This window comes from Akebia trifoliata, chromosome 8 (assembly GCF_017979445.1).
Source record: "Akebia trifoliata isolate Shusen 1 chromosome 8, ASM1797944v1, whole genome shotgun sequence".
NCBI classification, from domain to species: domain Eukaryota; kingdom Viridiplantae; phylum Streptophyta; class Magnoliopsida; order Ranunculales; family Lardizabalaceae; genus Akebia; species Akebia trifoliata.
Window position 1 is genome coordinate 18,364,803 of NC_141382.1, and position 144,179 is coordinate 18,508,981.

The following is a 144,179-nucleotide window of genomic DNA, read 5'->3' on the forward strand; positions in this document are numbered from 1 at the left end:
GGCTACTAGGAAAGTCCTGCGATAGACAAGCCAGAATTGGTTAGTGTGGTAGTTGCAATAGGAGACCAAGGGTGTGTAGACACCCCAATTTGAACAGTTCCTACTCAAAAAGGCCTAAAAATATCGATTTTTCAACAAAATTTTCCAACAGGTCTCAAAGGCCCGAATCAATGAAATTCGACATTTTGATCGATTTAGAGGATCCTAAGACCCCCTAAGGGCCTAGTGGGCCCACCTAAAAAGATTTGATGACCTTCACTGCTCCGCTTTCAAAATCAAAAATACCATATTTCTGATAAAACTTGCCAACAGGCCTAAAAAGCCCAATTTTCCAACACGTGGCATTTTGAACAATCCAATGATTCCAAAAATTCCTGAAAAGATAAAAAATGTAAAATGAGTCTTGGGATACCCACAATCCTCCACCGCTCCACCTCCGAATCCGAAAAAATCCTAAGCCCGTCTCACAAAATTAATTTCTCACCTTAGCCTCCTAACCCAAATTCAATCCCATATCACCTAAACCATAAGACATACCCACCCTCAAAAACCCATTCCTAAAACAACCCTACCTTGACCCCAAAACTTTCATAAGCCAAGCCCAATACACTAAAAATCCCACATACCCTTATCCATTTTCAATTCATATCTAACCCATTAACCCTAACCCACAAACCACTACCCACATTAACCAATCACCATCTTGATCATCAAAGATGACACATGTCATCACCTCCTCTCACTTCCCTCATCTAACCACATACCTCCATCACTTTTCTCTAAACATTCATCTACCCACATTATCTCTCTCCAAAAATCACCTCAACCCATAACCTTCTTTAACCCACCTACCTCTCCTTCTCTAACACCATCAACCACCCATATCACAACCCATATCCCCTACACCCTAACTCATCACCTTTCTCTAATCACTCCACCAACTCACATCACAACCCACACCTCCCCCCATCATTTCTTACAAAATCATTCTCACAAACCTAACCTACACTCCTCATCTCTAATCAAACACCTACTATTACCAATCAATTCATCTAGTCACCCCATCTCCCCATCTTTTTTGCCACATGTCATCATCCCCTCAACTCTCCCAAAATCCAATCAACCAATTTCTTACACAACCCATTCTCCTACTATAAACACCTTATCCCTTCAACCAACCTAACACTCCTTCACACATCATTTCCTTACACTCCCATTCTCTTAAACCAAACACATCATCTAATCACACCAAACACTCTACCCAAAAGAATTGGGTAAAATCCAAACCATTTGGATCCAAACACAACCTACTTACTTTCATTACATAACTACTGTCATCCCATTCTAAAATTCATACCTCTCACCTTTAAAACCTATGTCATTTTCTACTCTCCCAATAATTCACCCAATTATACCTCCAAAATATCCTCCCAACACCTATAAATATCCCCATCCCCTTCCAAAAATGGTTACCAATTCTCATCCCAAGTCTTACAAAAAACAAGGACTCAACTCCACTCTATTCTTCTTTTCACTATTCTCTTACATTATCTTCTAAAAAAGAATTTCACTCTCATAAATCAGTAAGGACTCAAGAAGAATTTAATAAGAAGATTGAAGTTTTATGGTGGGTTCAAGAAATCCCCCCTCTCTCTACCATTTCCTTATCCTTCTTCTATTATCCCCTCATCTCTTTATTTTATTTTTAGATGGACTTAGGATGAATGCTCCCCCTTCCTTATCTTGGTAGATTAGACTTCGGTTCGATTGAAAGTATAGGGGTTGTAATCCTTTTTAAAACCAATTTTTATCCCAAAAACTATTTCGAGGTAATTGGATTCAGATCCTTTTCAATCCATGATAATGGACCCCTATCCATTAGTCAACACATTTCAAAAGTATGGCATGTAAAGGCTACAATTCTGTATGGGTCATCTCCTTCGATGCAATGTTCCATATAGTCTAAGCCAACATTAAATCTCTACTTAGAGTACAAGTTGTCGACGTGTGACAATTCATTTTATTTTTATTTTCAATTAAAATGATCGAGTCGAGTTGAGGTTTTCGTCACATGGCAGGGAGAAAAGGGTGCCTAACACCTTCCATTTTCTCCAAACGAGTTGCTTACCCCGGTCTCATGGTTTGGTTAGTACCTTATCCATCGTGAATCAGTAAACACCAAAATGTCACTTTTCCAAAAAATGTACATCGGGTGGCCATTCACACCCTCTTACAATATGAATGGTGACGACTCCAATCCTTAGTAGGTGTGGTAGAATCTACATCGGCGACTCCACTATGGACCATGCTTTATCCCCCATGACAACTCGATCATTTAAAAAAAAAGATTTCTATTTGCTAACATTGTTTGTTTGTTGTTTGTTTCTTATGTTTTTCTTTTTCTATATTTTCACGTGTCCAAATTGTAATGTTTATTTACTTTTCAAGCTTTCATTACATGTTTGTAAGGGGGTCATTGAAAATGAGAAGAAATGAAAAAAATCTTGCTGCACGCGCACTTATAAGTATAGCCCTATTGCACAAACTACCCCATCCTCAATATATCTAGTCCTAATGCTTAGTAGTTCTACAACTAGAGATCGTTATTTCAAGTGTCGGGGATGAACACATCAAATCCAATCACCAACCGACGACGTGTGTACTCCGGTATGCATCGGATAACTGTAAAGCCACCTCCTAGCCGCATGCATGTGCCCGATTAGACAATGCTAGGACACAAGTTTTAAAGTTTACAATCGATCCCCAAAGCAATGTGTATGTGTTTAATGTATTCAAGCCTCGAAGCCCAAGTTGTAAGCCCAAAGAGGCAATTAGATTATAGGTTTTTATTTTGTTTTATTTCTATCTTCCCTTAGGTAAAAGGCAGGAATGCACATTGCATTATATTGAAAAAAAATAGTGAGTAAGAGACTAAAAATAGTGGGGGACATTCAAAACAGTGACAAAAAAACCAGTTTCTGTGAAAAGCATAAACTAGATTTCTTTCTGGTTCGTGTCTATGACACGGATGGAAAAAAAATATGTGTGTCATTCGTTCTGGATACACGGATGAAACAGTTAATGTCACATCCATTCTTTTGGCACGGATGAAACTGTGCATGTCTCATCTGTTCTGGAAACATGGACGAAACATTGGATATCTTAATCGTGTTCAAAGAATGGATGAGACATTGACAGTTCTACCAGTGCCATAAATACGGACCAGTAAGAATCTGAGAACAAATAGGGACTCCCGTTTGCTACTTACACATGAATGCCACTTTTCGAAAAAAAACAAAAAACAAAAAACAAAAAAAAAATGTGTCCCCAACTTTTGGAAAATTGGATAAAATAGGTGTTCCAAACAAGGATTCCAAAAAAAAAACAAAAAAAAGGTGTGAAATTTCTCAAAATCAAACCAACCTTGTAGCCACGACCCATACCCACTTCAAAATGGGTCTACGACCCATATCCATTTCGAAATGGGTCCACGACCCGTATCCACCCAAACCAGAGTTATGACTTGTATCTACCCAAACTGGGTCCATGACCCATATCAATTCAAACTGGGTTCACGACCCAAACCCATTCAAATCGGGTCCATGGCCCATATCTACTTAGACCGGGTCCACGACCTGTATCCACTTTAAAATTGGTCCACGACCCATATCTATTTTGAAATGGGTTATCCAATCTCAAACCGAGTCCATGATCCATTTGTGATCCAATGAGGTTGACAACCGATCAATCAATGCAAATGAACTCAATATTTATCTAATAAAAAATATTTAAAAAAAATATTTAAAAGCGCCAATTGTAGTCCTTGGTCGAAATCGGTACCTAGAAATGATCTTACCCTGTTCATATGAAGGGGATAGACTATATCTGTTCAAGGAAATGAGGTGATTTAAAAGTATCCTTGCGAAAGTATCGTACGCCACCTCTTTCCTGGGGATCTAACTGATTGAAATTAATTTCATAAAACTGAATTGGAAGCTAACAAAAAAACATGTACTATTCCAACCCGATTTGCTCATAAAAATTCAACTTTTCAAATATTTTATCGACTCCGTGTCGATGCCAGAAATTACTTTTTCGAAGATGTTTCACTGACTCCGTGTCGATGCCAACTCCCTGTTGATGCCAGCTCCGTGCTGATGCCAACTTCGTATTGATGCCAACTCCATGTCGATGCCAGCTCCGTGCTGATGTAATTCTTTTTTCAAAATATTTTATCGACTCCGTGTCGATGCCAGTTCCATGCTGATGAAAGTATTTTTTTCAAAATATTTTATCGACTCCGTGTCGATGCCAGTTCCGTACTGATGTAATTATTTTTTCAAAATATTTTACCCACTCCGTGTCGATGCCAGCTTCGTGCTGATGAAATTATTTTTTCAAAATATTTTACCGACTCCATGTCGATGCCAGCTCCATGCTGATGAAATTACTTTTTCAAAGATGTTTCACTAACTCCGTGTCGATGCTAACTCCAGACTTATCCCAGCTACATGCTGATGCCAGCTCTGTGTTGATGCCGACTCCGTGTTGATGTCAACTCCATACTGATGAAAGTATTTTTTTTAAAATATTTTTTCGACTCCGTGTTGATGCTAGCTCTCTGCTAATGTAATTATTTTTTCAAAATATTTTATCGACTCCGTGTCGATGCCAGCTCTGTGCTGATAAAATTATTTTTTTAAAATATTTTACCAACTCCGTGTCGATGCCAGCTCCATGCAGATGAAGTTTTTTTTTTTAAATATTTTACCGACTTCGTGTTGATGCCAGCTCCGTGCTGATGAAATTACTTTTTCAAAGATGTTTCACCGACTCCATGTCAATGCCAGCTCCGAAGTGATGCCAACTCCGTGTTGATACCAACTCCGTGCTGATGTAATTATTTTTGAAAGTACACAACCCAGCTCTAGGCTGATGCCAACTCCGTGTTGATACCAGCTCTATGCTGATGTAACTATTTTCAAAAATACACAAACCAGCTACGTGTTGATGCCAACTCCGTGTTGATACCAGCTCCATATGGAGAAACTATTTTTCTTTAAAAACTCATTTACTTTATAATAAATAACTTTACCCGACCTAATAAAACATCATGCATCTTCTTTTGTAAACAAAATAATAACTTTTGGACTTCTGTACCCATAGATAACTAAACGAAAGAAATACAATTAGCTAGAGGTACCTCCGTATTTTCTTAGAGCTTCCACTGTTACCATGAGTACTTCTAAAGCAAGACAACTCATAATAGTCGAAACATTAGATGTTGATCCAAGAATAGCAGCACTATTGAAAATGATTGAAAGGCAAGAAAAAATACTGAGTACTGTGTTAGCCAAAGCCAGCATCATTCCTGATGACGAATGCGAGTATAGAGCCACAGAGGCCAAAGTGCAACAAATGAAAAATTGGCTCAACAAATCGAGTCTCTACAAGAAGAAATGAGAAGGATGAAAGACCTCAATACTATGAGTGGAACTCGGTTCAAAGACCTCTATTTCTATCCCAATGCTCAATTACCGATCAAGTTCAAGTGTCCGGAGTTTGAAAAGTATAATGAAGTGGGGTGCCCACTATCACACTTGAAATTATACTGCGGATCTATGTGCCAATATGGCGAGGACGACAAGCTATTGGTGCAGTTATTCCAAAGAAGCTTGACGGGGCCAACACTCAAATGGTTCTCCAGGTTTGACCATACTCTCATTAAGAATTGGCAAGACCTGATAGAAATATTCTAACACAATTATTAATTCAATACGGATGTTGGTCTAGATTGGAACAACATGGTTAAGATGACAAAGAAACAGAGAGAAACGGTGAAAGAATATGCATAGAGGTAGCAAGAGTCAGCTTCACAAGTAAGGCCTACAACAACCGAGCAAGAGATGAATACCACGTTTATCTCGATACTAGGGCACACCTTCTATACTCATTTGGTTGGGCACACCACAGGCACATTCTCGAATTTGGTACAAGTAGCAGATCAGGTCGAGGAAAGGGATCCGAACCGGTCTGATATTTGATTTTATAAGTTTAAGCGCAATAGCATGAATTCCTTCTTAGAGAAAGCCAGTGCCTACGAGAAAGAAAAGGGAAGAAACATATGTCAACAACGTACAACCAAACCAACCCCTCTTCATCCTTTCACCAGCATCAAGAGGGATCGGTTTGGTTGTACGTTGTTGACATGTGTTTCTTCCTTTCACCAGCACCGACCCCTTTTCATCCTTTCAGCAGCACATGTCGACCCTTCCGACACTACCACCAGCTTGGAACCCTGCACCTCAAAACCAATTCAAGGCAAATCTTCCACTAGTGGGACAGTAGGCACCACTATATGGATAGAACCAGCAGACACGACCCAACAAGGTAAATAGAGTTTTTATCAGATTACCTATGACACTATTAGAATTACTGCCAATTTTGCTCAGGGGCGAATATCTTGTAAAACGTCCACCAAATCCCAAGACTGCTAAAGGGTCAGGGTACAATCCCAATTTGTTCTGTGAATTTCATATGGGTGCATTAGGACGCTCTACAGATCAATGCTGGCAACTCAAGCACCAGGTACAGAATTTGATAGATAAGAAGGCACTCATATTGGATGGGCTGGCAAATCCTACTTAGCAGCAAAACATCAATCAAAACCCTCTACCCACCCATAATGGAGGGGAAAATGGGCACAGAGTGCATGTCATTTACGGGAAACTCGACTTCAATCCATCAGATTTGATAGCCCTTATCAGGATAAAAATCAGGATTCACTTAACAAAGAAAGCAAGAACGCCCACGGTCAACACAATCAACCATTACACGACAAATCCACCTCAAAACACACAATTGCCTCTCAGAATGGTTGATCTCACCATCTATCCCACTCATCAAAATGTTGCTACTCGACCACCTCTCATCATACCTTACACATCACCAAGTTCTCAAAATATGACTCGACCCCCCCTTCATATACCATACACCTCATCCTCACGTTCACCACTCGTCATTCTATATACTCCATCAACTCCTCACGTAACTCCTCCTATCACCACTACATCCATATCATCACCACCACCCCTATTTTCAATGTAAAACCTGACCTACTTCCAATAACCATATGCTCACCTAAACCATTGCCCTATAGCCCCAACCAAGCAGTTCCCTAGAGCTACGAGACCACAATCACCACAACTGCAGGGATTGAGACCATGAAGAAAGCAATGGTGGCTGACATTAGTTATATAACAAAGGCAGGGATGTGCCAAAAGTTACCAGCAAAAAGGGCAAGTATTAGGGAAAAAATAAAAAAAAAACCGTAAAGAGGTGATAGATGAAGAAAAAATGATAACAAAGGGAAATGGCAAGATGTGCGAAAATGACCAGAAAGAAGATAAGGTTAAGGTATCTGATAAAGAGATTGCAGACTTGATTAAGCTCATCCGCAAGAGTGAGTACAATATAGTGGACTAGTTGAACAAATAACCAGCTCAGATCAACATTCTGGGTCTTTTATAGAAATTAGAAGAGCACTGAGAAGTACTACTGAAAATTCTGGGAAAATCGCATGTCCCTACAACCACTTCGCCCGCTCAACTAGAACAAACGATTGGTCAAATCATGGCTCCCAATCCCATAATCTTTATAGAAAGCAAATTCGTGCCAGAGGGCCAGAGGGACGGGGACACGTGGAATCGCTAAATATTATGGTCATGTGCAAGGGCATGATGGTAGCTAGAGTACTGATTAATAATGGCTCAGCGCTTAACGTTTGTCCTCTCGAAACCTTCCAAAAACTCAATGTTGATTGGTCACATGTCAAGCCCAACAACAAGGTTTTCCAAGGCTTTGACAGTTCAAAAAGGGATTCTTTGGAAGAGGTGGACCCATCGATTGCTTTAGGTCCTTGCACCTTCGAGGTAACATTCAAGGTTATGGAGATATCACAACCTTCAATTTATTACTAGGTAGACCATGGATCCACATAGCAGGGGTTGTACCTTCTTCTTTGCACCAGAGAGTCAAATTCATCATGGGATAGAGGATGATATCAGTATTGGTAGAAAATCTTATTCCAGTTGGGAAAGCCCCAGACGTGCCATTCATTTATATTTAAATTACAAAGGATAAAGCACTCTACCATTCCTATCAATTTGCTGCTATAAATCATGTTGAGAAAGTAAAATAAAAGGTGAAAGTAGAACTATCAAAAATAAACCTGATGATTGATCGAGTTTTGAAGAGAGTAGGGTACTGAAAGCGCCCTCGATCCGAGGGGTGTGAGAATCCATTTTTTATTTTTGAGGTTCGGGAGTCGCCACCTAGTTATTACGGTCTAGGAATCGAACATTGACTCTAAAAGGAAAATCATACTAATCTATGAAAATTAAAAAACTAAGTCCGGGGATCACGTTATGGGGTTGGAAGGTGTTAGGCACCAACTTCGCCCGACAAACGTCGGTCTCTACTTTTCTCAAATAAAATTACATTGCTAAAAAGACCTAAATAATAAAAAGTAAAAATATTTACCTTTACGGATGCAACGATTTTGGTTCCCTCACATCTGGCAGAGAGATCCCTTAATAAATATTCCTTACTTTGTTTTGTCATCGGATTCGCTTCAGATCTCCAAGATGAGGTAATTTTTTCTTAGATTTGAATTTTCTGACATTTTTATGGATTTCTGGCTGTTTTTGAAGAGTTTCTAGGTTTTTTGAGCTAAAGTTGGGGTATGGATATTAGGTAAGGAGTTAAGACTTCAAAATTAGGGTTTATGGGAGGTTAGGAAAGCTTTTTTACCAATTTTTTCTATGGTTTATTTTTTGATATGAAAATAGGTTGTAAAGGTCCCTATTTATAGATTTTTTTAAGAACTTTTTGGATAGAGTTAGAGTTTAATTATGTTTATTTTAAGTAGTTTTAGAGTTTAGTTAGAATTCTATTAGGTAGTTTCAGAGTTTAATTAGAATTCTATTAGGTTTAGGGTTTGACTTTGGTCTTACTATATTGACTAGAATTTAGGATTTTGACTTAAGTCTTGCTTGATTGACTTGATTTTAGGATTTTAACTTAAGTCTTACTTGATTGACTTGACTTTAGAATTTTGATTTCAGTTGTACTTGATTGACTTGATTTTAGGATTTTGAATTTAGTCTTACTTGATTGAATTTAATTTTAATTATGATTTTACTTTACATTAATTAATGTTTTAATTATTAATTTAAGAATTTTTAATTATTAAAATTATAAAATTACTGTTTTACCCTCGAAAAGGACTTTTTGAATTTTAAGTCATTTTTCAATGTTTCAGGATGTTTTGAAATTTGTTTTTCATAAGGAATTCAATGAGAATATTGGTTTGTGTCATTTATGAAATTTTTTGTATGAAATGGTCGTGAACTTTATAAGGGGCATTTTTGTAATTTTGTTGAATTTTGTGAAAATTGACAAAATGATTTATTTGATTTCGATTTGTTGTTTTATGTGTTTGAAAGGATTTTTCTAAGCGTAATGTAGGCTCTAGGGATGTTTTGAGGTTAGGGGTATTTTCATAATTTGGTCATTTTTTAGTGATTTTTATCGTGAAGCTTCTTTTTGTCTGCAAGATGATGATTTCTACGTTTTTGAAGTCATATTTTCCTAACGTAGTGTGGTTTCTATAGTTTTGTTAGTTTGAGATACCTCATCTGAATTTCTGAAACATATCTAGTAACAAATAAAGCATTGGAATAAACATCCACCATTGGAAATCATCACGATCGGGTTGACGAGTTGATTAATCAAGCAAAAGTAATAATGGGGTGTCTACAGATGCCCCTCTTTGGCAGAGAGTTGAAGTAAGCTAGATAGCAAAATCTATTTTGGTAGATAGTGCGATGTCCGAATGCCGAAGCTTGAGGGTAAAACTTTTCCCAAACAAAAGGTTGTCAGGTCTTCGAGCGAGAACTCTCACTGATGGTATCAGATCCTTGAATTTTAAAAAATTCTCCTTGACTAAAATGTGCAAGTGTGTGCACTTAAAATCTGAGATAAATCTCAGAGGGTGTAAGTGAAAATTGAGTAAAATCTGAGCAAAACATAAAATGTAGGAATACCTGAGAAAAAATTTGACTTTAAACAAAACTTGAAAAAAATTTGAAGTTTAAGAAAAATCGGAGCAAAAGTTTGAGAAAAAGTTGAATGTTATACACTACCTGCCGAGGTAAAAGAGTAATGAACTAATTTTTTTGAGAAGTTCTACTCTACCTACTCAGAATGAAAGAGTAATGAACTAATTTTTTTGGGAGTCCTACTCTACCTACTAAGGGTGAAAGAGTAATGAACTAATTTTTTTTGGGAAGTTCTACTTTACCTACTCGGAGTGAAAGAGTAATGAATTAAGCTTTTTGGGAGTCCTACTCTACCTGCCCAGGGTGAAAGAGTAATGAACTAATTATTTCTCAGAATTATTCTCAGTTCATGCTCAAATTATGCTCAGATTATGCTTAGTTATGCTCAGTTTATGCTCAATCTATACTCAGTTTATGCTCAAATTATGCTCAGTTTATGCTCAATTTATATTCACTTTATGCTCAGATTTTACTCAGTTCCAACTTAAACTATTTGAAATTTATCTCAGATTTTAAGTGCACACACTTGCACAATTGTTACATTAGTCAAGGAGAATTTTCTAAAATTCAAAGATCTGACACTGTCAGTGAGAATTCTCACTTGATGACCTGACAACCTTTTAGTTCGCGGAGAGTTTTACGCTCAAGGATTCGAACACCCCGACGAATTGCTAAATCAAGCTGTAAAATGAACTGTCACTAGCTTTGGCATTTAGATATCGCACTATCTACCAAAATAGATTTGCTATCTAGTTTGCTTCAACCCTCTGCCAAAGAGGGGCATCTATAGACACCCCATTTTTGCACTTGCCTAATTAATCAACTTGTCAACCCGATCGCAACGATCTCAATAATGGATGTTTATTCCAATTCTTTATTTTGTTACCAGATATGTTTCAGAAATCCGGATGAGGTATCTCGAACTGACAAAACTGTAAAAATCACGCTACGTTAGGAAAATATGACTTCAAAAACATAGAAATCATCATCTTACAGACAAAAAGAAGCATTATGATAAAAATCACTAAAAAATGATCAAATTATCAAAATACCCTTAACATCAAAACAACCCTAGAGCCTACATTACGTTTAGGAAAACCCTTTCAACCACATAAAATAACAAATCGAAATCACATAAATCATTTCACCAATTTTCACAAAATTTGAAAAAATTACGAAAATGCCCCTCATAAAGTTCACAACCATTTTGAACAAAAAAAAATTCATAAATAATACAAACCAATACTCCCATTGAATTCCTTATGAAAAATCTATTCTAAAACATCATAGAGCATTAAAAATCGACTTGAAACGCAAAAGTTCTCTTCAAGGGCAAAACGATAATTTTTCAATTAAAAAAAATTTTAATTTCAAAATTAATAAATAAAATATTAAATAATGTAAAGTGAAACATTAATAAAATTACTTTAAAAATTTGAACCAAAAAAATCGATCAATCAGGCTCTTAGGCAAAATTGTTGATGGTTGCCAAGATATTTATTCAAGGACCCCTCCATCTGGGGGCCCAAAGAATTAAAGATTTAATAAAGGGGGTTCTCCAAAAAATTAAAGTCAATCAAGTAAGACTAAAGTCAATCTTAAAGTCAATCAATTAAGACTAAAAATCAAGATCTTAAACTCAATCAAGTAAGACTAAAGTCAAGATATTAAAGTCAACCAAGTAAGACTAAAGTCAAAATTTTAAAGTCAATCAAATGAGACTAAAAGTCAAAACCCTAATAGAGTTCTAATTAAATAATAATTCTATTTAATAGAATTCTAACAAATAATAACTCTCTCTAAAAGAATTATAATTAAACATTAATTCTATCTAAAAGGTACTTAAAAAAGTTTATAAATAGGTGCCTCCACATCCTATTTTCGTATCCAAGGAAAAACCCTAAGAGAAGCAGGTCAAAAAGCCTCCCTAGCCTCCCAAAAATCCTAATTTTGAAGTCCTAAGTCCTTACCTAATACCCATACCTCAATTTTAGCTCTTAAAATACCTAGAAACCCTTCAAAAATACCTAGAAATCAATAAACAAATTCGAAGAATCTAGATCTAAGAAAGAGATACCTTATCTCGGAGATCAAAAATCAAATCCGGAGATATAACGAAGCAAAGAATACTGTACAAGGAGTTACTCTATCAGATCTGAGGGAACAAGACCGTTGTCTTCAGAAAGGTATACAAATTTCTTATTTTTTTTATTATTACTTAGATTTTTTAACAATGTAGTTTATTTGGGAATTAGTAGAGACCAGTGTTTGCCGGGCGGAGTTGGTACCTAACACCTTCCAACCCCGTAATTTGATCCCCGAACTCAGTTATTTTTTAAGTAGATGAGTTATTTTTATCCATTTAGAGTCGATGTTCTATTCCTAGACCGTAATAACTAGGTGGCGACTCCCAAACCTCAAAGGTCAAAAGCGAATCCACGCACCCCGCGGATTGAGGGCGTTTTCAATAATGAACTAATTTTTTTAGAAAGTTCTACTCTACCTACTCGGAGTGAAAGAGTAATGAACTAATTTTTTTAGGAGTCCTACTCTACCTGCCCAGGGTGAAAGAGTAATGAACTAATTTTTTTGGGAAGTTCTACTCTACCTACTCGGAGTGAAAGATTAATGGACTAATTTTTTTGGGAATCCTACTCTACCTACCCAGGGTGAAAGAGTAATGAACTAATTTTTTTGGGAGTTAATGGGGGATTTACACCACATTTGATTTTTTTTTTTAAATAAACAATTAGATTTTATGAAGGTCCAACAAACATTTTAACTCTCTTTGAATCTTAGGAGTTTTCAAAATTGCTATCAATAAGGTAACCTTTAATTCAAAGTTAACCTTATCCTTTGGGGTTGAAATTGACCAGGTTTTAGAACCAAAATGCCCCTAGTTTGATAGGGAACATTGCACTGGGGATAATTGAACATAATTTGAAAATGAATGCCCTTAATGTAAAGAGGGAAACTGTACTCTTTAGAAAAAGGAAGTGTCCTGGTTATGAAAGTTTGAAATCCTTGATTACCGCAAGCGTAATAAAGTTTTAACTTTTAATTTTGACTTTTTATATTGAAGATTTTGAGTCAGGCTCAACGAAATTGAAATAAAATATTTCTTTCTGAAATTCATCATAGAATTTGTTCTTTCTCCCTATCGATTCGCTTAGGGACATGAAACTCTTCAGATCAATCATAGACGAGATACTTGTATCCACTAAGTCTATATTTGGTTCAAATTAGGTATTGAAACTTGATCATTCGAACTTCTGATGTTTAGGCTCGGATCACCTTTTTAGCTTCTCAACTCAACAGAGATTTTCTTTTATTTTTTGATTGCTCTAAGTTTTGCCTAGATTGTCTTTCAGGTTTTCAATCTAGCGAGCATGCTCTAGTTTTTTCCTAGATCGCCTTTTTAGGTTTTCGATCTAGCGAGCTTACAATTTTTTCTTTTTTCTTTACTCTGATTGTTGCCATAGTTGTCCTTTCAGATTTTCAACCCTGCGAGCTTGCCCTAATTTTTGCCTAAGTTGCCGTTTCGGGTTTTCAACCTAGCAGGCCCCATTTTCTTTTTTCTTCATTTTGAATTTTTGGAGATATTATCTAATCATGATTTACTACCTTCCTTGACTTTTTCACACAATACTTAAGAGGACTTTTATGGGTAGGCTTAAGACTAGGCATAAAAAAAATGAATTTTGAGGCTCAAAAACCCAAATACCCCTTGTGTGGCATTTCCTTTTAAATTATTTTCTTTTTCCTCGAAATTTCTTCCCCATTTTGGATGATATTTCTTTTTCTTATTCTTTTGAATTTTTTCTTTTTAGATTTTTTCTTTGTCTGGAAATCTATTTTTTTATTTTGATGTGGTCGGACCTGAAGTAACTTCTCAGGTTGCCTACGTACCCCAGAATTTTGGGATCAGACCAAAACGTAGTTCGAATATTCTCTACCCTAAGTTGGGTGATCTGACTGAGAAAGAAAATGTCATTTCTTTTTTTATTTTTTGAAAAAGGCTGCAAAGGGCTAAGAAAGAAGATATTGAACTAGGTAGCAGGAAAATTAATTCGGCCAAAGATGGCCTCCTTAAATGTAGTACCGCTTGATCTGGTCAAGGTTGGTTGGTTCTGTTAATTTGATTCCGTCTGACAGTTTTTCCAGATAGTATTTCTTTAATGATTGAATCTCTCTAATTGGGTTCAAACTTCCTCCTATAATCGAGGAAGAGTGCTCAATTTTTTTTTGTAGTCTGATGGTTAAATCCTTGATTTGTAAGTGATGAACTTTGACTTTCTTGTCAAACATGCGAGTAACTCCTTTCCGTTGACAGATCCAATCTATTTCTAACAATTGACTTCCATCAAGACCTTGAGATACATGATTTTTCATTTTAACCGGTAAGATTACTTCCATATCATACACTATAGTGACTCTAGTGGAAGACTGAATTGAAGTGTAATATGTCCATAGTGTGAATGGTAACTTGTCTGGCTAATCCCGGTGTAATGTATGATTGACACATTTTTACAATGATTGCCCTGAGATTTTTACTAGCTACTTCATTTTGTAATCTCTCCTATGATTATGTGAGTCTATTATGGTTTGTAGATGTGGTGTTCTCACAGGATGGGTATATATTTCATGTTGAACAACACTCCAAACTTAATCAACATATCCTCATAGGACCACGTAAGCAAGTCTTTTGAATTTTCTGAATAAATTCATCATCTTTTTGTGCTCCTCTGGGGATAAGTTAATTCTAATATGAATTTCTTAGGAATTATTTTTTGTTCTGAGGTCAATACCCTTTGTTTTCTCGATTAGAGGTCGAGCAAGACATTTATCTTCTCATTCAGGAGGGGGTTCCTTATTAGAGGAATTTCTCCTTAAAGCCAGTTTATTAGTTAAATCGTTAATGCGCTCGAGGTATTTAGAAATTTCCTTTATTCAATTAAATTCATATGAGGCGACTGACACCATTGCAGACTCGACAAACTAAGTTGACTAGAACAAAATAAGAAATAAAAAGACAGACTTGATTACTGAATTGATAGAAAGAACAGGACTCAAGACTCATAAATAACTAAAGAAAATTACCCACAATGGGCTTGATTACAGACTGAGAACTCGAGAAACTGTTTCCAAATGGTTGGACTGAGTCTTCTTTTGCAGATTATTTGCATTCTTCAGGTTTACTTCTTCTCTCTTGGCCAAGATTGCATTTGGCGGCGAAAACGTCATTAGGGACCATCACTCTAGTAAAAGGGGGGCTAGGAGATTTATGATTAATTGAGTAGATGAAAATGATTGGGTCAAACGAGAGTTGAGTATTGGATAACATATTCAAAGTCCGAGGAAGTTGGTAAATGGGTAGAGGGTTGGTGGTAACATTTGGCTAATCAGGGGTAGGGATAGTAACTTTTTTGGTGTCAATGAGGTTTTGAACTGTATGACGAAGAGCAACGCAACAATCAGTAAGATGACAGGGATTTTGGTGAAACTCACAAAATAAGTTGGGATTGTGAGAAGTGGGGCGTGGATTTGGTAAAGGTCGAGATAGAAGAGGTGTAATGAGCATTTTACTTAATAATTTCTGAAAGACAATGCTCAAGGCATACCAAGATTGGTGAATTTCCTACGTGATCGAGGTTGACTAGGATTAACTTGGTTACTAGGCAAGATAGTAGATTGGATGGGTGTAGTAGACGTATTGGCTACATAGGCGTGATCAATGCTAAACTTAAAATTAGTGAAAGACTTTTTGAGCTTGTTGTCAGAAGGATTAGAAAGGATTTCAGAAGCGAAAGCATCTTCTAATTGGCTACCAGCTTACAATAGAAACTCGAATGTAGGAAGGTATTGGGAGACTATATGTCGGGCATACCCTTGCAAGAGGTTTTTTAAGATAATAGCCACTTGTTCTTTCTCTAAAGGCCTATCCCACATTTGTGTAGCCTTAGCCCTCTAACGATCGATAAAATCAGTAAATATTTTCCCATTCTTCTGTTTAGTTGACTCCAAATCCCTTCTTGAAGTTTCAATTTTGATACTATATTTGTACTGATGCCAGAAAGTCTTTGACATATTCTACCATGTACCTATTGTAGCTGGATCTTGAGACATCAGCCATCGTAAAGTTGATTCTAACAGAGTTCGCTAAAATAGTAATGTCATATGTTCATCACTAAGTCCCATAGTGCGTATGTTAGTGACATATACTTTGAAATGGGTACTTGCACAACCCACTCCATTGAACTTATCTATTTCAGGCATTACAAATTTCTCCAGCAATTGAAACATAAAGATATGATTTAAAGCTTCAATGCTTGCTGCAATCTCATCAATACCCTTTATACTCTTCAGAGCTGACTCTAATTGAGATATCCTATTGACTAACATAGGATTTCATCGATGGGTTCTTCATCTCCATCAAGTTCAAAGACCTCATGTGAACTTCTTGTTACACTTTCTTCTGTCTTCTTTCCTTTTGGGTTTTCAAGAGGATTGCCCATTGATTCTGAAATCTGTTCTAAGGCTTTCACCTTACCTTTTATACTATTGATATCATTGGCAAAGGCTGTCAAAATCTTACGGATCTCTGCAAGCTCAGATTCTGAAGCCATTTTCGACTGTTGACTTGGTATTGACGTTTGTTCGAACCGAGTGGACTTACGACTCCAACTAGGAGATGAACGCTTGAGTTTAGACGCAATGATATCCTGAAACTCCATCGAAGGTGGAGTAGGCTTTTAGCAACTAGAAATATAGGTCCCTCTTAATAGCATTGGTTAAGTTAAATCCCTAGATTCAAAAACTCTAACCGATGAAATATTCCGATCAAGAAACATTACATGAAGATGATTTATCGATTAATCAGGAATCTTAAAAAATTTTGAATAGTGATTAAGGGTTATACGATTTTCTAAAAGTGAAATATTCGATCCATTGAATTAAACTAGCTGATATAAGGTGATTGGGACTATGTACCCAGTCGAGTTTGGACCGATTCGATCTAATGGATCCGAATGTTCTTGAATCACTTCATCCAATATTTTTAAGCCAATTAGTTCAACAGGTCCATGTGTTGATCCATAAGATCCATTTACCAATTGGGCTAATTAGTTTAATTTGATATTGATCGGCATGTCTCACCAATTAAGTCTACTGGGTTGGATCGATATTGCAGGTTCGATTGGAACGGTGTGGGCCGGTCTATCCTCTTACCTTTTGATTGGATTAAATAAAGCGACCCGGGAACACCCATAGTCGATTCGGGTCGTGACCTATAGGAAAATTTCTAGACTCTAGATTTACGATGTACAATGCAATTTTATCTGGCAACCCTTGCCCAAGTACTCCTATATACCTCTCGAGCTTACTTAATCAAACGGTACGTGATGACTTGGTTTGATATACCATATAGGTGATAATCTACAACTCCAACTCACTTCTCTGAAGTCAAAAATAGCTAGTTTAATCCCCAGTTGAAAGGTGGCATGCGATGCTTGAGCAAAGGCACTCTTAAATCACCTTTCTTCTAGAATAGATGTAGTCTATCCCCCTAGTACCATAGTACGTTGGGGCAGAATCTCGCTTAGGCACCAATTTTGAACAAGAAGTGCGATTGATGTACTTAGATTATCTTCGATGTACCTATAGGTACAAGTCAAGGGTTGTAGCTTTCATAAATGGTTTAACATCCTGGAGATGACCGATCACGTACTAGTACTACATTGGCAAATGGGACATGTGACTGTATGGCTTACAATAGGTCAAAGGCTCAGGTCGCTGCAGCCTGGGTGCATCGATATACCTTTCAGAGTCACCTGATCAGACGGTACTGATACCCCAATTTTATATACCCTAAGATACGTGACTGGAGTTGTGATTTTCATGAATGACGTCGCATCTCCGAAGAAATCGGGCCACGCACTAGTGCCACGTTGGCTATTGAAATCGCCTCGACCCGTTTTCACTAAATAGTGGATAAGAGTCCGATTTATTAAATAGGGGATTTTGAAAGAAGGGAGTCACCACCTAGTTTAGGTCTAGGAACCAAAATTAATTCCACATGGATATGGGTCGATCCACGGATGAAAGAGATGGGTAAGGGGTCAGATTACGGGTTTTGAAAGGTGTTAGGCACCGAACCCGTCCGATCAAGATGATCGGTCTCTACTACGATCCAAAATCATCCTATGGTCAACATACAAAGACTACGATCAAGGTTGCAGTCCAATCATCATTATCAATTTATGTTGGGTTTGCCAAACAAATCCTATGGCTAAAATTGTTCAAATTATTACATGATCATTCTTTGAATTCCACAAAGTATTTTCCAAATTGTCCAAAGTAGAAACTGCCAAATTGGAAGTCAAAGAATTTCCAAATTGAGAATCTAAAGTTCCCCAAATTATAATTCAAAAATATATGCTGAATTCTCATATTAGAATTTTTTTTTAAGAAATGGAACTTTTCCAAAATAGAAAATTTTCAAAGATATCACGGTTTTGAGTTAGAAACTTCTAAATCCATGAACTTTCTAAATATGAAATTGTAAAATCATCTAAATTAGAAATTGCTAAAATGTGAAATTCCTAAAATGGAAATTTATAAATATATTCCTTCCTTAAATAGAAAATTATACAATTTACACACTAGAAATTTCAAATATCGATTTTCAAAATGAAATTATGAATGGGAGTTTCCGAATTAAAAAAATTGTGGATTTACCAAGGATCACCACTTTGGAAACTTATGAAATAATAAGAAAAAGTTCACAATTCCATGCTTATCAAATTATAGATCAACAAATACCAATGCATACACAATTTCCAAACTCAAATGATTCTTGAATTGACATAAACTGGCAAGCATAGTGATCTTTAATTTTTCCAAAGCAATTACGTATCATGCCATGACGTACCTCTCAATTTTCAGCAACAATTATCATTCAAGGACACTATTTGTTATGCTAAAAATATACTATCACATGGAATAGTCTTTATCGTAAATTTATTGTAAACATCTTGTAGGACCATCATGCTTAAACATAAGGATCAACTCATGACAAAGATGCATAAAAATATCAAAATAAAATAAAAATAACGAGACAAATACCCTCCTAATCCTAGCAATATCCAAAAAGAAACAAAATAAATAAATAAATAAAATTAAATTCAAAAAAAAAAAAAAATGCCTAAAAAAATTCTTCTACCCTATTGATAAAAAATGTGAAAATAAGTATAAAAAATCCCTAATCCTACCCCTATACGAAAGGAAATAAAAAAAAATTTAAGAAACATAACAAGAACATTATCTTAGTCCTACCAATACAAAAAATATATATAAAAAAAATGGAAAAAATCGGATCCTATTCAACACGTAAGCCTAAATAAATAAATAAAAAAAACCTTAACCTCATCAACATGCAAAAATAAAGAAAACCTAAAAAAAAATATTTCCCTAGTCCTTTTAATACAAAGAATATAAAGAATAAAAATATAAAAAACTATATAACGTGGGAAATCTCTATCCTACCAATACGCAACATAAACAAAGAGAGAAATCACAAAAACACTATTTCCTAATCCCGCCCATACATAAAAAAGTAAGCTGGAAAGAAGACGAAAAGAGAGAAGGAAATAAAAAGACAAAAAAAAATAGAAAAATAATTAAACCAAACTAAACTTAGCTATGTGGGGACGATAAGGGCTGATTCCTTCAGGTTCGATCCCCAAGACTTGTAACTATCCGCTGTAGAAGACAAAGGCAGCGAAGGGGCTGTTGTAAGGGTTGTGGCGGGGGTTGCACATTGCTGTGTTGTAAGTTTTAGCGGGTATGGACACAGCAAGGTTGGAAGGACGTTTTTTTACAGAGAGAGAGGGATTGAACAAAGAAAAAAAATGTGAACCAATGTTGGTGGGTTGTGTTGTGGGTACTTGTAATAGAGATGGGGCAGCAATGGATGTTGGAGATAGTGAAGGCTGAAGGAGATGTTGTCGTAGAGGCTGAGAGGATGTTGAAGATGGTTGTGGAGGGGTGCTGGTATAGCAACCAGCAAAGAAGAAGAAGTTGCAGAGCGTTGTGGGTGTTACGGAATATAGGATTAATGGTTGGGCGTTGGTACAACCACCAATAGAGAAAGAGGAGGGTTGGGGCATTGTAGAGCTATGGAGTGCTATTGTAATAGAGTTATGAGGAAGAATAGAGGAGCGTGGTGTTAAGGACATGGAGAAGGGAGTGGAGCATTGTTGTTGGGCTGTTGAAGGTACAACAGTCTAATGGCGAAGAAGACGTGGAGAAGGAGAAGACAGAAGGATGAGAGTACAGAAAGAAAGAGACTTTAGCCGATTTCAACCCCAGACACCCAAGAAGAGAACATTCTCTTTTTAATAGAAACAAAGTTTCTATTTTGGGTTTATTCTTTTGAGAATTTGGTTTCTTCTTTTATTTTTATTTCTTACACGTCTTTCTCTTCTTTGGCTCATTTCTTTTTAGGAGAATGTAGGTGGGGATTCCATGTTACTCGTAGTATGTCGGTTCCCATATAATCAATTAGATTTTTAATGTTTGATTGGAAATTTTTTGTTCATTGGTTGATCGATTTTTAAATTTTTTGATTGGGTTCGATTTTGAATTTTAACTTTGTTGATTTGGTTTCGATTTTATTTTCATGGTTTGGTTTTTAATTTTAATTGTTTAATTTTAATTTTGATTGTTTAATTTTAATTTTAATTGTGTAATTTTTAATTTTAATTTTATTTTTAATTGTTTGATTCTTTTCCTTAATTTTTAATTTAAATTTTATTTTTCAATTGTTGGATTGGATTTCTAATTGGGTTTTGGTTTTTATTACATTTTCCTGAAGATCGAGGTCTCTAAGTTAAATTTTGATGATGTTGAGGGGTATTTTCGTTATTTAGTCGATTTTTGTAAATTTTTACGAATTTTAGGTGAGGTTTCTTTCAGCCCCAATGTGATTATTTCCAAGTTTTTAAAGTCGCATTTTCCTAGCGTAGCGAGGTTTCTAGGTTATAAATAGTGTATCGAACCTAAGCGTACATGCTTGCTAAATCGGGTGTAAGGTGTAGCGATCCTAAGCGTGCGTAAATTTCTATGTCGAGTCGTATCCTGAGTAGGGGAGATGAAAAAAGTTAAAATGGAATGAAACAGGGACACTACTCACAAGTCTTCAAGTTCTTTACATTCATCACTAGGAATCCACAGCAACCGGGTGGCGGAGCGGATGCAAAAATGGGGTGTTTACAGATGCCCCTCTTTGGTAGAGGGTGGAAGCAAACTAGATGGAAAATCTATTTTTGTAGATAGTGCGACATCCGAATGCTAAAGTCAATGACATTTCATTTTTGCAACCTGATTTGATAGTTCGTCGGGGCATCCAGATTCTTGAAGGTAAGTTCTCCCTGGACTAAAAGGTGTCAGTTCCTCGAATTTTGGAAAATTCTCCTTGACTTATGCAAAAGTGCACGTGTGTGCAATGGTGTGATGCTCACGAAGTAGTCTATTGGATCATTTTGAGATTAATTCCTCCTTGATAACAAATGTCAGGTCCTAAAGATCTTCTCTCATTGACGGTGATGATTCAGATTGAAATGCCCATATGCAATGATATCAATCATACGATATTTGAACTATGACAAGTTTGAAAAATGAAATAATCATAACACAATCAGAATCAGGTGATGTAGGAACTTCATTAAATCATATCGAAATTTTTTTTTTCAGAGTTTGAAAAAAAAAATATTTGAGTCTCGCTCATCGGACTCAAGCTACTAAAGCCACGCTTCTCAAGTTCAAGTTGGTAGGAACTTAAACAGTCCTCTCACAGTTGGAGTCTCGTTTCTCATACTCGAATCTACTAAAGTCACGCTTTTTGGGCAAAGGTTTGCAGGAACTTAAATAATCCCATTAATTCATTCTATGATTCAAATAAAGTTGGAGTCTCGTTTCTCAGACTCTGGCTAAGGTTTACAGGAACTTAAATAATCCCATTAATGTTGGAGTCTCGCTTCTTGGACTCAAACTAAGGTTGTAGGAATTTAAAAAAGCCTACTCATTCTATGATTCAAAAAGATCGGAGTCTCATTTCTCGGACTCAAACTTATCGGGAGCACGCTTCTCGGGCTGAGGATTAATGGAGCCTCGTTTCTCGGGCAAAGGTTTGTAGGAACTTAAATAATCCTGTTTATTCATTCTATGATTCAAAAAAAGTTGGAATCTCGTTTCTCAAACTCTGGCTAAGGTTTACAGGAACTTAAACAATCCAATTAATTTTTGAGTCTCGCTTCTCGGACTCGAACTAAGGTTGTAAGAACTTAAAAATCCTACTCATTCTATGATTCAAAAAGATCGGAGTCTCGTTTCTCGGACTTGAACTTATCGGGATCACGTTTCTCAGGCAGAGGATTAATGGAGCCTCGCTTCTCGGGCTTGGATTAATTAAAGACTCGGTATTATCGAGTTCAAAGATTGATAAATTAAGGCTTTATTGGCTTATTGTGCATTTGGATTCATAATTATCACTAGGCTTCGCCGAACTTTTAACCCTTTGAATAAGATTTTTTCTTTTTGATCATGGGATCAAGAATGAAAACTTCAAAATCATAGTTATTCTAAAAAATGTCCCTAGTTTCAAGGTTAGCTTATTTATGAAACTTGACTATGAAACTAATCGAATGGATTGCACTTGAAAAGTGGATGAGAAGTTACGGACTTTGACAGACAGAAAGACTGACATTCCTTTAAATGTTCAAGATTCTTAAGATTATCATATGTGCAATAAGGAATTGATCATTTTCTTTCAAATTTCTTTTTGAAAAATGATTTAGCTGGACTTTGATAAATATTGGAATATAAGATCTTCCTCTTCAAAGTAGTCAATGATTCTACACTTCCCATTAGCAGACACTACTAAAGATCTTGTCATGTTCAAAAGAAAGGCTTCTGAGTTTCTTTTACTTCAACATTGAACGATTTTCTACATTCTAAAACATCTGTGCAAGTTTTTCTTCTGAATTTTCGTTCTCGGTAGGATCTTCCCTTCCATTTGATGATGCCATAATTTTTCCCTAGATCGCCTCTTCAGGTTTTCAATCTAGCGGGCTTTGTTTTTTCTTTTCTGAAGATACCTTGATTTTTGCCTAGGTCGCCTATTCAGGTTTTCAACCTAGTAGGCTTACTTTTTTTGTTATGCCCTAACTTTTGCTTAAGTCGTCCTTTCAGATTTTCAACTTAGCAGACTTCTTTCTTTTTTATGATTTCGAATACTCAACTTGACAACCTTTGGTTCTCTGGACCTTAACCAAATCAATTAACATTCAGGAGGACATAATAGGTGGGCTTAGGACATGATTTAGAAAGAAAATGTATAGGGCTCAACTTCCCAAAATGGCCCTAGTATGACATTCTCCTTTTTTGACAACTCTTTTTGAGTCTCTCCCCTTTCTAATGCTCCTAGTTAGGCATTTTTTGTCAATTTTTATTCTTCTTTTTTTCAATGCCCCTAGTTTGGCATTATCTTTTTTTTTTCTTTTATCTTTCAGTAGGAAATTTTTTTTTGATACTTTCTCTGAGAAAACGTATATTTTATTTTTTGTTGTGACCAGGCCTGAAGTAACTTCTCAGGTTTCCTACATACCCCAAATCAATTTTTTTTTTGGGATCAAGTCAAAACGCAATTCATACAAGATTTCCCTCCCAAGGTTAGTTGATGTGGTTTATAAATAAGAGGCTATTGATTTTCTTAGAGGCTACGAGGGGCTAAAGAGGGTCATTTTTCTTTCTTGACAAGCTAAAAAAATTGTTCGTCCAAAGAAGGCCTCCTTTGGTGAAATGCAATTCGATTTAGTCAAGATTCTGGGAACTCGATGTCTTGATTGCTTTGTCGACCGAGATCTTCTTTTGAGAATGAACCGCTTTCAATCTTCTTTTGTAAAATTGAATATGATTGAGTTTTTTTGCATTTGACTGTTCACTTTTTCTAGGACTCCAGGAAAATCTTTTATCCTTTATGATGGATCCCTTTTTGTAAATCTTGGCACCTTTGTCGATGGTTTCAACTACATATTCTTGATGATCTTTGACTTTGAAGTTTATTCTCGACTGTAAGTCTTGATTCATTTTGGTGCAATCCGTTCTGATGAAAGGTAAAATGGTGTTCACGTTCAACATATCCTCATAAGATCATGCGAGAACACTATTGAATTTCTTAAGTGAGTTCATCATTTTCTCATGTTTTTCTGTAGTACCAATTTGCACTTTTCGAGTGTATTCTTTAATTCCAATATTTATCAAGTTCAATTAATGAGCTCTGAGTCATTCTTCGTGTTAGATTTTATGTTCACATTATTATTGCATGCATGATAATCAAAAGCTTATTTACTTTATTGGAATAAAAAGACATAGACCTACCAAAAAGTTAAAAATTAATAAATCCTAACATAATGGAACTGACCAATTGAATTTAAAGATTGACGCAACTTAAAAAGAAAACTCAAAATGGGGATATGATCTTGAATGGAGGGACATGCCACTAGGATCTATGCCACTTTGGATATCTTCACGAGGGATGATTCAAGCTCGTACGCTATTGCCACACCTTCATGTTCTAATTCAAGCCTATTTGATGCTGGATAACCCATTGCTTCAATACTCTCCTTGCTTTTTAGTTCTGTCATTGTCTTAGAGCAGATGGACTCATTCTGGCATGATAAGGATGCACTATCAAGACCGATCAAGAAGATAAAGGAAACTGGGTCAACTGATTCGGGTTTGGATATGGATATTAGGTTCAGGACAAGAAGGGGGTTCATTTTGAAAGGTAGGCAAAGGGTTAGTTTTGACATTAGGCGCGGTAGGAGCGGGTATGGTAACTTTTCCTTGTTCGATAAGATTTTGGATAGCATGGCAGAGGATAATGTACCTATCATGAATATGACCAGGCATTTGATGGAATTCACTAAATTGCCCATTGTCCAAGTTTAGAGGGAGAGGGTTAGACAACGGCTTAGGTTGTAATGGTGTCTACAGTCCCCTTTTCATCAATTTTTGATAGGCAATTCTAAGGGACATCCCAAGATTTAAGAATTGTCTCCTAGGCTTGGCTTGTGAGGATTGAGTGGCTTGAGAAGCTAGGGCAAAAGAGGTATTGGCCACTTGTAAGGAATTTGCACTGGGTTTGAAGTGTTTGAGTTTTGACTCAGACGAGTTGCCAAAGAGTCGTAAAGAATAGGCATCCTCGACTTGGTTTTCAGCTTCAAGAAGGGATTGAAAGGTAGGCAAGTATTGAGGCATCAAGTACTTGGCGTAATTGAGAGTAAGATTCCTGAGGATGATCTTAACTTACTTTTCTTCTTGAGGTCGGTTCCATAATTGAGCGGCTTTAGCTCTCCATCAAGCAATGAATTCTATGAAGATTTCTCCGAACTTCTGCTTAGTCGTTTCTAGATCTCTTCTTGTGAGTTCAATGTCCGTGTTAAAAAAGTATCGACCAATGAACTCTTTCATCAATTCATGCCATGTTCTTACCCGAGACGAGTCCAGTGACATTAACCAACGTAAGGCAGGACCTGTAAGGGTTTTTTGAAAAAAGTTGGGTCATTTGTTCTTCACTCAGACCCTGAGACTGCATGATGTCGACATATAATTTTAAGTGAGTCCTAGGGCACCCAGTCCCATCAAATTTCTCCATATCTGGCATTGTGAACTTTTCTGGTAGACGGACCGTGGGAAATAATGTCATTGCCCCTAATCCAAAGGCAATATCGTCAGGGTCCTTCATATTCTTTAATGCAATTTCTACCTGAGTTATTCGATGAGCTAATACAGGGTCAATGGGTACTTGATCATCTTCAAAATTTTCGACTAGGTCAAATACGGCCTGAGGTTCTACAATTTTATCCTTCATCTTTTCAGTTTTCAAGGCCTCAATTTGTGTCTGAACATAAGCAATAATCTGTGCTTGAAAGGATTCAAAAATTTGACGGAGTGTTGTTTCATCCATTGTACTTGTTTCTTTTTGTGGTGAGTGTTGACTACTTGGACTTGACAAAGGTACTCTGGCGAGACGACTATTTTCACGGACCCAAAGTGGCATGGTTGGTTTAGAACGCCTAGGAGCAATTATTACCTAATTAGAAGTAAATCAAGATCAACTATTGACTTGGAAAGTTAGATTCTTAACCACATGATAAAAAGGAATTTGACATAAATTAACCCAGGTCCGGTTGTAAACATTGAGTCCAAATGCATTATAAGTCTATAGAGACCACAAGGGTGAAAGAAGTTAATTACGGGTTTACCCCTAGTTGGGGTTGAACCTTGGGTTAGACTAGTTAGTTTGACTTCCTGATTGTATTTTTTTAGTGTGAATTATGTTAAGTCTTTCCATTGAATTCCTTACGAAAAATCGATTCCAAAATATCCTGTAACATTGAAAAACGACTTAAAATACAAAAAATCCTCTCCAAGGGCAAAACGGTAATTTTATAATTTTTATAATTTTTATAATAAAAAATTTTGAAATTAATAAATAAATATTAAATAATTAAATTAAAATATTAATAAAATTAATTTAAAAATTTGAACCAAAATATCGATCAATCAAGCTTTCAGGCAAAATTGTTGATGGTTGCCTATATATTTATTAAAGGACCCCTCCATTTGGGGGTCCAAAGAATTCAAGATATAATAGATGGGGGTTCTCCAAAAAAATTAAAGTCAATCAAGTAAGACTAAAGTCAAGATATTAAAGTCAATTAAGTAAGACTAAAGTCAAGATATTAAAAGTCAACCAAGTAAGACTAAAGTCAAAATCTTAAAGTCAATCAAATAAGACCAAAAGTCAAAATCCTAATAGAGTTCTAATTAAATAATAATTCTATTTAACAATCCTAATTAAATAATAACTCCATTTAATAGAATTCTAACTAAAATATAACTCTACCTAAAACAATTCTAATTAAAATATAACTCTTTCTAAAAGAATTATAATTAAACAATAATTATCTCTAAAAGAATTATAATTAAACACTAACTCTATCAAAACAATCACTTAAAAAAATCTATAAATAGGGGTCCTTACAACCTATTTTCGTATGAAAAAATAAATCCTAGAAAAAGTAGGTCAAAAAACTTCCCTAGCCTCCCATGAGGAACATGAAGGGACAATGAATTTTTTCTAAAATTTCAAAAGACTTGTTCGCGTGGGCCTATGAGGATATGTTAGGTGCAAACTTGGGTGTTGTCTGACACGGATTAGATATTGACTCAAAAAAATGAGATCAAGGTTACAAAATGTATCAATGCTAGACTTCTCAACATGGTAAAGCTCCCAGAATATATTACATTCTCAGACTAATGAAATGGTTGAAGCGAAATTGATCTCTGATCTATGTTCAAAGTTCAAGATTTGGCATCATCTCCCTATCATCCTCAGATTAATAGAGCGGTTGAAGCAAACAACTAATAAGAGTCTCAAAATAACTATTGTGAAAATGTGTTAATTGCACCAGGATTAGTCAGAGAAGTTACCATTCACACTATGGGGGTATAGAAAAGTCTAACCAGTTGAAAGGGAATTCCATATCTTAAGGTCTTGATGGAAAATTAATTTCTAGAAACAGACTAGGTTCGTCATTGGGTATGAAGAGCTAAACTTGATTGAAGAAAAATAACTTACAGTTTTATACCACGTGCAAACTTATCAGAGAATAGTCACCTGCATGAAGGTTAAAGAGTACTACTTACAAGTCAAGGATTCAACCATCAGACTTCGAAGAAAATTAACCACCCCTCATCGACCATAGGAGGAAGTTTGAACTTAATTGGAGAGATTCATCCATTAGCAATGAAACACTACTTTGGAAAACTATCAGATTTCAAAGAAAATTGAGTACTTATTTTTGACCCCAGAGGGAAGTTCAAACCTAATTGGAGAGATTTATTCATTAAGAAAATACTACCTTAAAAAATAGTCAGATTTCAAGATGATGATAGAATTGAACTACCAGAGTCAACCAACCTTGACTAGATTAAGCGGTACTACATTTAAAGAGGCCATCTTTGGCCGAATCAATTTTCCTGCTACCCAGTTCAATATCTCCTTTCTTAGCCATTTGCAGTCTTTTAAAAAAAAATGATGTCTTTTTCTTTCTCAGCCCGATCACCTAACCCAGGGGAGGGAAGATTCGAACTACATTTTGGTCTGATCCTAAAATTCTGGGATATGTAGGCAACCTGAGAAGTTACTTCTGGTCCGACCACATCAAAATAAAAAAAATCTATTTCCCCGCACATCAAAATAAATCTAAAAAAAAATCAAAAGAAAAAAGAAATATCTTCAAAATGAGGAAGAAAATTCAAGGTAAAATAAAAAAAATGTCACACAAGGGGTATTTGGGTTTTTGAGTCTCAAAATCCCTTTCTTTTTTATACCCAGTCTTAAGCTTTCCTATAAAAGTCCTCCTATGTACCGTGCTAAAAGTTAAGGAAGATAGCAAAGCATGATCAGACAACAATTCCATAAGAAAGAAAAGAAAAAAAAAAGAAAAAATCCTGCTAGGTTGAAAACCCGAAAAAGGCGACTTAGTCAAAAATTAAGGCAAGCTCGCATGGTTGAAAATCCAAAAGAACAACTTTGGCAACAATCAGAGCAAAAGAAAAAAAGAAAGCTCGCTAGTTTGAAAACCTGAAAAGGTAATCTGGGCAAAAGTTAGAGCAAGCTCGCTAGATTGAAAACCTGAAAAGGCGATCTAGGCAAAGGTTAGAGCAACAAAGCAAAACATAAGAAAAACTAAGAGTAGTTCGAGCTGAAACATCAGAAGTCCGAATAATCAAGTTTAATACTTAGCTTAAATCAGGCACAGACTCAAAAGTCACAAGTATCTTTTCTATGATCGATCTGAAAATTTTTACTTCCCCAAGTGAACCAAGGGAGAGAAGGGTGAATTCTATGATGAGTCTTAAAAAGAATATATTTTGTTTTCTTACACTTGACTCAAAATCTTCTATAAAATTAATCAAAATTAAAAGTTGAATCTTTATTGTGCTTGTGGTAATCAAATATTTCAAACTTTCATACAAGGGGCATTTTATTTTTCCTCTAAATATGTAATTTTCCCTTTATACTAGGGTATTTTTTTTGGATGATGTCTTCAATTATCTCTAATGTCATGTTTGTTATCAAACCAGGGGCATTTTGTTTTTGAGCAATGTTAATCCTAAGAGATAATGGGAACCCCACACTTAAGCTTGCCCTCTTGATAACATTTTTTTTAAAAATCCTTGAGGTTAAAAAGAAATAAAAACTCAGGTTTTAAATTCATAAAACTTTTGGATAAAACCTTGAGGTGCAAACAAACGTATTTTGGATCTCACATAGGAGATAGAGCATTCATTCTGTCCCAGATCTATTCATTCACAGATTCAACCACTCTTTTCCAGATTCATTTTCAATCATTATTTCCCAGATTTATTCCTTCATTCTCAATTTTACTCAGCCAGATACCGCTAATGATTTTCTCGGAATTATGCTCAGTTACCGCTGTGGGTTTTCTCAAAATTATGCTCAAATGCCATCAAAGGCTTTCTTGAAATTATGCTTAGACGCCGTCGAGGGCTTTCTCGGAACTATGCTCAGATGCTGTCGAGGTCTTTCTCGGAATTATGCTTAGATGCCGCCGAGGGCTTTCTCGGAATTATACTCAGTTGCCACCAAGGTCTTTCTCGGAATTATGCTCAGACGTCGAGGGTTTTGTTAGAACTATGTTCAAATGTCGCCGAGGGCTTTCTCAGAATTTTGCTCAGTTGTCACCGTGGGCTTTCTCAGAACTATGCTCAGATGCCGTAGAGGGTTTTCTCGAAACTATGCTCAGAAGTCGTCGAGGGTTTTCTCGAAATTATGCTCAGATGTCGCCGAGGGTTTTCTCGAAACTATGCTCAGATGTCGTCGAGGGCTTTCTCGAAACTATGCTCAATAACCGCCGAGGGTTTTCTTGGAATTATGCTCAGATGACGCCGAGGGCTTTCTCGAAAATATGCTCAGATGCCGCCGAGGGTTTTCTCAGAATTAAACTCAGATGCTACCGAGGGTTTTCTCCAAATTATGCTCAGTTACCATCGAGGGTTTTCTCAGAATTATGCTCAGATGCCGCCGAGAGTTTTCTTAAAACTATGCTCAGATGTCGCCGAGGACTTTCTCGAAATTATGCTCAGTTACCGTCGAGGGTTTTCTCGAAACTATGCTCAGTTACTACCGAGTGTTTTTATCAGAATTATGTTCAGATGCCGTCGAGGGTTTTCTCAGAACTATGCTCAGATGCCGCCGAGGGTTTTCTCAAAATTATGCTCAGTTTATGCTCAATTTATATTCAATTTGTACTCAGATTTTACTCAGTTCCAACTTAAACTTTTCAAAATTTATATCAGATTTTAAGTGCACACACTTGCACAGTTGTTACATTAGTCAAGGAGAATTTTTTTTAAATTCAAGGATCTAACACTGTTAGTGAGAGTTCTCGCTCAAAGATCTGACAACCTTTTAGTTCGGGGAGAGTTTTATGCTCAAGGATCCGAACGCCTCGACGAATTGCTAAATCAGGTTACAAAATGAACTATAACTAGCTTTGGCATTTGGATATCGCACTATCTACCAAAATAGATTTGTTATCTAGTTTGCTTCAACCCTCTGCTAAAGAGGGGCATCTGTAGACAACCCATTTTTGCATTCGCTTGATTAATCAACTCGTCAACCTGATTGCAACGATTCCCAATGATGGATGTTTATCCCAATGATTTATTTTGTTACTAGATATGTTTCAAAAATTCCAGATGAGGTATCTCAAATTAACAAAACTATAGAAACCACGCTACACTAGGAAAATATAACCCCAAAAGCTTAGAAATCATCATTTTTTCAGACAAAAAAAAGCTTCACAATAAAAATTACTAAAAAATGGCCAAATTATCAAAATACCCCTAACCTTAAAATATCCCTAGAGCCTACATTACACTTAGGAAAATTCTTTCAAACACATAAAACAACAAATCGAAATCAAATAAATGATTTCGCCAATTTTCACAAAATTTGACAAAATTACAAAAATGCCCCTCATAAAGTTCACGATCATTTCGCACAAAACATTTCATAAATAACACAAACCAATATTTTCATTGAATGCCTTATGAAAAACCGATTCCAAAACATCCTAGAACATTGAAAAATGACTTAAATGCAAAAAGTCCTCTCCAAGGGCAAAACGATAATTTTATAATTTTTATAATTAAAAATTTTAAAATTAATAAATAAAAAATTAAATAATTAAAGTGAAACATTAATAAAATTAATTTAAAATTTTGACCCAAAAAATCGATCAATCAGACTTTCAGGCAAAATTATTGATGGTTGCCTAGATATTTATTAAAGGACCCCTCCATTTGGGGGTCCAAAGAATTAAAGATATAATAGAGGCAAATTCTCCAAAAAAATTAAAGTCAATCAAGTAAGACTAAAGTCAAGATATTAAAGTCAATCAAGTAAGACTAAAGTCAAGATATTAAAAGTCAACCAAGTAAGACTAAAGTCAAAATCTTAAAGTCGATCAAATAAGACCAAAAGTCAAAATCCTAATAGAGTTCTAATTAAATAATAATTCTATTTAATATTCTTAAATAAATAATAACTCTATTTAATAGAATTCTAACTAAAATATAACTCTACCTAAAATAATTCTAATTAAAATATAACTCTTTTTAAAAGAATTATAACTAAACAATAATTCTCTCTAAAAGAATTATAATTAAATAATAACTCTATCAAAACAATCACTTTAAAAAATCTATAAATAGGAGTCCTTACAATAAACCATAGAAAAAGTAGGTCAAAAAGCTTCTCTAACCTCCCATAAATCCTAGGTTTGCCCCAACTCCTTACCTAACATCCATACCCCAACTTTAGCTCAAAAAATATCCAAAATCCTTCTAAAATACCTTATAATCCATAAAAAAAAAATCAAAAAACTCATAGATCCAAGAAGAAGATACCTCAACTTGGAGATCCGAAATCAAATCCGGCAACAGAACGAAGTAAGGAATACTATACAAGGAGTTGTTCTATCAGATCTGAGGGAACAAAATCGTTGTGTTTGAAAAAGGTAATTATTTTTATTTTTTTATTATTATTTAGGTCTTGTTAGTAATGTAGTTTTATTTGGAAATTAGTAGAGACCAGCATCTACCGGTCAGGATTGGTGCCTAACACCTTCAAACCCCATAATTTGATCCCCGAACTCAGTTATTTTTTAAGTAGATTAGTTGTTTTTATCCGTTTAGAGTCGATATTCGATTCTTAGACCGTAATAACCAGGTGGCGACTCTCAAACCTCAAGGGCCAAAAGTGGATCCGCACACCCCGTCGATCGAGGGCGCTTTCAATGATGTTTTTAATTTCTTAATTAGGTTTTTTTCAATTTTAGGTAGGATTTCTTTTATGCAAAAACTACTTCGAAAATTATCATTATTATAACTTTCACTCTTTTCATATTAGTTGTAACATGACTTTGCACATTAATGCCTAATCTATTTTAGGTGTGATCTAACATTTTTTTCTTTCCTTACTTATTGTATATTAAGGACAATATGTCATTTAGGTTTGGGGTATTAGGTTAGCTCACAATTGCATTACATTTCATTGGTAGTTTAGTTTCGTGTTTACTCCATTGCCAGTTTAATTTTATGTTTTCAAAAAAAAAATATTTAACACTTGTAAAATATTTTCTTCAAACTCTTTCTATGTATTATTTATATATGAATTTCAAATCTCAGGCTCATGTCTTAATTTTTTATCATAATTGTTTTTGGGTTATTCCTCATCAAGAAAATCAAAAGAATACTTTAAAAATTCTTGATACTTTTAATTGGTTAAAAATAAGATTTTATGAAACAAGTGTTATCCTTCTTCTCTTTCTAGAGTGTTAAGGGAAATCAAATCTAGTGCATTATAACTTCCTTTTCCTTTAATTGGCTGGTTAGAAGAAAAATAAAATTGGAGATAGTATGACTTGGACAACAACCATATGATTAAATTGGGTACCTTGAAAAGGGCTAACTACTTTTTGTAAAAGGAACACTAGAAAAATGGTGATGTGTGAAAAAGTTGATCAAAGAAAACAATAGAAATATGTGAAAAAAAATCAAAGTAAAAATGCTAGAGCTAAAAAAGTATAAAACAAAAAGAGTCCAATGTGGCCAAATAAATTAGTGTTAATAGGGTGAAAGAACTCCGAGTTTTTTATTCATATCTCGAAGAAAAATAAATAGTAAAATTTTGAGAAAATTCTTAAAGTGGGATTTAGGGTAAAATTTTAGGATTTTATTCTAATCATTTTTATTGAAATCTAACCTCACCATTGCATTCTAAATGGTGGAAAAACATACCTAAACCTATAAGCACGCTCAAATGCAAGTTCAAATAGAAAAGTTACAAAATCCTCAATTTTCGAGTCGAACTAAGTTAAAATAATGACTTTTTTAAAAGAAATTTTTTTAAAAATTTGATAATACCATTGGGTTCTTAACAAAAAATATAGAAAATGAGTTATTTAATTATCATTTTTGGAGTCCAAAAAGTCAAATTATCGTCAAAAATGAAAATGACGGTAATTTTAGGGTCCCATTGGGCTGAAAAATTTAAAATATTTGTTAAAGACATAATTTTTAGAATTTGACTGCATCATTAGATTAGGAATAAAAAATTAGACAAAATAGAATATTCAGTCGTGACTTTTGGAGTTCGGACGGTTAAGTTATCGTCAAACAAAATAATAGGTAAAATACTAATTTCATCCCATACTTATATAAATAAATTTTTTTAAATAAAAATACTATTCATCATCTCTTATTTTCATCCAAAACCAATTGAAGGTTTTAATGAATTTTTTTTTGGTTTTTCTACTTACTGTCAACCTCAGATTTATTACGAACGGCCCGTCGTTGACTTCTGATGTAGAAGAGAAAAACGTCTGCAGCCTCGATCTCTACAAAATCTATCCAATTTCCTTTCATTTTTTCTTTTTTTTTCACCCTGTATTGTAAAAAATCAGCCGTATGTGACACAGGGGTTTCGATTTTTCAACCTCGAATTTCATCCATTTTGGGGCCGAACCATCTTCTGTCGTAGAAAAGATAAAGGACAACAGCATCGAGATTTTCAAAACTATCTGGCCAGATTCAAAAATCAACTGTTTCAAAGTTCAATCAATCTCGAATTTCATGCAAATCATCTGGATTTCCATGTACTTGTTTCGATTCTATCGAATAAAGAATTGTAAAGACTCTTAATTTATATTGATAACTGTAGATTGTAAAAATTGCGTATAAGGTTCTAACGAAAATTTATTATATATTTCAAAATATATAATTTTTTTTTTTGTTATTTTAAATTCACGTCAGAACTTCCATACTTGATAGGTTTAATTGTATTTTATAATAAATTATACGTGGGTAAGATAATTGATAAAGTTATTTCTACCAGTTGGGTTCTATGCACTGCTCAGATCCTGTTTTGATATAAGTTTTGTAAACTTTCAATTGAAATGATAAAAATAAATTTCAAAGAATGAAAAAGAATCTGATATCCAAAAATGAATATTTGAGTGAATGAATTCGAAAAATAAATGATGTGTTTGAAACGATAAAATATAAGAGTTACACCCAAGGGGTGATGTTTACATTTTACATTGTAATGTTATGTATAGGGTGGTGAACGGATATCCAGGGATAATGAATTGGTTGCATCTTTATTTACTTTTTGTAGCGTGAGGCACAAGTTATGTTATGTTCTATTATTTATTTTAGGCTATGTGGTCACAGTTGCATGATAGGAAATTGGATATCTATTATCAATTCTGTAATGTTAATTTCTCATTTGTTTTCAAAAAAAAATTTATTTGTTTTCAAAGGAAGAAAATAATATATATATATATGTAGCTATTTTGTGAACTATTAAAGAGCTTGCGAACACCTAAAGGGATAGTCTGTCATATCATCCGGAGTGATAAGATCCTGGGATGTACGATAGGTACAATAAAACTCATACGTGGTATGGGACGCGTATGAGAGTGGAGTCACAACTGGAATCCGAGTTTATTTGTCTCTATCTTTACCAATGAACTTGTAATGTAAAGGTGGTCATATATGAATGGATTGTATATTTTGGAATCACATACACGTTTGATAGGCATAGACGAAGATGATTAGTCAGTGATTATTAAACAATCTATAGTAATCGAACGTTTCTACACATCGAAACGAGACCTATTGCTTACGAATACGTCAAACGACCAGCCTAAGTCGGATAAATGGTCCCGCAAGTGTGGTAAACAACGACCAACCATAAAATCAAGAACTAATACTTTATTATGAAACATCATGTCCCGACTGGGAACGATTCAGTCGTGAATCCGAACTCTGTAATTCCAGTACTCCACCATTGTGTATTATGTATCTGTTGCCTTATTTTGATATATAAAATGAAATGTCTGTTTAATGTTCCCATTTGATCAATTAGATTTGTATAACAAGAAAATGTTATAGTTAGTACTACTGATGATGTAATGTGAGTTTTAAAATATTTAGTTGCTCATCCCTGGCTATATGTACTAGTTAATCGTAGTTTTTTCTGTAAAACTTTGCATATGTTAAAATGATTTAATATGTTTATTCATTCATATTAAGAGAGGTTGTTGACTGAAATTATTTGCTTCCCTATTGGATAACCATTGTTACTCACCCTTTCTTTCTCAATTTTTTATTTTAGATACAGAGCTTGGCGAGACAGGTATAGAATACTAGTGAGAACTATCTGGTAGGTCAGATAGATGACCAGAGTTCGTTATCTAGTGAGTATTGGAGCTATACCCCCTAGTGGTATTAGTTCGTCCGGGTAGTATTATGGATTTTTTACTGAGCGTTAGGACTTTTGTTAGAGTGAGAAATTTTGTATAATCATGTATTGTGTTTATTCTTCTCCACTCTAATCTATCATACGTATTAGATGTATATAGGCTTCCGCTAGTTATTATATTTTGTATGTATATATATATGATATTATGATTTTTGTTTATTAGGTGGAGTAAGTTGAATGCCTTGGAATGCTAACATAAATAGATAAGACTATGCCGAAATTTCAAGGTGCCACCCAGTGCCTCGAGATCTGACATGGGACTTTGTGTTAGCATTTAGCGAGATCCCATTGATGGTATCAGAGCATAACATTATATTCATATAGGATACAAATCTGTTATGTTTTAGAGAATAGGTTGATACCACAGACATTGGTGAAAATCATAGAGTATTACTAGGAATCTGATATTCGAGCTCATTAGTAGTTTCGTATTGGGATTGCGAGCTCTTCTGTGTCTAGAAGTTCTTAAAGCCTAGTAAGCATAGGATAAGATTATAGGTCCATTCTGTTAGTAATGAAAATAGTGTTCCTTACTAGATTCCTTATTATACTAGTAGTTAATGCTTCTATTAGAATGATATTGGCATGGTTTTGAGAAGTACATTACTTCTGATAAATTGAAGATTACTGAACTTGTAGGTTAGAAAAGATGCAAAGAAATAAAGGTGCAACTAGACCCGTGACAAGGAGTCAAACTGGTAGAGAAGATCTATCTAGGTTTAGTAAATTCACCAAGATAGAACGATTGATAGAAGTAGTCTTTGAATTATCCTAGAGTCAATCTCACATGGAAAGAAGATAATCAGAGATGTTTGAAGTCCAAATGATCATGGTGGGTCAACTAACAAAAAGATTAGAGAGGATAGAAGAAAGGTTCGACCACTATTTTAAGGATAAATCTCAAAAGGATCACTGAGTAAATATCCCACCACATAGAGGACTAAGAGAGGAAATAGGGATAGTATAATCACTGCCTCAAAGCCTAGTAGAAGAAAAACAGTTATGATCCAATAAGCGGTAAAAAATTACGAAACTAGCAAAGTCACGAGAAAAATAATCATACATAGAAAGTGAGCCTATAGAAATGTCCGATCAAAAGATGGAAGAGTTTTATAAGAAACAACAATATATAATATTAAATCAGTTAAAAGTAAGGGTAGTAGCATGTTATGAATGTGGCAAGTTGGGACATAAAGTGAAGCAATGTTTGAGTCGATGTCAACAGATTAAAGATGCATAGCTCAAAAAAAATATTAAATGGGCCAATTTAAGGAACAATAAGGCCATCGGGTTTTAACAAGGTTGATGACATACTTATACCACTGCAAACAGATCGAACTAACAGTTGAAAATGAGAAGGAATAGAATTACAGATATCCTAGGGACAAACCAGTCAACCCTAGACCTCTCTTCTTTTCAAGTCAGATCCGACCAAGAGGCTGATGTATTCGAGGCCAATCTCCCCGGCTCGATAAACACAAAGTATAGAACTACTTCACTATCGAGTTACAGGATTTCCTTTTCACTTTTTCATAGAACAATTGAGACTCCAATGATGCTAACAAGGCCAAAGGACCCAATAAGGTAGGTTCAGAGCATGCAGGCTCTAGTTTACCAACTATACACTTCACAAAAACCTACAAAGACAAGATCATTGACATGTTACGCGTGTGGTCAGGTGGGTCATATCAAAAGAGAGTGTGTTCTGTCATAATCACAAGTAAGGGTTCTGACCTAAGAGAAAGTACCTATCTTCGACGAAGTTTTGGAAGGTACAAGTTTTAATTATAATATTAGAAAGTGGAGTTCTATTCAATACTAGTTCCTCTAGATCATATAATTCTGTTGAGATTTTATATACTTGTTAGAACTAGAAACTATTAACATTGGTTAAGTAATGAAATTATCTACACCATAGTGAGATTATGATTGATAACAAGTTATTGAGATAGTATGGGGCAAAGAGTGTTGATGAAATAGGTACAGTAAGGTATAGTAGAAAATGAAATATTGCATTGAATATAAAGATAGTGATGTATTGGGAATAGAGATTTTAATGCAGTTTGCGAATTTAGTGTTCGTAGATATTTTTATTATGGTACGGATATATTAAGTGTGGATGTTGTGTATTATTTTATTAAGAAGCGTTAAATGATGTGCAAATAGTAGTGGCGTGTTTGCGGTAAGTCTATGTATTGAGGAATAATATTCATGGTAAGTATGAGTAAGATATAATAGTTGGTGTAATTGATTAGAGAAGTAAAGAAAATAAAGAATAAAGAAGATGTGAAAGGATTATTGTTGATAGATATTGGTGGGGGAGTGATATAATATGAGTTGATTGTTATCTTAGGGTTAGACAAATAATGGATTAGTTGGAATATGAGAATGATTTGCAGTGATTAATTGATGGATTTATTGGGAAGATGAAAAATATGTGACATAAGATTTATGAATTGAAAATGAGATTGGCTTAGAACCAAGACTAGATGATAATAAAAAATAAGTGATTTTTATTACACATGTCATGTTACTGGAATCGGAACAAAGTTGGATAAGGTATAATTTCTATTTCGACGATGAAATTTGTATTAAGGGGGGAGAATGTAAAACCTCGAGTTTCCGATTCGTATCTCGATGAAAAATAAATAATAAAATTTTGAGAAAATCTTTAAAGTGGGACTTAGGGTAAAACTTTAGGATTTTGTTCTGATAATTTTTAATGAAATCTGACCTCATCATTGGATTCAAAAAGATCGAAAAACATACCTTAACATATAAGCACACTCAAATGCGAGTCCAAACAAAAAAGTTGTAAAATCTTCGATTTTCTAGTTGAACTAGGTTAAAATAATGAATTTTTTTAGAGAAATAATTCATAAAAGTTGATTGTACCATTGGGTTCATAACAAAAAATTATAGAAAATAAATTATTTACATGTCATTTTTGGAGTCCAAAAAGTCAAATTATCGTCAAAAATGAAATCGATGACAATTTAGGATCCCATTGGATAGAAAAAGTAAATTTTTGTTAGAGATATATTTTTTAAAATTTGATCATATCATTAGATCTAAAATAAAAAATTAGATAAAATAGAACATTCATTTAAGACTTTTGGAGTCTGGACAGTCAAGTTATCGTTAAATGAAACAAGAGGTAAAATATCGATTTCGTCTCGTACTTATTTAAATAAATTTTTTTAAACAAAAATACTATTTATCATCTCTTATTTTTGTCCAAAACCATCCGAAGGTTTTAAATAATTTTTTTTCTCCTTACTTTTAACCTCAGATTAGTTACAAATGGACCGTCGATGATTTCTAACATAGAAGGAAAACACATCCACAACTTTGATCGCTACAAAGCCCACCCAATTTCTTTTCATTTTCTCTTCTTTTTCATCATGTATTATCAAAAATCAGTCGTATGTGATACAAGGGTTTAGATTTTTCAACCTTGGATTTCATCCATTTTGGGGCCAAATCGTCCTCTACCGTAAAAGGAAGAAAGGATGATAGCATCAAGATCTTCAAAACCATCAGGCAATATTCAAAAATCAACGATCTCAAAGTTCGATCCGTCTTGATTTTCATCCCAATCATTTTTCGTACACGCGCTTCGATCCTATCGCACAGAGAATTGTAAGGACTCTCAATTTCTATTGATAACCGTAGGTTGTAAAAATTGCATATAAGGGTTTTAACGAAAATTTGTTATATGTTTCAAAATTAAAGAATTTTTTTTAGTTATTTCAAATTTAAGCGAGAACTTACATATTTGATATATTTAACTGTATTTTATAACTATATGTGGATAAGATATTTCACCAGATTATTTCCGTCAGTTGAGTTTTATGGACTGCTCGGACCCTATTTTGATACAAGTTTTGTAAAGTTTTAATTTAAATGATAAATATGAATTTCAAAGTATGAAAAAGAATTTGATACCCAAAAATGAATATTTGAGTGAATGAATTTGGAAAATGAATGATGTATTTGAAAACATAAAAAGTGTAAGAATCGAAAAAAGGGAAAAGGGATGAAACGATAAAATATAAGTCACACCCTAGAGGTGATGTCTACATTTTATGTTGTAATGTTGTTTGTGGGTTGGTGAACGGATATCCAGGGATAATAATATTGGTTGTATGTTTATTTACTTTCTGTAGCGCGAGGCACAAGTTATGTTCTGTTCTGTTATTTATTTTACGCCGTGGTCACAATTATATGGTATAAAATTGGATATCTATTATTAATATTGTAATGTTAATTTCTCATTTATTTTCAAAGAAAGAAAATTATATATATGTATAGTTATTTTATGAATTGTTAAAAAGCTTGCGAATACTTGAAATGATAGTTTGTCATATCGTCCGGAGTGATATACTATCGTGGGATGCATGGTAAGGACAACAAAAAACATACGTGGTATGGGACATATATGAGAGTGGAGTCACAACTGGAATCTATGTTTATTCCTCTCTATCCTTACCAGTGAACTTGTAATGTAAAGGTGGTCGTATACGAATGGGATTATATATTTGGGAATCACATGCACACCTAATAGGCATATACAAAGATGAGTGATCATTAACAATCTATAGTAGTTGAATATTTTGACACATCGAAAAAAGACCCATTACTTACGGTCATGTCAAACGGCCAGCCTAAACTGGATAAATGGTCATACAAGTGTGATAAACAACTAGCCACAAAATCAAGAACTAATACTTTATTATGAAACATCATGTCCCGACTAGGAGCAATCTAGTTGTGAATCCCAACTTGCTAATTCCACTACTCCACCATTATGTATTATGTATCTGTTGTCTTATTTTGATATATAAAATGAAATGCATGTTTAATGTTTCCATTTGGTCAATTAGATTTGTATAAAAAGAAAATGTTATAGTAAGTATTGCTAATAATGTAAGTTTTAAAATGTTAATTGTCTATCTTTCGCTATATGTACCAGTTAATCATAGTTTCTTCTTTAAAATTTTGTATATGTTAAAATGACTCAGTATGTTTATTCGTTCATGTTAGGAGAGGTTATTGACAGAAATTGTTTGCTTCCCTACTGGATAACCATTGTTACTCACCATTTCTTTTTTCATTTTTGAATTTTAGATCCAGAGCTTGGCGAGGCAGGTGTAAAACACAAGTAAGGACTATCTGGTATGTCAGATAAACGACCAGAATCCGTTACCTGGTGAGTATTAGGACTATACCCCCTAATAGTATTAGTTCATCCAGGTAGTATTATGGATTTTGTATTGAACGTTAGGACTTTTATTAGAATAAGGAGTTTTGTATAATCCTGTATTGTGTTTATCCTTCTGCATTCTGATCTATCGTACGTATTAGATATACATAGGCTTTTTCTAGTTATTATATTTTTTATGTATATACATGACATTATGATTTTTGTTTATTAGGTGGAGTAGGTTGAATGCCTTAGAATGCTAACATAAATAAATGAGAGCATACCAAAATTTTAAGGCGCCACCTAGTGTCTCGAGATCTGAATGAGGCTTTGTGTTAGCGTTTGACCGTGCCCCACAGTACGAGCACTCAAGTTAGCCTTGAAATTTTCTAAACTAGGGAATAGAAACTAGAATTTTTTTCAAATTTGTAGACCTTTGATAGATTTATGAAATGTCGTTGTGTTCGTTTTACATAGTTCGATTTTGATTTTAATATTTTTATAAACTGTTAGAATTTTGTGGTTATATTCTCTACAAACCCTCACAAGTCAAACTCGTCTAATAGGGGTAACCTAGGGGTTTATGGGCTTGCTGTATTCGTTAAATGTAGTCGTGTAACTTACGAAAGTGGTTTGTAACTTTAGTTTTTATTTTATTTTTGCTTGGGACTAGCAAAATCTAGGTTTGGGATGTGATTAGGGTCTAGAAAGTCATTTCTAGAATCCTAATTACATAGAATTTATTAGTAAATCATACATTAAACCTTTTAATTGCATATAATTCATTGTTAGTCCATAATAATTCTTGTTTTCAATTTAATTATGTAATTCGGAACTAATTACTGTTATTTACATATAACAGGAAATATTCGTAAAGTTTCAAGTTGAATTAGAAAATTCTGAAGTTATCACTATGATCCAAGATTTAAAACAAGACCGTTGATCAAAATTCAAGTCAATTGAGCAAATTTATACCATGGCGCCATGATCAATGGTGGCGGCGTGGTCAACAAAGAAACTCAAGTCTCGAAATTCATATTGAAGCTTGGCAACTGCAAAACATTCATATTGAAGTAGACCTTTGGTATTTTTATAATCACAAAATATTTTTGAAATCCTAATTATACAAGAAACCCTAATCTAGTTTCTTTATAAATAAGATACCAAACTAAAGGGCATGAGATCTTCAATCTCTCCCAGCGGGATTTTTCATCTTCCTGGAGATCACTTATCTTTTTTCTATTATTTTAGTTTTAGGTTTCTATTTTCTGTTTCTTAGTTTTACTAAAGTTGTAAGGAAGCTCTACCAGTTTCAAGTCAAGAAGTAATAAAGATATTTTATTTCTTTCATCTCTATATTTTCTTTCCATATTTTGTTTACTTTATATTTGTTTTATTTTTCTTGTGATGACTATTAACTAAATCTCCATTAGATCGGTTGAGAAAATTGGAACAAGATTTATTAGTATTTTATTATTCTCATAATGGCTTCATAGTGTTATTGTGATAGTATTAAGTATTTATTATTAGGTTAACCATTGAATGTTTCTCAAAGTTTTGATGGTATCTTTCTTTAATAAGTTCAAGAAGAATCATGCTTTATATAGAATAATTAATGTTTATTTAATAATCACAACCTAATTTATTGCATACTGTTGATTTTGTTTATATTATAACTGTTTGATTTTCCGATCCACAAATATTAGTTTTGTTTAGTGGATCGAAATAAAAAGAGAATCATAATTCACTAATAAAGCTTGTGAATGTGGATTCAATTGATCTACACTTTTCTATCGTATTTCTAACTTTTTTGTTTAAGTAGTTTATTTTTGATAAATATTTCTCAAAAACTACTTTTAATTGTTTGTTAAAATTGAATTGAATTGGAAATAAAAATACTTTGGATTAATGTTGTCTCTATGGTTCGACTCTTGCTTGTCAAGGTTTTCTTTAGTTCTTTATTTAATTATCATCTACAATTCGAACAATTCCAAACAAAGTAGCATTGAGGTTCAAATAACGAATATCTCATGTCTACACCTTGGCATCGAATTTCCCCTTTTTTTTAAATAGTGATCAAAACAACCATTAGATTCAAGGATCTAGAATTCAACCTATAAGGAGGTTGATAGGGCTTCAAGATGATACAAACAAATTCCAAGTGTAATTATTTTCCTAATTCATCTAAATAGAGTCATAAATCTTTAAAGCCCGCTCTCGTCTACTATTACTAATTACTAACCACTATTTTGTTTGCTTATAAAGAAAGTTATTAAATTTCAGATTGCCTATTTGAATAGAAATCCAACCAAAACCAGATTTATCTGATAGTTGCTTTAGTTTCTTGGTTCACTCTTATGCTAACAAGCATGAATTCACATTTCTATTACTTTTGTGTCAATTCCTTCCCAATTTTAGGTCTCACTCTTGGTAAAACATTGCAAATGCAATCTTGGAGATTGTGGACTCCCTTAAAAAAACATCATGATTCCTGACAAATTTTGGCCCCAATAGCTAGATGTGTTTTGGCCCATCATGTTTCCCACCACATACATTCTTCTTCTTTTTTGATTATTTGGATCCAATCACCGATAAAACAAACCAAAACAAAATAAAATACGTAGAAACAAGATTAAAAAAAACCATAAAAAAATGACTACTTACCAAAAAAACAAATTATTCAAATCAAATGTCAAAGAATTTGCAAAATCTCAAATCTCAAAAGATGAAACGAAAAAAGAAAGAGAAATAAAACCTTACTTGAATAGAGCAATCAAAGGTAGGTTTAGTGCTCGAAGATTAGGATGAGATTAGGCTTGAGGTCAAACCAAGATCAGGACCTTTGCCATCACTCTACCGGGTAAGAACATAAACCTTAATTTTTGAAATTTTATCTCTACGAACCCTAGATCTTGAAGCTGTGTAGAGTGATATTGTGGTTGAGAGGGAAATTGAGTCTCTATCTCTACAAACCCGAAGTTGTGTAGAGAGTGAGAGACGGAGACAATGCTTGAGAAGGAGAGAGACGAAACCAATTTTTTATCTCTCAATTTGTGGGTTAATTTCATTGATCTTGGGTATGAGAGTTGTCTAATGTTTCAACGGCTACGATCTGTCACAAATAATTACATTCTCCAACTTTTGTGTAAGCTTTTCTTCTCGGTAGGATCTTCTACCCTTGCATTTGATGATGCCATAATTTTTACCTAGATCACCTCTTTAGGTTTTCAATCTAGCGGACTTTGTTTTTCCTTTTTTGAAGATGCCTTGATTTTTTCCTAGGTCTCATTTTAGTTTTCAACCTAGTAGGCTTGCTTTCTTTTTTTTGTTATGCTCTAACTTTTGCCAAAATCGTCCTTTCAGATTTTCAACTTAGCGGGCCTCTTTCTTTTTTATGATCTTGGATACTCAACTTGACAACCTTTGGTTCTCTAGACCTTAACCAAATCAATTAACATTCAAGAGGACTTAGTAGGTGGGCTTAGGACATGATTTTGAAAGAAAAGGTATAAGGCTCAACTTTCCAAAATGCCCCTAGTATGACAATCTCCCTTTTTGACAACTCTTTTGAGTCTCTCTCTTTTCTAATGCCCCTAGTTAGGCATTTTCTGTCAATTTTTATGCTTCTTTTTTCCAATACCCCTAGTTTGGCATTATCCCCCTCTTTTTTTTTAAACTTTTCAATAGGAGATTTTTTTTTGATACTTTCTTTGAGAGAATGTATGTTTTATTTTTTGTTGTGACCGGGCCTGAATTAACTTCTCAGGTTGCCTAAGTATCCTAAATAATATTTTTTCTTTTGGGATCAAGTCAAAACATAATTCATATTAGACTTCCTCTCTAAGGTTAGTTGGTGTGATTTAGAAATAAGTGGATATTAATTAATTTATTTATTTTTTATTTTTTTTAGAGGCTGCGAGGGGCTAAAGAGGGTTATTTTTCTTTCTTGGCAAGCTAGGAAAATTGTTCGACTAAAGAAGGCCTCCTTCGGTGAAATGCTATTCGATTTGGTCAAGGTTCTGGGAACCCGATGTCTTGATTGCTTTGTCAAACGAGATCTTCTTTTGAGAATGAACCACCTTCAATCTTCTTTTTAAAATTGAATATGATTGAGTTTTCCGCATTCGACTATTCACTATTTCTAGGACTCCGAGAAAATCTTTTATCCTTTATGATGGATCCCTTCTTGCAAATCTTGGCACCTTTGTCGATAGTTTCAACTACATCATTCTTGATGATCTTTGACTTTGAAGTTCACTCTCGACTATAAGTCCTGATCTATTTTGGTGCAATCCATTCTGATGAAAGGTAAAATGGTGTTCACATTCAACATATCCTCATTAGACCATGCGAGAACATTGCTGAATTTCTTAAGTGAATTCAGAGTAGGAGGGGGTTGATTTTGAAAGGTAGGCCAAGGGTTAGTTTTGACATTAGGTGCGGTAGGAGTAGGTATGGTGGCATTTCCTTGCTCTATAAAATCTTGGATAGCATGATGGAGTTTAATGCACCTATCAAGAATATGGCCAGGCATCTGATGAAATTCACAGAATTTTCCATTGTCCAAGTTTGGAGGGAGAGGGTTGGGCAACGTCTTAGGTTGTAACGGTGTCAACAGTCCCCTTTTCATTAGTTGTTGATAGATAACACTAAGGGACATCCCGAGATTGGAGAATTGTCTCTTAGGCTTGGCTTATGAGGATTGAGTGGCTTGATGAGCTAAGGTGAAAGAGATGTTGCCCACTTGTAAGGAATTTGCACTAGGTTTGAAATGTTTGGATTTTGATTTAAACAAGGTGCCAAAAAGTCCCGAAGAGTATGCATCATCGACTTGATTTCTGAAAGTGCCCTCGATCCGCGGGGTGCGTGGATCCACTTTTGACCTTTGAGGTTTGGGAGTCACCACCTAATTATTATGGTCTAGGAACCGAACATTAACTCTAAAAGGTAAAAGAAACTACTCTACGAAAAATAAAAAACTAAGTCCAGGGATCACGTTACGGAGTTGGAAGGTGTTAAGCACCAACCCTGTCCGGCAAACGTCGATCTCTACTAATTCCCAAATAGAACTATATTTCTAAAAAGACCTAATTAAATAAATAAAAAAAAATTTAAATCTTTACCTTTACGAAGACAACGGTCTTGTTCCCTCAGATCTAGTAGAATAGTTCTTCGTACAGCACTCATCGCTTCGTTCTGTCACCAGATTTGTTTTGGATCTCCAAAATAAAGTATCGCCTTCTAAATTTTTTTAATTTTTTATGAATTTCTAGGGTATTTTGGAAGGGCTTCTAAGTGTTTTTTGAGTTAAATTTGGGGTATGGATGTTGGGTAAGGAGTTGGGGCTTCAAAATCAAGGTTTATAGGAGGCTAGGGAAGCTTTCTGACCTACTATTTTTAGGATTTATTTTTTGATACGAAAATAGGTTGTGGAGGCTCCTATTTATAAACTTTTTTGGGTAGAGTTAGTGTTTAATTAGGTTTCCTTTAGGGTTTTAATTAGGGTTTTGACTTTAGTCTTATGAGATTGACTTAGTCTTATTAGGGTTTTAATTAGGGTTTTGACTTTAGTCATATAAGATTGACTTGATTAGACTACATTAGGATTTTAATTAGGGTTTTGACTTTAGTCTTATGAGATTGACTTTATTAGTTTAGATTAGGGTTTTGACTTAAGTCCTATGAGATTGACTTGGTCTTAAGGTTTGACTTAAGTCTTACTTGATTGACTTGATTTTAGGTTTTGACTTAAGTCTTACTTGATTGACTTTAATTTTAATTAGGGTTTCACTTTACATGTTTTAATTAATAATTTTAAAATTTTTAATTATTAAAATTATAAAATTATCGTTTTACCCTCAGAGAGGACTTTTTGGATTTTAAGTTGGTTTTCAATGTTCCAAGATGTTTTGAATTCGGTTTTTCATAAGGAATTCAATGGGAATATTGGTTTTTATCATTTATAAAAAATTTAGTGCGAAATGGTTACGAACTTTATGGGGGTCATTTTCATAATTTTGTCAAATTTTGTGAAAATTGGCCAAATGATTTATTTGATTTCAATTAGTTATTTTATGTGTTTGAAAGGATTTTTCTAAGCGTAATGTAGGCTCTAGGGTTATTTTGAGGTTAGGGATAGTTCGATAATTTTGTCATTTTTTAGTGATTTTTATCGTAAAGCTTCTTTTTGTCTGCAAGATGATAATTTCTATATTTTTAGGGTTATATTTTCCTAGCGTGACGTGGTTTCTAACGGCTTATTTGGATTGACTTCTTAAAGTGCTTCTGGCTTCAACATGAATCATTTGGACAAATAAGTACTTTGAAAAATAATTTTTCAAAAAAGTAAAATTAGTACTTTTATGAGAAGTACCGAGAATAGTGCTTCTCAAATCTATTTTTGTGGGGAGCAAATTTGTCCGTCACTTAATAGGGTACGGTTCCAAAACTACCCTCATGAAAATTAGAAATTACTCCATATATCCCGAGTCAGTTCGTCTAAACAAATCCCTGTTATTTTGTAAACCCTCGTCGTTCACGCGAAACCCTCGACGGAAGTTCTGTCGAAACCCTCTCCTCTCTACGACGAAAGCCTCTCCTCCCTCAGGCGACTACGACGACGATCTCTTCGACCTCTCCGAGTCAGTTCGTCAAAACAGTCCTTGTTTTTTTCGTTTTGTAAGCCCTCGTCGTTCACCTAAATCCTCGACAGAATTTTTGCCGCCACCCTCTCCTACCTACGACGAAAACATATCTTCCCTCAGGCAACTACGGCGACGACGTCTCCGATGATTGCAGCGGTGAGTTCGTCCTCTCCTCATAGGTAAGTCGATCGGCTCACACTCATTCGATGGTCTCTTCTCTTCTCTGATCTTTTAAGGCAAAGGGGAATTTCTGTGTTTGATAATTTGGGGAACTTCTGTATTTGATAATTTTGTTAGAAAATCAACTGATTATACAAAATCGATTGACTAAAGTATAGTTCGTATTTTCGAACATAGTTGAACCTGATCTTGCAGTCACAATAATGTTTAGAACACCAAGATAAAATTGAATGGTTTCACAAATCGATATGGTTGGATGGTTGGGATCATACATGACTGATTTAAAGATAAAATTTGAGCATTGGTTTCACAAATCTTTTTTTTTACTTTGTATGTGCTTGCTCATATAAAAAAACAAAAAAACATCCCAAATAAACACTCCCACTGATTTTTGTGTGTAAATTATTAAATTTCACTTGTTGAGAAATCCCATGCTTTGGTTTCCAATCTACTCAAATGTGATTTTTTTCCCCAAAGAACCGCTGATTTTCCCAAGTTTCAGATGGGTAGAAATATAACATAAAGGAACATGACACCATCAACTTGGCATGTTTTTTATATGAAAGCCCCACCCCCAATCCAAATCAACACTCCAATGTAATTAATCACATATGGATTGGTGTGTTATAAGTAAAAGTTGGTGTGCTAATAACATCTCTCATAATTAATTATGGTTGTTGCATCACTATTGTTTTAGGGGCCAGGATCAAGGGATTGTAGACACCCCATTTTTGCACTCGCCTAATTAATTAACTCGTCAACCCGATCGCAACGGTTCCCAATGATGGATGTCTATTCTAATGCTTTATTTTGTTACCAGATATGTTTCAGAAATCCGGATGAGATATCTCGAACTGACAAAACTTAGAAACCACGTTACGCTAGGAAAATACGACCCCAAAAACAGAGAAATCATCATCTTGCAAATCAAAAAGAAGCTTCACGATAAAAACGACCAAATTACCAAAATACCCTTAACATCAAAACAACCCTAGAGCCTACGTTACGATTAAGAAAACTCATTCAAACACATAAAATAACAAATCGAAACCAAATAAATCATTCGATAATTTTTATAGGATTCGACAAAATTATGAAAATGCCCCTCATAAAGTTCACGACCATTTCATACAAAAAACTTCATAAATGACAAAAATCAACATTCCCATCGAATTTCTTATGAAAAACTAATTTCAAAACATCCTGGAACATTGAAAAATGACTTAAAACGTAAAAAATCCTCTCCGAGGGCAAAACGGTAATTTTACAATTTTAATAATTAAAAATTTTAAAATTAATAAATAAACCATTAAATAATGTAAAGTGAAACATTAATAAAATTAATTTAAAAATTTTAACAAAAAAATCGACCAATCAGGCTTTAAGGCAAAATTGTTGATGGTTGGTAGGATATTTATTAAAGGACCCCTCCATCTGGGGGCCCAAAGAATTAAAGACATAATAAAAGGGGGTTCTCCAAAAATTAAAGTCAATCAAGTAAGACTAAAGTCAATCTTAAAGTTAATCAAGTAAGACTAAAGTCAATTTATTAAAAGCCAACCACAAAAGACTAAAAGTCAAAGTATTAACGTAAATCTCATAAAACTAAAGTCAAAATGAAAGCGCCCTCGATCCGCGGGGTGCGCAGATCCGCTTTTGACCCTTGAGGTTTGGGAGTCGCCACCTAGTTATTGTGGTCTAGGAACCAAACTGACTCTGAAATGGATAAAAAGGAACTAATCTACTATAGAAATCTGAATCCGAAGATCATGTTACGGGGTTGGAAGGTGTTAGGCACCAACCCCGCCCGGCCAATGCCGGTCTCTACTTATTCCCAATATAACTACATCGCTAATGATAAAACCTAGATTAAAAAAATAATAAAAAAACCTTACCTTCGATCTGCAAAAGTACTATTCCCTTAGATCTGAAAAACAGTTCCTTATACCGTACTCCTTGCTTCGTTTTGTTCCCGGATCTGATTTCTGATCTCCGAGGCAAGGTGTCTCCTTCTTGGATCTGGATGCTTTGAATTTGTGGTGGATTTTTGAGATGTTTTTGAAAGGTTTCTAGGTGTTTTTTAAGCTAAAATCGGAGTAGGGGTGTTAGGGAAGGAGTTGGGGCTCCAAAATTAGGGTTTTGGGGAGGTTGTGGAGGCTTCTTCACCTACTTTTTCTAGGGTTTCTTCTTTGATACGAAAATAGGGTGTGGAGGCTCCTATTTATAAAGTTTTTAGAAGCATTTAGGGTTTGATTAGGATTTCTTTTAGGGTTTCAATTAGGGTTTTGACTTAGTCTTTAGGGTTTTAGGGTTTTGACTTTAGTCTTATGAGATTGACTTGATTAGTTTTAGATTAGGGTTTGGATTTAGGGTTTTGACCTTAGTCTTATGAGATTGACTTGATTAGTTTTAGATTAGGGTTTTGATTTAGGGTTTTGACCTTAGTCTTATGAGATTGACTCGATTAGTACCTTGACTTCAGTCTTGCTTGATTGACTTTAATTTTGACTTCAGTTTCACTTGATTGACTTTAATACCTTGACTTCAGTCTTGCTTGATTTACTTTTAATTTTTGGAGAACCCCCTTCTATTATATCTTTAATTCTTTGGACCCCCAAATGGAGGGGTCCTTAAAGAAATATCCCACCAACCCTCAACAATTTTACCCGAAAGTCCGATTGATCAATTTTTTAGGTTTAAATTTTTAAATTAATTTCATTAATGTTTTACTTTAATTATTTAATATTTTACTTTAATTATTTAATTTTTTATTTATTAATTTCGAATTTTTTAATTATGAAAATTGTGAAATTACCATTTTGCCCTCGGAGAGGATTTTTTACGTTTTAAGTCGTTTTTCAATGTTTCAGGATGTTTTGGAATCAATTTTTCGTAAGGAATTTAATGGGAATGTTGGTTTTTGTCATTTATGAAGTTTTTTGTATGAAATGATTGTGAACTTTATGAGGGGTATTTTCGTAATTTTGTCAAATTTTGTGAAAATTGGTGTAGACACCCCATTTTTGCATCCGCCTGATTAATCAACTCGTCAACCCGATCGCAAGGATTCCCAATGATGGATGAGTATTCCGTTGCTTTATTTTGTTACCAGATGTGTTTCAGAAATCCGGATGAGGTATCTCGAACTAACAAAACCTTAGAAACCACGCTACGCTAGGAAAGTACGACCCCAGAAACATAGAAATCATCATCTTGCAGACCAAAAAGAAGCTTCACGATAAAAATCATTAAAAATTATCAAATTACCAAAATACCCCTAACCTCAAAACAACCCTAGAGCCTACGTTACGGTTAGGAAAACCCATTCGAACACATAAAATGACAAATCGGAACCAAATAAATCATTTCACCAATTTTAACAGAATTTGACAAAATTACGAAAATGCCCCTCATAAAGTTCACAATCATTTCACACAAAAAATTTCATAAATAACAAAAACTAATATTTCCATTGAATTCCTTACGAAAAACCGATTCTAAAACATCCTAGAACATTAAAAACCGACTTAAAACGTGAAAAGTCCTCTCCGGGGGCAAAACGGTAATTTCACAATTTTCATGATAAAAAATTCCGAAATTAATAAATAAAACATTAAATAATTAAATTTAAACATTAATGAAATTAATTTAAAATTTTGAATCTAAAAAATCGATCAATCGGGCTCTCAGGCAAAATTGTTGAGGGTTCGTGGGATATTTCTTTAAGGACCCCTCCATTTGGGGGTCCAAAGAATTAAAGAAATAATGGAGGGACCTTCTCCAAAAATTTAAAGTAAATCAAGCAAGACTGAAGTCAAGGTATTAAAGTCAATCGAGTGAGACTACAGTCAAAATTAAAGTCAATTAAGCCAGACTGAAGTCAAGATATTGAAAGTCAATCAATTAAGACCAAAGTCAAAACATTAAAAGTCAATCAAATAAGACCAAAAGTCATAATAGAGATCTAATTAAATAATAACTCTATCTAATAGAGTTCTAACTTAAAAATAATTCTACCTAAAACAATTTGAATTAAAACACAATTCTACCTAAAACAAGTCAAATTAAAACACAACTCTAATTAAAAGATCTATAATTAAACACTAACTCTATCCAAATCAACCCCTAAAAACATCTATAAATAGAGGTGCTCACACCCTATTTTCGTATAAAATTATAAACCCTAAGAGAAGTAGGTCTAGAAGCTCCCCTAGCCCCCCATAAACCCTAGTTTTGGAGCCCCAACTCCTTAGCTAACATCCCTCCTTCAATTTTAGTCTAGAAAACACCCAAAAGCCTTCTAAAAACATCCCCAAATCCGCAACGAACTTGAAGAGTTCAGATTCAAAAACAAGGAGATACCTTGCCTCGGAGATCCGAAGTCAAATCCGGAAGCAGAACGAAGTAAGGGAGCACGGTACAAGGAGTTCTTTTTGTCAGATCTGAGGGAACCAAGTCCTTGCCATCGGAAAGGTAAACCTTTTATTTTTATTTATTTTCTTATCTAGGTTTTAGCAATGTAATTTACTTGGGAATTTAGTAGAGACCGGCTTTGGCCGGGCGGGGTTGGTGCCTAACACCTTCCAACCCCGTAACTTGATCCCCGAATTCAGTTTTTTTGGTTTTAGATTAGTTTTTATCCGTTTAGAGTCATTGATCGGTTCCTAGACCGTAATAACTAGGTGGCGACTCCCAAACCTCAAGGGTCAAAAGCGGATCCGCGCACCCCGCGGATCGAGGGCGCTTTCAATTGGTGAAGTGGTTTACTTGGTTTCGATTTGTTGTTTAATGTGTTTGAGTGGGTTTTCCTAAGCATAATGCAGGCTCTAGGGTTGTTTTGATGTTAGGGGTAATTTGGTAATTTTAGTGATTTTTATCGTGAAGCTTCTTTTTGGTTTGCAAGATGATGATTTCTATGTTTCTGGGGTCGTATTTTCCTAGCGTAGCGTGGTTTCTAAGTTTTGTCAATTCGAGATACCTCATCCGGATTTCTGAAACATATCTGGTAACAAAATAAAGCATTGGAATAGACATCCATCATTGGGAACCTTTGCGATCGGGTCGACGAGTTGATTAATCAGGCGAATGCAAAAATGGGGTGTCTACACAAAACCCTAAATCAAAACCCTAATCTAAACTAATTAAGTCAATCTCATAAGACTAAAGTCAAAACCCTAAATTAAAAACCTAAAGATTAAGTCAATCTTATAAGACCAAAGTCAAAACCCTAATTAAAACTCTAAAAGAAACTCTAATCAAACCCTAATGCTTCTAAAAAACTTTATAAATAGGAGCCTCCATACCCTATTTTCGTATCAAAGAAAAAATCCTAGGAAAAGTAGGTGAAGAAGCCTCCACAACCTCTCCAAAACCCTAATTTTGGAGCCCCAACTCCTTACCTAACACCCCTACTTCGATTTTAACCTGAAAAACACCTAAAAACCTTTCAAAAACACCTCAAAATCCACAACAAATTCGAAGCACCCAGATCCAAGAAGGAGATACCTTGCCTCGGAGATCAGAAATCAGATCCAGAGACAGAACGAAGTAAGGAGTACGGTACAAGGAGCAGTTTCACCAGATCTGAGGGAATAGAACCTTTGCAGATCGAAGGTAAGATTTTCGTTATTTTTTTTTATCTAGATTTTGTCATTAGGGATGTAGTCTTATTTGGGATAAGTAAAGACCGGCATTGGCCGGGCGGGGTTGGTGCCTAACACCTTCCAACCTCATAATATGATCCCTGGATTCAGTTTTTCTGTAGTAGATTAGTTTTTTATCCATTTTAGAGTCAGTTTGGTTCCTAGACCATAATAACTAGAAGGCGACTCCCAAACCTCAAGGGTCAAAAGTGGATCCGCGCACCCCGCGGATCGAGAGCGCTTTCAGTGGCAACTCCACTGGAGATCATTGAGGATCAAACTTGAAAAACCCCAAGTATGGGATCATCGCTAACATGACCTAGGAATTATTTATTTATTTATTTATTCTTGGTTTATTTGTTTGTTCATTATTATATTTACATCTTTGTTTTTTTTTATTATTATTTTTTTTTTCGATTATTGAGCATGCGTTTTGACTTTAAATATTTAACTTTGGCATATAAGGTGGTCCTAAATAACGAAGGGTTTTTGGAATGGTTGATTTCGTTGAAGATAATATAGTGATTGGAAGGCCATGACGTTTGATTTTTACGTGTGTAGATTTTTTAATTTTATTTTTATTTTATGTAAGGTGTGTGCGATTGATCATAGGATAGTGTGTTGTTTTCCTAGTTTTCTTTATAAAACAATTCTGAAAAAAGTGTGTAATTAGTTTAAATAATTAGTCTTTTTAGGAAAATAATGTTGACGGCAAGAAGGAAATCACAAAAAAGAGTTTTTTTTTTTTAAATTTTTTTTTTTGTTTAGAGGATCTGTCAACAACAATGAGGGGCTGATGTGTAGTAAAAAGAAATCTAATTTTTTTTAAAATTTTGGTTTTTTTTGTTCTGTTTACAGCAGCATTTAAATGGTGTGTGATAAATAAAATCGCGTTGTTCTATTCACACACCATCTTCCCAAATGATTTAAACGCAGGTTCAGCGTCTCCAACAGTAAGCATTCCTGCGAATCTGGTTTTTTACATTTGGTTTCATCATCTCCAACAAAGAGACCCATTTTAAATCTGTCTCTCTAGATCAACAAAGAGACTCGTTTTGCCCAATCAGTTTCGATCCATAGATCTAATCGATCTGTGGGTTGGAACATTGAAAAAAGAAAGTTTTTTTTACAAGAAACTCGTGGCTTCTTCCTCTATTTTTGGGTTTTCAAAATTGAAACAAGAATTGTATTCAACATATAACGAAGAGGGGAAGTGAAACCGTGGTTAGTAGAGTTTATGCAGATTTTTTTTTTCACTTCAAGCTCGAGCTTTAATGGGTCGTTAATGGCAGTAGTCTAATTGTTTTTTTTTTTTTTTTTTAATCCAATTTTGGAAATCACAAGAGAGGGATGCCTAGCAGATGCAATCGAATTCTCTTTCCTTTTCCCTTTTCCAATAATTATTTTTTTGTGAAGTCACAAGTTACAGCCGAAATTCATTGCTGCACTTTGGGTTTTGGCGATGTTCGGTTGTTATTCTTCGGTTTTAAAAGCCGTTTGATTCGGTGTAATACAAGCTTGAATATTAATCTATTTATCCGAGCAGCCTTCCAAGATTTCAGATGGTTCGATATGAAAGATTGGGAGAACATTAGGAATCATAGTAAAATTGAATTTCTGATCAGTTCTTTGGATTTTTGTTTAATGGTGATGGCACGGTCCACGCTCCAAAGGGGAACTTGCTTGGAGTTAAGTTTTGGTCCAATTGATGTTAATTCATCTTGAAGAGATTGATGATTTTGGGGCAACCGTTTGTTTTTCTATGAGTTGGAAACATGGATGTTTGGCGAGCACCTATCTCTCTATGACTAGATAAAGAGTGATTTCGAATTTTCTTTGTGAGTTGTTATTAACACACCAACAATTCTAATGTCACCTCACTTATAATGATTGTTTATTTATTTACATGGAAATTGGGGTGACATTAGTAAAAGATGATATGTCAATAACAATCCATTTATGGATCAAATTTTTAGGACTTTGTTTTTATTTAAAAAAAAAAAACAGGGTTATTTGATTTTAAAGTCTCCATGCTAGCGATTATCCATTCATCTTCGATCCAATGTGCCTTAAAATTCTGAATTATTTTTGGACCTTCCAAAATGACCCTTGATTGAAATACATGAATAAATATTTCGGATTAAATGTTTGCTTCTAACATGGATATATGCTTGATATGCTTATCTTTTAATCATGTGATTTGAATGGTTTTGATCTTGATTAAGTATTCATGTGATTGGGATAGTGTTTTATTTCGATATTTATGTAATTCATGTTATAATGATTGGTTTGATTGGACCCATGGGCCCATGTGTTTGAAAAAGGCCCCGGGCACACCCCACCTTATTTTGCACACACCACATGCACGTTTACTGTTTTGCGCACTTACACGTCGTATATAGCCAACGTGGCACTAGTGCGTGGCTCGGTCTCTTCGGAGATGCGACGTCATTCATGAAAACCACAACTCCAGTCACGTACCTTAGGGTATATCAAACTGGGGCATCAATACCGTCTGATCAGGTGATTCTGAGCGGTATCTTGATGCACCCAGGCTGGAGCGACCTGAGCCTTTTACCTATTGTGAGCCACACAGTCACATGTCCTGATTGCCAACGTAGTACTAGTACGTGGTTGGTCCCCTCGTGGGATGCTAAACCATTTATGAAAGCTACAACTTTTGACTCGTACCTATAGGTATGTAAAAGATAATCTAAGTATATCAATTGCACTTCTTGGTCAAAACCAGTACCTAAGTGAAAGCGCCCTCGATCCGCGGGGTGCGCGGATCCGCTTTTGACTCTTGAGGTTTGGGAGTCGCCACCTAGTTATTGTGGTCTAGGAACCAAACTGACTCTAACATAGATAAAAGGAACTAATCTACCATAAAAAATCTGAATTCGGGGATCAAGTTACGGGGTTGGAAGGTGTTAGGCACCAACCCCGTCCGGCCAAAGCCGGTCTCTACTAACTTCCCAAGTAAATTACATTGCTAAAACCTAGATAAAAAAAAAATAAATAAAAATAAAAATTTACCTTTCCGATGACAAGGACTTGGTTCCCTCAGATCTGACAAAAAGAGCTCCTTGTACCGTGCTCCCTTACTTCGTTCTGTTTCCGGATTTGACTTCGGATCTCTGAGTCAAGGTATCTCCTTGTTTTTGAATCTGAACTCTTCAAATTCGTTGCGGATTTGGGGGTGTTTTTAGAAGGTTTTTGGGTGTTTTCTAGACTAAAATTGAAGGAGGGATGTTAGTTAAGGAGTTGGGGCTCCAAAACTAGGGTTTATGGGGGGCTAGGGGAGCTTCTAGACCTACTTCTCTTAGGGTTTATAATTTGATACGAAAATAGGGTGTGAGCACCTCTATTTATAGATGTTTTTAGGGGTTGATTTGGATAGAGTTAGTGTTTAATTAGAGATCTTTTAATTAGAGTTGTGTTTTAGTTAAAATTGTTTTAGGTAGAATTGTGTTTTAATTAGAATTGTTTTAGGTAGAATTGTGTTTTAATTCAAATTGTTTTAGGTAGAATTATTTTTAAGTTAGAACTCTATTACATAGAGTTATTATTTAATTAGATCTCTATTATGACTTTTGGTCTTATTTGATTGACTTTTAATGTTTTGACTTTAGTCTTAATTGATTGACTTTCAATATCTTGACTGCGGTCTTGCTTAATTGACTTTTAATTTTGACTTTAGTCTCACTTGATTGACTTTAATACCTTGACTTTAGTCTTGCTTGATTTACTTTTAATTTTTGGAGAAGGCCCTTCCATTATTTCTTTAATTCTTTGGCCCCCCAAATGGAGGGGTCCTTAAAAAAATATCTCACGAACTCTCAACAATTTTGCCTAAGAGTCCGATTAATCGATTTTTTAGGTTCAAAATTTTAAATTAATTTCATTAATGTTTAAATTTAATTATTTAATGTTTTATTTATTAATTTTGAATTTTTTAATTATGAAAATTGTGAAATTACCATTTTGCCCCCGGAGAGGACTTTTCACGTTTCAAGTCGATTTTTAATGTTCTAAGATGTTTTAGAATCGGTTTTTCGTAAGGAATTCAATGAGAATGTTGGTTTGTGTCATTTATGAAAAATTTTATGTGAACTTTATGAGGGGCATTTTCGTAATTTTGTCAAATTCTGTTAAAATTGGTGAAATGATTTATTTGGTTCCGATTTGTTATTTTATGGGTTTGAGAGAGTTTTCCTAAGTGTAACGTAGGCTCTAGGGTTATTTTGAGGTTAGGGGTATTTTGGTAATTTGGTAATTTTTAGTGATTTTTATCGTGAAGCTTCTTTTTGGTTTGCAAGATGATGATTTCTATGTTTCTGGGGTCGTATTTTCCTAGCGTAGCGTGGTTTCTAAGGTTTTGTCAATTCGAGATACCTCATCTGGATTTCTGAAACAAATCTGGTAATAAAGTAAAGCAATGGAATACACATCCATCATTGGGAATCCTTGCGATCGGGTTGACGAGTTGATTAATCAAGCGGATGCAAAAATGGGGTGTCTACAGATGCCCCTCTTTGGCAGAGGGTTGAAGCAAACTAGATAGCAAATCTATTTTGGTAGATAGTGCGATATCCGAATGCCAAAGCTAGTAACAGTTCATTTTGCAGCCTGATTTAGCAATTTGTCAAGGTGTTCGGATCCTTGAGAATAAAGCTCTCCCCGAATCAAAAGGTTGTCAGGTCCTTGAGCGCAAACTCTCACTGACGGTGTCAGATCCTTGAATTTTAGAGAATTCTCCCTGACTAAAAAATGCAAATGTGCAAGTGTGTGCACTGTGTGAAACTGATTAAAACCTGAGCATAAATTTAGCATAATCTGAGTATAAACTGAGCATAATTTAAATATAAACTGAGCATAATTTGAATATAATCTGAGCATAGTTCCTGAGAAAACATCTGAGCATAGTTCCGAGAAAACCCTCGGCGGTATCTGAGCATAATTCTGAGAAAACCCTCGGCGGTATCTGAGCATAATTCCGAGAAAAACCCTCGGCGGTATCTGAGCATAGTTCCAAGATAACCCTCGGCAGTATCTGAGCATAGTTCCGAGAAAACCCTCGGCGGTATCTGAGCATAATTCCGAGAAAACCCTCGGCAGTATCTGAGCATAATTCCGAGAAAACCCTCGGCGGTATCTGAGCATAGTTCCGAGAAAACCCTCGGCGGTATCTGAGCATAGTTCCGAGAAAACCCTCGGCGGTATCTGAGCAAAATCCAAGATAACCCTTGGCGGAGACTGAGCAAAATCCAAGATAACCCTTGGCAGCAACTGAGCAAAATCCAAGAAAACCCTTGGCGGAAACTGAGCAAAATCCAAGTTAACCCTTGGCGGCAACTGAGCAAAATCCAAGATAATCCTTGACGGAAACTGAGCAAAACTGGTAGAGGGATGAATGAATTTTGGGAAAGAATGAACGAATTTGGAGAAAAACCGACTAGAACAAACCGGAGAACGAATAAATCTGGAAGATAATGAATCTGGAGGAGAAATGATTGATTCCAAGAATGATTGAATCTGGAAAAGAATCTGGAGACTGAGAGAATGTTATATCTCCTATGTGAGATCCGAAATGCTTTTGTTTGAACCTCAAGGATTTATCAAAAAATTTTAAAACCTGAATTTTTATTTATTTCGAACCTCAAGAGTTTTTTGAAAAACTGTTATCAAGAGGGTTACCTTAAATTTGGGGTTCTCATTATTTTTTTAGGATTAACATTGCTCGAAGACAAAATGCCCCTAGTTTGACAATGTACTTGGCATTGAAGATAATTGAACACATCATGCAAAAATAAAAAAAATGCCCCAGTATAAGGGGGAAAAGTTACATTAAAGAAGAAAGAAAATGCCCCTTGTATGAAGGTTTGAAATAATTGATTACCACAAGCGCAATAAAGACTCAACTTTTAATTTTGATTAATTTTATTGGGGGTTTTGAGTCAGGCTCAAGAGTACAAAATTATTTCCTTCTGAGATTCACCATAGAATTCACCCTTATCTCCCTTGGTTCACTTGGGGGAGTAAACATTTTCAGATCGATCGTAGACAAGATACTTGTGACTTCTGAGTTTATGCCTGGTTTAAGCTAAGTATTGAACTTGATTATTCGGACTTCTGATGTTTCAGCTTGGGATTTTCTTCTGTTTTTCTTTGTTGCTCTAACTTTTGCCTAGATCGCCTTTTCAGGTTTTCGATCTAGCGAGTTCTTTTTTTTTCTTGACTCTGATTGTTGCCAAAGTTGTCCTTTCGGATTTTCAACCTTGCGAGCTTGCCTTAATTTTTGCCTAAGTCGCCCTTTTCGGATTTTCAACTTAGCAAACTTCATCATTTTTTATCTTTTTCTTCTCTTCTAAACTTTTGGAGTTGCTGTCTGATCATGCTTTGCTATCTTCCTTGACTTCTCGCACGGTACTTAGGAGGACTTTTATAGGTAAGCTTAGGACTGGGTATAAAAAGAAAGGAATTTTGAGGCTCAAAACCCAAATGCCCCTTGTGTGGCATTATTTCTTTTTCTTTTATTTTCTTTTTCCTTCAATTTTCTTCCCCATTTTAGATTTTTTTTTCTTTTGAATCTTTTTCTTAATTTTTTATTGTGTGGGGAACTAGATTTTTTTTTTATTGATGTGGTCGGGCCTGAAGTAACTTCTCAGGTTGCCTACGTACCCCAGAATTTTGGGATCAAACCAAAACGTAGTTCGAATTTCCCTCCCCTAGGTTAGGTGATCGGGCTAAGAAATACAAGGCACAATATAAAAAAGGCTACAAAAGGCTGAGAAAGGAGATAATGAAATGGGTAGCAAGGAAATTGATTCGGCCAAAGATGGCCTCCTTAAATGTAGTACCGTTTGACTTGGTCAAGGTTGGTTGGTTCTGGTAATTCGATTCCATCATGATCTTGAAGTTTGACAACTTTTCCTGGTAATATTTCTTTGATGATGAACGGACCTCCCCAATTTGGTTTGAACTTCCCCCTGGGATCAAAAATCGGTGCCCTGTTCTCTTTGAGTACTAAATCCCCGACTTGTAAGTGACGGGCCTTGATTTTCTTGTCAAACGCACGGGCGACTCTTCTTTGATAAGCTTGCACGTGATACAACGCTCTCAGTCGTTTTTCCTCGATCAAATTGAACTCTTCATACCGTTGACGAACCCAATCTGCTTCTGACAACTGACTTTCTAACAAAATCCTGAGAGATGGAATCTCCATTTCAACTGGCAAGACTGCTTCCATGCCATACACTAAGGAGTAGGGAGTAGTTCCAGTGGAGGATCGAATTGAGGTTCGATATGCCCATAATGCAAATGGCAGTTTTTCTGATCAATCTCGATGTGATTGGCACATTTTCCTGAGGATAGTCTTAATATTCTTATTAGCTACTTCGACTGCTCCGTTAGTCTGAGGTCGGTAAGGAGATGATTTATGGTGTGAGATTTTAAACTTTGAACACAATTTGATAACCTCAGCTTTGAAGTGCGACCCATTATCGGATATCAACTCTGAAGGTACTCCGTATCGACTAATGATGTTCGTTTGAATAAACTTTGCAACTAGAGACGCAGTAAGGACAGCATAAGAGGCAGCTTCAACCCATTTGGTAAAATAATCGATGGCAACCAGGATGTATTCGTGCCCGTTCGATGCCTTAGGTGATATTTTACCAATAATGTCAATTCCCCAAACTGAGAAAGGCCATGGTGAGGTCAGACCCACTAATTGAGATGGTGGCACATGTATCAAGTTCGCATGTATTTGGCACTTATGACAAGTTTTGACCATGTGATGACAATCTGTTTCCATCATGGGCCAGTAGTATCCTTGTCTCATAATCTTCTTGGCTAACATTTTCCCACTCATGTGAGGGCCACATTCTCCTGAATGTAATTCAATCATTATCTGTTCAGCTTGATCTTCATCAACACACGACAAGTGAATCCCATCATAAGACCTTTTGTATAAGCTTCCTGCGCACAGGATAAATTGAGACGCTAATCTTAATAGGGTCTGTCGTTCTTTCCTCGATGCTTCTTCCGGGAATTCTTGTTTTTCCAACACTTTCTTTATGTCTGTGTACCATGGCTTTCCATCGGGTAGTCGAGTAGTAATGTTGATCTGATGGCAGTATGAGGGTTTATTTTTGACTTCAACCGTGATTGGCCTCAATTCCATGCCAGGGGGCAAATGGATCATTGAAGATAAAGTTGCTAAGGAGTCAGCAAATCTGTTATCTTCCCTTGACAGGTGTTGGAACAGGATAGCTTTAAACTTACTGACTAAGTTTAGCAAATACTCATGATAGGGTTTCAACTTTTCATCTCTAGTCTTCCATTCTTCCAATGACTGATGTATGACCAAGGCTGAATCCCCGAAAACCTCAATTTCTGTAATGCCCAGGTTCAAAGCAGCTTCGAGCCCTGCGATGCACGCCTCATATTCAGCCGTGTTATTAGTGTTCGAGAAAGCTAACTTAATAGCGATAGGAATATGACACCCTTCTGGAGATACCAAAACTGCCCCTATTCCATACCCATTTTGATTGGCCGCTCCATCAAAGTATAACTGCCATGTTTGGTTCTGCGGTTCTTCCTTAACATGCAAGATGTTCTCATCTGGAAATTGATCGACAGGCCTTATTCCTTCTACTACAGGGTGATCTGCCAAGTATTCTGCCACAGCTCTTCCCTTGATGGATTTCTTGCGTAACATGCGTGATGTCAAACTTTGATAGCAACAGTAACCATCGTGCGGTTCTCCCTGTTAACGCCGGTTTCTCAAAAAGATACTTGAGAGGATCCATCCGAGATAATAGGATAATTGAATGAGACAGCATATAATGCCGGAGTCTCTGAGTAGCCCAAACCAATGCTAAGCAAGTTTTCTCCAAGGATGAATACTTTCGTTCATATTCTAACATCTTCTTACTGATGTAGTAGATGGCCCTTTCTTTGCGAGTATCTTTGTCATACTGTGCAAGCATGCATCTCATAGCTTCTTCTGTGACTGACAGATAAAGAAGAAGTGGCTCACCCGGTGTAGGTGGGATCAAAATAGGTGGATTTAAGAGATACTCCTTGACTTGGTCGAAAGCCTTTTGACATTGCTCATTCCAAACTGTTGGCTCATTCTTCTTGAGAAGCTTGAAAATAGGTTCGCAGACATTGGTGAGTTGGGCGATGAACCTGCTAACATACTGGATTCTACCCAGAAAACCTCGAATCTGCTTTTCAGTCTCGGGTGGTGGCATTTCTTGGATAGCTTTAATCTTTACAGGGTCTACTTCGATTCCTCTCTGACTGACTACAAATCCCAACAGCTTTCCAGAAGTTACTCCGAATATACATTTCTGTGGGTTGAGGCGGAGTTGGTACTTTTGAATCCTCGTGAGAAATTTTTCTAACGCAGTAACATGCCCTAGTCGTTATTTGGATTTGACTATCATATCATCTACATAAACTTCGACCTCTTTGTGTATCATGTCATGTAGTAAGGTCGTGGCTGCTCTTTGATAGGTAGCTCCAGCGTTCTTCAAACCAAAAGGCATGACCTTGTAACAGAAGGTCCCCCACTGTGTGATGAACGACATCTTTTGCATATCTCGAGGATCCATCTTTATCTGATTGTACCCTCAAAACCCATCCATGAAGGACAACAACGCGTGTCCTGCTGTACTGTCTACTAGAACATCTATGTGTGGTAAAGGGAAACTATCCTTTGGGCTTGCTTTGTTTAAGTCTCTAAAATCCACACACATTCTAATTTTTCCATCCTTTTTTGGTATCGGGACGACATTGGCAATCCACTCAGGGTATTCTACCACTTCCAAAAATCCAGCGTTAATCTGCTTTGTAACTTATTCTTTGATTTTCAAAGCCCATTCCGGCTTCATACGTCGAAGTTTCTGTTTGATTGGTCGAGCATCAGGATATAACGGAATCCGATGTTGGACAATATCTGTGCTTACTCCCGGCATATCCTCGTAAGACCACGCGAACACGTTTTTGAACTTTCTGAGTAAATCTACTATCCCTTTGCGTTCATCGGGAGATAAAGTGACCCCTATACGAATTTCTTGAGGACTTTCTTTTGTTCCGAGGTTGATAACCTCTACTTCCTCTATTACAGGTTGAGCCTGACGTTCCTCTTCTTGTTTAAGTAATTTGATTATTGGGAGGGGAGGTTCTTCGTCAGAAGACTCTCCCTCCGAAGCCAGATTATTAGTTGAATTATTATTGCGCTCGGGGTAATAAAAAATTTCTTTCATTTCACTGAAAAGAGATGGGGTAACAGGACTCATTGCAGACTAGACAGACTCACTCGACTCAGCAGGAAAAACAGACTCCCTAGAAATAACAGATTCAGCAGAAACAACTAACTTACTCGACTCAACAGAAATAAATGACTCAACTGGCATGTCAGACTGAACAGGACTAATGGGATCGACAGACCCAGCCTTGACATGCAACATAGGACTGACTACATGATAATTGATAGAGACCCAACAGCGGGTTTGATTACAGACTGAGGATTTGGGATCCCTTTCCCAACTGATAACACTAAGATACTATGATCTTCAATGAATAGCTGATCGATGTTGAGGGAGTCCAGATCGAGTTGCCAGTCTTCAACCTTCTTCTCCTTAACTTCTATGCTTGCTTCCTCTTTGGGCCGTTCCATGCCAAAGAAAATTTCAAACCCCGGCAGACGAGTACCTGTGATGTGATCAATAAATAGCTCTGGGAACCCACAGTAGCGGAAGTCTTCTCCTTCTTTCACAAAGTAACCATTGAGGGTCTTTCGATAGGGCTTCATTTTAATGAGATCTGTGGTACGCCTTTGCCTTTTAGCAATGGCCTTATCCCGTTTTGTCTTCCAATATTGGGCCCAATCTTCCTTAGTAGGCTTATATCCTAGTCCGAATGTGCCGATGGCCTTTTTAATTAATGGTGCCTCTTTAATACCTTGCTGTTTGCGACCTAAGCCCATACCAGGGAAGAATCTCATTTTCTTGAATATGTTGGCCATGCAACAATTATAGGTATTTTCCATTGGAAAATACTCCTTCATGGCTTGATCCCATTGGACTGAGCATACCTTTTCAAACTCGAACCCACTGAGCTCTACTCCCTGTTGTTCTGGTTGAATCTCAAGCAACGGCTTATCCTTAGCCTCAGTATTATTTATGATCCCTACAATTTCAGCATCTCCATGAAGAGTAATTACCAGCCCATCCTTGATAAATTTAACCTTCTGGTGTAGCATAGAAGGGATGACTTTAATCTGGTGTAACCATGGTCTCCCTAACAGTAGATTGAAAGAGAACTGGATATCAATAACCTGAAATTCCACAGGAAATTCAGCTATGCCTGTGGACAGTCGAAGGTGCAAAATTCCCAATACATCTCTCTTGGTGTTATCGTAAGCTCTAACACCTTGATTAGTAGGTTTGAGATCTTCAGCCTTAAATCCGAGACAAGTAGCCGTTTTCAGCGGGCAAACATTTAGTGCACTCCCGTTATCAATCAAAACTAAAGGTACCCTCATTCCGTTACAGTCAACTGTAATGTGCAGTGGCTTAGTATGGCTTGCCCCTTCTTTTGGGAGATCTGAGTCCGAGAGGATAGAATATTCTCCACGTAAGTTGCCCCCACTATACTGGCTAGCTGATCTGGAGAAGTATCAAGGGAGACTTGGGTTGTGTTTAGTGCTTTGAGAACAGCCTCCCTATGAGTAGTGGAAGCCATGAGTAAACCCCATACTGAGATATTAGCCCCTGATTTTTTCAACTGTTTGATCACGGAGTTATCCTCTTCGATGCTTTCCTTAGTGGGATCTTCTCCTTCTTTTCTTGCCAGGGCTGCAAGATTTTCAACACAGAGTTCTTGTGGCTTAAAAACTCTTCCACCTCGAGTCATATGTCTAACTTCATCACAGAAAAGGGAGAAGGGCTCATCTTCTTCAGTCAACACGTATGGATCTTCGTCTGTTAAAGATACAGGGTTTTTCAGATTCATCTGGGCCAATAGGTAACTAGTGAACGCGCGGGGACTATCGTAACGAGGTGGGGATAAACAATAGGTATCATCCGAGGTTAAATCGAATGGTTCATGGTTTGTGGTAAAAAACCTCATCAGTGAAGGCTATCCCGGCAAGGGGGTAACTGGGCGGTTTTAACTTGGATTGGATGGATGAGAGAAACAGGGTCGAATGGTGATGGGGTGTGAGAAACCATATTCAGGGTTGGTGGAGGTTGATAAGCAGGTAGTGGATTTGTGGTGACATTTGGTGGGCTAGGGATGGTGACCTTTTTGTTGTCAATAAGGTTTTGAATGGCATGGCGCAAGGTGATACACCGATCCGTGTGATGGCCAGGATTTTGATGGAACTCCCAGAACACGTTAGCATTGTGTCCAGCTGGCAAGGGATTAGGTAAAGGTCGGGGTTGGATAGGGGTAAGAAGCCCTTTTTTCATCAATTTGTGAAGCGCTACAGTGAGACTCATCCCTAGATCGGTGAACTGACGCGGAGTCCGAGGTTGACTTGGGTGAGCTTGGTTATTAGTCCGGGCTGGGGGTTGAGCTGGGGTAACTGAGGTATTGGCGATGTAAGTATGGTTGATGTTGGGTTTGGGAACATATGGTTTCTTAGGCCTGTTATCTGAGGGGTTAGAAAGGATTCCAGAGGCAAACGCATCCTCAAGTTGGCTTCCTGCTTGCAACAAGGATTCAAAGGTAGGGAGGTATTGGGCCACTAGGTGTTGAGCATATCCTTGAGAGAGGTTCTTTAGGATAATTGCTACTTGTTCCTTCTCCGAAGGTCTATCCCACATTTGAGAAGCCTTGGCTCTCCAGCGACCAATGAAATCAGTGAATGTCTCCCCATTTTTCTGTTTAGTTGCTTCCAAATCCCTTCTTGAAGTCTCAATCTCGGTACTGTACTTATACTGATGCCAGAAGGCCTTTGACATGTTTTCCCATGTACCCACAGTAACTGGATCTTGAGACATTAGCCACCGTAGTGCTGATCCTGATAAAGTCCTTTGGAACAATAATGTCATCTGTTCGTCGCTGAGTCCCATAGTGCGCATGTTGGTAACATACACCTTAAGATGTGTTTTTGCACACCCTGTCCCACAGAACTTGTCCATCTCAGGCATCACAAATTTTTCTGGCAAATGGATTCTAGGGATGCGATTCAAAGCTTCAATGCCTGCTGCGATTTCATCAATACCCTTTATACTCTTCATTGCTGACTCCAATTGAGACATCCTATTAGATAATGCCGAATTTTCATCAAAATGCTCTTCGTCTCCGTCGAGCTCGAAGACTTCACGTGGACGTTTCTCTTCAACCTTTTTTCCCTTTGGGTTACCTAAAGGAATTCCCGTCGATTCCGAGGTCTGTTCTAACATTTCCACCTTGCCTTTTATATTGCTGATATCATTGGCAAAGGCTGCCAAGATCTTACGGATCTCCGTGAGTTCAGATTCTGACGCCATCTCTGCTTGTTGACTTGGTACTGTGGTTCTTTCTAACCGACTGGACTTACGACTCCAACTAGGAGGTGGACGCTTGAGTTTAGGCGCAATGATAATCCTATATGACCCCATCAAAGGTAGATTTAGTCAATTTCGATATTAACCCCTTGATAACATTTTTAAGAATCATTTTATTGAGGTTTGTGCACCAATCCATTAATTAATCCATTCACACAATGAGTATTTGAAAAGGAGATATTTATTCAAAAAAGAAAGATAATTTTATTGAAAATGATTGACAATATGTTCTTATTAAAACATCTTTCAACAAATTGATTTGAACTATTTTTACATGGACGCTTGGTTTTGTCTTGATGGTCATCAGGATTGCTGTCAGGCTTGACCCTCTTGGTTCTAACAACTGGCTCTCTGAATTCTGCTGGTCCGTCCGGATACCCTAAGGTGCGCTTGTTCCATGCTTTCTCGATGAGGTGTACTAACTTTTCAGTCAAAGGCTCGGGGGAAAAGAAAGCTTTGGGTTGAGATAAGGATAACTCTATGGGTACATCATACTGTTCTGGGATCAAATTAGGATGGTAAAAAGATGTTTCTTCTAAACCCATCAGACGGACATAGTAGGATCCTTTGGTTCCTAGAACAGGGGGATCAGTCATCCACCAAGGGCACCTAAAACCGATATGACGAGCTAAGCGAGAGTCTAACCATTTACTCCAGGCTTTGACTGAGTTGTGACGCACTAACAGGTTTCTCTTGGAGAAGTGTTCTGGCCCATATTCGAGGTTTGAGGGAACATCTACAATCTTAAGACGATCACAAAGCCACATATAGAGTAAGTGGGGACTTCCTTTGAAGCTTTCCCACTCACCATTTTTTATGGCATCTAGACCTGAGAAGGTTTCAGCTAAGATGAGGGGCACTGGGTTGGCTTTCCTCAAGAGTTGAGAGGCTAAATCTATGAAGGACTCAGGGATAGTTTGGCCATCACTATTAGAGGTCAGTATGTATTGGGCTAGGATTCCTAAGCATAATCGATAGTCTCTAGTGGCTCGCCAGGCTTCTGGTTTTACATTGATAGGATGACTGCGGGAGCGGTACGGGCCCAGTAAAGGTACTAAATCCAGTCTCCCGTTATGGATTAGGGCCTTGGCTTCTTCTTTGGAAATATTCAATCCTGTGGCGAGGGCACCAGAATATCCGGTCTTCAATGAGGGCCGGACTAGAGGTCCTGAAGTGGATATCCCCATAATACCACAAAAATCCTCGTGAGTAGGGCACAAGTGTATACGCCCAATGTGGAATATGTGAAGGTAGGGGTTCCATCGTTTAGCCATAGCATGTAAGAGGTTCCAGTCTATCTCAAACTCATGGAAGTAAAGAGCACTCCTCAACATGAATCTCCCAAAATTGATCTTCTCTACAGGGTGCATCCCTATGACGGTTGTTTTAACTAACTGATCGATTGGGTTATCGCCGGCGGCTAACATCCTGGTTTGACACAAAAGAGGATTTTAGTACTCTTCCAATGGTCCATGTAAAAGATTAATTTATTTTCTTTTGGAAAATTTCATTCTTATGGAAAATATTTTCTGGAAAATGTTTCTTCTAAAGAACACTTCTTTTGGAAAATAATCTTTTTTGAAAAATATTTTCTTTCTCTTCTTTGAAATTCGATTTCCATTTTGATTTAACTGGCCCGATCCATCATGATTGTTGGATCTGGATGGAATGGGTCATTATTGTAAAAGAATGGATTCTTTACTGGGTCGGTGCACCCGTTTTAATTTTCAAAAATAAAATTTCTTTGATCCTTGAGGACAATCATACACTTTGATCTCATCATTCACATCACTCACATACATTCATCCAACAACAGGCATTCATTCAATAAACAACCAGGGAACACCCACGATAAGTTCGAGTCGTGACCTATGGGGAAGGTTTCTACACTCTAAGCTTACTACGTGCAATGCATTTTTATCTGCCCACCCTTGCCCAAGCACAGCTATATACCTTTCGATACGTGGTGACATGGTTTGATATACCGTATAGGTGATAATCTAAAACCTCAATTCACTTCTCTGAAGCCAAAAACAGCCAGTTTGATCTCCAGTTGAGAGATGGCGCACAATGCTGAGCAAGGGCCCACTTAAATACCTCTCGTCTAGAATAGACGTAGTCTATCCCTCTCGTACAGTAGGGTACAGCCGGGCAAGATCTTGCTTAGGCACCGGTTTTGACCAAGAAGTGCAATTAATATACTTAGATTACCTTTTATACCTACGGGTACGAGTCAAGAGTTGTAGCTTTCATAAATGGTTTGGCATCCCACGAGGGGACCGACCACGTACTAGTACTACGTTGGCAATCGGGACATGTGACTGTGTGGCTTACAATAGGACAAAGGCTCAGGTCACCCCAGCATGGGTGCATCAATATGTCTCTCAGAATCACCTAATCAGACGGTATTGATGCCCCAGTTCGATATACCCTAAGGTACGTGACTGGAGTTGTGGGTTTCATGAATGACGTCACATCTCCAAAGAGACCGGGCCACGCACTAGTGCCACGTTGGCTAAATGGGACGTGTAAGTGAGTAAAGCAGTAAACGTGCATGTGGTGTGTGCAAAGTACGGTGGGGTGTGCCCGGGGCCTTTTCAAACCAATGGGCCCATGGGTCCAATCAAGCCAATCATTATAACATGAATTATATGAATATTTAATTGCAATAAACACTATCCTAATCACATGAATACTTAATCAAGATCAAAACCATTTAAATCACATGATTAAAGATGAGCATATCAAGCATATAGCAAGCATTTAATCCAATATTATTTCCTTATGTATTCCAATCGAGGGTTATTTCGGATGGCCCAAAATGATTCGAAATCTCAAGGGATATCTTATTGAGGATATAACAATGATTGAAAAGACCGTGTTTTTTTTTTTTTTTAGAAAACAAGTTAATTTTAATCCAAGGAATTTTATGGAGCAAAAACCCAAAACAAACAGATATACCCCCTATGTTGATGTCGGCAACATTCAAGACTTGATTTTTTTATTTTTCTTTTGAAAATATTTTTTTTTTATCAATTTAAGGACTTGATGGAGATATTATTCGACGTAAGTTAAACCCCTTAATTGATAGAAAATTGCCCAAAAATTGTACTATTTTTGCGGAATCAAATTTTAAATCAAAATTGTTAGATCGATATTTCCCAATTGAGAAAAATCTGCAAAAATAGAAGAATAGATCGGGCAATGATTTGATGCAACAACATTATGTGATTGTTTTTTTTTTTTTTTTGTGGAACCAATAGGTGCTTAGCAGCCATCCCCGTTGTGATATGTTGCGATCATTGTTGCTGTAAAGAAAGCTGATTATCCATTTCGTTCTACCATCTCCCGTTCAATCAATATTCGGCCATTAATAATTTTTGATTATCCACAACCGAGGGCAACATGGAAAAAAAAAATCCGAAATCTCACAAAGCCATTCAAGAAGAGAGTCGAGAGAGCATGTAACGATGTAAAACAAAACTCATAGAATCTCTTGGTGACCCATCTGTCACATTAACTTGCTGGAGAGATCAAAAAAAACTTTAATTCGGTAATAATTTCCTCCAATAAGCTGATTTAAATCCAATATCCGAGACGAAAAAGTTCTTCCTGAAATGTCCCTTTGAGTTTTTTGTTTGAAAACCAATAAAACGAAAATCGAATTCATCTCTACCAAGAATATTGTACTCCACGTCGAGATCAAAAGAAAACCTGAACCATAACTGATTGATCGACAGAGGAAAGAGACAAGGAAAAAGAAACGCAGCCATTAAAACCGAGAGAAAAAAAAAAGTCATTAAAAACCGAGAGGCAAGATGATGTTCGACTGAAAAGAAGCATAGAGGTGGAGATTGAAATCGAGTTGATTCATGCAACCTTTGATTTTCGTTGAATATCTCATCCCACAGAGGAAATCGCACCATCGGTCAGCCCTTTTTGTTCGTAGTTATCCGCTTGATCAATGAACAATAGGATGAGAACGAACTCGTACAGCAGATCTCTCCGTCGATTGAGATTTACAAACCTAAATAGGGGTTAAGAACACTTGGGAGGTCGATTCCTCTGTTGAGGCCGTCAGGAGCAAATGGGGAAGAAGACGATGGATTCTCCTTATTTTTTTTAGAAAAAACTGTTTTAAAAGGTTAAAAGAAATAAATAAGTACAAAGGTTTTTTTTTTTTTACTACCAACACCCCATTGAATTTCGTTGGGCTTACATAGTCCAAATTGACTTGTACTAGAGCCACATCATCAAAGGCTGCTGTTGGCAGGAATTGAAAATTTTTTCTTTGTAATTTTTATTCTTTGAAATTCTGTATGCTGCCCATGGGCAGCATATATTGCCTATAAAAAACATCTAAAAGGAAATTGAAAAACAACTAACTAAAAAAAGTTAAATGTCGAACATGTTTCCCTTTTTTCCCCTTTTTAAAAAAAAAAAATATATCCTTTGTTATCCAAACATAGATCGACATTAATAAAAAAAATCCTTTTCATTCCATTATTCCATCCTCAACAATTATCTGTTGAAATTTGGTATTATTATTTAAAGTCACCCTAAGTGACTCTCGACTGAACTATATAAGAATAATAACATGCCAGATTAACATAACCACAACCGTACCAAAATTAATGATTGGACCCACCAATTAAATAAAAAAAAATCGATTATATAAAAAAAAAAAAAAAAAAAAAAAGCTAACTAAAAATTAAATAAATAAAATAAAAACTAGGTTATTAGCACTATTCCCATACTTGGGGTTTTTCAAGTTTGATCCTCAACGTCCCCAGCGGAGTCGCCACTGAAAGCGCCCTCGATCCGCGGGGTGCGCGGATCCGCTTTTGACTCTTGAGGTTTGGGAGTCGCCACCTAGTTATTGTGGTCTAGGAACCAAACTGACTCTAATATAGATAAAAGGAACTAATCTACCATAAAAAATCTGAATTCGGGGATCAAGTTACGGGGTTGGAAGGTGTTAGGCACCAACCCCGCCCGGCCAAAGTCGGTCTCTACTAACTTCCCAAGTAAATTACATTGCTAAAACCTAGATAAAAAAATAAAAATAAAAATAAAAATTTACCTTTCCGATGACAAGGACTTGGTTCCCTCAGATCTGACAAAAAGAGCTCCTTGTACCGTGCTTCCTTGCTTCGTTCTGTTTCCGGATTTGACTTCGGATCTCTGAGGCAAGGTATCTCCTTGTTTTTGAATCTGAACTCTTCAAATTCGTTGCGGATTTGGGGATGTTTTTAGAAGGCTTTTGGGTGTTTTCTAGACTAAAATTGAAGGAGGGATGTTAGTTAAGGAGTTGGGGCTCCAAAACTAGGGTTTATGGGGCTAGGGGAGCTTCTAGACCTACTTCTCTTAGGGTTTATAATTTGATACGAAAATAGGGTGTGAGCACCTCTATTTATAGATGTTTTTAGGGGTTGATTTGGATAGAGTTAGTGTTTAATTAGAGATCTTTTAATTAGAGTTGTGTTTTAGTTAAAATTGTTTTAGGTAGAATTGTGTTTTAATTAGAATTGTTTTAGGTAGAATTGTGTTTTAATTCAAATTGTTTTAGGTAGAATTATTTTTAAGTTAGAACTCTATTACATAGAGTTATTATTTAATTAGATCTCTATTATGACTTTTGGTCTTATTTGATTGACTTTTAATGTTTTGACTTTAGTCTTAATTGATTGACTTTCAATATCTTGACTGCGGTCTTGCTTAATTGACTTTTAATTTTGACTTTAGTCTCACTTGATTGACTTTAATACCTTGACTTTAGTCTTGCTTGATTTACTTTTAATTTTTGGAGAAGGCCCTTCCATTATTTCTTTAATTCTTTGGCCCCCCAAATGGAGGGGTCCTTAAAGAAATATCTCACGAACCCTCAATAATTTTGCCTGAGAGTCCGATTAATCGATTTTTTAGGTTCAAAATTTTAAATTAATTTCATTAATGTTTAAATTTAATTATTTAATGTTTTATTTATTAATTTCGAATTTTTTAATTATGAAAATTGTGAAATTACCATTTTGCCCCCGGAGAGGACTTTTCACGTTTCAAGTCGATTTTTAATGTTCTAAGATGTTTTAGAATCGGTTTTTCGTAAGGAATTCAATGAGAATGTTGGTTTGTGTCATTTATGAAAAATTTTATGTGAACTTTATGAGGGGCATTTTCGTAATTTTGTCAAATTCTGTTAAAATTGGTGAAATGATTTATTTGGTTCCGATTTGTTATTTTATGGGTTTGAGAGAGTTTTCCTAAGCGTAACGTAGGCTCTAGGGTTATTTTGAGGTTAGGGGTATTTTGGTAATTTGGTAATTTTTAGTGATTTTTATCGTGAAGCTTCTTTTTGGTTTGCAAGATGATGATTTCTATGTTTCTGGGGTCGTATTTTCCTAGCGTAGCGTGGTTTCTAAGGTTTTGTCAATTCGAGATACCTCATCTGGATTTCTGAAACAAATCTGGTAATAAAGTAAAGCAATGGAATACACATCCATCATTGGGAATCCTTGCAATCGGGTTGACGAGTTGATTAATCAGGCGGATGCAAAAATGGGGTGTCTACACTAAGCGAGATCTTGCCCCGCTGTACCCTACTGTACGAGGGGGATAGACTACGTCTATTCTAGACGAGAGGTATTTAAGTGGGCCCTTGCTCAGCATTGTGCGCCACCTCTCAACTGGAGATCAAACTGGCTGTTTTTGGCTTCAGAGAAGTGAGTTGAGGTTTTGGATTATCACCTATACGGTATATCAAACCAAGTCACCACGTATCGAGAGGTATATAGGTGTGCTTGGGCAAGGGTGGCCAGATAAAAATGCATTGCACGTAGTAAGCTTAGAGTCTAGAAACCTTTCCCGTAGGTCACGACTCGAACTTATCGTGGGTGTTCCCGGGTTATTCATTGAATGGAACCGTATGAGTGTATGTGAATGATGTGAATGATGAGATCAGAGTGTATGATTGTCCTCAAGAATCAAAAATTTTATTTTTGGAAATTAAAATGGGTGCACCAACCCAATAAAGAATCCATTATTTTATAATAATGACCCAGTCCATCCCGATCCAACAACCATGGTGGGCTGGGCCATTGAAATTGAAATAGAAATCAAATTTTCTAAGAAAAAATGGTTCACGAAGGGAAAGTATTTTTCAGAAAAAGTGTTTTTCCAAAATAAGTGTTTTCCAGCAAAAGTGTTATTCTCTAGAAAAATATTTTCCAAGAAAAAATGTTTTCTAGAAAATATTTTCCATAAGAACAAGATTTTTCAAAAGAAAATAAAGAGAAAATTTATATTTTACATAGACCTTGGAAGAGTACTAAAATACCCTTTTGTGTCAAACCAGGATGCTAGTCGCAGGCAATAACCCAATCGATCAGTTAATCAAAACAACCGTCGTAGGGATGCACCCTATAGAGAAGATCAATTTTGGGAGATTCATGTTGAGGAGTGCTCTTTACTTCCACGAGTTTGAGATAGACTTGAACCTCTTACATATTATGGCTAAGCGATGAAACTCCTATCTTCATATATTCCATATGGGGTATATGCACTTGTGCCCTACTCACGAGGATTTTTGTGGCATCATGGGGATATCCACTTCAGGACCTCTAGTCAGGCCCTCATTAAAGACCGGATATTCTGGTGACCTCGTCACAAGATTAAACATTTCCAAGGAAGAAGCCAAGGCCTTAGTTAATAACGGGATATTGGACTTAGTGCCTTTACTGGGCCCGTATCGTTCCCGCAGTCACCCTATCAATGTAAAACCTGAAGCCTGGCGAGCTACTAGAGATTATCGATTGTGCATAGGAATCTTAACCCAATACATATTGACCTCCAATAGTGATGGCCAAACTATCCTTGAGTCCTTCATAGATATAGCCTCTCAACTCTCAAGGAAAGCCAACCCGGTACCTCTCATCCTAACTGAAACTTTCTCGGGTTTAGATACCATAAAAAATGGTGAGCGGGAAAGCTTTAAAGGAAGCCCCTACTTACTCTATATGTGGCTTTGTGATCGTTTCAAAATCGTAGATGTTCCCTCAAATCTCGAATATGGGCCAGAACACTTTTTCAAGAGAAACCTTTTAGTGCGTCACAACTCAGTTAAAGCTTGGAGCAAATGGTTAGACTCTCGTCTTGCCTGTCATATCGATTTTAAGTACCCTTGGTGGATGACTGATCCCCCTGTTCTAGGAACCAAAGGATCCTACTATGTCCGTTTGATCGGTTTAGAAGAAATATCTTTTTACCATCCTAATCTGATCCCAGAACAGTACGACGTACCTATAGAGTTATCTTTACCTCAGCACAAAGTTTTCTTGCCCCCCGAGCCTTTGATTGAAAAGTTAGTACACTTCATTGAGAAAGCTTGGAACAAGCGCTCCTTAGGGTATCCAGACGGACCAGCAGAATTCAAAGAGCCAGTTGTTAGAGCCAAGAGGGTCAAGCCTGACAACAATCCAAATGACCATGAAGACAAAGCCAAGCGTCCATATAAAAATAGTTCAAGTGAAATTTGTTGAAAGATATTTTTAATAAGAACATTTATTTGTCAATCATTTTCAATAAAGTTATTTTTCTTTCAAATAAATATTGATTTCTTCTTTGAATGTTCATTATGTGAATGGATTAATTAATGGATTGGTGCCCAAACCTCAATAAAGTGATTCTTTAAAATGTTATCAAGAGGGTAATACTGAAATTGACTAAATCTACCTTTGATGGGGTCATATAGGATTTCATTGCGCCCAAACTCAAGCGTCCACCTCCTAGTTGGAGTCGTAAGTCCAGTCGGTTAGAACGAGCTACAGTACCAAATCAACAAGCAGAGATGGTTTCAGAATCTGAACTTACAGAGATCCGTAAGATCTTGGCAGCCTTTGCCAATGATATCAACAGTATAAAAGGTAAAGTGGAAGTGTTAGAACAGACCTCGGAATCAACGGGCAATCCCCTAAATGATCCAAAAGGAAAAAAAGTAGAAGAGAGACGTCCACGTGAAGTCTTCAAACTCGACGGAGATGAAGAATATATTGATGAAAATCTGGTGTTAGCTAACAGAATGTCTCAATTAGAGTCGGCTATGAAAAGTATAAAAGGCATCGATGAAATTGTAGTAGGTATTGAAGCTCTGAACCGCATCCTTAGAATTCATTTGCCTGAGAAGTTTGTGATGCCGGAAATGGACAAGTTTAGTGGTATAGGGTGTGCAAAAACACATCTTAAGGTGTATGTTACTAACATGCGCACTATGGGGCTCAGCGACGAACATATGACGTTGTTGTTTCAAAGAACTTTATTAGGATCAGCACTACGCTGGCTAATGTCTCAAGATCCAGTTACTGTGGGCACCTGGGAGAGCATGTCAAAGGCCTTCTGGCATCAGTATAAGTACAGTACCGAGATTGAGACTTCAAGAAGAGATTTGGAGGCAACTAAGCAGAAAAAAAAGAGACATTTACCAATTTCATTGGTCGTTGGAGGGCCAAAGGCTGCCCAAATGTGGGATAGACCGTCAGAGAAGGAACAAGTAGCAATTATCCTAAAGAACCTCTCACAAGAATATGCTCAGCACTTAGTGGCCCAATATCTCCCTACTTTCGAGTCATTGTTACAAGTCGGAAACCAACTTGAGGACGGTTTTGCCTTTGGGATTCTCTCTAACGCCTCGGATAACAAGCTTAAGAAATCCTATGTTTCTAAACCTACCACCAACCATGTCTACATAGCCAACACGTCATCTACCCCAACTCAACCCCCAGTCCAAAGTCAATTTACCAATCTAGGGATGAGTCTCACTGTAGCTCTTCACAAATTGCTGAAAAAAGGGCTTCTTACCCCTATCCAACCCCGACCTCTACTTAATCCCTTGCCAACTGGACACAATTTTAACTTGTTTCTACGAGTTCCATCAAAACCCTGGCCATCACACAGATCGATGTATCACCTTACGCCATGCCATTGAAAACCTTATTGACAACAAAAAGGTCACAATCCCTAGCCCACCAAATGTCACCACTAATCCCCTACCTACCTATCAACCTCCACCAACCCTGAACATGATTTCTCACATACCATTGCCATTCGATCCTATCTCTTTTATCCATACCATCCAACTCAAATCGCCTAGTTACCCCCTTGCCGGGATAGCCTTCACTGATAAGGTTTTCACCACAAACTATGAATCATTTGATTTAACCTCAGATGATACGTATTGTTTATCCCCGTCTCGATACAATAGCCCCGCATTCACTAGTTACTTGTTGGCTCAAATGAACTTGAAAATCCCTTTATCTTTGACAGATGAAGATCCATACTTACTGACTGAAGTAGATGAGCCCTATTCTCTCTCTTGTGATAAAGTTAGACATATGACTCGAAGGGGAAGAGTCTTTAAGCCACAAGAACTCTGTGTTGATAATCCGACAACCCTGACAAGAAAAGAAAGAGAAGATCCTATCAAAGAAAATATCGAAGAAGATAACTCTGTGATCAAGCAATTGAAGAAATCAGGAGCTAATATCTTGGTTTGGGGTTTACTTATGTCTTCCACTGCTCATAGGGAGGCTGTTCTCAAAGCATTAAGTACAGCCCAAGTCTCCCTTGATACTTCTCCAGATCAGCTGGCCAACATAGTAGGGGCAACTTATGTGGAGAATATCTTATCCTTCTCAGACTCCGATCTCCCAAAGAAAGGAGTAAGCCACACTAAGCCATTGCACATCACAGTTGACTGTAACGGGATGAGGGTACCTCTGGTATTGATCGATAATGGGAGTGCATTGAATGTTTGCCCTTTGAAGACCGCCACTTGCCTTGGGTTTAAAAGTGAAGATCTCAAGCCCACTAATCAAGGGGTTAGGCCTATGATAACACCAAAAGGGATGTATTGGGAATTTTACACCTTCGATTGTCCACAGGCATAGTTGAATTTCCTGTGGAATTTTAAGTTATCGACATCCAGTCTTCTTTCAATTTACTGTTAGGGAGGCCATGGTTACACCAGATCAAAGCTTTCCCTTCCACACTACACCAGAAGGTCAAGTTTATCAAGGATGGGCTAGTGATTACTCTCCATGGAGATGTTGAAATTATAGGGATTATAAATAATACTGAAGCTAAGGATGAGCCGTTGCTTGAGATTCAACCAGAACAACAGGGAGTAGAGCTCAGTGGGTTCGAGTTTGAAAAGATATGCTCAGTCCAATGGGATCAAGCCATGAAAGAATATTTTCCAATGGAAAATACTTCTAACTGCTACATGGCCAATATATTCAAGAAAATGAGATTTTTCCCTGGTATGGGCTTAGGTCGCAAGTAGCAAGGTATTAAAGAGGCACCAGTGATTAAAGAGGTCATCGACACATTCAGACTAGGATATAAGCCTACTAATGAAGATTGGGCCCAATAATGGAAGACAAAGCGGGACAAGGCAATTGCGAAAAGGAAAAGACGCACCACGGATCTCATCAAAATGAAGTCCTATCGTAGGACCCTTAATGGCTATTTCGTGAAGGAAGGAAAAGATTTCCGTTACTGTGGGATCCCAGAGCCATTCATTGACCACATCACAGGTACTCGTCTACAGGGATTTGAGATCTTCTTTGGTATGGATTGGCCTGAAAAGGAAGCAAGCACAGAAGCTGAAGAGAAGAAAATCGAGGATTGACAGCTCAATCTAGACTCCCTCAACATCGACCAGTTATTCATTGAAGATCACAGTGTCCTGGTGTTGTCAACTGAGAAGGGGATCCCAAATCCTCAGTCTGCAATCAAACCCGCTGTAGGGTGTCTCTCTAGCTATCATGTAATTAGTCCTGTGTTGCATGTCAAGACTGGGTCTGTCAGTCCCCTTAGTCCTGTTCAGTCTGACATGCCAGATGAGTCATTTGTTTCTGCTAAGTCAAGTAAGTCCTTTATTTTTGTTAAGTTAAGTGAGTCTGTCAAGTCGGCAATGAGTCCTGTTACCCCATTCCTTTCAATGATATGAAAGAAATTTTTAATTACTCCGAGCGCAATAATAATTTAACTAATAATCTGACTTCGGAGGGAGAATCTTCTCACGAAGAACCTCCCCCTGAAATAATCAAATTATTTGAACAAGAAAATGAACGTCGGGCTCAACCTCTAATGGAGGAAGTAGAGGTTATCAATCTCGAAACAAAATAAAGTCCTCAAGAGATTCGGATTGGGATCACATTATCCCCCGATAAACGCAAAGGGATAGTAGACTTGCTCAGAAAGTTTAGAAACGTGTTCGCGTGGTCTTACGAGGATATGCCAGGAATAAGCACAGACATTGTTCAACATCGTATTCCGTTATATCCGGATGCTCGACCCATTAAACAGAAACTTCGACGTATGAAGCCGGAATGGACTCTGAAAATTAAAGAAAAAGTTACGAAGCAGATTAACGCTAGATTTTTGGAAGTTGTAGAATACCCTGAGTGGATTGCCAACGTCGTCCCGGTGCCTAAAAAAGATGGGAAAGTCAGAATGTGTGTGGACTTTAAAGATCTAAACAAAGCAAGCCCAAAAGATAATTTTCCTTTACCACACATAGATGTTCTAGTAGATAGTACAGTAGGGCACGCTTATTGGCCTTCATGGATGGCTTTCCGGGGTACAATCAGATAAAAATGGATCCTCGGGATATATAAAAGACGTCGTTCATCACATAGTGGGGAACCTTTTGCTACAAGGTTATGCCTTTTGGTTTGAATAATGCCGGAGCCACCTATCAAAGAGCAGCCACGACTCTACTACATGACATGATACATAAGGAAGTCGAAGTCTATGTAGATGACATGATAGTCAAATCCAAAGAACGATTGGGGCACGTTGCTGCGTTAGAAAAATTTCTCACAAGGATTCAAAAGTACAAACTCCGCCTCAACCCGCAGAAATGTGTATTTGGAGTAACTTCTGGAAAATTGTTGGGATTCGTGATCAGTTAAAGAGGGAAAAAAGTAGACCCTGTGAAGATTAAAGCTATCCAAGAGATGCTATCGCCAGAGACTGAAAAGTAAATTCGAGGTTTCTTAGGTAGAATCCAGTATGTCAGTAGATTCATGGCTCAACTCACCAACGTTTGCGAACCTATTTTCAAGCTTCTCAAGAAGAATGAACCAACAGTTTGGAATGACCAATGTCAAAAGGCCTTCGACCAAGTCAAGGAGTATCTCTTGAACCCGCCTATTTTGGTTATACTCACACCGGGTGATCTACTTCTTCTTTATCTGTCAGTCACAGAAGAAGCTATGGGATGCATGCTTGCACAGTATGACAAAGATACTAGCAAAAAAAGGGCCATCTACTACATCAGTAAAAAGATGTTAGATTATGAATGAAAGTATTCAGCCTTGGAAAAAACTTGCTTGGCACTAATATGGGCTACTCAGAGACTTCGATACTATATGCTATCTCATGCAATTATCTTGTTATCTCGGATGGATCCTCTCAAGTATCTTTTCGAGAAACTGACACTAACAGGGAGAACTGCACGATGGTTATTATAGTTATCAGAGTTTGACATCACGCACGTTATACAGAAATCCATCAAGGGGAGAGCTGTAGCAGAATACTTGGCAAATCACCCGGTAACAGAAGGAATAAGGCATGTTGATCAGTTCCCAGATGAGAACATCTTGCATGTTGAAGAAGAGCCTCAGAACCAAACATGACAGTTGTATTTTGATGGAGCCGCCAATCAGAATGGGTATGGAATAGGGGCAGTCCTATTTTCTCCGAAAGGATGCCACATTCCGATTGCTGTTAAGTTAGCCTTCTCTAACACTAATAACACAGCCGAATATGAGGCAACATCGCTGGACTTGAAACTGCTTTGAATCTGGGCATTATAGAAATCGAAGTTTTTGGGGATTCAGCATTGGTCATAAACCAGTCATTGGAAGAATGGAAGACTAGGGACGAAAAGTTGAAGCCTTATCATGAGTATTTGTTAAACCTAGTGAGTAAGTTTAAAGCTATTCTGTTCCAACACGTGTCAAGGAAAGATAATAGATTTGCTGACTCGTTAGCCACTTTATCTTCAATGATCCATTTGCCCCCTAGCATGGAATTGAGGCCAATCACTGTCGAAGTCAAAGACAAACCTGCATATTGCTGTCAGATCAATATTGCTACTCGACTACCTGATGGAAAGCTGTGGTACACAGACATTAAAAAGGTGTTGGAAAAATAAGAATTCCCAAAAGAAGCATCGAGGAAGGAACGACAACCCTTACTAAGATTATCATCTCAATTCATCCTGTGCGCAGGAAGTTTATACAAAAGGTCTTATGATGGAATTCATTTGTCATGCATCGATGAAGATCAAGCTGAACAGATAATGGTTGAACTACATTCAAGAGAATGCGGCCCTCACATGAGTGGGAAAATGTTAGCTAAGAAAATTATGAGACAAGGGTACTACTGGCCTACGATGGAAACAGATTGTCATCACATGGTCAAGACCTGCGACAAATGCCAAATACATGCAAATCTCATACATGTGCCACCTTCTCGATTAGTTGGTCTGACGTCACCATGGCCATTCTCAGTTTGGGGAATCAACATTATTGGTAAAATATCGCCTAAAGCATCAAACGGGCATGAGTACATTTTAGTTGCTATCGATTATTTTACTAAGTAGGTCGAAGCTGCCTCTTATGTTGTCCTCACTGCGTCTCGAGTTGCAAAGTTTATCCAAACGAACATCATCAGCCGGTACGGGGTACCTTCGGAACTGATTTCTAATAATGGGTCGCATTTCAAAGCTGAGGTTATTACTTTGTGTTCAAAGTTTAAAATCTCACATCACAAATCATCTCCTTACAGGCCTCAGACTAATGGAGCAGTCGAAGCAGCTAATAAGAATCTTAAGACTATCATAAAGAAAATGTGTCAATCACATCGAGATTGATCTGAAAACTGCCATTTGCACTATGGGCATATCGAACTTCAATTCGATCCTCTACTGGAGCTATTCCCTACTCCTTAGTGTATGACATGGAAGCGGTTTTACCAGTTCAAATGGAAATTCCATCTCTCAAGGTCTTGTTGGAAAGTCAGTTGTCAGAAACAGATTGGGTTCGCCAGCGGTATGAAGAATTGAATTTGATCAAATAAAAATGACTGAGAGCTTTGTATCACGTGCAAGCTTATCAAAGAAGAGTCGCCCGTGCATTTGACAAAAAGATCAAGGCCCGTCACTTATAAGTCGGAGATTTAGTACTCAAAGAGAATCGGGCACTTATCTTTGACCCTAGAGGGAAGTTCAAACCGAATTGGGGAGGTCCATACATCATCAAGGAAATATTACCAAGAAAGGATGTCAGACTTTAAGATCATGATAGAATCGAGTTACCAGAACCAATCAACCTTGACCAAATCAAACGGTACTACATTTAAGGAGGTCATTTTTGGCCGAATCAATTTTCTTACTACCTAGTTCATTATCTCCTTTCTCAAGACCTTTGCAGCCTGTTCAAAAAGAGAAAAAATATGCCTTTTACTTCTTAGCCTGATTACCTAACCCAAGGGAGGGAAAAATTTGAATTACGTCTTGGTCTGATCCCAAAATTTTGGGGTACGTAGGCAACCTGAGAAGTTACTTCAGGCCCGACCACATCAAAAAATAGATTCCTCGAAAAAAAAATCTAGGAAATATTCAAAAGAAAAGAAAAAGAAATATCTTCAAAATGGGGAAGAAAATTGAAAGTAAAATAACAGAAATGCCACATAAGGGGCATTCGGGTTTTTGAGCCTCAAAATTCCTTCCTTTTTATACCCAGTCCTAAGCTTACCTATAAAAGTCCTCCTAAGTACCGTACGAAAAGTCAAGGAAGATAGCAAAGCATGATCAAACAGTAACTCTAGAAGTTCAAAGGAGAATAAAAAGATAAAAAATGATGAAGCCTGCTAAGTTGAAAACCCGAAAAGGGCGACTTAGGCAAAAATTAAGACAAGCTCGAAAGGTTGAAAATCTGAAAGGACAACTTTGGCAACAATCAGAGCCAATAAAAAAAAAGAGCTCGCTAAATCGAAAATCTAAAAAGGCGATCTAGGCAAAATCTAGAGCAAGCTCGATAGATTGAAAACCTGAAAAGGCGATCTAGGCAAAAGTTAGAGCAACAAAGAAAAATAGAAGAAAATCCCAAGCTGAGACCGGTCCGAGCTGAAACATCAGAAGTCCGAATAATCAAGTTCAATACTTAGTTTAAACCAGGCATAGACTCGAAAGCCACAAATATCTGGTCTACGATCGATCTGAAAATTCTTATTCCCCAAGTGAACCAAGGGAGAGAAGGATGAATTCTATGATGAGTCTCAAAAAGAAATATTTTTGTTCACTTGAGCCTGTCTCAAAATCTTCAATAAAATTAATCAAAATAAAAGTTGGATCTTTAATGCGCTTGTGGTAATCAAATATTTTAAACCTTCATACAAGAGGCATTTTTCTTTTTCCTCTAATATGTAGTTTCTCCTTATACTAGAGGTTTTTATTTTTAGTTTTCATGATGTATTCAATTATCTCCAGTGCCATATTTGTTATCAAACTAGGGGTATTTTATGTTTGAGCAATGTTAATCCTAAAAGAGAACCCAAAACTTAAGGTTATCCTCTTGATAACAGTTTTTTGAAAAACTTTTGAGGTTCACAAGAAATAAAAACTTGAGGTTCAAACAAAAACATTTTGGATTTCACATTTGGAATAGGAGACAGGGTATTCATTCTTTCCCTGATCTCTCTATTCCCAGATTCGATCACTCTTTTCTAGATTCATTTTCAATCGCTTCTTTCCTAGATTTATTTCTTCATTCTCAGTTTTTCTCAGTCAGTTACCATCGAGGGTTTTATCAGAACTATGCTCAGTTACCACCGAGGGTTTTCTCGGAATTATGTTTAGATGCCGCCAAGGGTTTTCTTGGAATTATGCTCAGATGCCGCCGAGGGTTTTCTCGGAACTATGCTCAGTTACCACCAAGGGTTTTCTCGAAATTATGCTCAGATGCCGCCAAGGATTTTCTTGGAATTATGCTCAGATGCCGCCGAGGGTTTTCTCGGAACTATGCTCAGTTACCGCCGAGGGTTTTCTCGAAATTATGCTCAGATGTCGCCAAAGGTATTCTTGGAATTATGCTCAGATGCCGTCGAGGGTTTTCTCGGAACTATGCTCAGATACCGTCAAGGGTTTTCTTGGAATTATGCTCAGATGCCGCCGAGAGTTTTCTCGGAACTATGCTCAGATATCGCCAAGGGTTTTCTTAGAATTATGCTCAGTTTCTTGGAATTATGCTCAGATGCCGCCGAGGGTTTTCTTGGAACTATGCTCAGATACCGCCAAAGGTTTTCTTGGAATTATGCTCAGATGCCGCCGAGGGTTTTTTCGGAACTATACTCAGATGCCGCCAGGGGTTTTCTTGGAATTATGTTCAGATGCTGCCGAAGGTTTTCTCGGAACTATGCTCAGATACCGCCAAGGGTTTTATTGGAATTATGCTCAGATGCCACCAAAGGTTTTCTTGGAATTATGCTCAGATGCCGCCGAGGGTTTTCTCGGAACTATGCTCAGATGCCACCAAGGATTTTCTTGAAATTATGCTCAGATGCCACCGAAGATTTTCTTAGAACTATGCTCAGATACCGCCAAGGATTTTCTTGGAATTATGCTCAGATGCCGCCAAGGATTTTCTTAGAATTATGCTCAGATGCCACCGATGGTTTTCTCGAAACTATGCTCAGATGCCGCCAAGGGTTTTCTTGGAATTATGCTCAGATGCGGCCGAGGCTTTTCTCGGAACTATGCTCAGATGCCGCCGAGGGTTTTCTCGGAATTATGCTCAGATGCCGCCGAGGGTTTTCTCGGAACTATGCTCAGATACCGTCAAGTTCTTGGAATTATGCTCAGATGCCACCGATGGTTTTCTCGAAACTATGCTCAGATGCTGCCAAGGGTTTTCTTGGAATTATGCTCAGATGCGACCGAGGCTTTTCTCGGAACTATGCTCAGATGCCGCCGAGGGTTTTCTCGGAATTATGCTCAGATGCCGCCAAGGGTTTTCTTGGAATTATGCTCAGTTACCGCTGAGGGTTTTCTCGGAACTATACTCAGATACCGCCGAGGGTTTTCTCAGAATTATACTCAGACGCCGCCAAGGGTTTTCTTAGAATTACGCTCAGCTTATGCTCAGTTTATATTCATTTCATACTCAAATTTGACTCATTTCCAACTCAAACTCTTTGAAATCTATCTCAGATTTTGAGTCCACACATTTGCACAGTTGTTACATTAGTCAAGGAGAATTTTGTAAAATTTCAGGATCTGACACTGCCAGTGAGAGCTCGTGTTCAAGGACCTGAGATTTTCTAGTTCGGGGAGAGTTTTACCCTCAAGGATTCGAACACCCCGAAGATTTGTTAAATTAGGCTGCAAAATGAACTGTCACTAGCTTTGGCATTCAGATATCGCACTATCTACCAAAATCAATTAGCTATCTAGTTTGCTTCAACCCTCTGTCAAAGAGGGGCATCGTAGACACCCCATTTTTGCACTCGCCTAATTAATCAACTCGTCAACCCGATCGCAACGGTTCCCAATGATGGATGTCTATTGTAATACTTTATTTTGTTACCAGATATGTTTCAGAAATTTGGATGAGATATCTAGAACTGACAAAACTTAGAAATCATGCTACGCTAGGAAAATACGACCCCAGAAACATAGAAATTATCATCTTGCAAATCAAAAAAAGCTTCACGATAACAACGAACAAATTACCAAAATACCCCTAACATCAAAACAACCCTAGAGCCTACGTTACAATTAGGAAAACTCATTCAAATACATAAAATAATAAATCGAAACCAAATAAATCATTTCACCAATTTTCACAAGATTCGACAAAATTACGAAAATGCCCCTCATAAAGTTCTTGACCATTTCATACAAAAAACTTTATAAATGACAAAAACCAATATTCCCATCGAATTTCTTACGAAAAACTGATTCCAAAACATCCTGGAACATTGAAAAACGACTTAAAACGTAAAAAATCCTCTCCGAGGGCAAAACGGTAATTTTATAATTTTAATAATTAAAAATTTTAAAATTAATAAATAAACCATTAAATAATGTAAATTGAAACATTAATAAAATTAATTTAAAATTTTTAACCAAAAAATCGATCAATCAAGCTTTCAGGCAAAATTGTTGATGGCTGCTAGGATTTTATTCAAGGACCCCTCCATCTGGGGGCCCAAAGAATTAAAGACATAATAAAAGGGGGTTCTCCAAAAATTAAAGTTAATCAAGTAAGACTAAAGTCAAGATATTAAAAGCCAACCAAGAAAGACTAAAAGTCAAAGTATTAACGTCAATCTCATAAGACTAAAGTCAAAATCCTAAATCAAAATCCTAATCTAAACTAATTAAGTCAATCTCATAAGACTAAAGTCAAAATCCTAAATCAAAACCCTAATCCAAACTAATCAAGTCAATCTCATAAGACTAAAGTAAAAATCCTAAATTAAAAACCTAAAGATTAAGTCAATCTTATAAGACCAAAGTCAAAACCCTAATTAAAACTCTAAAAGAAATCCTAATCAAACCCTAATGCTTCTAAAAAACTTTATAAATAGGAGCCTCTACACCCTATTTTCGTATCAAAGATAAAATCCTAGGAAAAGTAGGTGAAGAAGCCTCCACAACCTCTCCAAAACCCTAATTTTGGAGTCCCAACTCCTTACCTAACACCCTACTTCGATTTTAGCCTGAAAAACACTTAGAAACCTTTCAAAAACACTCCAAAATCCATAACAAATTCGAAGCACCCAGATCCAAGAAGGAGATACCTTGCCTCGGAGATCAGAAATTAGATCCGGAGACAGAACGAAGTAAGGAGTATGGTACAAGGAGCAGTTTCACCAGATCTGAGGGAATATAATCTTTGCAGATCGAAGGTAAGATTTTTGTTATTTTTTTTTATCTAGGTTTTGTCATTAGCGATGTAGTCTTATTTGGGATAAGTAGCGACCGGCATTGGTCGGGCGGGGTTGGTGCCTAACACCTTCCAACCTCGTAATATGATCCCCGGATTCAGTTTTTCTGTAGTAGATTAGTTTTTTATCCATTTTAGAGTCAATTTGGTTCCTAGACCATAATAACTAGGTGGCGACTCCCAAACCTCAAGGGTCAAAAGTGGATCCGCGTACCCCGCGGATCGAGGGCACTTTTAGGGACATATGAAAAAATATATGTAAAAACAATGTAACATTAATAAATTTTTAAAATATGGGTTAGAAATTTCGGATTAAGCTAATTTTTTGTGTGGATGATCATCTAAAAAAAAATCAGTCCAATCTAAAACTTCTAACCCCATTAAAAGTGATTTAGAATGTGGACCGTCGATTTTTTGCCAATAATTTGTAAATCACTTTTGATGGATTTAGAAGTTTCAGATTGAGCTGATTTTTGTGAGGATGATCTTCTCATCATAGTGATCATCCTCGCAAAAAATAGCTCAATCCAAAACCTCTAACCTATATTTTGAACAACCAATGTTTTCTCATATGTTTTTACATATGTCCCATGAACCACCCCCTTGTTTTAGTAGGTGTTGTTTGTTTTTTATTTGTTTAAAGTCATTAAGATCCCATCTCATCTCATCACTATGAGAAAATACATTTGGTCGTCAACATTGAAGAAAGAAAATAATTATTTTTGTAAGATCTTATCATCTAGGAAATTGGGTTTGAATAAGGACTTTGGTTTGGAGTTTTGTATTTTAGTGATTCAGGTTATTTTGATGCAAGTACATGTGAATTCTTTTCTATTTGTGCAAACCTTGTGTCGTGTTAGTCATACTTTTACAACTTGTAAAATAGACTCGAAACTCATCCATGTCAACTCAACTCGACTTGATTGGATCTTTTGATGACTCAGCCCAAAACTCGATGGAATCAGTTCACCAAATCTACTCATTAACTTGGTCTATTTATCTCAAAGCAAAGGATCTACGATTTTGTAAAGGGAGTGTATAAAAAAGGGACTTAGATTATCACAACTCTTTTTTAAAATATTTATCAAAAAGGATGTATTCTTATTTTGGTATATATTTATTTTTATCAAAATGAATACCTTCTTTATGGTCATTTTATATTGAATTTAGTTTTATACATTTATTTTGAATTTCATGCAAATAACCTTTTTCATTTTTTATTGATAAGTTGGGGTTGAAGGGACCCCTCCTTAAGAACATATCAATGAGAATAATTGTTGAAAAATTCATAGTTCTATTATTTATTTTTTTCTTATGTTTTGTTGGGAGATAAGATTTGAACTTAAGACCTCTTGAGTGTTATTTGTAAAGAGTAAAGATTTCCTTAATTGTTGAAATATGAACTAAAAGTATTATTTCATTATTTATAATTACTTTGTTAGAGAAGTTGAAACTTGAATAATTCTCTTTGAGTCCTAATGGTTTAAAACATGTTGATACACGTATTATGTGTTTTTTTAAATGTTAATGTGTATGGGATGTTGCATGGATGTTAAATTGTGTATTCTATAGTGTATTATGCAGGTATTTTTTTTATTAGGAAAATTTCATATGTCCATTTTTAAGAGGTGATGCTATCGAAATTTTGATAGAATTATAAAATTAATAAAAAATTTTAAATTGAAAATAATTATTTTTATAATTTTTTAATATATATATAAATTTATTTATTTATAATGTAATTATATATTTATTAAGGTATTTTGATCATTTTTGGTGCATTATCAACATTAAGGGTATTGACACTATAAGGTTTGGGAGTCACCATCATTTAAAGAGTTTAAGGTGTGAATTGACACTATAAGACGAGTTTTAAAAATATTTTTTTTTAAGACATGACTTGGCCAAAAGCGAAGAGTTAAAATTTAAAGGATTTTTTAGTTAAAAGGTATACAATGCATGTATTTGTATACTTTGAATTTCAAGTGCTAATCCATGAGAATTAGTTTTTCGTGAAATATTTTTTTTAGGTTATTATTATAAGAGAATGTTTTTTATTGATTTATTTATGTTTTTCTCTAACACATGATTTTTTTCACATAGTTGTTTGTTTTCATTTTAAGATGTCTTCTGAAACAATAAATATGAACAAGGACAACCAAGTTGTAGCACAAAATGACAAGGGTAAAGCAAATTGGAGTCCATATTTACAAAAGACCTTTGCTGAACTATGTGTCGAAGCAGTCACGCAAGGTCATAGGAATGAGCCAACTCTAGACATGTAGTTAATAAAAGAAAGATTATTTCATGGATTATGATTTGGATTTATTCTGTATGGATTAAGTTTCTATTTATTTCTGGTTTGTGGATTGTTGATTATGTTTTATGGATTACGAATTATGGATTATGCTTTGATTTTTAAAAATGTTTGTTTTAATATTTTATATAATTGTTTATAAATTGAATATATTTATATGATTGTTAATATGGATTATTAAATAATATTTTTTTTTATTAATAATGTAAACAGAAACAAGATGGATTATTCAGATTCAGACGATGAGATTATATGTATGGCTGCACTTGCTACAGCAAATCATTATCGCATGGCTCGTAAAAATAAATTAGTTCGACAACCCAAAACTAATTGTAATTTTACTGGACAAAATTATATGAATTATGTTTTGTCTGGAAATAATGCAATATGTCATGAACAATTTTGAATGGAGAAACATGTATTCGAGAAATTATACAATACTTTACACGAAGAGGTGGGTCTCGAAAGAACAAGGAACGTTTCTTTGGAAGTATCCTTAGGAATGTTCTTAAAGATATTAGGACAAAACGAGGGCATGAGAAGCGTTGGTGATCGATTTCAACGTTCTGAAGAAATTGTGAGTAGACACTTTCATAGAATCTTGAAAGCTGTCCTTGAATTGTGCAAAACTCTCATTGTGCCTCGTTCTTTGGATGAGATCCCTCATCAAATTCGCACAAATTGAAGATTCTGACCTTTCATTAAGGTAATTTTAAAGTTAAATTCAAAAAAATTATAATGTTTAATCTTTAATATAAAATTTCTTTTTATATGAAGGATTGTGTGGGAGCGATTGACGGTACTCATATTGGTGCACGAGTTCCAATAGCAGATCATCTTCGATATTTAGGTCGAAAAGGTATAACGCAAAATGTAATGGCTGTATGCTCTTTCGATATGTTCTTCACATATGTAGTTGCTGGTTGGAAAGGACAAGCAAATGACGCGAACGTATTCTTAAAAATCATAAATAATCCTAATTTAGGAATTTCTCACCCTCCGTCAGGTTGGTATTCAATATTTTACTTAGAAGTATATTCAATTATACATTATATATATAAAATAATGAAATTATTATTCATTTGTAGGCAAATATTACTTGGTTGACTCTGGTTACCCAATGATGGATGGGTATATGACACCATATAGGAGTGTCTATTACTATTTACAAGACTTTCGACGGGGTGCATGGTAGAAGGAAAAGAAGGAATTATTTAACCATCTTCATTTCTCATTGCGTAATGTTATAGAGAGGTATTTTGGGATATTAAAGGCAAGATGGGCAATTCTTAGGGACATGCACACATACTCCATTGATACTCAAAGGGATATCGTTATTGCTTACATGGGACTGCACAATTTCATTCGAAATGAAACTTTGGCAGATGTTGAATTTGCTATATACGAAGAATTAGATTATATAGATGAAGCCGTCCCTAGGAGTGTAGATGAGCCTGGACCCTCGAAACGTTCACAACGAGAAAGACATAGAGAAATGGAACGTAGGAGAGAAGTCATAGCTGAAGCTAAAAAAGAAGCTTATGATCGACGTGATATAATTATATCATTTTATGATTTAAAACTTACTATTAACAGAATAAATTATATTTTTGGGTAAATTTAGTATATTTTTACTATATGAACATCTTTGTTTATTGGTATGACGATCACATATAAATTTTGTTTACGAATGTTTTCTTTTCATTTTACATATGTTGGTGTGATTATTACATATGATTTTATGTATGATGATACATGTTTTATTATATGATAGTTGTTATGTTTTTATATAGGTTTTATTTTTAATATGTCCAATATTTAGGGAAGGTTCTGTCGAATTTAAAAAAAATAAGAATAAGTATATTTTGAGTATAAAATAATGTTATAATGTTTTTATTTAATAAAAACAGTAACTATTACTTTTTTTTGAGCATATGTTGTTGAGTTATAATGTTAAAAACAATAATTATTACATATAAGGGTATTCTGATCATTTTAACAGAATACATAATAGTTTCATAACATAAAACTCTGTGAGAAGTACTTCTGGCAGTACTTCTCAGATCCTGTATCCAAACGTACAACACGTATTCAGCTACTTGAGACAGTACTTCAGAAAATACTTTTGGAAGTATTTATATTTTAAGTACTTCTGGCTCCTGTATGCACACGGGCCCTAAGGTTTTGTTAGTTCGAGATACCTCATCTAAATTTCTAAAACATATCTAGTAACAAAATAAATCATTGGAATAATCATCCATCATTGGGAACCATTGCAATCGGATTGACGAGTTGATTAATCAGGTGAATGCAAAAATGGCGTGTCTACAGATGTCGTTCTTTGGTAGAGGGTTGAAGCAAACTAGATAGCAAATCTATTTTGGTAGATGATGCAATATCCGAATGTCAAAGCTAGTGACTATTCATTTTGTAGCCTGATTTAGCAATTCGTCGGGGCGTTCGGATCCTTGAGAGTAAAACTCTTCCCGAACTAAAAAATGTCAGGTCCTCAAGCGCAAGCTTTAACTGACGGCGTCAGATCCTTGAATTTTAAAGAATTCTCCCTGACTAAGAAATGCAAGTGTGAGTGTGTGTACTTGAAAGCGCCCTAGATCCGCGGGATGCGTAGATCCGCTTTTGACCCTTGAGGTTTGGGAGTCGCCACCTAGTTATTACGGTCTAGGAACCGAACATTGACTCTAAAAGGCAAAAGAAACTAATCTACGAAAAATAAGAAACTAACTCCGGGGATCACGTTACGGAATTGGAAGGTGTTAGGCACCAACCCCGCCCGGCAAACACCGGTCTCTACTAATTCCCAAGTAGAACTACATTGCTAAAAAGACCTAATCAATAAAAAAAATAAAAATAATTACCTTTTTCGAACGTAACGATTTTCTTTTCCCTCAGATCTGATAGAACAACTTCTTGTATAGTATTCCTCGCGTCGTTCCGTCACCGGATCTGATTTCTGATCTCCAAGTAGAAGTATCTCTTTCTTAGATTTGAATTCTTTGGATTTGTTTATGGGTTTTGAGGTGTTTTTGAAGGGTTTTTAGGTATTTTTCAAGCTAAAATTGAAGTATGGGTGTTAGGTAAGAAGTTGGGACTTCAAAATTAGGGTTTTGGGAAGGTTGGGGAGGCTTCTTGACCTACTTTTCCTAGGGTTTATGATTTGATACGAAAATAGAGTGTGAGGACCTCTATTTATAGATTTTTTTTAGGGGTTGATTTAGATAGAGTTAGTGTTTAATTAGAGTTGTGTTTTAGTTAGAATTATTTTAGGTAGAGTTGTGTTTTAATTAGAATTGTTTTAGGTGGAGTTGTATTTTAGTTAAAACTCTATTAGATAGAGTTATTATTTAATTAGAACTCTATTATGATTTTGACTTTTGGTCTTATTTGTTTGACTTTTAATATTTTGACTTTAGTCTTAATTGATTGACTTTTAATATTTTGACTTCAGTCTTCCTTAATTGACTTTAATTTTGACTTTAGTCTCACTTGATTGAGTTTAATACCTTGACTTTAGTATTGCTTGATTGACTTTAATTTTTGGAGAACCCCCCCCTCTATAATATCTGTAATTCTTTGGACCCCCAAATGGAGGGGTCCTTAAAGAAATATCTCACGAACCCTCAACAATTTTACTTGAAAGCCCGATTGATTGATTTTTTTAATTCAAAATTTTAAATTAATTTCATCAATGTTTCACTTTAATTATTTAATATTTTATTTATTAATTTTGAAATTTTTAATTATGAAAATTGTGAAATTACCGTTTTGCCCCCAGAGAGGACTTTTCATGTTTTAAGTCGGTTTTTAATGTTCTAGGATGTTTTAGAATCGATTTTTCGTAAGGAATTCAATGGAAATATTGATTTGTGTCATTTATAAAGTTTTTTGTATGAAATAATCGTGAACTTTATGAGGGGTATTTTCGTAATTTTGTCAAATTCTGTTAAAATTGGTGAAATAATTTATTTGGTTTCAATTTGTTGTGTTATGTGTTTGAATGAGTTTTCCTAATCGTAACGTAGGCTCTAAGGATATTTTGATGTTAGGGGTATTTTGGTAATTTGGTCATTTTTTAGTGATTTTTATCATGAAACTTCTTTTTGTTTGCAAGATGATGATTTCTATGTTTCTGGGATCGTATTTTCTTAGCGTGACGTGGTTTCTAGTGTTTTTTCAATTCGACATACCTCATCCGGATTTCTGAAACATTTCTGTAACAAAATAAAGGAATGGAATAAATATCCATCATTGGGAATCGTTACGATCGGGTTGACGAGTTGATTAATCAGGCGAGTGCAAAAATGGGGTATCTACAGATTCCCATATTTGGCAGAGGGTTGAAGCAAACTAGATAGCAAATCTATTTTGATAAATAGTGCGATATCTGAATGCCAAAGTTAGTGACAGTTCATTTTGCAGCCTGATTTAGCAATTCGTCGAGGTGTTCGGATCCTTGAGGGTAAAACTCTCCCCGAACTAAAAGGTCGTCAGGTCTTCGAGCTTGAACTCTCACTGACGATGTCAGATCCTCGAATTTTAAAAAATTCTCCCTGACTAATGCAAAAGTGCACGTGTGTGCAAAAGTGTGATGCTTACTGAGTAAAAATGTATCAGGTCGTAGAGATCTTCTTTCACTAACAATAATGATTCAAAATTGAAATGTGCTTATGCAACGAAAGCAATCATGGCAAGGTTGAATAATGAGGTAATTTGACTCATAACATTGTAGGAACTTCGTTAAATCCTATTTGAAGTTAGAAAAAGTTTGAGTCTCGTATATCGGACTCGATCCTATTGTAGCCACGCTTCTCGGGCTAAAGAACTTAAACAATCCTGTTAATTCGATATGATTCAAACAAAGTTGGAGTCTCGTTTCTCGAACTCGAACTTAGGTTTATAGGCACTTCAAAAAGCCTATTCATTCTATGATTCAATAAGTTAGAGTCTCGTTTCTCGGACTCAAACTTAGGTTTATAGGCACTTCAAAAAGCCTATTCATTCTATGATTCAATAAGTTAGAGTCTCGTTTCTCGGACTCAAACTTAGGTTTATAGGCACTTCAAAAAGCCTATTCATTCTATGATTCAAGAAATTGGAGTCTCGTTTCTCGGACTCGGACTTAGGTTTGTAGACACTTCAAAAAGCTTATTCATTCTATGATTCAAAAAGTTGGAGTCTCGTCTCTCGGACTCGAACTTAGGTTTATAGGCACTTCAAAAAGCCTATTCATTCTATGATTCAAAAAGTTGGAGTCTCGTTTCTCGGACTCAAACTTAGGTTTATAGACACTTCAAAAAGCCTATTCATTCTATGATTCAAAAAGTTGGCGTCTCATTTCTCGGACTCGAACTTAAGTTTATAGGCACTTCAAAAAGCCTATTCATTCTATGATTCAGGAAGTTGGAGTCTTGTTTCTCAGACTCGAATTTAGGTTTATAGGCACTTCAAAAAGCCCACTCATTCTATGATTCAAAAAATTGGAGTTTCGTTTCTCGGACTCGAACTTAGGTTTGTAGGCACTTCAAAAAGCCCATTCATTCTACGATTCAAAAAGTTGGAGTCTCGTTTCTCGGACTCGAACTTACTAAGTCACATTTTTCGGGCTTAGATTTATAGGAACTTAAACAATCCTATTAATTCATTTTATGATTCAAAATCAAACTCAAAGTTTGAAAGATCAGGCCTTTATTGGCTTATCATGCATCTGGATTCATAATTATCATTGGGTTTCGTCGGACTTTTAAGCTTTTGTAAGATTTTCTTTTTATCATGTGATTAAGAACAAAAACTTTGGAATTAAATGACCATAAAAAATGCCCCTAGTTTCAAGGTTGGCTTTAATTGGGACTTGACTACGAGACTGATGGAATGGATTATGCTTGAAAAATATGGACTCTGATGTATGATAGATATAAGAATTGTCATTCTCTTAAATTTAAGACTCTTAAGATTATCATATGTTCAATAAGGGATTGATCATTTTCTTTTGAATTTCTTTTGAAAAATGGTTGAGCTGGACTTAAAAAAAATCTTGATAAATATTAGAATAAAAGATCTTTCTCTTCAAAGTGGTTGATCGTTTTACATCTTCCATTAGCAAACACTTGAACAAGTAAACATACTCTTGAAGATCCTACAATATTCAAGATGACTTCTGATTTTTTCGACTTCAACATTGTTTTCGTCGGATGTGAGCTCTTGGCTGAAAAAATGAATATTGTGACTTGAATGGTTCTGCATTTTCTAGTTTCTGCACAAAAACTTCCTTATGAATTTTTCTTCTTGATGAGACCTTTCCTTCCATTTGATGATGCCCTAATTTTTGCCTAGATCGTCTCCTCAGGTTTTCAATATAGCGGGCTTTGTTTTTCTTTTTCTAATGATGCCTTAATTTTTGCTTAGGTCGCCTTTTCAGGTTTTCAATCTAGCAGGTTTTCTTCTTTATGGTTATGCCCTAAATTTTGCCTAAATTGCCTTTTCGGGTTTTCGACTTAGCGGGCTTCTCTTTTTTTTTCTTGATGATCTTGAATAACCAACTCGACAACTTCTTGGTTCCCTGCACCTTAACCGAGTCAATTAGTATTTAGGAGGGCTTAATAGGTAGGCTTAGGACATGATTCAGAAAGAAAAAATATAAAGCTCAACTTCCCAAAATGCCCCTAGTTTGATATTCTCTCTTTTCTGTCAATTATTTTGATATTTTCTAAATACCCCTAGTTTGGCATTCTTTTCTTTTTATCAATTCTTTTGATTTTTTAAAAGTTGCGAGAGGCTAAAAAATGTTATATTTTTTTTTGGTAAGATATGAAAATAGTTCGATCAAAGGAGGCCTCCTTTGGTGAATGCTACTCGACTTAGTCAAAGTTTCAGGAATTCGACATCTGGATTGCTCTGTCAAGTAAGGTTTCCTTTTGGATAATGAATATTCTCCAGTCTTCTTTTGTGAAATCGAGTATGATCGAGTTTTATGACTGTTCAACTCTTCTAACACTTCGAGAAAATCTTTTATTCTCTTATGAATGAAAACTCTCCTCTTTTGAGTGAGAAACATGGTAGATCCACTTGTGAGTCTTAACGACTTTGTCGATGCTTTCAACTATATCATTTTTGACTAATAATCTTTGACTTTGAAATCGCTCTTGACTTTACGTCTTGATCTATGTTTTTGTGTAATCCATCAATATATTCTTATGAGACCATGCAAGAACATTATTAAATTTCTCAAGTAAGTTTACTATTCTCTCATGTTTTCCTAAGGATAACGTATCACCAATTTGCACTTCTTGAGTATACTATTTAATTCCAATATTTATCAAATTTGATTAGTGAGCTTTAAGTCATTTCTCATGTTAGATTTTATGTTCATATCATTATTGCACACAGGATAATCAAAAGTTTCTTTATTTATTGGAATTGAAAAGAACATAGACTGACAAACCTTACTAAAACCAAAAAAATAAAGATAACTGACTGAATTTAAAGACTGACGCAACTAAAGCTAAAAAAGCTAAGAAGACTTAAAAGACGACATCATTATGAATAGAAGGACACAATTCTAGACTCTATGCCACTTCGATTATCTTCGATGGATGACTTGAACTTTTCTGTTTTTACTATCTCTTCATATTCTGATTCAATTGGGTGAATGACGGAAATTGGGTCAATTAATTCGGATTTGGATATAGATATTAAGTTTAGAGTAGGAGGAGGTTGATTTTGAAAGGTAGGCAAAGGGTTAGTCTTAACATTGAGAGTAGTAGGAGTGGGTATGGTGACTTTTTCTTGCTCAATAAGGTCTTGGATAGCATGTCGGAGAGTAATACACCTATCAAGAACATGACCAGGCATCTGATGGAATTCACAGAATTGCCCATTATCCATGTTTGGGGGAAGAGGATTAGGCAAAGGCTTAGGTTGTAAAGGTGTCAGCAATCCCCTTTTCATCAATTTTTGATAAGCAACACTAAGAGACATTCCAAGATTGGCAAACTGTCTCCTAGGCTTAGTTTGTGAAGGCTGAGTAGCTTGAAGAGATAGTGCGAAGGTGGTGTTGGGCACTTGTAAGGAATTGACATGAGGTTTGAAATGTTTGGATTTTGCTCAGACGAGTTACCAAAAAGTCCTGAAGAGTAGGCATCCTCAACTTGATTTCAAGCCTCAAGAAGGGATTGAAAAGTGGGAAGGTACTGAGGCATCAAGTACTTGGCATAATTTGGAGTGAGATTCCTGAGGATAATCTTGACTTGTTCCTTCTTTAAGGTCGGTCCCACAATTGAGCAGCTTTAGCTCTCCATCGAGCAATGAACTCAGTGAAAGTTTCCTCGGATTTCTATTTAGTAGTTTCTAGGTCTCTTCTTGTGAGTTCAATATCTGTGTTGAATGAATACCGACTAATAAACTCCTTCATCAATTCATGTCATGTTCTTACCCGAGATAAGTCCAATGACATTAACCAGCGTAGTGTAGGACCTGTCAGGGTTCTCTGAAAAAGTTGAGCCATCTGTTCTTCACTTAGACCCTGAGATTGCATTATGCCGACATATACTTTTAAGTGAGTCCTAGGGCATCCAATACCGTCAAACTTCTCCATATCTGGCATTGTGAACTTTTCTGGTAGACGGACCGTGGGAAACAAGGTCATTGCCACTAATCCAACAGTAAGATCATTAGGGTCTTTGATGTTCTTCAAAGCAGTTTCAACCTGAGTTATTCGATGAGCTAGGACAAGGTCGACGTGTAACTGATCATCTTCTTGGTTTTCAACGAGGTCAAACACATCCTGAGGTTCTATAGCTTTCTCTTTTCCCTTTTCAATTTTCAGGGATTCAATTTGTGTTTGGACAAAAGCAATAATCTGTGCTTGAAAAGATTCTAAAATTTGACGGAACACAGCTTCATCCATGGTACTTGTTTCTTCTCATGGCAAAGACTGACTACTTGGCAATGGTACTCTAGAAAGACGACTTTTTTCACCGACCCAAAGTGGTACAGATGGATGTTTAGAACGTTTGGGACCAATTATTACCGGATTGAAAGTAAACCGAGGTTAACCATTGACTCTAAAGGTTTGAGTCTTAACCACATGATTAAAGTTTTGACATAAAATAGCCCAAGTCTGGCGGAAAATATTGAATCCAAATGCACCATAAGTCTATAGTGACCAAGAAAGTTAGAAAGATTAAATACAGGTCTACCCCTGATTGGGATTGAACCTTTGATTAGTGAAAGCGCCCTTGATCAGCAGGATGCGCGGATCCGCTTTTGACCCTTGAGGTTTGGGAGTCGCCACCTAGTTATTATGGCTAGGAACCGATCAATGACTCTAAATAGATAAAGAACTAATCTAGAACAGAAAAAATTGAATTCGGGGATCACGTTACGAGGTTGGAAGGTGTTAGGCACCAACCTCGCCCGGCCAAAGCCGGTCTCTACTAACTTCCTAAATAAATTACATTGCTAAAAACCTAGATAATAATAAAAAAATAATAAAAAAGATTATACCTTTCCGATAGTAAAGACTTTGTTCCCTCAGATCTGACAAAAGTTGCTCCTTTTACCGTACTTCTTCCTTCGTTCTGTCTCCGGATTTGATTTCCGATCTCCGAGGCAAGGTATCTCTTTTTTCCTTGGATCTGAATTATTCAAGTTTGTTGTGGATTTTGGGATATTTTTGGAAGGCTTTTAGGTGTTTCTTAGGCTAAAATAGAAAGGAGGGATGTTAGGTAAGGAGTTGGGGCTCCAAAACTAGGGTTTATGGGAGGTTAGGAGGGCTTTTAAACCTACTTCTCTTAGGGTTTTAGATTTGATACGAAAATAGGGTGTGAGGACCTCTATTTATATATATTTTTTTAGGGGTTGATTTAGATAGAATTAGTGTTTAATTAGAGTTCTTTTAATTAGAGTTGTTTTTAGTTAGAATTATTTTAGGTAGAGTTGTGTTTTAATTAGAATTGTTTTAGGTGGAGTTGTGTTTTAGTTAGAACTCTTTTAGATAGACTTATTATTTAATTAGAACTCTATTATGATTTTGACTTTTGGTCTTATTTGATTAACTTTTAATATTTTGACTTTAGTCTTAATTGATTGACTTTTAGTATCTTAACTTCAATCTTGCTTAATTGACTTTAATTTTGACTTTAATCTTACTTGATTGACTTTAATACCTTGACTTTAGTCTTGCTTGATTGACTTTAACTTTTTTGGAGAACCCTCCTCTATTATATCTTTAATTCTTTGGACCCCCAAATGGAGGGGTCCTTAAAGAAATATCTCACGAACCCTCAACAATTTTACTTGAAAGCCCGATTGATCGATTTCTTTGGTTTAAAATTTTTAAATTAATTTCATTAATGTTTCATTTTAATTATTTAATGTTTTATTTATTAATTTCAAAATTTTTAATTATGAAAATTGTGAAATTACCGTTTTACCCCCGGAGAGGACTTTTCACATTTTAAGTCAGTTTTTAATGTTCAAAGATGCTTTAGAATCGATTTTTCGTAAGGAACTCAATGGAAATATTAGTTTGTGTCATTTATGAAATTTTTTGTGTGAAATAGTCATGAACTTTATGAGGGGCATTTTCGTAATTTTGTCGAATTCTATTAAAATTGGTGAAATGATTTATTTGGTTTCGATTTGTTGTTTTATGTGTTTGAGAGCGTAACGCAGGTTGTAGGATTATTTTGAGGTTAGGGGTATTTTGGTACTTTGATCAATTTTTAGTGTTTTTTTATCGTGAAGCTTCTTTTTGAGTCTACAAGATGATGATTTCTATGTTTCTGGAGTCGTATTTTCCTAGCGTAGCGTGGTTTCTATAGTTTTATCAGTTCGAGATACCTCCTCCGGATTTCTAAAACACATCTGGTAACAAAATAAAGCAATGAAATACACATCCATCATTGGGAATCATTGCAATCGGGTTGACGAGTTGATTAATCAGGCGAGGGCAAAAATGGGGTGTTTACAGATGCCCCTCTTTGGCAGAGGGTTGAAGCAAACTAGATAGCAAATCTATTTTGGTAGATAGTGCGATATCTGAATGCCAAAGCTAGTGACAGTTCATTTTGCAGCCTGATTTAGCAATTCGTCAGGGTGTTCGGATCCTTGAGGGTAAATCTCTTCCCGAATCAAAAAGTTGTCAGGTCCTTGAGCACAAACTCTCACTGACAGTGTCAGATCCTTTAATTTTAAAGAATTCTCCCTGACTAAAAGAACAAATGTGCAAGTGTGTGCACTGTGTTATATTTTTTTTAGAGACTTATTCTACCTACTCAGAGTGAAAGAGTAATGCACTAACAAATTTTTTTTGGGAAGTTCTACTCTACCTACCCGGAGTGAAAGAGTAATGAACTATTTTTGTTTTTTTTTTTTTTTTAAGTTCTACTCTACCTACTCGGAGTGAAAGAGTAATGAACTAAGCTATTTAGAAGTCCTACTCTACCTACCCAAGGTGAAAGAGTAATGAACTAATTTTTTTGGGAAGTTCTACTCTACATACTCGGAGTGAAAGAGTAATGAACTAATTTTTTAGGAGTCCTACTCTACCTACCCAGGGTGAAATAGTAATGAACTAATTATTTTGGGAAGTTCTACTCTACCTACTCGAAGTGAAAGAGTAATGAACTAATTATTTTAGGAAGTTCTACTCTACCTACTCGTGGTGAAAGAGTAATGAACTAATTTTTTTTGGAAAGTTCTACTCTACCTACTCGGAGTGAAAGAGTAATGAACAAAATTTTTTTTCGGAAGTTCTACTCTACCTACCCGGAGGGATTTTAGGGGTTTTCTAGACTAAAATTGAAGGGGGGATGTTAGGTAAGGAGTTGCGGCTCCAAAACTATGGTTTAATGGGGGCTAGGGGAGCTTCTAGACCTACTTCTCTTAGGATTTTTGATTTGATACGAAAATAGGGTGTGAGCACCTCTATTTATAGATGTTTTTAGGGGTTGATTTGGATAGAGTTAGTGTTTAATTAGAGTTTTGTTTTAGTTTGACTTGTTTTAGGTAGAATTATTTTTAAGTTAGAACTCTATTAGATAGAGTTATTATTTAATTAGAGTTCTATTATGACTTTTGGTCTTATTTGATTGACTTTTAATGTTTTGACTTCAGTCTTAATTGATTGACTTTTAATATCTTGACTTCAGTCTTGCTTAATTGACTTTAATTTTGACTTTAGTCTCACTTGATTGACTATAATACCTTGACTTCAATCTTGCTTGATTTACTTTTAATTTTTGGAGAACCCCCCTCTAAAATATCTTTAATTCTTTGGACCCCCAAATGGAGGGGTCCTTAAAGAAATATCCCACGAACCCTCAACAATTTTACCCAAAAGTTCGATTGATCGATTTTTTAGGTTCAGATTTTTAAATTAATTTCATTAATGTTTCACTTTAATTATTTAATGTTTTATTTATTAATTTCGAATTTTTTAATTATGAAAATTGTGAAATTACCATTTTGCCCCCAGAGAGGACTTTTCACGTTTCAAATCGGTTTTTAATGTTCTAGGATGTTTTCGAATCAATTTTTTATAAGGAATTCAATGGAAATATTAGTTTGTGTCATTTATGAAGTTTTTTGTGTGAAATGATTGTGAACTTTATGAGGGGCATTTTCGTAATTTTGTCAAATTCTGTTAAAATTGGCGAAATGATTTATTTGGTTCCGATTTGTTATTTTATGTGTTCGAGAGAGTTTTCCTAAGCGTAACCTAGGCTCTAGGGTTATTTTGAGGTTAGGGGTAATTTGGTCATTTTTAGTGATTTTTATCGTGAAGCTTCTTTTTGGTTTGCAAGATGATGATTTCTATGTTTCTGGAGTCGTATTTTCCTAGCGTAGTGTGGTTTCTAAGGTTTTGTCAATTCGAGATACCTCATACGGATTTCTGAAACACATCTGGTAACAAAATAAAGCAATGGAATACGCATCCATCATTGGGAATCATTGCAATCGGGTTGACAAGTTGATTAATCAGGCGGATGAAAAAATGGGATGTCTACAGATGCCCCTCTTTGGCAGAGGGTTGAAGCAAACTAGATAGTAAATCTATTTTGATAGATAGTGCGATATCTGAATGCCAAAGCTAGTGACATTTCATTTTGCAGCCTGATTTAGCAATTCGTCGGGGTGTTCGGATCCTTGAGGGTAAAGCTCTCCCCGAATTAAAAGGTTGTCAAGTCCTTTAGCGCAAACTCTCACTAACAGTGTCAGATCCATGAATTTTAGAGAATTCTCCCTGACTGATATAACAACTATGCAAGTGTGTGATTTAAAATCTGAGATAAATTTGAGTAAAATCTGAGTATAATTTGAACATAAACTGAGCATAATTCAGACAAAACTTTCGGCGAAAACTGAGCAAAATCCAAGATAACCCTTGGCGGCAACTGAGCAAAATCTAAGATAACCCTTGGCGGCAACTGAGCAAAATCCAAGATAACCCTTGGCGGCAACTGAGCAAAATCTAAGATAACCCTTGGCGGCAACTGAGCAAAATCCAAGTTAACCCTTGACGGCAACTGAGCAAAATCCAAGATAACCCTTGGCGGCAACTGAGCAAAATCCAAGATAACCCTTGGCGGCAACTGAGCACCTTGGCGGCAACTGAGCAAAATCCAAGATTAACCCTTCGTGGAAACTGAGCAAAATCCAAGATAACCCTTGGGGGCAACTGAGCAAAATCCAAGATAACCCTTGGCGGAAACTAAGCAAAATCCAAGATAACCCTTGGCGGCAGCTGAGCAAAATCCAAGATAACCCTTGGTGGAAACTGGGCAAAATCCACGATAACCCTTGGCAGAAACTGAGCAAAATCCAAGATAACCCTTGGCGGCAACTGAGCAAAATCCAAGATAACCCTTGGCGGCGACTGAGCAAAATCCAAGTTAACCCTTGGCGGCGACTGAGCAAAATCCAAGATAACCCTTGGCGGCAACTGAGCAAAAATCCAAGATAACCCTTGGCGGCAACTGAGCAAAATCCAAGATAACCCTTGGCGGAAACTGAACAAAATCCAAGTTAACAACTGAGCAAAATCCAAGATAACCTTTGGCGGCGACTGAGCAAAATCCAAGATAACCCTTGGCAGAAACTGAGCAAAATCCAAGATAATCCTTGGCAGCGGCAACTTAGCAAAATCCAAGATAACCCTTGGCGAAAACTGAGCAAAATCCAAGATAACCCTTGGCGAAAACTGAGCAAAACTGGCAGAGGAATGAATGAATTTTGGGAAAGAATGAACGAATTTGGAGAAAACTGATTAGAACGAACTGGAGGACAAATAAATCTGGAAGATAAATGATCGATTCCAAGAATGATTGGATCTGAAAAAGAATCTGGAGAACAAAAGAATGCCATATCTCCTATGTGAGATCCAAAAGGCTTTTGTTTGAACCTCAAGGATTTATCAAAAAGTTTTATGAATTTAAAACCTGAGTTTTTATTTCTTTTGAACCTCAAAAGTTTTTCGAAAAACTGTTATCAAGAGGGTTACCTTAAATTTGGGGTTCTCATTATCTCTTAGGATTAACATTGTTCAAAAGCAAAATGCCTCTATTTGACAATGACCATGGCCTTGAAAATAATTGAACACATAAAAAAAATGCCCCTAGTATAAGGGGGAAAAGTTACATTAAAAAAGAAAGAAAATGCCCCTTGTATGAAGGTTTGAAATAATTGATTACCACAACGTAATAAATACTCAACTTTTAATTTTGATTAATTTTATTGAAGGTTTTTGAGTCAGGCTCAAGAGTACAAAATTATTTCCTTTCGAGTTTCATCATAGAATTCACCCTTATCTCCCTTGGTTCACTTGGGGGAGTAAAAATTTTCAGATCGATTGTAGACAAGATACTTGTGGCTTCTAAGTCTATGCCTGGTTTAAGCTAAGTATTGACCTTGATTATTCGGACTTCTGATGTTTCAGCTCAGACCGCTCTTAGCTTAGAATTTTCTTCTGTTTTTCTTTGTTGCTCTAACTTTTGCCTAGATCGCCTTTTCAGGTTATCAATCTATCGAGCTTGCTCTAGCTTTTGCCTAGATCGCCTTTTCAGGTTTTCGATCTAGCGAGCTTTTTCTTTTTTTCTTGGCTCTGATTGTTGCCAAAGTTGTCCTTTCAGATTTTCAACCTTGCGAGCTTGCCTTAATTTTTGCCTAAGTCGCCCTTTTCAAGTTTTCAACTTAGCAGGCTTCATCATTTTTTTTATCTTTCTCTTTTCTTCTGAACTTCTGGAGTTGCTGTTTGATCATGTTTTGCTATCTCCTTTGACTTTTCGCACGGTACTTAGGAGGACTTTCATAGGTAAGCTTAAGACTGGGTATGAAAAGAAAGGCATTTTGAGGCTCAAAAACCCGAATGCCCCTTGTGTGGCATTTCCTTTTAAATTGTTTTTCTTTTTCCTTAAATTTTCTTCCCCATTTTGGATTTCTTTTTCTTTTGAATCTTTTCTTCATTTTTTATTCTGTGGGGAAATAGATTTTTTTTATTTTGATGTGGTCGGGCCTGAAGTAACTTCTCAGGTTGCCTACGTACCCCAAAATTTTGGGATCAGACAAAAACGTAGTTCGAATTTTCCCTCCCCTAGGTTAGGTGATCGGGCTGAGAAATAAAAAGGCATCATTTTTTGAAAAGGCTGCAAAGGGCTGAGAAAGGAGATAATGAACTGGGTAGCAGGAAAATTGATTCGGCCAAAGATGGCCTCCTTAAATATAGTACCCTTTGATCTGGTCAAGGTTGGTTGACTCTGGTAGTTCACTTCCATCATGATCTTGAAGTCTAACGACTTTTCCAGACAGTATTTCCTTAATGAATGAATTTCTCCAATTGGGTTCAGACTTTCTCCTATAGTCGAGGAGGAGTGTTCAATTTTCTTTGAAGTCTGATAGTTAAATCCTTGACTTGTAATTAATGAGCTTTGACCTTTTTGTCAAATGCACGGGTGACTCTTCTTAGATAAGCTTGTACATGGTACAAGGCTTTAACTCGTTTTCTTCGATCAAGTTTAATTCTTCATACTGCTGATGAACCCAATCTGTTTCTAACAAATGATTTTCCAACAAGACCCTGAGAGACGAAATTTCCATTTCAACTGGCAAGACTGCTTCCATGCCATACACTAAGGAGTAGGGAGTAGCTCCAGTAGAGGATCAAATTGAAGTTCGATATGTCCATAGCGTGAATGATAATTTTTCTGACCAATCTCGATGTGATTGACACATTTTCCTGATGATAGTCTTGAGACTCTTACTAACTGCTTCAACCGTTCCATTGATCTGAGGACGGTAGGGGGATGAGTTGTGCTTCCGGATCTTCAACTTTAAACGTAGAGTAATGATTTATGCTTTGAAGTACGACCCATTATCAGAGATCAGTTCAAAAGGTATCCCCATATCGATTGATAATATGTGATTTGCAACTCAAGATGTAGTGAGGATAGCACTGATACATTTTATAATATCTTCTTTGATTCCATTGCTATAGACGAGTATCTATTCCATGTTGAACAACACCCAAGCTTGTACCTAACATACCCTCATATGATCACACGAACAAGTCTTTCGAAATTTCTGAGTAAATTTATTATCCCCTCGTGTTCCTTTAGGGATAAGATGGTTTCTGTTTGAATTTCTTTAGGAATTATTTTTTGTTTCGAAGTCAAAGACCTTTCCTTTCTCGATTAAAGGTTGAGCCCGACTCTTATCTTCTTGTTCAGAAATGAAATCTATCAAATTATTAGTCAATTCGTTAATGCGCTCGAGGTATTCAAAAATTTCCTTTATCCGATCAATTTCAGATGGGGCAACAAACACCTCTATAGACTCGATGAACTAACTTGACTCAATAGAAAAAAGTAGACTCAATCTAAGGAAGACATGACCTTGCTGAAAAAAAGGACTCGAGCTAACCCAAATGACTCATGAAAACTCAAGACAAGTACCTACACGAGTTTGATTAGGACTGAGGACTGAGATATTGCTTATAACCGGTAGGATTGAAGCACTATGATCTTCAAAGAACAACTGGACGATGTTGAAAAATTTTGAGGTCATTTCTGACTGTTGACTTGATATTGACGTTTACTCTAATTGACCGGATTTACAACCCTAGCTAGACGATGGACGATTGAGCTTAGATACAATGATAACCCTTAAAACCTCTTTGAAGGTGAATTTAACCAATTTCAGTGTCACCCCCTTGATAACATTTTAAATGAACCCTGAGATTTTATTGAATTTTGTGTACCAATCCATTAAACAATTCATCCATTCAATGATTATTCAGAAGGAAAATAACTTTACTGCACTCTTGAAAATAATGTTTTTATTGAATAACAATTTTCACCATTCTGATAATTTTTTTTGCAATCATATTTTGATAAATTTACAAAGTCCATGCAAAAAATAGATTTGTGGTAAAAAACATATTTCAAAATTTTTCCCTGCAAAACTAGATCTTTTGTAAATCATTTTTCCTTCATTTTCTTTTCTTTCGGAAAATATTTTCTTCTGAAAAATACTTTTTCTCTGAAAAATAGTTTATTATTTGGAAAACATTTTCTCTTGGAAAATCTCGTTCTTATGGAAAATATTTTCTGGAAAACATTTTTTCTTAGAAAATATTATTTTCTAGAGAATAACACTTTTTCTTTTTTTTGGAAAACTTTCTTTTCTAGAAAATATTTTCTTTTTCTTAATTGAAAATTCGATTTAAATGGCCCGGTCCATCAGGATTGTTGGATCGAGGTGGACTGAGTCATTATTGTAAAAGAATGGATTCTTTATTGGGTTAGTGCACCCATTTTAATTTTCAAAAATAAATTTTTGATCCTTGAGGCCAATCATACACTTTGATCTCATCATTCACATCATTCACATACATTCACCCAACAACAGGCATTCATTCAATAAACAACCCGGGAACACCCACGATAAGTTCGAGTCGTGACCTATGGGGAAGGTTTCTAGACTCTAAGCTTACTACGTGCAATGCATTTTTATCTGGCCACCATTGCCCAAGCACACCTATATACCTTTCGATACGTGGTGACATGGTTTGATATACCGTATAGGTGATAATCTAAAACCTCAATTCACTTCTCTGAAGCCAAAAACAGCCAGTTTGATCTCCAGTTGAGAGGTGGCGCACAATGCTGAGCAAGGGCCCACTTAAATACCTCTCGTCTAGAATAGACGTAGTCTATCCCCCTCGTACAGTAGGGTACAGCGGGGCAAGATCTTGCTTAGGTACCGGTTTTGACCAAGAAGTGCAATTGCTATACTTAGATTATCTTTTATACCTACGGGTACGAGTCAAGAGTTGTAGCTTTCATAAATGGTTTGGCATCCCACGAGGGGATCGACCACGTACTAGTACTACGTTGGCAATCGGGACATGTGACTGTGTGGCTCACAATAGGTCAAAGGCTCAGGTCGCTCCAGCCTGGGTGCATCAACATATCTCTCAGAATCACCTGATCAGACGGTATTAATGCCCCCAGTTTGATATACCCTAAGGTACTTGACTGGACTTGTGGGTTTCATGAATGACGTCGCATCTCCGAAGAGACCGGGCCACGCACTAGTGCCACGTTGGCTAAATGGGACATGTAAGTGAGTAAAACGGTAAATGTGCATGTGGTGTGTGCAACATAGGGTGGGGTGTGCCCGGGGCCTTTTTCAAACAAATGGGCCCATGGCCCTAATCATACCATCATACATTTAATCAAAATCAAAATCATTCAAATCATATGAATATTCAATTAATATCACATTATTCCCATCACATAAGCACATTAACATTACGATCAACATCAATCATGTATTTCAAGCAAGATCATGGTAAATTAATCAATAAATATGGCATATGATAATGAATTAAATCTGATCGTTGCAATAAGCATGATTTTGTAATTTTTATAGTCCAACCAAAGGTCATTTTGGGGTGATCCAAAATAAATCAAGATTCCAATAGATGTTACATTGATGATAGAATGACAATGGTTGAGATGAGCTCACTCTCAGGAACATTAATTGTGCTAACATTAGATAAATTCGAATTTTCTGTGAATTTGGAAAATACAATCCGAACTTACATCGATGATATCTAAGGCTCCCGATAACGAAATCGAGTGAACTCAAGTTTTAAATTAATCTACTCGATGAGATCTACATTTTATTAAGAGGTGCCTAGACTGAATTCTCAACAGAATGTTCTGTAAAAACGTTTTAACATTGCTGTCCCAACCTTCATTCAGCAACAATTCCAGATTTACAGATTGAACTTCCATCGATGATATCTAAGGCCTCCGATAATGAAATTGAGTGAACTCAGGTTCTAAATTAATCTACTCGATGAGATCTACGTTTTATTAAAGGTTCCCAGACTTAATTCTCACTAGAATATTCTGTAAAAAAGTTTTAACATTCCTGTCCCAACTCTCATTCAACAACAATTCCAGATTTACAAATTGAACTTGCATCGATGATATCTAAGGCTTCCAATAACCAAATTGAGTGAACTCAAGTTCTAAATTAATCTAATCGATGAGATCTATGTTTTATTAACAGGTTCCCAGACTTAATTCTCACTAGAATGTTTTGTAAAAACGTTTGAACATTACTGTCCCAACCTTCATCATTCCATCATTTTCATATGTCAATTTGAATCTTTCATTATTTAGGGGTCATAAAAAAGTGATCCTTAATTGGAAGAAAAAAAAGCAATACCCAAAATCAAATACAATCTAGACAAAAATAAATAAATAAACAGAAAAAATAAATAAAATAAATCCAACTAAATAATATAAAAAAACTAGGTCATCTTGGCAATGCTCCCATACTTGGGGTTTTTAAAGTTTGATCCTCAATAGTCCCCAGAAGAGTCGCCACTGAAAGCGCCCTCGATCCGCGGAGTGCGCGGATCCACTTTTGACCCTTGAGGTTTGGGAGTCGCCACCTAGTTATTATGGTCTAGGAACCAAACTGACTCTAACATGGATAAAAAGAACTAATCTACCATAAAAAATCTGAATTCGGGGATCATGTTACGGGGTTGGAAGGTGTTAGGCACCAACCCCGCCCGGCCAAAGCCGGTCTCTACTAACTTCCCAAATTTATCACATTGCTAAAAACCTAGATAAAAATAAAAATAAAAATAAAAAATTTCATACCTTTCCGATAGCAAGGATTTTGCTCCCTCAGATCTGACAAAAAGAGCTCCTTGTACTGTACTCCCTTGCGTCGTTCTGTCTCCGGATTTGACTTCGGATCTCCAAGATCAAGGTATCTCATTATTTTTTAATCTGAACTCTTCAAGTTTGTTGCGGATTTATGGGTGTTTTTGGAGGGATTTTAGGGGTTTTCTAGACTAAAATTGAAGAGGGGATGTTAGGTAAGGAGTTGGGGCTCCAAAACTAGGGTTTATGGGGGGCTAGGGGAGCTTCTAGACCTACTTCTCTTAGGATTTTTGATTTGATACGAAAATAGGGTGTGAGCACCTCTATTTATAGATGTTTTTAGGGGTTGATTTGGATAGAGTTAGTGTTTAATTAGAGATCTTTTAATTAGAGTTGTGTTTTAGTTTGACTTGTTTTAAGTAGAATTATTTTTAAGTTAGAAATCAATTAGATAGAGTTATTATTTAATTAGAGTTCTATTATGACTTTTGGTCTTATTTGATTGACTTTTAATGTTTTGACTTTAGTCTTAATTGATTGACTTTTAATATCTTGACTTTAGTCTTGCTTAACTGACTTTAATTTTGACTTCAGTCTCACTTGATTGACTTTAATACCTTGACTTCAGTCTTGCTTGATTTACTTTTAATTTTTGGAGAACCCCCCTCTAAAATATCTTTAATTCTTTGGACCCCCAAATGGAGGGGTCCTTAAAGAAATATCCCACGAACCCTCAATAATTTTACCCAAAAGTTCGATTGATCGATTTTTTAAGTTCAGATTTTTAAATTAATTTCATTAATGTTTCACTTTAATTATTTAATGTTTTATTTATTAATTTCGAATTTTTTAATTATGAAAATTGTGAAATTACCATTTTGCCCCCGGAGAGGACTTTTCACGTTTCAAATCGATTTTTAATGTTCTAGGATGTTTTAGAATTGATTTTTTATAAGGAATTCAATGGAAATATTAGTTTGTATCATTTATGAAGTTTTTTGTGTGAAATGATTGTGAACTTTATGAGGGGCATTTTCGTAATTTTGTCAAATTCTGTTAAAATTGGCGAAATGATTTATTTGGTTCCGATTTGTTATTTTATGTGTTCGAGAGAGTTTTCCTAAGCGTAACGTAGGCTCTAGGGTTATTTTGAGGTTAGGGGTAATTTGGTCATTTTTAGTGATTTTTATCGTGAAGCTTCTTTTTGGTTTGCAAGATGATGATTTCTATGTTTCTGGGGTCGTATTTTCCTAGCGTAGTGTGGTTTCTAAGGTTTTGTCAATTCGAGATACCTCATCCGGATTTTTGAAACACTTCTGGTAACAAAATAAAGCAATGGAATACGCACCCATCATTGAGAATCATTGCAATCGGGTTGACGAGTTGATTAATCAGGCGGATGCAAAAATGGGGTGTCTACAGAACTCTACCTACTCGGAGTGAAAGAGTAATGAACTAAGCTTTTTAGAAGTCCTACTCTACCTGCCCAGGGTGAAAGAGTAATGAACTAATTTTTTTGGGAAGTTCTACTCTACCTACTCGGAGTGAAAGAGTAATGAACTAATTTTTTAGGAGTCCTACTCTACCTGCCCAGGGTGAAAGAGTAATGAACTAATTTTTTTTTTTTTTGAACTTTTACTCTACCTACTCGGAGTGAAAGAGTAATGAACTAATTTTTTTGGGAGTCCTACTCTACCTAGCCAGGGTGAAAGAGTAATGAACAAATTTTTTTTTTTGGGAAGTTTTACTCTACCTACTTGGAGTGAAAGAGTAATGAACTAATTTTTTTGGGAGTCCTACTCTACCTGCCCAGGGTGAAAGAATAATTAACTAAATTTTTAGGAGTCCAACTCTACCTGCCCAGGGTGAAAGAGTAATGAACTAATTTTTTTTGGGAAGTTCTACTCTACCTACTCGGAGTGAAAGAGTAATGAACTAATTTTTTGGGAGTCCTACTCTACCTGCCCAGGGTGAAAGAGTAATGAACTAATTTTTTTTTTGGGAAGTTCTACTCTACTTACTCGGAGTGAAAGAGTAATGAACTAATTTTTTAGGAGTCCTACTCTACCTGCCCAGGGTGAAAGAGTACTGAACTTATTTTTTTTTTAGAAGTTCTACTCTACCTACTAGGAGTGAAAGAGTAATGAACTAATTTTTTGGGAGTCCTACTCTACCTGCCCAGGGTGAAAGAGTAATGAACTAATTTTTTTTTTTGGGAATTCTACTCTACCTACTCGAAGTGAAAGAGTAATGAACTAATTTTTTTGGGAGTCCTACTCTACCTGCCCAGGGTGAAAGAGTAATGAACTAATTTTTTTTTTTTGGGAAAGTTCTACTCTACCTACTCGGAGTGAAAGGGTAATGAACTAATTTTTTTGGGAGTCTTACTCTACCTGCTCAGGGTAAAGAGTAATGAACTAATTTTTTGGGGATAAATGGGGGATTTACACTGCATTTGATTTTTTTTTGTTTAAATAAAAAATTTAATTTTATGAAGGTTCGGTAAACATTTTAACTCTCTTTGAATCTGAAGAGTTTTCAAAATTGCTATCAAGAGGGTAACCTTTAATTCAAAGTTCACCTTATCCTTTGGGGTTGACTAGGCTTCAGAATCAAAATGCCCTTAGTTTGACAGGGAATATTACACTAGGGACTATTGAACATAATTTGAAAACAAATGCCCCTAGTATAAGGGGAAAACTATACTCTTTAGAAAAGGAAGTACCCTTGTTATGAAAGTTTGAAATCTTTGATTACGGCAAGCGCAATAAAGGTTTAACTTTTAATTTTGACTTTTTATATTGAAGATTTTGGGTCAGGCTCAAAGAAATTTGAACAAAATATTTCTTTCTGAAATTCATCATAGAATTTGTTCTTTCTCCCAGTCAGTTCGCTTAGGGACATGAAACTCTTCAGATCAATCATAGACGAGATACTTGTATCCACTAAGTCTATATTTGGTTCAAACTAGGTATTGAAACTTGATCATTCGGACTTCTGATATTTCAACACGGGCTACCTTTTCAGCTTCTCAACTCAACGGAGATTTTCTTTTATTTTTTGATAGCTCTAAGTTTTGCCTAGATTGCCTATTCAGGTTTTCAATCTAGCGAGAATGCTATAGCTTTTGCCTAGATCGCCTTTTTAGGTTTTCGATCTAGCGAGCTTACAATTTTTTCTTTTTTTCTTGCTTTAATTGTTGTCAAGGTCATCCTTTCAGATTTTTAACCTCGCGAGCTTGCTTTAATTTTTGCCTAAGTTGCCCTTTTGGGTTTTCAACGTAGCAGGCTCTTTTTTTTTCTTCCTGTCTGAACTTCTGGAGTTGCTGTCTGATCATTCTTTGCTATCTTCCTTGACTTTTGGCACGGTACTTAGGAGGACTTTCATGGGTAAGCTTAGGACTGGGTATAAAAAGAAAGGAATATTGAGGCTCAAAAACCCAAATGCCCCTTGTGTGGCATTTCCTTTTAAATTATTTTCTTTTTCCTTAAATTTTCTTCCCCACTTTGACAATTTTTTTCTTTTGAATTTTTTCTTTTTAGATTTTTTCTTTGTTGGGGAATTTATTTATTTATTTTTTTTATTTTGATGTGGTCGGGCCTGAAGTAATTTTTCAAGTTTCCTACGTATCCCAGAATTTTGGGGTCAGACCAAAACGTAGTTCGAATTTTTCCCTCCCCTGGGTTAGGTGATAAACTAAAAGGGGCGACAGACACCTCTATAAAATCGATAAACTAACTCGACTCAACAGGAAAAGAGTAGACTCAATTTAAAGAAGACATGACCTTGCTGAAAAAAAGGACTCGAGCTAATCCAAATGACTCATGAAAACTCAAGACAACTACCCACCCCGGGCTTGATTAGGACTGAAGACTGAGACATTGCTTACAACCGACATGACTGAGGCACTGTGATCTTCAATGAACAATTGGGCGATGTTGAGAAATTTTGAGGTCATTTCTCACTGTTGACTTGAGACCTCTAAAATATCTTTAATTCTTTAGACCCCCAAATGGAGGGGTCCTTAAAGAAATATCTCACGAACCCTCAACAATTTTACTTAAAAGTCCGATTGATCGATTTTTTTGGTTCAAATATTTAAATTAATTTCATTAATGTTTCACTTCAATTATTTAATATTTTATTTATTAATTTAGAATTTTTTAATTATGAAAATTGTGAAATTACCGTTTTGCCCCTGGAGAGGACTTTTCACGTTTTAAGTCGATTTTTAATGTTCTAGGATGTTTTAGAATCGATTTTTCGTAAGGAATTCAATGAAAATATTAGTTTGTGCCATTTATGAAATTTTTTGTGTGAAATGGTTGCGAACTTTATGAGGGGCATTTTCGTAATTTTGTCAAATTCTGTTAAAATTAGTGAAATGATTTATTTGGTTTTGATTTGTTATTTTATGTGTTCGAAAGAGTTTTCCTAAGCGTAATGTAGGCTCTAGGGTTGTTTTGATGTTAGGGGTATTTTGGTAATTTGGTCAATTTTTAGTGATTTTTATCGTGAAGCTTCTCTTTGTCTGCAAGATGATGGTTTCTATGTTTTTGGGGTCGTATTTTCCTAGCGTAGCGTGATTTCTAAGGTTTTGTCAATTTGAGATACCTTATCCGGATTTCTGAAACATATCTGGTAACAAAATAAAACAATGGAAATAACATCTATCATTGGGAATCATTGTGATCGGGTTGACGAGTTGATTAATCAGGGGAGTGTAAGAATGGGGTGTCTACAGATGCCCCTCTTTGGCAGAGGGTTGAAGCAAACTAGATAGCAAATCTATTTTAGTAGATAGTGCGATATCTGAATGCCAAAGCTAGTGACAGTTCATTTTGCAGCCTGATGTAGCAATTCATCAAGGTGTTCGGATCCTTGAGGGTAAAGCTCTTCCCGAATTAAAAAATTGTCAGGTCCTTGAATGCAAACTCTCACTGACAGTGTCAGATCCTTGAATTTTAGAAAATTCTCCTTGACTGAAAAGTGCAAATGTGTGATTTAAAATCTGAGCATAATTTGAGCATAATCTGAGTATAAACTGAGCATAATTTGAATATAAACTGAGCATAATTCCGAGAAAACCCTCGGCGGTAACTGAGCATAATTCCGAGAATACCCTCGGCGGTAACTGGGCATAGTTCCAAGAAAACCCTTAGCAGCATCTGAGCATAGTTCCGAGAAAACCCTCGGCGGCATCTGAGCATAATTCCAAGAAAACCCTTGGCGGCATCTGAGCATAGTTCCGAGAAAGCCCTCGGCGGCATCTGAGCATAATTCCAAGAAAACCCTTGGCGGCACCTGAGCATAATTCCAAGAAAACCCTTGGCAGCATCTGAGCATAGTTCCGAGAAAACCCTCGGCGGTAACTGAGCATAGTTCCGAGAAAACCCTCGACGGCATCTGAGCATAGTTCCGAGAAAACCCTCGGCGGCATCTGAGCATAGTTTCGAGAAAACCCTCGACGGCATCTGAGCATAGTTCCGAGAAAACCCTCGGCGGTAATTGAGCATAGTTCCGAGAAGACCCTCGGCGGTAACTGAGCATAGTTCAGAGAAGACCCTCGGCAGCATCTGAGCATAGTTCAGAGAAAACCCTCGGCGGCATCTGAGCATAGTTCCGAGAAAATCCTCGGCGGCATCTGAGCATAGTTCCAAGAAAACCCTCGACGGTAACTGAGCATAATTCCGAGAAAACCCTCGGCGGAAACTGAGCATAGTTTCGAGAAAACCCTTGGCGATAATTGAGCAAAATCCAAGATAACCCTTGGAGGTAACTGAGCAAAACTGGTAGAGGAATGAATGAATTTTGGAAAAGAATGAACGAATTTGGAAAAAAATGATTAGAACGAATCGGAGAATGAATAAATCTGGAAGATAATGAATCGGGAAGAGAAATGATCGATTCCAAGAATGATTGGATCTGGAAAAGAATCTGGAGAACGAAAAAATGCCATATCTCCTATGTGAGATCCAAAATACTTTTATTTGAACCTCAAGGATTTATCAAAAAGTTTTATGAATTTAAAACCTGAGTTTTTATTTCTTTTGAACCTCAAAAGTTTTTCAAAAAAACTGTTATCAAGAGGGTAACCTTAAGTTTGGGGTTCCTATTATTTTTGTAGGATTAACATTGCTAGAAGACAAAATGCCCCTAGTTTGACAATGTACATGGCATTGAAGATAATTGAAAACATCATGCAAAAATTAAAAAAACTGCCCCTAGTATAAGGGGGAAAAGTTACAAGAAAGAAAATGCCCCTTGTATGAAGGTTTGAAATATTTGATTACCACAAGCGCAATAAAGATTTAACTTTTAATTTTGATTAATTTTATTAAAGATTTTGAGTCAGGCTCAAGAGAACAAAATATTTCCTTTTGGGACTCATCATAGAATTCACCATTTTCTCCATTGGTTCACTCGGGGAAGTAAACATTTTCAGATCGATCGTAGACAAGATACTTGTGGCTTCTGAATCTATGCCTGGTTTAAACTAAGTATTGAACTTGATTATTCGGACTTCTGATGTTTCAGCTCGGACCGCTCTCAGCTTGGGATTTTCTTCTGTTTTTCTTTGTTGCTCTAACTTTTGCCTAGATCGCCTTTTCAGGTTTTCAATCTAGCGAGCTTGCTCTAGCTTTTGCCTAGATCGCCTTTTCAGATTTTCGATCTAGCGAGCTCTTCTCTTTTTTTTCTTTGCTCTGATTGTTGCCAAAGTTGTCCTTTCTGATTTTCAACCTTGCGAGCTTGCCTTAATTTTTGCCTAAGTCGCCATTTTCGGGTTTTCAACTTAGTAGACTTTATCATTTTTTATCTTCTTTTGCTCCTCTGAACTTCTAGAGTTACTGTCTGATCATGCTTTACTATCTTCCTTAACTTTTCGCACGGTACTTAGGAGGACTTTCATAGGTAGGCTTAGGACTGGGTATAAAAATAAAGGGATTTTGAGGCTCAAAACCCAAATGCCCCTTGTGTGACATTTCCTTTTAAATTATTTTCTTTTTTCTTGAATTTTCTTTCCCACTTTGACAATTTTTTTCTTTTAAATTATTTCTTTTTAGATTTTTTCTTTGTCGGGGAATCTATATATTTTTTTTATTTTGATGTGGTCGGGCCTGAAGTAACTTCTCAGGTTGCCTACGTACTCCAGAATTTTGGGATAAGACCAAAATGTAGTTCGAACCTTCCCTCCCCTAGGTTAGGTGATCAGGCTAAGAAATAAAAGGCACAATTTTTTTTTTAAAAAGGCTGCAAAGGGCTGAGAAAGGAGATAATGAACTGGGTAGCAGGGAAATTGATTCGACCAAAGATGACCTCCTTAAATGTAGTACCGTTTGATTTGGTCAAGGTTGGTTGGTTTTGGTAATTCGATTCCATCATGATCGTGAAGTCTGACAGCTTTTCCTGGTAATATTTCTTTGACGATGAACGAACCTCCCCAATTTGGTTTGAACTTCCCCCTGGGATCAAAAATAGGTGCCCTGTTCTCTTTGAATACTAAATCCCCGACTTGTAAGTGACGGGCCTTGATTTTCTTGTCAAACGCACGGGCGACTCTTCTTTGATAAGCTTGCACGTGGTACAATGCTCTTCGTCATTTTTCTTCGATCAAATTCAATTCTTCATACCGTTGACGAACCCAATCTGCTTCTGACAACTGACTTTCTAACAAAATCCTGAGAGATGGAATCTCCATTTCAACTGGCAAGACTGCTTCCATGCCATACACTAAGGAGTAAGGAGTAGCTCCAGTGGAGGATCGAATTGAGGTTCGATATGCCCATAATGCAAATGGTAGTTTTTCTGACCAATCTCGATGTGATTGACACATTTTTCTGAGGATAGTCTTAATATTCTTATTAGCTACTTCGACTGCTCCGTTAGTCTGAGGTCGACAAGGAGATGATTTATGGTGTGAGATTTTGAACTTTGAACACAATTTGATAACCTCAGCTTTGAAGTGCGACCCGTTATCAGAGATCAGCTCCGAAGGTACTCCGTATCGACTGATGATGTTTGTTTGAATAAACTTTGCAACTCGAGACGCAGTGAAGACAGCATAAGAGGCAGCTTCGACCCATTTGGTAAAATAATCGATGGCAACTGGAATGTATTCGTGCCCGTTTGATGCCTTAGGCGATATTTTACCAATAATGTCAATTCCCCAGACTGAGAATAGCCATTGTGAAGTCAGACCCACTAATTGAGATGGTGGCACATGTATAAGGTTCGCATGTACTTGGCACTTATGACAGGTTTTGACCATGTGATGACAATCTATTTCCATCGTGGGCCGGTAGTATCCTTGTCTCATAATTTTCTTAGCTAACATTTTCCCACTCATGTGAGGGTCATATTCTCCTGAATGTAGTTCAATCATTATCTGTTCAGCTTGATCTTCATCAACACACGACAAGTGAATCCCATCATAGGACCTTTTGTATAAGCTTCCTGCGCACAGGATAAATTGAGATGTTAATCTTAGTAGGGTCTGTCGTTCCTTCCTCGATGCTTTTTCCGAGAATTCTTGTTTTTCCAACACTCTCTTTATATCTGTGTACCATGGCTTTTCATCGGATAGTCGAGTAGCAATGTTGATCTGATGGCAGTATGCGGGTCTGTCTTTAACTTCAACAGTGATCGATCTCAATTCCATGCCAAGGGGCAAATGGATCATTGAAGATAAAGTTGCTAAAGAGTCAGCAAACCTGTTATCCTCCCTTGACAAATGCTGGAACAGGATAACCTTAAACTTACTGACTAAGTTTAACAAATACTCATGGTAAGGTTTCAACTTTTCATCCCTAGTCTTCCATTCTTCCAACGACTGATGTATGACCAAGGCTGAATCCCCAAAAACCTCAATTTCTATAATGCCTAAGTTCAAAGCAGCTTCGAGCCCCGCGATGCATGCCTCGTATTCAGCCGTGTTATTAGTGTTCGAAAAGGCTAATTTAATAGCAATAGGAACGTGGCATCCTTCCTGAGAAAACAGGACTGCCCCTATTCCATACCCATTTTGATTGGCGGCTCCATCAAAGTACAACTGCCATGTTTGGTTCTGCAGTTCTTCTTTAACGTGCAAGATGTTCTCATCAGGGAATTGATCGACGGGCCTTATTCCTTCTACTACAGGGTGATCTGCCAAGTATTCTGCTACAGCTCTTCCTTTGATAGACTTTTGTGTAACATGCGTGATGTCAAACTCTGATAGCAACAATAACCATCGCGCGGTTCTCCCTGTCAACGCCGGCTTCTCGAAAAGATACTTGAGGGGATCCATCCGAGATAACAGGATAATTCAATGAGACAACATATAGTGCCGGAGTCTTTGAGTGGCCCATACCAGTACTAGCAGGTTTTCTCCAAGGATGAATAATTTTGTTCATACTCTAACATCTTCTTACTGATGTAGTAGATGGCCCTTTCTTTGCGAGTATCTTTGTCATACTGTGCAAGCATGCATCCCATAGCTTCTTCTGTGACTGACAGATAAAGAAGAAGTGGTTCGCCCGGTGTGGGAGGAACCAAAATAGGCGGGTTTAAGAGATACTCCTTGACTTGGTCGAAAGCCTTTTGACGTTGCTCATTCCAAACTGTTGGTTCATTCTTTTTTAGAAGCTTGAAAATAGGTTCGCAAACGTTGGTGAGTTGAGCGATGAACCTGCTAACATACTGGATTCTGCCCAGAAAACCTCGAATCTGCGTTTCAGTCTCGGGCGGTGGCATCTCTTGGATAGCTTTAATCTTTACAAGGTCTACTTCAATCCCTCTTTGACTGACCACTGTAGACACCCCATTTTTGCACTCGCCTGATTAATCAACTCGTCAATCCGATTGCAATGATTCCCAATGATGGATGTGTATTTTGTTGCTTTATTTTGTTACTAGATGTGTTTCAGAAATTCGGATGAGGTATCTCGAATTGACAAAACCTTAGAAACCACGCTACGCTAGGAAAATACGACCCCAGAAACATAGAAATCATCATCTTGTAGACCAAAAAGAAACTTCACGATAAAAATCACTAAAAAATTACCAAATTACCAAAATACCCCTAACCTCAAAACAACCCTAGAGCCTACGTTACGCTTAGGAAAACTCTCTCGAACACATAAAATAACAAATCGGAACCAAATAAATCATTTCACCAATTTTAATAGAATTTGACAAAATTACGAAAATGCCCCTCATAAAGTTCACAATCATTTCACACAAAAAATTTCATAAATAACACAAAATAATATTTCCATTGAATTCCTTACGAAAAATCGATTCTAAAACATCCTAGAACATTAAAAACCGACTTAAAACGTGAAAAGTCCTCTCCGGGGGTAAAACGATAATTTCACAATTTTCATAATTAAAAAATTCCGAAATTAATAAATAAAATATTAAATAATTAAAGTGAAATATTGATGAAATTAATTTAAAATTTTGAATTAAAAAATCGATCAATCGGACTTTCAGGTAAAATTGTTGAGGGTTCGTGAGATATTTCTTTAAGGACCCCTCCATTTGGGGGTCCAAAGAATTAAAGAAATAATGGAAGGGGGTTCTCCAAAAATTTAAAGTCAATCAGGCAAGACTGTAGTCAAAGTATTAAAGTCAATCAAGTGAGACTAAAGTCAAAATTAAAGTCAATTAAGCAAGACGGAAGTCAAAATATTAAAAGTCAATCAATTAAGACTAAAGTCAAAACATTAAAAGTCAATCAAATAAGACCAAAAGTCATAATAGAATTCTAATTAAATAATAACTCTATCTAATAGAGTTATAACTTAAAAACAATTCTACGTAAAACAATTCTAATTAAAACACAATTCTACCTAAAACAATTTTAACTAAAACACAACTCTAATTAAAAGATCTCTAATTAAACACTAACTCTATCCAAATCAACCCCTAAAAACATCTATAAATAGAGGTGCTCACACCCTATTTTCGTATCAAATCATAAACCCTAAGAGAAGTAGGTCTAAAAGTTCCCCTAGCCCCCTATAAACCCTAGTTTTTGAGTCCCAACTCCTTACCTAACATCCCTCCTTCAATTTTAGTCTAGAAAACACCTAAAATCCCTCCAAAAACACCCCCAAATCCGCAACAAACTTGAAGAGTTCAGATCCAAAAACAAGGAGATACCTTGATCTAGGAGATCCGAAGTCAAATCCGGAGACAGAACAAAGCAAGGGAGTACAGTACAAGGAGCTCTTTTTGTCAGATCTGAGGGAGCAAAATCCTTGCTATCGAAAAGGTATGAAATTTTTATTTTTGTTTTTATCTAGGTTTTTAGCAATGTGATATATTTGGGAAGTTAGTAGAGACCGACTTTGGCCGGGCGGGGTTGGTGCCTAACACCTTCCAACCCCGTAATATGATCCCCGAATTCAGATTTTTTATGGTAGATTAGTTCTTTTTATCCATGTTAGAGTCAGTTTTGTTCCTAGACCATAATAACTAGGTGGCGAATCCCAAACCTCAAGGGTCAAAAGCGGATCTGCGCACCCCGCGGATCGAGGGCGCTTTCAACCACAAATCCCAACAGTTTTCCAGAAGTTACTCCAAATACACATTTCTGTGGGTTAAGGCGGAGTTGGTACTTTTGAATCCTTGTGAGAAATTTTTCTAACGCTGTAACATGCCCTAGTCATTCCTTAGATTTGACTATCATATCATCAACATAGACTTCGACTTCCTTGTGTATCATGTCATGTAGTAAAGTCGTGGTTGCTCTTTCATAGGTAGCTCCAGCGTTCTTCAAACCAAAAGGCATGACCTTGTAGCAGAAGGTCCCCCATTGTGTGATGAATGAAGTTTTTTGCATATCTCGAGGGTCCATTTTTATCTGATTGTACCCTGAAAATCCATCCATGAAGGACAACAACGCGTGTCCTGTTGTACTGTCCACTATAACATCTATGTGTGGTAAAAGGAAACTATCCTTTGGGCTTGCTTTGTTTAAGTCTCTAAAATCCACACACATCCTGACTTTTCCATCCTTTTTCGGTACCGGAACGACATTAGCAATCCACTCAGGGTATTCTACTACTTCCAAAAATCCAGCGTTAATCTGCTTCGTAACTTCTTCCTTTATTTTCAAAGTCCATTCCGGCTTCATACGTCGAAGTTTCTGTTTGATTAGTCGAGCATCAGGATATAACGGAATCCGATGTTGGACAATATCTGTGCTTACCCCTGGCATATCCTCGTAAGACCACGCGAACACGTCTTTGAACTTTCTGAGCAAGTCTACTATCCCTTTGCGTCCATTGGGAGATAAAGTGACCCCTATCCGAATTTCTTGAGGACTTTCTTTTGTTCTGAGGTTGATAACCTCTACTTCCTCTATTAGAGGTCGAGCCTGACGTTCCTCTTCTTGTTTAAGTAATTTGATTATTTCAAGGGGAGGTTTTTCGTTAGAAGACTCTCCCTCCGAAGCCAGATTATTAGTTGAATTATTATTGCGCTCGGGGTAATCAAAAATTTCTTTCATTTCATTAAAGAGAGATGGGGTAACAGGACTCATTGCAGACTTGACAGACTCACTCGACTCAGTAGGAAAAACAGACTCCCTAGAAGCAACAGATTCAGTAGAAACAACTAACTTACTTGACTCAACAGAAATAAATGACACAACTGGTATGTCAGACTGAACAGGACTAATGGGACCGACAGACCCAGCCTTGACATGCAACACAGGACTGATTACATGATAATTTGATAGAGACCCAACAGCGGGTTTGATTACAGACTGAGGATTTGGGATTCCTTTCTCAACTGACAACACTAAGATACCATGATCTTCAATGAATAGCTGATCTATGTTGAGGGAGTACAGATCGAGCTGCTAGTCTTCAACTTTCTTCTCCTTAACTTCTATGCTTACTTCCTTTTCGGGCCATTCCATGCCAAAAAAGATTTCAAACCCCGGCAGACGAGTACCTGTGATGTGATCAATGAACGGCTCTGGGAACCCACAGTAGCGGAAGTCTTCTCCTTCTTTCACAAAATAACCATTGAGGGTCTTTCGATATGGCTTCATTTTAATGAGATCTGTGGTACGCCTTTGCCTTTTAGCAATGGCCTTATCCCGTTTTGTCTTCCAGTATTGGGCCCAATCTTCCTTAGTAGGTTTATATCCTAGTCTGAATGTGTCGATGACCTCTTTAATCACTGGTGCCTCCTTAATACCTTGCTGCTTGCGACCTAAGCCCATACCAGGGAAGAATCTCATTTTCTTGAATATATTGGCCATGTAGCAATTAGAGGTATTTTCCATTGGAAAATATTCTTTCATGGCTTGATCTCATTGGACTGAGCATATCTTTTCAAACTCGAACCCACTGAGCTCTACTCCTTGTTGTTATGGTTGAATTTCAAGCAACGGCTCATCCTTAGCTTCAGTACTGTTCATAATCCCTACAATTTCAGCATCTCCATAGAGAGTAATCACTAGCCCATCCTTGATAAACTTGACCTTCTGGTGTAGCGTAGAAGGGATGGCTTTGATTTGGTGTAACCATGGTCTCCCTAACAATAAATTGAAAGAAGACTGGATGTCAATAACCTGAAATTTCATAGGAAATTCGACTATGCCAGTGGACAGTCGAAGGTGCAAAATTCCCAGTACATCCCTCTTGGTGTTATCATAGGCTCTAACACCTTGATTAGTAGGTTTGAGGTCTTCAGCCTTAAACCCAAGACAAGTAGCAGTTTTTAGAGGGAAAACATTCAGTGCACTTCCGTTATCGACCAAAACCAAAGGTACCCTCATCCCGTTACAGTCAACTGTAATGTGCAACGGCTTAGTGTGGTTTGCCCCTTCTTTTGGGAGATCCGAGTCCGAGAAGGATAAGATATTCTCCAAGTAAGTTGCCCCTACTATACTGGCCAGCTGATCTAAAAAAGTATCAAGGGAGACTTGGGCTGCGTTTAGTGCTTTCAGAACAGCTTCCTTATGAGCATTGGAAGCCATGAGTAAATCCCATACTGAGATATTGGCCCCTGATTTTTTTAACTGTTTGATCACGGAGTTATCTTCTTCGATGCTTTCCTTAGTGGGATCATCTCCTTCCTTTCTTGCCAGGGCTGTAGGATTATCAACACAGAGTTCTTGTGGCTTAAAAACTCTTCCCCCTCGAGTCATATGTCTAACTTCATCACAGGAAAGGGGGAAAGGCTCATCTTCCTCAGTCAACAAGTATGGATCTTCGGCTGTCAAAGGTTCAGGGTTTTTCAGATTCATTTGGGCCAACAGGTAACTAGTGAACGCGGGACTATCGTAAAGAGGTGGGGATAAACAATAGGTATCATCCGAGGTTAAATCAAATGGTTCATAGTTTGTGGTGAAAACCTCATCAGTGAAGGCTATCCCGGCAAGGGGGTAACTGGGCAATTTAACTTGGATTGGATGGATGAGAGAAACAGGGTCGAATGGTAATGGGGTGTGAGAAACCATGTTCAGGGTTGGTGGAGGTTGATAAGCAGGTCGTGGATTAGTGGTGACATTTGGTGGGCTAGGGATGGTGACATTTTTGTTGTCAATAAGGTTTTGAATGGCATGGCGCAAGGTGATACATCGATCCGTGTGATGGCAAGGATTTTGATGGAACTTGCAGAACACGTTAGCATTGTGTCTAGCTGGCAAGGGATTAGGTAAAGGTCGGGATTGGATAGGGGTAAGAAGCCCTTTTTTCATCAATTTGTGAAGCGCTACAGTGAGACTCATCCCTAGATTGGTGAACTGACGCGGAGTCCGAGGTTGACTTGGGTGAACCTGGTTATTAGTCCGGGTTGGGGGTTGAGCTGGGGTAACTGAGGTACTGGCGATGTAAGTATGGTTGATGTTGGGTTTGGGAACATATGGTTTCTTAGGCTTGTTATCTAAGGGGTTAGAAAGGATCCCAGAGGCAAATGCATCTTCAAGTTGGCTCCCAGTTTGCAACAATGATTCAAAAGTAGGGAGGTATTGGGCCACTAGGTGTTGAGCATATCCTTGAGAAAGGTTCTTTAGGATAATTGCTACTTGTTCCTTCTCCGAAGGTCTATCCCATATTTGAGAAGCCTTGGCCCTCCAGCAACCAATGAAATCAGTGAATGTCTCCCCATTTTTTTGTTTAGTTGCTTCCAAATCCCTTCTTGAAGTCTCAATCTCGGTATTGTACTTATACTGATGCCAGAAGGCCTTTGACATGTTTTCCCACGTACCCACAGTAACTGGATCTTGAGACATTAACCAACGTAGTGCTGATCCTGATAAAGTTCTTTGGAACAAAAATGTCATCTGTTCGTCGCTGAGCCCCATAGTGCGCATGTTGGTAACATACACCTTAAGATGTGTTTTCGCACACCCTGTCCCACTGAACTTGTCCATCTCAGGCATCACAAACTTTTCTGGCAAATGGATTCTAAGGATGCGATTCAAAACTTCAATGCCTGCTGCAATTTAATTAATACCCTTTATACTCTTCATCGCTGACTCCAATTGAGACATTCTATTAGATAACGCCGGATTTTCATCAACATACTCTTCGTCTCCGTCGAGCTCAAAGACTTCACGTGGACGTTTCTCTTCAACCTTTTTCCCCTTTGGGTCATCTAAGGGAATTCCCGTTGATTCTGAGGTCTGTTCTAACATTTCCACTTTGCCTTTTATATTGCTGATATAATTGGCAAAGGCTGCCAAGATCTTACGGATCTCTGTGAGCTCAGATTCTAAAGCCATCTCTGCTTGTTGACTTGATATTGTGGTTCTTTCTAACCGACTGGACTTACGACTCCAACTAGGAGGTGGACGCTTGAGTTTGGGCGCAATGATAATCCTATATGACCCCATCAAAGGTAGATTTAGTCAATTTCAGTATTACCCCCTTGATAACATTTTTAAGAATCATTTTACTGAGGTTTGTGCACCAATCCATTAATTAATCCATTCACACAATGAGTATTTGAAAAAGAGATATTTATTCAAAAAAGAAAGATAGTTTTATTGAAAATGATTGACAATGTGTTCTTATTAAAACATCTTTCAACAAATTTGATTTGAACTATTTTTACATGAACGCTTGGCTTTGTCTTGATGGTCATCAGGATTGCTGTCAGGCTTGACCCTCTTGGCTCTAACAACTGGTTCTCTGAATTCTGCTGGTCCGTCTGGATACCCTAAGGTGCGCTTGTTCCAAGCTTTCTCAATGAGGTGTACTAACTTTTCAGTTAAAGGCTCGGGGGAAAAGAAAGCTTTGTGCTGAGGTAAGGATAACTCTGTAGGTACATCGTACTGTTCTGGGATCACATTAGGATGGTAAAAAGATGTTTCTTCTAAACCAATCAGACGGACATAGTAGGATCCTTTGGTTCCTAGAACAGGGGGATCAGTCATCCACCAAGGGCACCTAAAATCGATATGACAGGCAAGGCAAGAGTCTAACCATTTGCTCCAAGCTTTGATTGAGTTATAATGTACTAACAGGTTTCTCTTGGAAAAATGTTCTGGCCCATATTCGAGGTTTGAAGGAACCTCTACGATTTTGAGACGGTCACAAAGCCACATATAGAGTAAGTAGGGGCTTCCCTTGAAGCTTTCCCGCTCACCATTTTTTATGGCATCTAAACCTAAGAAGGTTTCGGCTAGGATGAGAGGTACTGGGTTGGCTTTCCTTGAGAGTTGAGAGGCTATATCTATGAAGGACTCAGGGATAGTTTGGCCATCACTATTAGAAGTCAATATGTATTGGGCTAAAATTCCTAGACATAATCTATAATCTCTAGTGGCTCGCCAGGCTTCGGGTTTTACATTGATAGGGTGACTGCGGGAGCGATACGGGCCCAGTAACGGTACTAAATTCAATCTCCCGTCATTGACTAAGACTTTGGCTTCTTCCTTGAAAATGTTTAGTCCTGTGGCGAGTTCACCAGAATATCCGGTCTTCAATGAGGGCCTGACTAGAGGTCCTGAAGTGGATATCCTCATGATGCCGCAATAATCCTCGTGAGTAGGGCATAAATGCATATATCCCATATGGAATATGTGAAGATAGGGGTTCTATCGCTTAGCCATAGCATGTAAGAGGTTCCAGTCTATCTCAAAGTCATGGAAGTAAAGAGCACTCCTCAACATGAATCTCCCAAAATTGATCTTCTCTACAGGGTGCATTCCTACGACGGTTGTTTTGACTAACTGATCGATTGGGTTATCGCCTGCGACTAGCATCCTGGTTTGACACAAAAGGGTATTTTAGTACTCTTCCAAGGTCCATGTAAAAGATCAATTTTTTATTTTCTTTTGGAAAATCTTATTCTTATGAAAAATATTTTTTCTGGAAAACGTTTCTTCTAAAGAACACTTCTTTTGGAAAATAATCTTTTCTGGAAAATATTTTCTTTCTGTAAACTATTTGTCTTCTTTTGCAAATTTGATTTCCATTTTGATTTAACTGGCCCGGTCCATCATGATTGTTGGATCGGGATGGACTGGGTCATTATTGTAAAAGAATGGATTCTTTATTGGGTCGGTACACCCATTTTAATTTTCAAATTTTTTATTATTATTTTGATCCTTGAGGACAATCATACACTTTGATCTCATCATTCACATCACTCACATACATTCATCAATCACATGCATTCATTCAATAAACAACCCGGGAACACCCACGATAAGTTCGAGTCGTGACCTACTAGGAAGGTTTCTAAACTCTAAGCTTACTACGTGCAATGCATTTTTATCTAGCCACCCTTGCCCAAGCACACCTATATACCTTTCGATACGTGGTGACTTGGTTTGATATACCGTATAGGTGATAATCTAAAACCTCAATTCACTTCTCTGAAGCCAAAAACAGCCAGTTCGATCTCCAGTTGAGAGGTGGTGTACAATGCTGAGCAAGGGCCCACTTAAATACCTCTCGTCTAGAATAGACGTAGTCTATCCCCCTCGTACAGTAGGGTACAGTAGGGCAAGATCTTGCTTAGGCACCGGTTTTGACCAAGAAGTGCAATTGATATACTTAGATTATCTTTTATACCTACGGGTATGAGTCAAGAGTTGTAGCTTTCATAAATGGTTTGGCATCCCACGAGGGGACTGACCACGTACTAGTACTACGTTGGCAATCAGCACATGTGACTGTGTGGCTAACAATAGGTCAAAGGCTCAGGTCGCTCCAGCCTGGGTGCATCAATATACTTCTCAGAATCACCTGATCAGACGGTACTGATGCCCCCAGTTTGATATACCCTAAGGTACGTGACTGGAGTTATGATTTTCATGAATGACGTCGCATCTCCAAAGAGATCGGGCCACGCACTAGTGCCACGTTGGCTATATGGGACGTGTAAGTGGAAAAAACAGTAAACGTGCATGTGGTGTGTGCAAAACAGGGTGGGGTGTGCCCGGGGCCTTTTCCAAACACATGGGCCCACGGATGCAATCAAACCAATCATTACAACATGAATTACATGAATATTTAATTGAAATAAACACTATCCTAATCACATGAATACTTAATCAAGATCAAAACCATTCAAATCACATGATTAAAGATGAGGATATCAAGCATATAGCAAGCATTTAATCCAACATTATTTCCTTATGTATTCCAATCGAGGGTTATTTCGGATGGCCCAAAATAATTAAGAAAATCATATTGCATCGAGGATCACTGGATATTCGTTAGGATGGAGATTTTAAAATCAAATACCCATTTTTTTTTTTTAAATCAAAAACAAAATCCCAATAAAAATTTAGCCAACAAATGGATCGTTGTTGACAAACCATCTTTTACTAGTGTCACCCCAATTTCCACGTAAATCATTAAGATGTCATTAGAACAATTGGTGTGTCAAAATAACAAATCATTCAGCCGCAAAGAGGGTTGCCAACAATTAGAACAACATTGGGGTGTATTAGCAATCCATTATTAATTTATAACACATCAATCCTTTAGAATAAATAATTGCCCACATATGGATTGGTGTGTTACAAATAAAAGCTTGAGATAAACTAAACAACCACAATCTTCATTAGTTAAATTAAGCAATTATTTCATAAAAAATATGCTTATTTAGTTGTAATTTCTCATCTAATCCAATGATTCTGATCCCAGAAATTTTAAGAAATAAACATCAAAAATTAAAAGGGTTCAAAACTAAACGGATTGACTTAGATGTTGTCATCAATCTCCATAGCATGTCGATGTTCTCGACAAATTCCTAAACAAAAACAAAAGTTTCAACAAAAAACAAAAACTAATTTTGTGAAAATAGATCAACTGAGATCTGCCCGTTCCAAATCCAAGAGATTTCTTGCACCTATCCGATCTACCGTTTAAAAGCAACCGAAACCAAACCCAGAATTTCAACGTTTCTACAGTTCGATTTATGTTCATCATACCAATCTGATATATGTGAGTTGAAGAACATAAACAACCAACAAGATCAACCAAAACCGGCAGTGATGTATGAGGTTTGAATCTAAATAAAATTTCGATAGAATTAGTTTTTAAAAAAAAAAAAAAAAAACAAACCAGAACAGATTTAGTTTCTTTTTTTTTTTTAAACTCTGTTTCTTTGGGAGGGATTGACAATAACCAGCAACCTTCAAGCTCTCCTTGACAGATGAAAGAGACAATGGTCTTTTTCAAGATCGGGTGACCTCGACAAATCCGAGCTTTGCACTTCTTTCTTAGAATGGATCAAAAGAATTTCAATTAATGATCTCAAACCAATAGCCATGATTGATGAAGAAAGCTAAACTGACTGTCCCTTGTTGAAGATGATGGAACTAGATGGACAGAGATCAATTTCCCCTTTTTAAAAAAAAAAAAATCGATTGAACCGATCGATCTTGAATCAGCCGATTCGGATTGAAGTCGTTGGAACTAGATTGGTTTCAGATATGGTTCGGTTCGAGAAGATGAACCAGATCAGTTTCTGGTTTGGTTCAGTTGAGGACAATGAAGTAATAAACAGATTAAAACACCAAGATCAAATCGATTTTGAGAGTGATTAATCTCTTTAAAACAACGAATTCGATCCTAGATTCCAGCCGATCGGTTTGGCTTGGTCTCTGTTGGAAAGAACGAACCCATTTGCTTCTCTTAAGAAGATGATGTGGTTGTATAAAAACGAAATTTTTGTTATTATACACCACTTAACTATTGGTGTAAACAGAACCAAAAACAAACGAAATTTTTTTTGAAAAAAAAAATCGATTTTTTTTACACCAGCCCCTCACATTGCTGTAGACATCACCTTTATTTTAAAAAAAAAAATTTTAAAAAAACTCCCCCAGCCCATTATTATTGTTGATAGAACCTAGAAAAAATAAAAATAAAAAATAAAAAAGGTAAAAAATAAAACGTCGAAGGATACATCGGCCCAAAAAAAAACTATTTGTTTAAAAAAAACCAAATAGAGAGAAAAAAAACAACCAAACCTACGTGATTCATTAATCATCACTTCGTCCTCAATTAAATTTCTTGATCTTTTTAATCATTTAAGATCGTTCTAAATAGCCCTTAATTGAACCATAATAATAAAATCAAACGAACATGCAAAGGCAGAAAATTCAGGATCCAAACACATGATCCAACATTGAGCAATATGATGAGAAAGAAAACGAAAAAAGACAAATAAATAAACAAATAAACTAACCAAACAAATCTAGACCATTTTAGCAATACTCCCGTACTCGGGATTTTTCAAGTTTGATCCTCAATGTCCCTAGCGGAGTCGCCACTGAAAGCGCCCTCGATCCGCGGGGAGTGCGGATCTGCTTTTGACCCTTGAGGTTTGGGAGTCGCCACCTAGTTGTTAAGGTTTAGGAACCAAATTGACTCTAAAAAAGGAAAACTAATCTACTAAAAAAGGAAAACTAATCTACGAAAAAGAAAAAGAGTCCGGGGATCACGTTACGGGGTTGGAAGGTGTTAGGCACCAACCCCGCCCGGTCAAAGCCGATCTCTACTAACTTTCCAAATAAATCACATTGCTAAAAACCTAGATAAAAATAAATAAAAAAAAATTTATACCTTTCCGATAGCAAGGATTTTGCTCTTTCTGATCTGAGAAAAATAGCTCCTTGTACCATACTCCCTTGCTTCGTTCTGTCTCCGGATTTGATTTCGGATCTCCGAGATCAAGGTATCTCCTTATTTTTGGATCTGAACTCTTCCAGTTTGTTGCGGATTTGAGGGTGTTTTTTGAGGGCTTTTAGGTATTTTCTAGGCTATAATTGAAGGAGAGATGTTAAGTAAGGAGTTGGGGCTCCAAAACTAGGGTTTATGGGAGGCTATGGGGGCTTCTAGACTTACTTCTCTTAGGGTTTATTATTTGATACGAAAATAGGGTGTGAGCACCCCTATTTATAGATTTTTTAGGGGTTGATTTTAATAGAGTTAGTATTTAATTAGAGTTCTTTTAATTAGAGTTGTGTTTTAGTTAAACTTGTTTTCGGTAGAATTGTGTTTTAATTAGAATTGTTTTAGGTAGAATTATTTTTTAGTAAGAACTCTATTAGATAGAGTTATTATTTAATTAGAACTCTATTATGATTTTGACTTTTGGTCTTATTTGATTGACTTTTAATGCTTTGACTTTAGTCTTAATTGATTGACTTTTAATATCTTGACTTCAGTCTTGCTTAATTGACTTTAATTTTGACTTCAGTTTTACTTGATTGACTTTAATACCTTGACTTCAGTCTTGCTTGATTTACTTTTAATTTTTGGAGAACCTCCCTCTAAAATATCTTTAATTCTTTGGACCCCCAAATGGAGGGGTCCTTAAAGAAATATCTCACGAACCCTCAACAATTTTTCTTGAAAGCCCGATTAATCGATTTCTTTGGTTCAAAATTTTAAATTAATTTCATTAATGATTCACTTTAATTATTTAATGTTTTATTTATTAATTTCGAATTTTTTAATTATGAAAATAGTGAAATTACCGTTTTGCCCCCAGAGAGGACTTTTCACATTTTAAGTCGGTTTTTAATGTTCTAGGATATTTTAGATTCGATTTTTCGTAAGGAATTCAATGAAAATATTAGTTTGTGCCATTTATGAAATTTTTTGTGTGAAATGGTTGTGAACTTTATGAGGGGCATTTTCGTAATTTTGTCAAATTTTGTTAAAATTAGTGAAAGGATTTATTTGGTTTCAATTTGTTATTTTATGTGTTCGAAAGAGTTTTCCTAAGTGTAATGTAGGCTCTAGGCTTGTTTTGATGTTAGGGGTATTTTGGTAATTTGGTTAATTTTTAGTGATTTTTATCGTGAAGCTTCTCTTTGTCTGCAAGATGATGGTTTCTATGTTTCTGGGGTCGTATTTTCCAAGCGTAGCGTGGTTTCTAAGGTTTTGTCAATTCGAGATACCTTATCCAGATTTCTAAAATATATCTGGTAACAAAATAAAACAATGGAAATAACATCCATCATTGGGAATCATTGCGATCGGGTTGACGAGTTGATTAATCAGGCGAGTGCAAGAATGGGGTGTCTACAGGGGCTTTTTTCAAACACATGGGCCCATGGGCCAGATTATGTCATCACATATGGATATCAAATGAATATTGATCAAGAAAATAATACAAAACCCATCATATCGAAATTAAGATGAAAGCAAACACATCACAAATATATCTGTAGAGATCATGGCACATTATATGGGCATATAACACAAATAATAATTAATCTGATCCAACATTAAAAAGGCCCTCAAATTTGTTGTCTATGGTCCAATCAAGGGTTACTTTTGGGTGATCCAAATAAATCGAGATTCCAATAGATGTTACATTGATGATAGAATGACAATGGTTGAGATGAGCTCACTCTCAGGAACATTAATTGTGCTAACATTAGATAAATTCGGATTTTCTATGAATTTGGAAAATACAATCCAAATTTACATCGATGATATCTAAAGCTCCCAATAACAAAATCGAGTGAACTCAAGTTCTAAATTAATCTACTTGATGAGATCTACATTTTATTAATAGGTGCCCAGTGAAAGCGCCCTCGATCCGCGGGGTGCGCGGATCCGCTTTTGACCCTTGAGGTTTGGGAGTCGCCACCTAGTTATTATGGTCTAGGAACCAAACTGACCCTACAATGGATAAAAACTAACTAATCTATTATAGAAATCTGAATCCGGGGATCATGTTACGGGGTTGGAAGGTGTTAGGCACCAACCCCGCCCGGCCAATGCCGGTCTCTACTTATCCCAAATAGATCTACATTGCTAATGATAAAACCTAGATTTAAAAAAAATAATAAAAAAAACCTTACCTTCGATCTGCAAAAGCACTATTCCCTCAGATCTGAAAAACAGTTCCTTGTACCGTACTCCTTGCTTCGTTTTGTCTCCGGATCTGATTTCTGATCTCCGAGGCAAGGTGTCTTCTTCTTGGATCTGAATGCTTTGAATTTGTGGTGGATTTTTGGGATGTTTTTGGGAGGTTTTTGGGTGTTTTTTAGGCTAAAATAGGAGTAGGGATGTTAGGGAAGGAGTTGGGGCTCCAAAATTAGGGTTTTGGAGGGGTTGTGGAGGCTTCTTCACCTACTTTTTCTAGGGTTTTTTCTTTTATCCGAAAATGGGGTGTGGAGGCTCTTATTTATAAAGTTTTTTAGAAGCATTAGGGTTTGATTAGGGTTTCTTTTAGGGTTTCAATTAGGGTTTTGACTTAGTCTTTAGGGTTTTAGGGTTTTGACTTTAGTCTTATGAGATTGACTTGATTAGTTTAGATTAGGGTTTGGATTTAGGATTTTGACCTTAGTCTTATGAGATTGACTTGATTAGGGTTTTGATTTAGGATTTTGACCTTAGTCTTATGAGATTGACTCGATTAGTTTAGATTAGGGTTTTGACTTTAGTCTTAATTGATTGACTTTTAATATCTTGACTTTAGTCTTGCTTAATTGACTTTAATTTTGACTTCAGTCTCACTTGATTGACTTTAATACCTTGACTTCAGTCTTGCTTGATTTACTTTTAATTTTTGGAGAACCTCCCTCTAAAATATCTTTAATTCTTTGGACCCCCAAATGGAGGGGTCCTTAAAGAAATATCCCACGAACCCTCAACAATTTTGCCTGAGGGTCCAATTAATCGATTTTTGAGGTTCAAAGTTTTGAATTAATTTCATTAATGTTTCACTTTAAATATTTAATGTTTTATTTATTAATTTCGAATTTTTTAATTATGAGAATTGTGAAATTACTATTTTGCCCCCGGAGAGGACTTTTCACGTTTCAAGTCGGTTTTTAATGTTCTAGGATGTTTTAGAATCGGTTTTTCGTAAGGAATTCAATGAGAATGTTAGTTTGTGTCATTTATGAAAATTTTTATGTGAAATTATTGTGAATTTTATGAGGGGCATTTTCGTAATTTTGTCAAATTCTGTTAAAATTGGTGAAATGATTTATTTGGTTCCGATTTGTTATTTTATGTGTTCGAGAGAGTTTTCCTAAGCGTAACGTAGGCTCTAGGGTTGTTTTGAGGTTAGGGGTATTTTGATAATTTAATCATTTTTAGTGATTTTTATCGTGAAGCTTCTTTTTGGTTTGCAAGATGATGATTTCTAGGTTTCTGGAGTCGCATTTTCCTAGCGTAGCGTGGTTTCTAAGTTTTGTCAGTTTGAGATACCTCATCCGGATTTCTGAAACATATCTGGTAACAAAATAAAGCATTGGAATAGACATCCATCATTGGGAACCTTTGCGATCGGGTTGACGACTTGATTAATCAGGCGGATGCAAAAATGGGGTGTCTACAGATGCCCCTCTTTGGCAGAGGATTGAAGCAAACTAGATAGCAAATCTATTTTGGTAGATAGTGCGATATCCAAATGCCAAAGCTAGTGACAGTTCATTTTGCAGCCTGATTTAGCAATTCGTCGAGGTGTTCGGATCCTTGAGGGTAAAGCTCTCCCCGAATCAAAAGGTTGTCAGGTCCTTGAGCGAGAACTCTCACTGACAGTGTCAGATCCTTGAATCTTAAAGAATTCTCCCTGACTAAAAGAACAAGTGTGCAAGTGTGTGCACTGTGTGAAACTGAGTAAAATCTGAGCATAAACTAAGCATAACTGAGCATAAATTGAGCATAAAAAAATTGAATGTCTTACTTTACCTACCATGGGTGAAAATGTAATAAACAATTTTTTTTTTGAAAAGTTTTACTCTACCTACTCGGGGTGAAAGAGTAATGAACTATTTTTTCTAGGAGTCTTACTCTACCTACTCGGGGTGAAAGAGTAATGATTTCTTTTTCGGGAGTTCTACTCTACCTACTCGGGGTGAAAGAGTAATGAACTATTTTTTTCTGGGAGTTTTACTCTACCTACTCAGGGTGAAAAAGTAATGAACAATTTTTTTTTTGAAAAGTTTTACTCTACCTACTCGGGGTGAAAGAGTAATGAACTATTTTTTCTAGGAGTCTTACTCTACCTACTCGGGGTGAAAGAGTAATGATTTCTTTTTCGGGAGTTCTACTCTACCTACTCGGGGTGAAAGAGTAATGAACTATTTTTTTCTGGGAGTTTTACTCTACCTACTCAGGGTGAAAAAGTAATGAACAATTTTTTTTGGAAAGTTTTACTCTACCTACTCAGGGTGAAAGAGTAATGAATTCTTTTTCGGGAGTTCTACTCTACCTACTCGGGGTGAAAGAGTAATGAACTATTTTTTCTGGGAGTTTTACTCTACCTACTCAGGGTGAGAGAGTAATGAACTATTTTTTCTGGGAGTCCTACTCTACATACTCGGGGTGAAAGAGTAATGGACTTATTTAAGTATAATCTGAGAAAACCCTCGGCGATATCTGACTAAGCATAATCCGAGAAAACCCTCGGCGGTAACTGAGCATAGTTCCGAGAAAACCCTCGGCGGTATCTGAGCATAGTTCCGAGAAAACCCTCGGCGGTATCTGAGCATAATTCCAAGAAAACCCTTGGCGGTATCTGAGCATAGTTCCGAGAAAACCCTCGGCGGCATCTGAGCATAATTCCAAGAAAACCCTTGGCGGTATCTGAGCATAATTCCAAGAAAACCCTTGGCGGTATCTGAGCATAATTCCAAGAAAACCCTTGGCGGCATCTGAGCATAGTTCCGAGAAAACCCTCGGCGGCATCTGAGCATAATTCCAAGAAAACCCTTGGCGGTATCTGAGCATAATTCCAAGAAAACCCTTGGCGGCATCTGAGCATAGTTCCGAGAAAACCCTCGGCGGTATCTGAGCATAATTCCAAGAAAACCCTTGGCGGCATCTGAGCATAGTTCCGAGAAAACCCTCGGCGGCATCTGAGCATAATTCCAAGAAAACCCTTGGCGGCATCTGAGCATAATTCCAAGAAAACCCTTGGCGGTATCTGAGCATAATTCCAAGAAAACCCTTGGCGGTATCTGAGCATAATTCCAAGAAAACCCTTGGCGGCATCTGAGCATAGTTCCGAGAAAACCCTCGGCGGTATCTGAGCATAATTCCAAGAAAACCCTTGGCGGTATCTGAGCATAATTCCGAGAAAGCCCTCGGCGGCATCTGAGCATAATTCCAAGAAAACCCTTGGCGGTATCTGAGCATAATTCCAAGAAAACCCTTGGCGGCATCTGAGCATAGTTCCGAGAAAACCCTCGGCGGCATCTGAGCATAATTCCAAGAAAACCCTTGGCGGTATCTGAGCATAATTCCGAGAAAGCCCTCGGCGGCATCTGAGCATAATTCCAAGAAGACCCTTGGCGGCATCTGAGCATAATTCCAAGAAAACCCTTGGCGGTATCTGAGCATAATCCAAGATAACCCTTGGCGGTATCTGAGTAAAATCCAAGATAACCCTTGGCGGAGACTGAGCAAAATCCAAGATAACCCTTGGCGGCATCTGAGCAAAATCCAAGTTAACCCTTGGCGGCAACCGAGCAAAATCCAAGTTAACCCTTGGCGGCAACTAAGCAAAATTGGCACAGGAATGAAGGACTTTTGAGAAAGAATGAATGAATTTGGAGAAGACTGATCAGAGTAAATTGAATAAATCTGGAAGATACTGAATTTGGAAGAGAAATGATCGAACCCAGGAATGATTGGCTCTAGGAATACCATATTAGTTGATCTCTGGACATAGTCAAATGTGAGATCCGAAGTGCTTTTGTTTGAACCTCAAGGATTTATCCAAAAGTTTTATGAATTTAAAACCTGAGTTTTTATTTCTTTTGAACCTCAAGAGTTTTTTTTTTTAAGAACTGTTATCAAGAAGGTAACCTTAAGTTTGAGGTTCTCATTATCTTTTAGAATTAACATTGCTCAAAAACAAATCACCTCTAGTTTGACAATGAACATGGCCTTGAAAATAATTGAACACATCATGCAAAAAAAATGCCCCTAGTGTAAGAGGGGAAATTACATATCTAGAGGAAAAAGAAAAAATGTCCCTTGTATGAAGGTTTGAAATATTTGATTACCACAAGCGCAATAAAGATCTAACTTTTAATTAAAGATTTTGAGTCAGGCTCAAGAGAACAAAATATTTCCTTTTGAGACTCATCATAGAATTCACCATTCTCTCCATTGGTTCACTTGGGGAAGTAAGAATTTTCAGATCGATCGTAGACAAGATACTTGTGACTTCTGAATCTATGCCTGGTTTAAGCTGAGTACTGAACTTGATTATTCGGATTTCTGATGTTTCAGCTCGAACTGCTCTCAGCTTGGGATTTTCTTCTGTTTTTTTTTTTATTGCTCTAACTTTTGCATAGATCGCCTTTTCAGGTTTTCAATCTATCGAGCTTGCTCTAACTTTTGCCTAGATCGCCTTTTCAGGTTTTCAATCTAACGAGCTTTTTCTTTTTTCTTGGCTCTGATTGTTACCAAAGTTGTCCTTTCAGATTTTCAACTTTGCGAGCTTCCCTTAATTTTTGCCTAAGTCGCCCTTTTCGGGTTTTCAACTTAGCAGGCTTCATCATTTTTTTTTTCTTTTCATTTTCCTCTGACCTTCTAGAATTACTGTCTGATCATGTTCTACTACCCTCCTTGACCTTTTCACACGGTACTTAGGAGGACTTTTATAGGTAGGCTTGGGACTGGGTATAAAATGAAAGGGATTTTGAGGCTCAAAAACCCAAATGCCCCTTGTGTGGCATTTCATTTAAACTTTTTCTTGAATTTTCTTCCCCATTCTTTTTTCTTTTCAGATTTTTTTTTCTTCATCTGGGAATCTATTTTTTTATTTTGGTGTGGTCGGGCCTGAAGTAACTTCTCAGGTTGCCTACGTACCCCAAATTTTTGGGATCAGACCAAAACGTAGTTCGGATTTTCCCTCCCCTAGGTTAGGTGATCGGGCCGAGAAAGAAAAAGGCATCATTTTTTTTTTTTTTTTTTTTTTTTGAAAAGGCTGCAAAGGGCTGAGAAAGGAAATAATGAACTGGGTAGCAGGAAAATTAATTCGGCCAAAAATGGCCTCCTTAAATGTAGTACCGTTTGATTTGGTCAAGGTTGGTTGGCTCTGGTAACTCGATTCCATCATGATCTTGAAGTCTGACAACTTTTCCAGACAGTATTTCCTTCATGAATGAATTTCTCCAATTAGGTTCAGACTTTCTCCTATAGTTGAGGAGGAGTGTTCAATTTTCTTTGAAGTCTGATACTTAAATCCTTGACCTGTAAATGATGAGCTTTGACCTTTTTTGTCAAATGCACGGGTGACTCTTCTTAAATAAGCTTACACATGGTATAGGGCTTTAACTCGTTTTCTTCGATCAAGTTTAATTCTTCATACTGCTGACGAACCCAATCTGTTTCTAACAAATGATTTTCCAACAAGACCCTGAGAGACGAAATTTCTATTTCAACTGGCAAGACTGCTTCCATGCCATACACTAAGGAGTAGGGAATAGCTCTAGTAGAGGATCGAATTGAAGTTCGATATGTCCATAGCGTGAATGATAATTTTTTTGACCAATCTCGATGTGATTGACACAATTTTCCTGATGATAGTCTTGAGACTCTTACTACCTGCTTCAATCGTTCCATTGATCTGAGGACGGTAGGGGGATGATTTGTGCTTCCGGATCTTCAACTTTAAACATAGAGTAATGATTTATGCTTTGAAGTACGACCCATTATCAGAGATTAGTTCAAAAGGTACCCCCATATCGACTGATAATATATGATTTGAAACTCAAGATGTAGTGAGGATAGCACTGATACATTTTTATAACATCTTCTTTGATTCCGAGTATCCATTCCATATTGAACAACACCCAAGCTTATACCTAGCATACCCTCATATGATCACACGAACAAGTCTTTTGAAATTTCTGAGTCAATTCATTATCCCCTCGTGTTCCTTTAGGGATAAGATGGTTTCTATTTGAATCTCTTTAGGAATTATTTTTTGTTTCGAGGTCAAAGACATTTCCTTTCTCGATTAATGGTTGAGCCCGACTTTTATCTTCTTGTTCAGAAACGAAATCTATCAAATTATTAATTAATTCGTTAATGCGCTCGAGGTATTCAAAAATTTCTTTTATCCGATCAATTTCAGATGGGGCAACAGACACCTCTATAGACTCGATGAACTAACTTGACTCAATAGGAAAGAGTAGACTCAATTTAAGGAAGACATGACCTTGTTGGAAAAAAGGACTCGAGCTAACCCAAATGACTCACGAAAACTCAAGGCAAGTACCCACACGAGTTTGATTAGGACTGAGGACTGAGATATTGCTTACAACCGGTAGGATTGAAGCACTATAATCTTCAAAGAACAACTGGACGATGTTGAGAAATTTTGAGGTCATTTCTGACTGTTGACTTGATATTGACGTTTACTCTAACTGACTGGATTTACAACCCTAGCTAGGCAATGGATAATTGAGCTTAGATACAATGATAACTCTTAAACCTCTTTGAAGGTGAATTTAACCAATTTCAGTGTCACCCCCTTGATAACATTTTAAATAAACCCTGAGATTTTATTGAATTTTGCGCACCAATCCATTAAAAAATTCATCCATTCAATGATTATTCAGAAGAAAAATAATTATGTTGCACTCTTGAAAAATATTGGAAAATAATGTTTTTATTTCACAAATCTGATTATTTTTTGCAACATTTTTTTGGTAGTTTTCCAAGGTCCATTAAAACTTTTCATGCAAAAATAGATCTTTTGCAAATTATTTTTCCTTCTTTTTCTTTTCTTTTGGAAAACATTTTCTTCTGGAAAATATTTTTTCTCTGAAAAATAGTTTTTTATTTGGAAAGTATCTTCTCTTAGAAAATATTTTTTGGAAAACGTTTTTTCTTAGAAAACATTTTTTTTTTCAGAGAATAACACTTTTTTTGGAAAACACTTCTTTTGAAAAATATTTTTTCTGGAAAATACTTTCCCTTTGTAAACTATTTTTCTTCTTTGAAAATTTGATTTATATTTCGATTTAAATGGCCCGGTCCATCAGGATTGTTGGATCGAGTTGGGCTGGGTCATTTGCAAGAGATGGAATTTTTATTGGGTCGGTGCACCCATTTTGATTTTCAAAAATAACATTTTTTATCCTTGAGGACAATCATACACTCTGATCTCATCATTCACATACATCCATTTCATCATTCACATGCATTCTGATCTCATTATTCACATACATTCATATCAATTACAAAGTCTCAAAAGATTCCATTCAATGAACAACCCGGGAACACCCACGATAGGTTCGAGTCGTGACCTACTGGGAAGGTTTCTAGACTCTAAGCTTACTATGTGCAATGCATTTTTATCTGGCCACCCTTGCCCAAGCACACCTATATACCTTTCGATACGTGGTGACTTGGTTTGATATACCATATAGGTGATAATCTAAAACCTCAATTCACTTCTCTGAAGCCAAAAACAGCCAGTTTGATCTCCAGTTGAGAGGTGGCGCACAATGCTGAGCAAGGGCCCACTTAAATACCTCTCGTCTAGAATAGACGTAGTCTATCCCCCTCGTACAGTAGGGTACAGCGAGGCAAGATCTTGCTTAGGCACCGGTTTTGACCAAGAAGTGCAATTGATATACTTAGATTACCTTTTATACCTACGGGACGAGTCAAGAGTTGTAGCTTTCATAAATGGTTTGGCATCCCACGAGGGGACCGACCACGTACTAGTACTACGTTGGCAATCGGGACATGTGACTGTGTGGCTTACAATAGGTCAAAGGCTCAGGTTGCTCCAGCCTGGGTGTATCAACATGCTTCTCAGAATCACCTGATCAGATGGTATTGATGTCCCCAGTTTGATATACCCTAAGGTACGTGACTGGAGTTGTGGGTTTCATGAATGACGTCGCATCTCCGAAGAGACCGGGCCACGCACTAGTGCCACGTTGGCTAAATGGGACGTGTAAGTGAGTAAAGCGGTAAACGTGCATGTGGTGTGTGCAAAACAGGGTAGGGTGTGCCCGGGGCTTTTTTCAAACACGTGGGCCCATGGATCCAATCAAACCAATCATTACGAAATGAATTACATGAATATTTAATCGAAATAAACACCATACCAATCACATGAATATTTAATCGAGATCAACACTATTCAAATCACATGATTGAAAATAAACATATCAAGCATATATCCATGTTAAAAGCAAACATTTAATCCGGCACATTTCTTTATGTGTTTCAATCAAGGGTCATTTGGGTGAACCTAAATAAATTGAGATTTAAGGAAATATCGAATTAAGGATAGAGTGATAATTGTTGGAACACATGATGGTTTTACCAGAATCGACCAATTGATTTCACTATATTTTTTAAAAAAATTTAAGTAAAATAAAAAAAAAAAATTTAAGATGGTTGAAAATCCTGCCTATGCACTAATTTTTATTAAAGAGAGAGAAAAAGAAAAAGAAAAAGAAAAAGAAAAAAAAAAAAAACCGACCCACCCCTAATCGACATTCACGTGGAAATTCTTTGATTAAAATCAAGGAATGGTGCAGAAAATTCATTTTTAAAATTTTGATTGCAAAAATCCCCATTTTTTATTTTGATGTTTGATCGAACACGTGTTCTAATTAGTGCCAATGATGGAATAAAGATTCCACGTGTTCAATAGGATTTGGAGTGCATTTCAACAATTTCGCAAAACATGTTCTTTGAGTTTTAAAAAAAACATAGACGTCCCGCATTTAAATCCTGTAATTTAAAGTTGTAACTTGATCGGATGGTTCACACTTCGCAAACAGCACATTCAAAGTTCAAAGCCCGCTCAATTGATGAAATCCAAATCTTAGAGAAAAAGATTCGAAAGCATCCACATTCCCTTCAAAACATATGGAAAATTCCAATATGTTTGGATGGGAAAAAAAAATTGAGGGAAAAAAAAAAAATCAGATCGAGATACCGATCATTGATTCCGGATTAAATGATCCTAAAACTCAACAGAACGAACTAGACAGAAACGGAAAAAAGAAGCTGGGTTCATCATCGAAATTCAAACCTCTATAAGGTACCAAAAGGATCTGATCTGAAATCTTCTTACACTCAATTTTTCTAACTCTCTCTCCTTTCAGACCATTTCACAACAACTCACTTTGATCAATTGAAATTCCTAATAATCTGAGCCGGCAGACTTCAAAATCTTCTTCGACCGAAGTAATAGAAGCTGATGTTCTCTTAATGAAATCATCATCTTGGATCAGTTTCAAGTAGAACCATTAGTTTTAAACATTAAATCAAAGAAAAACGGCGACCTGTGTGACATTCAAGTTATTTGGAACTGATTTCAACCAACCGAATCAGAGAGACTGAATCGGTCTCTGATTTGGTTCGTTTGAAGACGATGAGAATCAGTCTCTGATTTGATTCAGTTTGAAAACGATGAGAATCAGTCTCTGATTTGATTCGGTTGAAAACGATGGACCACGGATCGGTTTTTGATTGGGTTCGGTGAACCTCAGTCATTTAAGAAGATGATGTAAGTAAAAAATCGATTTTTTTTTTGTGATTTCGCTGGTTTCAAACGGTTGGACAGAGAAACCACATCGGCATATATATGAACCAGCGTTTCTCTCTTGGAGAAGATGATGTGGGGGGAGCAAAAGATAGATTTTACTAATCACACACCACCCACAAAAGCACTTCGTTGCTGTTAATGGGTGTGCAAAAAAAATTGAAAAAAAAACTCGGGGCACCCCACCAACTCCAGCACCTTGCTGTCAACAAAACCCAAAAAATTTTTTTTTTTTTTTTTTTTTTTTTTTTAATTTTCTTCATTGCTGCCAAGGGGCAGCACGCCTAATCAAAGGGAAACCACCTGTTTTGCTCTTTTCTTTTTGAAAAATTAAAAATAAAAAACTAAAAATTAAATAAAAAATAAAAAATGCTGTTGAGGAATACATCGCACATCGGCCATCACATAAAAAACATTGACGTTCCAAACAACAATTATTTTTATGATTTTTTTTTTTTTTTTTTTTTTTTTTTTTTAAGGAAAATGGTCAAATACCAAATCAAGCACATACCTAAATTTTTAGTCGAAATATAATTACATATGTAAAAAAAATCATGGTCCAAAAACCATTATCTCATCCTCAATAAAACCATTCCTTTGAAATCTCGCATTATTTAAGGTCATTCCGAATGACTTTTGATTGAATCATAAAAAAATGATATACCGGATTAGGATATTCAAAATTGAATCACGTGATCTATAATTAAGCCAAAAGAATAAAGAAAAACATAAATAACTGAAACACAACAAATAATCAACTAACTAAAAATCAAATAAAAAAGGTCCTACTAGCGACGTATCCCATACTCGGGGTTTTTCAAGTTTGATCCTCAATGTCCCCAGTGGAGTCGCCACTGAAAGCGCCCTCGATCCGCGGGGTGCGCGGATCCGCTTTTGACCCTTGAGGTTTGGGAGTCGCCACCTAGTTATTATGGTCTAGGAACCAAACTGACCCTACAATGGATAAAAACTAACTAATCTATTATAGAAATCTGAATCCGGGGATCATGTTACGGGGTTGGAAGGTGTTAGGCACCAACCCCGCCCGGCCAATGCCGGTCTCTACTTATCCCAAATAGATCTACATTGCTAATGATAAAACCTAGATTTAAAAAAATAAAAAAAAAAAACTTTACCTTCGATCTGCAAAAGCACTATTCCCTCAGATCTGAAAAACAGTTCCTTGTACCGTACTCCTTGCTTCGTTTTGTCTCCGGATCTGATTTCTGATCTCCGAGGCAAGGTGTCTTCTTCTTGGATCTGAATGCTTTGAATTTGTGGTGGATTTTTGGGATGTTTTTGGGAGGTTTTTGGGTGTTTTTTAGGCTAAAATA